The sequence below is a fragment of the Phoxinus phoxinus genome (assembly GCF_949152265.1).
Source record: "Phoxinus phoxinus genome assembly, chromosome: 25".
NCBI classification, from domain to species: Eukaryota; Metazoa; Chordata; class Actinopteri; order Cypriniformes; family Leuciscidae; genus Phoxinus; species Phoxinus phoxinus.
Genome location: NC_136900.1, coordinates 20,203,947 through 20,348,125, shown reverse-complemented (window position 1 = coordinate 20,348,125; position 144,179 = coordinate 20,203,947). Strand labels below are relative to the sequence as shown.

At 37.5% G+C, this 144,179-nt stretch overlaps 5 protein-coding genes across 13 annotated transcripts in view; 4 read left to right on the top strand and 1 right to left on the bottom strand.

Moving 5' to 3' along the window:
- The window catches only part of roraa (RAR-related orphan receptor A, paralog a), a 294,410-nt gene extending 270,715 nt beyond the window's left edge, over positions 1 to 23,695 (top strand). For 4 of the 5 annotated variants that reach the window (XM_079603258.1, XM_079603259.1, XM_079603261.1 and 1 more), the window contains 9 exons: positions 7,758 to 7,843; positions 9,708 to 9,849; positions 13,551 to 13,946; positions 14,673 to 14,794; positions 15,742 to 15,874; positions 17,622 to 17,729; positions 20,879 to 20,989; positions 21,205 to 21,317; positions 22,451 to 23,695. In XM_079603258.1, the coding sequence (XP_079459384.1) occupies positions 7,758 to 7,843; positions 9,708 to 9,849; positions 13,551 to 13,946; positions 14,673 to 14,794; positions 15,742 to 15,874; positions 17,622 to 17,729; positions 20,879 to 20,989; positions 21,205 to 21,317; positions 22,451 to 22,615 (1,376 nt within the window). In that variant the 3' untranslated portion in view covers positions 22,616 to 23,695. Of the gene's footprint in view, positions 1 to 6,127; positions 6,226 to 7,757; positions 7,844 to 9,707; positions 9,850 to 13,550; positions 13,947 to 14,672; positions 14,795 to 15,741; positions 15,875 to 17,621; positions 17,730 to 20,878; positions 20,990 to 21,204; positions 21,318 to 22,450 lie in introns of those variants that run through there. The other variant, XM_079603260.1, reaches the window with a different exon arrangement.
- An 8,390-nt stretch (positions 23,696 to 32,085) lies between these two features.
- ice2 (interactor of little elongator complex ELL subunit 2) lies at positions 32,086 to 43,351 on the top strand. Of its 3 annotated transcripts, none has more exons than XM_079603204.1 (15): positions 32,086 to 32,256; positions 32,341 to 32,442; positions 32,722 to 32,974; positions 33,085 to 33,213; positions 33,786 to 33,920; positions 34,019 to 34,135; positions 35,301 to 35,457; positions 35,544 to 35,728; positions 35,871 to 36,645; positions 37,205 to 37,371; positions 37,844 to 37,973; positions 40,677 to 40,761; positions 41,034 to 41,084; positions 41,460 to 41,700; positions 42,926 to 43,351. In XM_079603204.1, the coding sequence occupies exons 1-15, from the start codon at positions 32,243 to 32,245 to the stop codon at positions 43,145 to 43,147; spliced, it is 2,763 nt and encodes a 920-aa protein (XP_079459330.1). In that variant the 5' UTR covers positions 32,086 to 32,242; the 3' UTR covers positions 43,148 to 43,351. The 3 variants fall into 3 exon arrangements, with proteins under 3 accessions (XP_079459330.1, XP_079459332.1, XP_079459331.1); XM_079603206.1 differs by having other exon boundaries at positions 32,110 to 32,256; positions 32,722 to 32,988; XM_079603205.1 differs by having other exon boundaries at positions 32,234 to 32,256; positions 32,346 to 32,442.
- Positions 43,352 to 45,153: 1,802 nt separating this feature from the next.
- anxa2a (annexin A2a) lies at positions 45,154 to 53,428 on the top strand. Its single transcript, XM_079603208.1, has 13 exons — positions 45,154 to 45,262; positions 46,117 to 46,177; positions 46,982 to 47,072; positions 48,116 to 48,210; positions 48,293 to 48,406; positions 49,180 to 49,270; positions 49,345 to 49,424; positions 49,559 to 49,618; positions 50,158 to 50,251; positions 50,337 to 50,432; positions 51,550 to 51,608; positions 51,767 to 51,889; positions 52,759 to 53,428. Exons 2-13 carry the CDS (start codon positions 46,127 to 46,129, stop codon positions 52,816 to 52,818), a joined length of 1,014 nt encoding a protein of 337 aa, XP_079459334.1. The 5' UTR covers positions 45,154 to 45,262; positions 46,117 to 46,126; the 3' UTR covers positions 52,819 to 53,428.
- A 2,993-nt stretch (positions 53,429 to 56,421) lies between these two features.
- On the top strand, positions 56,422 to 108,012 carry LOC306993794 (uncharacterized protein). 3 transcript variants are annotated; one of them, XR_013796534.1, is made up of 5 exons: positions 56,422 to 56,734; positions 59,238 to 59,347; positions 59,512 to 59,580; positions 60,116 to 60,200; positions 60,581 to 60,671. XR_013796534.1 is itself a non-coding variant. In XM_079603867.1 (5 exons), exons 1-4 carry the CDS (start codon positions 56,656 to 56,658, stop codon positions 75,924 to 75,926), a joined length of 348 nt encoding a protein of 115 aa, XP_079459993.1. In that variant the 5' UTR covers positions 56,422 to 56,655; the 3' UTR covers positions 75,927 to 75,938; positions 107,678 to 108,012. The 3 variants fall into 3 exon arrangements, 1 of the variants encoding a protein (XP_079459993.1); XM_079603867.1 differs by lacking the exons at positions 59,238 to 59,347; positions 59,512 to 59,580 and adding exons at positions 75,834 to 75,938; positions 107,678 to 108,012; XR_013796533.1 differs by lacking the exons at positions 60,116 to 60,200; positions 60,581 to 60,671 and adding an exon at positions 75,834 to 75,936.
- A 4,415-nt stretch (positions 108,013 to 112,427) lies between these two features.
- Positions 112,428 to 114,541, bottom strand: foxb1a (forkhead box B1a). The gene has a single exon (XM_079603991.1). It carries the CDS (start codon positions 114,186 to 114,188, stop codon positions 113,298 to 113,300), a length of 891 nt encoding a protein of 296 aa, XP_079460117.1. The 5' UTR covers positions 114,189 to 114,541; the 3' UTR covers positions 112,428 to 113,297.
- Positions 114,542 to 144,179: the final 29,638 nt, after the last annotated feature.

Genomic DNA, 144,179 nt, shown 5'->3' with positions numbered 1-144,179 from the left:
ATCACTCAAACAGATCCGTTTCGTTTGGTGCCTCTAATGGTGTGAAAATCAAACGCTGCGACTTTAAAGAAAAAAACTTACGTATTTTTTGGAACCGCCCTTCACGCACACATCATCCACTGCTGTATCCAATCATATCAGGCAGTGGATCACTGTCTGCACTCCCATTGGTTGTCACATCACTGCTAATTTGCATACCGTTTAATGCTGTTGTTTAATTTAAGCCGAAAGTATACTTTGGTTCACTATGTGTTCAAAACGTGTGATGTGAATTTTGTCATCAGCATAGCAGCGTATACATACTGTATGTGCGCAGCAAGATTTAGCCGAAAGCACTCTGAACATTCTTCTTGCACATGCAAAAACATATTGCGCTAATTAGTTTGTCCACATGAAGGTGTTGACACTGTCGTTGTTTCACAGTCATAAAAGAAACCGATGAGACGGAACGACAACACACGCCTACATTGACGCGCATTTGTGTGAGGCCCCGGTATACTTAATTTTCCACGTTCCGCTCCGTCTCACGCACGGTTGAGTGCACAATAGTTTCTTGCTTTTTTATTGGCAATAATTTCTGTAAAGACATATAGCAAACATTGGACAAGGATAAAACTGTCTAGTGCACGTGTCAAGTATTCATGCATGCTATCCAACAAGTATACTTTGAATGGCTATGTACGTAATCGCTAGCATTCGTGTAAAAATGTAAGCATATTTTGGGCTTTAGTTGCACCTAGTGGTGGCAAGAAACAATTTACAATTAAAATGAATGTGTGTGAACACTGTTTTTAACTTTCATGGTACATATTTTCTTCATTAGTGGCCAATTCTGAATCTGTTTGAAAGTGGAAACGCTAATAGATTTGCTGAAAAACAGTGTTGGCTATGCGTGGTGCACTAGTGTAATGGGTTAAGCTCTCATCTTTATGAGTATGTGTCCTTAAAGCATAAGCGGATAATCCTAATCCCACCAGGTTATGTCAACAATCCAACAATTCAGCGAGATTTTAGCCCAGAGTGGGAATAACTAGAGGCATTTTGTGCTGATTTGCATGCAGGAGGAAATGTGCCACAAATGCGTTGTTAGCGCTTTGGCCTATCGCTAGTCACGTAGTTTGATTTTCAGCACGCCAGACAAACAATATCACTGACGTCTGTGTGCAGAAATGGAGATCAGGATGTTTTAATACTGCTGAACAGAAAAAAGCCATATCATTTTGTATGCGCAGACGGGAAGAAGCACTCAGCTGAAGTTAGCGACCAACCCTCCCCCACTAGCTGGATCCTGGAATCCTCCATTAGCGAGTGAACATTCCTGAATATTTCACACGCCTTCAATATATTGTGTCAACATCACACTTTTCGCCTCACTTAGAACGAAGCTCCTCAGGTACAAATGAGGAGAGAGCACTTTTAAGAAGTGCTCAGCATGGAGAATGAGCGCCTTTGTGATGCTGATGTCAGCGCTAATGCGCTAAAGAATACAGAGCCACTGTGACAGTTAGCGCTGAGGCGTTAGCACGCATTATGGTGAAATTATTATCGTCTCCACTGTTTGATGAGCAACCTTTTGCTGTGGTTTTCATTCTTTTGCACTTTTGTCAAGAAAGACTTGAATTAAAGTGTGAATGCATTCCAACTGCAGCAGATGAAAATAAGGGACAGTTTCATAAGCAAAGCAAAGGAAATTTAGCTATTAACTGCTAAAATTCATTCACTTTGATACAATCACTTTGATTTTGGTCTACTAACGTATGACTTTTACTGCATATGTTAAAAAACAATTAGTGTTGTATTGAAGTTTCACACAAATTACATTACAAATGTAGCCTAGAAATGTAGCCTAGCCTAGCTTCACCTGTAACTTACAGTAGCAAAGAGCTATTAGTTCTTACACCGTTGAGGCGAAAAGTGTCTTTCCCATTTATATTTTTTTTCATTTTCCATTCTAATGTTAAATAATTAACATTATTTGTTATGTTTTAAACAGATTCAAATGCAGTAGCCGAAATACAGAAGCTAAAAGATGCTAAAATACGGGGGAAACTACATCCTGCATTGATTTTATATGGATTATTTTCCTTTAAATATCAGACTATCATATGCGTCCTTAAACGCGAGACACATTATTGCTGTGTTTTGCAGTTGTGGCGCAGCTCGGCTAAGCAGTCTCAGAGAGCCGGACTGTCACGGCTGATGGTGTGCTATGAAATATGGCCTCAGTCTGAATTTATGTGCATGAACTATGTGCCGTACCAATTAAAATGGCCATTTGGTGAGCAAGTGACAAGTGTGTTTGATGTTAGCAGAAACTGAGGGGCTTCTGTTAGCAAGAGCAGGGGCTTGTCTCCCATGAGGTCTGATTCGAGGGCTTTAAAGGGCACGGCAGAGACGGGGCCTGATTGCGATTGGGACGTGGAATGAGAGAGAGGGATGGAGGGCGATAGACGGTGAGAAAGATAGCATTAGCTGAGAGAGGGGACAGCGAAGTGACACGTCACTCCTCCTCAGGGCTCTGTCTCGCTGTCAGCTCTGACTCAGTGACCTTGAAGTGGGCTCCAGGAAGTCACAACAGAGCAGACCCAACTAACAAGCTGCATCAGATTTGCTCTTTGCTGCCACACATTTCAATGTAGGCGCAATGGGAGTCATTTAGTGCAAAGGTTTGATCTTTAACGTTACCACGGCCCTGTGCCCTTTTACTGTGCGTTTTCATCTGCGTAACTGTGCGTGTGTGTGTCTGTGGTATGTTTGATGTTACCCGTAGGCTGAGACCTTTTCGACCAGACGCGGTGTATGACATGAACACTGTCTGATGTATCAGTATCAGTCATCTTGTCTGTGGCGTTGATAAATATCTGGCTTTATAATCTATGTGGTGTATTTTTGGGAGAATTTATTATTATTATTTTTTATCATAAACTCTTTATAAAGCACACTGTGATTAATAATAATAATTGTTATTTTTATTCACTGTGTGCTTTCTAAACGGTTGATGTTGTTATTACTAGATAATTTTATCATATAAACACAACAAATATTGTGACATGTCATTTTTTGCATGTACATAGTATTATAAACTCTAGAAAGCATACTGTGATTTTAATTATGTATTAAGTCACAGTTTGCTTTATACAGTATTAGCAATGTATTTGTATGAGAATTGTCTAATAATAATAATAATAATTGTTATTATTATTAATTATATAATAATAATTTAATCACAATATGCTGTCTGAATAGTTCTAATATAATGATAATAATAATAATAATAATAATATATTTTTATATGAACTCTTTAGAAATCAGATTGTGATTTTAATTATTACTGGTATTATGATTATTATTAGTATTTATTAGTATTTATAGTATTTATATAGTATTTATATTAGTAACATTTGCTTTCTAATAATAATAATAATAATATATGTTTATATGAACTCTTTAAAAAGCATATGTGATTTTAATTATCGTTATAATAATAATAATTATAATTATTAATGGTATTTGTATGTTTTCTAAAGGGCTAACAATGTATTTATATGAGAAAATTATCTAATAATAAAAATTATTATGATTATTATGATATATTGTAACTCTTTAGAAAGCATAATGATTTTATATTTATTATTATTATTAGTGACATGTTTAGCAAATGCATTGTGAACTTTAAAGCATATTGTGATTTTTAAATAAGTCACAGTATGCTTTCTAAATGGTTAACAATGTATTTATTTACATGTGAAATCTGTGGCATTTACATGGTGAAATCATCCAAAAAATACAGTAATTCCATAGTATTTTTTCCCTAAAAGTTATTCAGTTATTCAGTGCTGGCAAATACCACCCTGTAACCGTGGAACTGTTCGAGCAACTGAACATCTCACAGTATGCGTTATAGAGGTCGACCGATAGTGGATTTTACCGATAACGATAGCTAGGTTGGGCCATACTTGCCGATAACCGATTAATGAACCGATAGTTTTTAAAATTGATACTGGATAAAAACAAACATAATACTCCAAGTAAAACAGTGCTGAACTTTATTATAAAAATAAATAAAAAACTGTATTGAACCATGAAAACATGCTAAATGAAATAAATATATAAATGTGAATAAATATTTAAGTCAATAAAAGACATTAATTCAAACTGAAACAAAAAGTAATACTCTAAATAACAAATAAAACCAGTTACATTCAAAATGTAACTATTTAACTGTTCTTTTCAAGCCAACTTAATTAATAAAAAAGTAACAAAATTTGTATTAAAATGTGAAGATAAAAAAAAAAACGAAATCGAATGCTTTTCTGATTCGTAATGTTTCTGTCGGCTGTATGAACATATCAGTTTGCTTACGTCTCTAGCTTTAAATATGCAACTTCTCTGCATATTTAATGCATAAAAGTGACCAGCTGGATATGAACTAATGCAAATATAGAGGTAACAATTGTGACATTAAACATTCGGGTCGGACTTACGTTTATGTTTGTCAGTGTTTTAACCGCTTGAGGTACTACTAATGTTAGCGTCCTCTCAGCCTCGAAGGCAAACAAATACTGTTGTGCTGTTCTTTCTCTACTAATGCAGCATTTAGTCAACAAATTAATCACTTTATAATATGACAAAATGTACTGTATACATACATTTGAGCTGTCGGTGCTTTAAACGCGCGTCTGATGTCAGCGCTCTCCACGCAGCATGTGCTCTCAGTGCAGCACGCAGAATCACGTGTCGAAATAAACAACACGAGGCACAAGTTTTTATTACACCTCTAGAGGCCGCTCTTGTACTGCATCATGCCAGCAGACCCTTCTCAGCTCTTACACTGTGTAATGAATGACAGCGCGCGCTTCTCAGCCGCTCCAGCAATGGACGCAACCAGGAAAAACTATCGGTATATATTTTTTGCCGATAACGATAGTTCCACCAGTCAACAATCGGTGCCGATTAATCGGCAAAACCGATGAATCGGTCGACCTCTAATGCGTTATTAGGCGAGTGTGTTTGCACTGGAGCTGGATGAATTACTCCCCGTCCTAATCTTGCTGTGAGGATTTTTTTTTTTCAGCAGAACAATTTCGGTTTAGCGCTCTCCGTAGACAAAGGAAGCTCCGATCCAGCACTGCAACCCCGCAGCGTGAGCCAGGCAGGAGACAAAGAGCTTTGTGAGTGTTTCATGTGGAGGCCTGGCAAGAGGGAGAGTAGAGCGAGCGGGACCCAAACCTGAGTGCCCAGTTATGCCCTCTTCACTTCCTGCGCCTTCGACTGATGTGGCACGAGCCTCGTCGGCAAGTGTACCTGCTTCTTTCCGGCTAAAACGAAGGGCCCTCTGAGCTGCGCCTAGGGAGCGAGTCAGATAGGAGTGCGACGGCTTGGCCCCCGCAGGCTCGAACCTGCAGCCTGGTTGTCTGTGATGCCAGCAGTGTGAAGCCGCTTCAGCCTGTAGGGCAGAATGTGGAAGCTGGGATTACGAGCCTGGGAAAGACTGTACTCAACGGCCCTGGACTGCCACCTACTGGCAGGGGCCTGGTACTACAGCCTCTCTCCTGGACCTCAACCACAGCCAGCCTTAATTACAGCATGCTTCAGTTGTTGTGAGTGCATGTCAGAACAAATTATGTAAGTAATGAGGCTGAAAATGCTAAAGGAGTAGGAACACACTGGCGCGCTAATGCTCATGCCGAGAGAACACAAAAACAAACAACAGAGTGCACTGGCCGTGATTTTTTTTTTTTTTTTTTTTTTTTTATCTCCCTTTTTTCGAAATGCAACCAAAATAAAAAAAAGAAATGATTATGGTTTCCTAATCATAAATTAATGATAAAAAAAACTTGTTGGATATTGAATTAGCAGATCTGCCAATTCCCAAGAAGCTCTCCTGAGGAGAACAACGGTTTATATCCGCGAACACTGTGTGGGCTTAATGTGCCGTTTACAGGCATGTTGACCGGACGTGAGCGTACCGGGTTAGTGGATCAGCAGCACAGTGCTGAGAGAGAGAGAGAGAGAGAGAGAGAGAGAGAGAGAGACCCTTGGCCATGCTGTGGGGACGTTGACATTATCCAGATGACACAACGGGAGCTCGAAGGCAGATGATGAAATGGGCGGCCGCGGATGCATCGCTCAGCGGTGGCAATTTGATGCGTGCAAATTAATTCCTTATGATTGGATTTATAAGGTTCACTAAAATATTATCGAGCCGCAGTATTTTGGCTGGAGGTAGGCAAGTAGCTGCGGGGAACTTTGGCTCGGGATCTAAGAGAACTAGAGGGAGCAATTTCTGTCAAGTAGAAATAAAATGCTTAGGCTACATTAAACAGTGACTGTTCAGCTGTAATCCGGCTAAATATAGAGTGAAGCTCTTGCGTGGTAAGGTCTATTTTGCAATGGCCAGAGGTTTGGTTCGGGTCCTTTGATGTGATTTACATTGCCGTGGCCTTTACTTTGAGATGACTGACTCTTTATAAGCAATTTGAGCCAGGTTTTATCTGTCGGAAATCAATATCGAGTTCACAAGTGTATTTCTGTGAAGGAATTGTTCACTCATAAATTGAAGTTTTGTCATCTTTTATTCCCTTGTGTCGTTCCAAACCTGCATGACTTTCTGTTTGTCATGGAAAACAAAGGGAGATGTTTGGATGAATGTTCAAGCTGCTCATTTCCATAGAATGAAAGTGAATGGGGACTAGGGTCTGTCGAGCTCCTAAAAAGTTATTCCAACACTTCTGAAGTTATAGGATAGATCAGTTTGAGGAATCAATTGAAATTGACTCACTCTGCAGCTCTCAAATCTCATTAACATTAATGTATATACTCAACCATGTCACGCTATGTTTGACAATAATACCAAACATGATCGGTTCTTGTGCCTCAAAACCAATCATGACTGCCAGGTTTCAATATGCGCATATTTGAATTACATTAATGACAGTTTCAATAAATAACTTATACTGAAATGTGTCTCCCTCGTCCACTTGTGATCCAATTGACCAAAACGCTTCTTAATATCAGGCGTAAACAGGGCCTTAGATACTTTTAGGGTGTGTGTTTTTTTTAAAGGTTTTTAGAGCTTGTCTTTGGTCACCATGTGCTTTGATTGAATGGAAAAGAGCAACGTCAACATTCTTCTAAATATCTCTTTTTTTGTTCCATGTGAAAATTTTGTCATATGGGTTTTGAATGACATTAGGGTGAGTAAATGATGAAAATGTTTTAAGTTTGGGTGATCTCTTTAAATGTAGTGGGAAAAAAAAGCTTCTCTCAACTCTAAATCTTATAGCTCTGAGATTTTTCCTCAAATACATCACATTTTCTGTATCAACGCTAGGCCTCTTGGACTGAATTCGGTCTCAGAGGTGGTAAAACTGCTTGGCTGTTTTTAAATTGAACAGGCAGCTTTGAACCAATATTCGAGTGGCGGAAAAGGTCCAGTCATGTGGTAAAGAGTTGGGGTTCTCCCGATATTGCTGCCCAAAAGGCTCTGCGGGGAAATGGTGGTGATTTATTACGATTCCATTTGTTTCCAAGTCACGAGTTGACATCACGTTTGCCGTGCTTTTTGTAGGGTTTTTCTGTTTAAAGTCACAATGGCCTCCTCCAAATACGCAGCAGCCGAGGGTGGCATCGACGTGATGCTTTTGAAGCTCGGCGCCGTTTCATGTCGCAACATGCAGCCGTGGAGGAGGTGTTGCGTGGTGACTGGTGACAGTGAAAAATCCTGACAGTATCTTCTCTCTTTTCTTTCTCCGCAGCTCAAATCGAAATAATTCCCTGCAAGATCTGTGGAGACAAATCATCAGGCATCCATTATGGCGTGATAACGTGCGAGGGCTGCAAGGTAAGAAGCTAAACAACCCTGTCAGCGGGTAAGCGCGCGCGCGTGACAAAGAAAAAGCGGGAAAAGCCAACAAATGAGACATTCTGGAAAATAACAGAGAAGTTTCTTTCGGATTATTGGCTGTCTAAAAGAAGAAACGACTACAATTGTGCTTACAGGACTTCACAATTCTTCACACGCCTGAGTCTTAATAACTCGCGTAGTCAGTTTGAAATGTTGCTAAAAACGTCACAATTACAATACGACAACAATATAATCCCTTTGTCTTGTTTTTCTTTACCATCTTTGCTGCACTTGACTTTTTTTTCATAAAACCGTCAAACAGGAAGCGCTTTGGATCACAGCACGTCGTTAGCAGTTTTGCAACCACGTCTCCCCCCCATTCTTTCCCACCGAAGCTCCTCTTTTTGTGCATTTTTCAAACACGCCGTCCACTCAGCAAAGAGGAATTTTGTGCTTATTGTGTATTCCTGTTTTCCGCCTGTCACCGGAGCGACTCGTTAGCATTCCGCGAGCAGGAGTCGGCAGAAACGAACGTGCGGACGCGGCTCTTGAACGCCTCGTTTTTTTGTTTTCCCGCACAATAGACAGACTCTCTGCTCAGCATCTCCCTCCGTCACTCACTCGGCGGCAGAAACGCGCAGGCCTGAAGAATAAACTGCTGAAATGTATCTTTAATGATTACTAATTACTCGAGGCACAGAGACATTTAATGATATGTGCGAGCACAACGCTCCGGCCCATAAATCATAGCATTATTAAGGAGCGCTGCTTGTCACCGGCAGTCCTACCCCGCTTTCATAATGGCTGCCATTAGAAAGCAACTTGGCAGCTGTCAGCTGTTTTCTAGTAATTAAACAGCCAATGAGCAACTAATTAAGACATATGTGTATGGAGCTGTGGAGTGGGGTGTGTTAATGACGAGCTGGAATCAATTCATTAAGTCAAAAGGATGAGAAATAAACTCAACGTGGGCGCCCACTCCCCCCCCCCTCGAGCCAACCACTGGGTCCGGGCTCTGTTATTCAACATTAATAACCTCGCACAAACTCGCCATTATTTACTACCGTTCTCACCCGTCTCTGAACTAGCCGTGCCAATTGTTAATGAGGAAAGATACTCGTTCCAAACTGCTTTTTTTATAGTTACCGCACCAAAGTGTGTGTCGCTCGGATGTATCTTGACTAAAGAGAAACATGTCTATATGATCGAGGCAAGTGTTTGTAAAGCTGCCGCCATCTGTTCAGCATTTGCCACAGAAATGTTTTATGAGCACTTCATGTGGGATAATATGCGCTTGTAAGGTATAGATGCACGTCTGTCGGCAGTTTTGAGGTCAATTCAGCTGAAAGGCATAAATTACAATGTTTTTCTTAATAAATAATATGATATAAAAATGTTACAGTATAATAATTATATAATTATAAGTAATATTAAGAAGTGTGCAGACAAGGATGTATAATTTGCAGCTGTTAATGCAAATTAAAAAAAATAATTTAATTATCAAAATATTTGTGCACGTACGCTAACAAATATATGATCAATAATTTATGACAACATATGTTTTTACATTGCTGTAACTCATCAAATTTAAGTAAATTCAACTTTTTAAAATAAGTTATACAAGATTCAACTAATTTTTTTAAGTCAGTAATTTATGTAGGGTGATTTCAGGCAAATTGGGCCACTTTTTGGTTAATTGATTGGGACACCATTATTATAATGTAACAGTGTAACATTTAAATTTCTTCTTTTTTTTTTTTTTTTTTTTTTTGATGAGACTGGTAAAAATCTTCAAAATTCTTACTGTTGAGCCCTGTGTGTGTTAACCAACCCTCTCTCTGTCTGTCTCTGGTGCCTGTAGGGTTTCTTCAGGAGGAGTCAGCAGAGCAATGCTGCGTACTCATGCCCGCGTCAGAAGAACTGCCTGATTGACCGCACCAGCCGGAACCGCTGCCAGCACTGCAGGCTGCAGAAGTGTCTGGCCGTGGGCATGTCACGTGACGGTGAGTCCATGTCCAGGACAGCAGGCACCAGAGGGAAAACACAGTCTCCACAGACACAGAACATGGAATGAATGCAAAATACCAAACAGAGCAGCGTGTAAAGTAAACGTACAACCTGACTGACAGTGTTTTTCAGTTATGGTTTGAGAATACAAACCTGATTGCAACAAGTAGAGTAAAAGAGGAACATATAATGGAAAACTTTTTAAGAATGTCCACAAATGTGACATGCATGCATCACAGGATGCATCTGCGATTTATATATTTAATGCCCCCTTCTTTATTATTATGAAAGTCATTTCCACCACAGTGTCATTTCCATCTCAAATGATATTTTGTGTTTAATAACATTCATTGATGGAAATTATATTTTGAAAAATAAATAAATAAGATTTTTGACTAAATGACTAAAGAGCTATCCTAAATAACCATAATTAATAAAAATTTGTATAACTTGACACAATTTTAGCTTAATTGGAAAATCCATATAATTGTAGGCCTGGTTTCACAGACAGGGCTTCGATTAAGCCAGGATTAGTTCAGTTAGGACATTTAAGTGGCTTTTATAGACATGCCTTAGAAAACAAACATCGTGTGTCTTAAGACAAAATGATGGAAAAAAATTCTGAAGTTTCTTTCAGTTAAAACAGCACAAACATGCATTTTAGTCTGGGACTAGCTTAAGCGTTGTCTGTGAAACTAACTATAGCTGGAAAATATCTTTATTCAAGAACCGCTATGAAGCCAAAACAATCGCGGTTACCTTAAATGATCCGTTTATCACTGTAAAACAGCTTTGAAACAATCTACATTATTAAAAGCGCTATATAAATGAAGATGACTTGAAACCGGGGGGGAATTGTTCACAATGCCAAAATTTACCTCGACAGCCTATTCAATGCTCATTTCGCATCCAAAGACACGAGACAATCATAACCAAAGTCATTAAAATATAGAAATCTTAAAGGTACAGGAACAAAAACAGTCTATTTGAATGGCGACAGCTACATTTATATTGAAAGTACATCAAGGAAACAATTAAGTGGATAGTGTAATAGAATATGTTTAGTCCTTTACTACTATTATTCAATACTTACCTTTGTCCCCGGTCTTGCCGTGTCACTTAAGTAGAGTACCTGCTCTGTAGTCAGCGCCCTTCGCTCATACATTTTTTACCAAACTTGTGACAAGATGAATTTAAAAGGCAGTTGTGGTTCTGGACTGCGGGGCATGCTCAGTCAGGGTGGAGAATCTGACAGCAAGTAGCTTTTATTAAATGAGCGTCATTAAAGCAGGCTCGTTAAAGACAATGCAGGTGAGCAGCAGTAACGGGTGCACAGGTGTGTGTGTGTGTGTGTGGAGGGCCCCTGCTGGGCCTCCGGCTGGGCTGTGTGACTACGGCCCGTGACAGGAGGATGAAATCAGGCCAGGTCTTCCGAGTCTACCAGGCTGCTCTCTCACACACAACCAGGACAGGCAAGGTGACTTCTGACTTCACTCCGACTGAAGCTCACCAGTCCCCATCTGCCTGCCTTACACGGGGACAGAGACGCAGAGCGTACCCAGACACACACATGTCTGAGACGACGCTAGGCATCCACTCAGTCTCATTCATACGCCTCAAAATCAGAGCTGATCCCGTACCCCTTCTAAACACTCTCCTCAATGCATGTCTCCTCTAATCTCCTGTACTCTGCTCATGTCTCATCTCTCTCCTCTTGTCTCCACTCCTCAAGTCTCATTTTGTTTCATCTCCTTTCTTAACGTCCTCCCCTCTCTTCAAATCTCATTTAGTCTAATTTATTCTTTTCTCATCTCCATTTCTTTCTTCAAATCTCCTTTTCGTCTCCTCTCATTTTGTCTCATTTCTTCTTTTCTCGTCTATTCTCGCCTCTACTTCTTTCGTCAAATCCTCTTTGTCCGTTTTCCTCTTTTCATCTCCTGATTTCTTTCCAAATCTCATTTTCTCATGTTTCGTCTCCTCCCCATCTCAAAATCTCTTCTTTCCTCTCCACATGCCTGGTTTCATCGTATTTTATCTCCTCTCCTCGTGTCTCAACTTGTCTCCAGTCCCGCCATGTCATCTCCCCTCCTCTCCACATCTTATCTCGTCTCCTCAAATGTCCTCTCGTTTTTCTCCTCTATTCAAATAGCAACCTCAAGTCTCATCCCACTTTGTTTTCTCTCCCTTTGCCTCATTTCCTCTCTTCTTCTCTCCTTTTCTTTCCTGTCATCTTTTTTTCTTCTCCCCTCACATGCTGTCTGTCCTCCTGTCCTCTTTTGTCTTGTCCTGTCTTCCCTTCTCTGGTCTCCTCTTGTCTCCAACAGTTAAAGACCCATTATCCCCTTCATTCTCCACTAAACTCTCCAGTACTTTTATCTCTTTTTCCAGCCATCAGTAGATCAGCTTGTCCTCGCCAGGCGCCCTTCCTTTTTACAAACACTTGATCTTCACTCATATCTGATCCGCACTGTATTCCGTCCCCTGCTTCCTGTTCTTCTAACACTCCTCCAGTTCAAAGACCGTCTAAAGCTGTAGCTGCTCTTTCTTTCTAAGCTAAACAGTCTCTCCGCCGCTTCCTCCAGGTGTTGCGAGTGAAGGCCTTTCCTTTTTGTGAGTGCTTGTAAATTGGTGATTCATGCTAGTCAGGTTTTCTTGGATCCTTTTGACAGGTAGACAACAGGAAAAAGCTAATGCTATTACCAAAGAGGTTCCTTTTTTTTACCCAATACACTACTAATACCCTCTGAGAGACATTAAACCCTACTCCCGGGAGTTAGTTGTACTCTCCATGCCGTTACACTAAGCTTCCCTTCAAAGGCCAGAGTCTTCAGGGAAAAGAGATTGCGCCTATTGTTTTTTTCTTGAGTAACAATGGCTATGGGGTGAAGTCTTCTGCCAGGGTAGTTTTGGTGTGGTGTTTGGTAACCAAATGGTTGCTGGTTTGATCAATGTAAACAGTAAGCCTGGCACCAGCATCATCCCCTTGAGCAAGGTACTCGACCCTAGGAGGCACCAATGCGAATTGCATTCAATAGACAAAGAAGTCTCACCCAACACACTTGCATGGAAATTCGGGACCATTTACACGACAACGATATGCTTAACACGGGGAAGTTTTTCCATTGAGTTTTCTGCGTACAGACAACACCATTGTCAAAACGAGGACTAAGACAAAAAACGCTGTAATCTGCTGCCAGGCCATTAGATGGCGATGAAACACTATAGACTGAACACGTAATACACATGTGCAGGACGTCATCGTCTTCAGAGATTCGCGTTTTTGTTGTTTACACGGAGACCGTTTTCAAAAGTTTGCATTTTCAGGCACCCAAAAATGCCGTTGTCTTGTAAACGAACAGCCAAAAGGCATTAAGTTATACGTTTTTAGTCGAAAACGTTGCCTTGTAAACAGCCCCTTAGATTTTGGCAAATCGGTGGCTAATGTGTATGAATTGCTATGATCTCATTCATACATTTTCCTACGATCTGACGGTTAATTCTAGCAGGGTGGACCTTAATTTTACACGTACAAATTACATTGTTTTGTAAGCTGCTGATTTGAATTTGTACAGTTACATTTTCTCATGAGATTGGGTTGGCACACCGGCCTGTTTATACTTGTATTTGATTATATTTAAGGAAGCAGTCACAATTAGAGAGATTTCTGTTCATAATGCAATGTCTTTGCCCCTTATAGCGGTGAAGTTCGGCCGGATGTCGAAGAAACAGCGGGACAGCCTGTATGCAGAGGTGCAGAAACACCGGCTCCAACAGCAACAGCGGGACCACCAGCAGCAGCCCGGTGAGGCCGAACCCCTCACACCGACCTACGGCCTTTCCACCAATGGCCTGACCGAGCTTCATGATGACCTGAGCGGCTACATGAACGGCCACACACCCGACGGCACCAAGCCTGACTCGGGCGTCAGCAGCTTCTACCTGGACATCCAACCCTCACCCGATCAGTCCGGCCTGGACATCAACGGCATCAAGCCGGAGCCCATCTGCGACTTCACCCCTGGCTCGGGCTTCTTCCCCTACTGTTCCTTCACCAACGGGGAGACGTCCCCCACCGTTTCCATGGCTGAGTTGGGTAAGTGATCATTCTGCAGAATGGCAAAGTGGATTCTGGGTAGGGGATGGTACTAGGGGGAAGAACCCAACCATGGGGCAAACATCGCTAAAGGTGTCTTAAAATAGCATTAGGTTGGAGACTCATCTCGAAGACTCATTAAAAGAACCTCTTTTTTTTCTAATTAGTTTCCATTAATTAGGGCCAATCAGGATCCAGCAGGGCACGCGCCAAGGGAAATCATTTTTTTAGCTTCCCCTCCTGCTCTGGGACTCCTTTTAACAGATGTGTTTTCAACATGATTGAATTTTTTATACTGTTTTTTTTTTTTTTTTTGGTCTTTCTCTCGTCTCCATTTTCTCGTTCTTGCTGAAAGCAAATATGACCTTTGTTCCCATGAATTGACACTCACTTTTATACTTGAATTACTGTCCTTATTTCCTTTTGTACTGAAACACAGAGGGTCAACACGCTTCTAAATCGACTTTAAATCACAAACCCTTTGATTGGGTTAGATCTTAGATCTTTTCCCTCAGCATTTCTGTAAGCAAAAATAAATCCACTAGTAAGAAGAACTTTTTTTATAATGATAATGGGAAGCAAATGCCATCTCACACACACACACACACACACACACACACACACACATATATATATATATAGTACAGCTCAATAGGTCTGTACATTAAGTGCAGTCAAGCGCGACAATGATTTTTTTTTTTGACGGTATGTTGCGTTGTGTTTCAGAACATCTGGCCCAGAACATTTCCAAGTCCCACATGGAGACGTGTCAGTACCTGAGAGAAGAACTCCAGCAAATGACCTGGCAGGCGTTCCTTCAGGAGGAGGTGGAGAGCTACCAGAACAAGGTAAACACACACAGCTTTTCAGAAGCCTTAGACAGCGATGCTTTTAATGTTGTAACTTGCAGTGACACTGATATGGCAATGGAATAAAAAATGTCCCTGCTGATTGCATTCATAGGATTAAGATCCATTTAAAGGGATAGTTCACCCAAAAATTTAAATTGTCGTCATTTACTCACCCTCATGTTGTTCCAACCATGTATGAGTTTCTTTCTTCTGTCACAAAAGAAGATATGTTGAAGAATTTTGGTAAACAGACAGTTGACGGACCCCATTGACTTGAGTATTTTTATTTTTTTTCCTATTACGGAAGTCAATGGCTACTGTCAACTGTTTGGTTTCCCATATTCTTCAAAATATCTTATTTTTTGTTCAGCAGAAGAAAGAAACTCATACAGGTTTGGAACGATATGAGGGTGAGTATATGATGACAGAATTTTCATTTTTGGGTGAACTGTCACTTTAAATGACTAATTTTGAGCATTCTTTCTTTGTACACATTGTACATTTATAATCTCGATTAATGTTCATTTAGGAATAGTTATATATTGTTCATTGTTAATTTAGAAATGCATTAAATCATTTTAATCTATATACAGCTTGTAATGTTATAAATGTATTGGTATATGATCACCAAAATTAATAAATGCTGTAAATGTATTGTTGATTGTTAGATCATGATACCTAATGCATTGACTAATATTGATAAATTGAACCCTAACGTGAGTGTTACCCAACCATGTGTAACCGCCCACAATTACATATCAATAGATGTTTACTGTATCAAAGCTGGTTTATTTCTAAGGGTCAGTGAGTATTAAAATGGTCATGTAAAACTGAATAATGATGTGAAAATTCATGTGTACAATAATTAAACTGCTACTGTACATAAGAATATGGCCTCTTTAAAGTGCTTGTTGCCAATCGTTTTGTGTTTTGTTTCCCCTCAGCCCAGGGAAGTCATGTGGCAGTTGTGTGCCATTAAAATCACAGAGGCCATTCAGTATGTGGTGGAGTTTGCCAAGCGCATCGACGGCTTCATGGAGCTCTGTCAGAATGATCAGATAGTGCTTCTCAAAGCAGGTAAAGTGTGCGTTCACATCACCATCATCCAATCCCGGCTTAGTTTACAGGGCGTAAACACAAATAATCCTTTGCTGCAGTGCATCTAAATAGCATAGTACTTAGCAGTATGTATACAGTGCGCAGTATGCAGTTTTTTTTGTATGCATACAAAAATGTGCATTGTACGACTAGGGCATACTGTGTGGAATACTGTTGTCCCACAATACAGTGCGTTTGATCTGTGTTTTTCGGTGTGGTTTCTGTTCGATTGGGCATTTTAACGCAAAACTACATCAATTAAAATGCAAACTAATCTGTATTATTTGCAGCTAACTTGGAGCCACTTTATTGAATTAAAGACACAATGAAATCAAACAGGCAATTCTTATTTTTTTATGGAATATTGCAGTATTTATTATAACTGATTTGTGCACACATTTTTTATTTATTCATGTGCCCTCATAATCTTTAATGAAAATAGCTTCCCCTCCCTCTTGCAACAGCATCTTTTCTCTTCTCTGATGACGTGTTTATTTGGCGTGAGGGCGGGATCAACCTGTCACTCACATGAGATCGGCCAATAGCAAACCACAACCATCCATAAAGTCCTGCCCTACATTTTTTTCTTGTTTGTAAAGCCTTTTCACTCAGATATGCATCCCAATAGGGAAGAAAAGACAAATCGCATCTTCCATTTCATGCCAACTTTAATACGGTCATGTGACAACTGTGTAGCATACTGCTCTTTAAAGTATTTATTGTTGCATACTGTATTGCATACTATTTAAAAATAGTACACTGCACACTAAGCAATATTTAAGTATTCCATTCTGAACACAGCCGATGTCACACAGCAGGAGGTGCCGTGCTTCAAATGAGCATCTCTTGTGTATACAGGAAAACTGTATCGGGACAATCTGTCAGCTCTGTGCAAAATAAGACACTATTGAGATGATATCCACCACTGCACACTTTCTCCTCACAAATAATGGGCCAAAGTGCTACAACACACTCACACCCCATCCCCGTCATGATCCCAACAGCTTTCAGTGTTTCTGTTTGTGCCAGGCCCCACCAAAATTATGAACAAAATACTGAGTGAGCGCTCGCTCCTGACATGACATTTTAAACCACCGGCATCGTTCTAAAGCTCCGTAATGGCTTCTATTACGTGGCTTTTATCCTCTAAGCCTGTGCTCACCAAAGCCCTCCGCGGTAGAATTACTGCTCCCACTCACAACAATAACAGCAACACACTCCACCTGAGCCACACACACACTGCTCAAAAACACAGCCGATTGGTGACTTAATAAAGCTGTGTTTATGGCCAGAAACATACTCCATGCAAGTATAAACCTCGCATAACAAACCTAGCATCAAATGTCTGTACCATTGCTACCTGAATAACAACACACACGTGGTTCAAACTAAACATGTCGACAGCTTCGCTAATATCAGCTAACTTGCTCTGCAGGATTCTTTTCCACTTGTTGCTCTGACACGACAGTGATCAACCTTGGGGTGTTTCCTAAAAGCAATGGTCGCAAGTTCCGTTGTTTCCATCAGAAATAGTTTGCTGATGATGCTTTTGGGAAATGCAATAATTTTCTGTAGAAGAAGACCGTTAACGCTAATGCTTGCTATAGCGCACCTTGTGGCAGTGCTGAGAATGCAGTTAGCAGTAAATGCCTTCACATATTTCTCTAACATGTCTGCTTTTGATTATACAAAATCTCAATTTTGTTTCTCTCTGGCCTGTGTGTAGGCTCTTTGGAGGTGGTGTTCGTCAGAATGTGCCGTGCCTTCGACCCTCAGAACAACACAGTCTATTTTGACGGAAAGTATGCCGGGACTGATGTCTTCAAGTCATTAGGTGAGTTACAAAACCTGCTTGGATTTGGTATGTGAAGTGGAAATTCTGTGTTTGGAATATTATATTTGTGTGTGTTGCTTACTTGTCCGCAATTGAGTTCGAACTGAAAATTAAGGCTCTTTTTCATACGTGGCAAAAGCATTCAAATCTGTGCAAAACTCAACCAATTTGCCTTACTGAAAGCAACGTAGAAGTATTTTTCATACACACAGGGTCCAAAGTCTGCCAATGGTAAAAGTAACTCAAATATTAAGTTCTACATTTATAAAGTAATGTGTCACTCTACTTGTTACATCGAAAAGTAATTGATTATTAGTGCTGTCAAATCAATTAATCGCGATTAATCGCATCTAACATAAGTTTTGGTTTACATAATATATATATATATATATATATATATATATATATATATGTGTGTGTGTGTGTATACAGTATATAGTACACACATAATATAGTATATAATAATATATACACACACACTCACACACATATATTATGTAAGGTAAACAGAAACGTTTATGTTAGATGCGATTAATCGCGATTAATTGAAATGACAGCACTACTGATTATGTAATGTTACATTTGTTCATTTTCTTAAACATTCTTAAACTTCTGAATTAAAATTTGATTCTCCATGCAAGACGCATTGCTTTCAACTTTCAATAAAAGAGCTTTACATTAGGGAATATGACGTTAAGGGATCTATTGTATGGCACACATACTGTAGCTGTAGGGGTCAGGAAATATTCGAAGTGATCAGAATAATATTATAATGTTCTAATGTTCAGTTGAGAAAAAGTAATGCAAAAGTAACATTACTAAAGATTACTTTACATTAAAAGTAACTAAGTAATGTAACTAGTTACTTTTTAGGAAGTAATGCAATATCGTAACATTACTTTCAAAAGTAAATTTCTGTACACACACACACACACACACACACACACACACACACACACACACGCACCTGTTAACATTAGTTAATTCACTATGAACTAACATGAACATTTTTAGCAACTAACATTAACAAAGGATAATAAATTCTGTAAAATGATATTGCTCATAGTTAGTTTTTGTTAGTTAATGCACTAACTAATGTTAACAAATAAGATCTTTATTGGAGTGTTACCGACACTAAATGAAATAAAGTGTTGATTTTGGACCCCGTGTGTACGCAAGCGAATAAAGCCCACCAGGTCGGCAGTAGCTTCTCGTATCCTCCACACCTGGAGTCGTTTCCTCGCTGAGGACTCAGGGCTGCTGTAGCTCTGCATACGGTGGGCGTCTGGAACCGCATAAGCAAGATTGAGTGTCTACCAGGAGTGTTTTATCAAACCCGCCATCCACACAGCCGTAGCGTAACTGGCCGTCGAGTTTTTCCAGTGTAAGCAAATAACATTTATGTTTGAATGCCGTGACATTAGTGAAATCCCTTCTCTGTCATTATGCATGCGCATCGGGAACCTTTCAGGGCTGAAAGCTGTCCGGGTGTCAAAACAAACACAAATATGAGAAGATGCCACAGTCTGAAAGATAACATTCAATCATACACTGTAACCATATCTCATGTGGACGTCCTCCTTATAACAAGCATAATATCTTATTCCTGTCTTTTAATAAGCTCGCATGTGTTTGCCAAGCTTTCGACTGGTATCTCTGAAATCGGTGTGCAAACTGAAACTGTGGCGTAGTGCCCTCAGGTGGTACTCGACACACTCTGGATATTTGATTTTCAATTATTTATCATTTTTCAATGTTTAATTTTCAATATCTGATTTATTTATGAGTCTAATATAGATTTGTGCATCTAAAACTCACATTATTGCTTAATAGGTGTTGTGTTGAACAAGCTGCGGTCGATATAAAAGGCAAGATATTCTAAACAGACAGGAGAATAATCTAAAGTGTATTTATTATTTATACATTTGAAACAGAATGCAAGATTTGCATATTAATTCAGGCAAACACATCGCAATCCTTACTAAATATTACTAACGTGGTGTTTGTGTGTTTTAGCATTAGGGTGATTCTTCCACAAAATATGGAAATATTTGAACAGGTGGTATTTGACACAACTGTGGATATTTCAATTGTTTGCTTTTTTTTCCGTTCATCATTTCTAGCATCTAGAAGTCTTATAGATTTGTGCATTCAAAACTGACATTATTTCTTAATAAATGTTGAGTTGAACAGTGTTTTTAAGCTGCGATTTGAACCCAAAGACGCCAAAAATACTTGCTGGAAATGCTTCCAGACAGATCAACATATATTTATTATTTCTAAAAATATAAATATTTAATATAATGATAAAAATACTTATTATTTATGTATTTGAACTGCAAAATGTGTATATTCAGTGCAATCCTTTCTAAATATTACTTCTCTGGTGTTTATGTGTTTTAGCTTTGGATATTTCATTTAAATTATTTCCCATTTTTAATGCTTAATTTCAAGTATGTGTTTTATTTACAAGTCTAATATTTTTGTGCATCCACACTATCACTGAGTAAATGTTATAATAAACAGTTTTCAAGCTGCGATTGATATAAAAAGGCAAGCTATCCTTTTATTTGATCTTAAAGTCTATAAAGAGTGACCTGACTCAAATACTAGAAATACAATATAACATTAAACATATTATTAATGTATTTGATCTCGACTGCAAAATTGTAATGCTCATGCAAATACAGTGCAATCCTTTCTAAATGTTACTATTGTGTTTAGATTTAGCGTGATCCTTCTACGTTCGAGAAATGTGGAACGTGATGTTCCTGTCCTAATGCTCGAGTTCAAAATGAGAGGGAACGTTGTTGTGTCTAGGTGGTGCTTTTGCTTGGGAAGTTTGAGACTATCTCGCAGTGTTTGCGTGAGCTCTGAGTCATGGGTTTTATTCAGTCTTGTTAGTGACCCCAGTCATGCTTGCGTAACCTCTCTCATTCGCCAAAGCATGATTAGCCTGGAGAGGGAAAAAAAATGTGGCGGGAAAAAAAAAAATCATGCTGTTATGCTGAAGGATTGTATTGTTTATTTTGTTTGTTTTTTACCTCTGTTCCACCCCGACATCTCATGCTGAGAGATCAAGTGTCTACCCGACGCTGTCTACTGCTCCGTCTCACACTTTTTCTTTCTCTCTGTCTCCGCCGTGACAGGCTGCGACGACTTGATCAGCTCTGTCTTCGAGTTTGGGAAAAACTTGTGTTCTATGCACCTCTCTGAAGACGAGATCGCCCTGTTCTCCGCCTTCGTGTTGATGTCTGCAGGTAATGTTAAAGTTTAGCCATAAATTACCCACAAGCCCCTGCAAAATTGTTTGTGAAGAAAGGAGGAATGGTGTTAGGACACAGTGTTGGTTGCATTCAAACCATTTTCCATTTAAGCGCCAAAGCTAAATGCATCTAAACATGTGATGCTGTCACAGCTCGAGAGTGTAACGTCCTCGTGTGTGTGTGTGTGTGTGTGTGTGTGTGGTGTTTAGACCGGTCTTGGCTCCAGGAGAAGGTGAAGGTGGAGAAACTCCAGCAAAAGATTCAGCTGGCCCTCCAACATGTTCTACAAAAGAACCACAGAGAGGACGGCATACTGACAAAGGTACTGGACACATAAGGGACAGGATATGATGTCATGTGATGTGATATTGATCCCCATTTACAGTATATATGACATACTCTGTATCTTTCTATTGTTTTATACAAATAACTATGTCAAATCATTTGAATAAATCTGGAATTTGTGGATTAAAGACATGATATTAAGATGCATGTCAAATTATAAATATCATACAATATAATTGAACAAGACATGTTTTTCCTAAATTAAATGATTAGCTTTTATATGGTTATCATACAAAAGCAAATTATAAAAATATTTATCTGGCAAATGTTTACTTTGTTTAAATTTCTACGGATCATATTTCTAGCCAGTATGAGAGGAACGTTATTTGTATCTAAAAAAAAAAGAGATTTTAGGTAAAAACTAGAGCTGCCAATAGAATAAATGATAGAGAAAAATTAAATCAGTTATTTTAGCATTATTTGATATACTATTATATAATTTATTCATGTTTTGAATTAGCTTGTATTTTTATATTTTCAGTTTTCTTTTTTCTTTTAGTTTGTCATTTTCTTGTGCTTTTGTCATTTGTATTAGTTACCGTACTTCAATTTTAAACTTGTTTCAGTTAGTTGCCAAGTCAACATTTGTAATTTTCATTTTCTTTTATTAAAAAATTTCATATAATATTTATATATTATGACAGCTTTCTTTCAATTATCAAAACCGTTCTTTAATAGCTTTAGAATACATCATAATATTAAAGTAACATTTTACAATAAGGTTTCATTAATTATCTACACTAGTTAACATGAACTAATAATGAACATGTTAATTTCAACATTTACGAACAGCTGTATTTTTTATTAATAAATACTGTAAAAAAATGTATTGCTCATGGTTAGCTAATACATTAACTAATGTTAACAAATGAAACCTTATTATAAAGGTTTACCAATAAATAAATAGTAAATTACTGATTTCATGGATGACTTCATCTGATAAGCTGCATTTGGTCTGGCGGATGAAAGATTAGTTGATGTCATGTGAAAAACCTGGGACCATCTGTGTTGTGTCTGCGGATTAGAGGGTCTGCCTTTTGCCTTTTGACCCAGTACCACAGGGTCCTTTCCACCAAATTAAAATCTCTCTCTCTCTCTCTCTTTCTGCAGTTGATATGCAAAGTCTCCACGCTGCGAGCCCTGTGCAGCCGGCATACGGAAAAGCTGACGGCGTTCAAAGCAATATACCCAGACATTGTTCGCGCCCACTTCCCCCCCTTGTACAAGGAGTTGTTCGGATCAGACTTTGAGCAGTCCATGCCCGTTGACGGGTAGCGCTTCCCCGCGCCCGCGCCCGCCCCGCCCGGGGGATGTCACACCGTGGGGAATGTCAAGCATAAATCTGAGACACTTTAGCAGTGCCCTGCACATACACACACCTGGACGGACGACACTGCACACACATACACACACTTTCCCCCTTTTTTTTTTCTTTTCTTTTTTCTTTTTTCTTTTTTTCGTTGGGGAGGAGGTGGTAATGGACTGGGTTTGACTCCAGTGGTTTATTTTTGGGGGTTTGTTCCCTTCTTTTACTGACACAGGTGGGATTCGGAGCCCCGTGGGAGAGGATAAGAAGATGAAGACACTTGTTTTTTTCCGAACGCTCCCTCGCTCTCTTTCTCTCTCTGACTGAACCTGAAGAGTCCACGCGTTCCTTTCCAGAACGGTCCCATGGCGATTTGTCATGATCAGCATAAATAGTTTTGACTCGTTTCCAAAATGAAAGAAAAAAAAAAAAGATTCCCAGAGAGCGTTCGCCTGGAATACGCCATTTGTAAACTTTTTACAGGAAGAGGAACACGTTTTAAAGCCCTTTTCAAGCCAAGAGAATGAAACAAAAAGTTGAGATCAAGAACGCCGATTATCCGAACTGTTCCAGCAGTTATTGTAGCACCAAAAAAAAGTCTACGTAGAAACATACGTGGCTGGTTCCTTCCTCCCTGTGAGCTTGGATTTTTTTTTTTTTTTTTTTTTTTTTTTTTTTTGTGGATGTCAAACCAGCACAGAAAGAACAACACAAAGTGAGAGAGAAAGAGAGATACGGAGGAGGAGTGTAGCGCAGTGTTGACACAAAACAGCACCTTTCTACGGACAATCGAGAAAAAAAAAGAAGGAACAACGTAGAATTCTGGTAATTCTAGTCGTAATAGACGCAATTGCTTTTAGCCGTCAGAGACTTCATCTACCATAGTTAGCTTAGTGATATCATTTAAGGCCATCTGCTATTAAGTCCCTCTCCGGAATGGTGTTCGTAACGTAACGGTCCGACCACCAACATCGATGCAATGCAAGGGTCCATTCCACCTGTTTTCTAACGTGTTACAGGGTATTTGGTCATAAGTACAAACTATACAGAAAAAAAAATAATGTTTATAGAATCTATTTTAAATAACATGTATGATATTAGTAGCTAGACTATTCTTAATTGTGAAAAATTGATAAGGCACTTTTATTTGCACCTTTCTTTAATTTAAGACTTGTATATTTACCTAGTGATGTGTTGCATGTATAAATACCACGGTTATGGAGAACGAGTGCTGGAAACCCTAACGCTGCTGAGGGTGGGTGCGTGTTTGCGTGCGTGTTTGTGTATTTATTTGCGCGAGGCGGAGGTTGGTGCTGGGTAAAGGCGGATCACATGATCCGGGAGGACATTTTTTTTTATGTTTCCACACTGCAAAAAAATTATATGATCAATAAGTTATAACAACATATTTTTTTTACATTGCTTTAACTCATCATAGTAAGTTATACAAGATTCAAAAAAAATTTAAGTCAGTTTAATGCAATTGAAGTTGAGTTGACTTAAACATCTAAGTTGATTGTACTTTAAAAAAAAATTAAGGCAGCAATTTTTTTTTTTTTCTTACAGTGCACACACTCATTGTCCGCCACCTTTAAACTGGAACTATGATGGTAAAACACCAGATCAAGCTCTAGATCTTATTTCACCCTCAAGTAGCGTCCCATTGCGGGCCAAACCAAAGCACACTGAGTCTATTAAATGAAATCGGATCCTTTCCCCACACATTTCAGATGCTGTTTAATGGTTCCATCTAGTGGTGGTGCGTCACATGACCATGTGGAGGAGTCAGATCTGGTTTATGAACAGCTGATTTTCCTTAAACCGGCTCTTGTGAGAGTCTTTGCCCAGCAACAATGCTCGTCGGAACGTAAGAGTGGGGGGGAAAAAAGAGAAATATTCAAAGCCTTGTCTGGTTGAAATCCTCTATTTTTGTAACATTGTACAGTGCTTATGAAGCCTATGAGGGAAAAAAAGGGAAAGAACGGAGGATGATATAGCACTTAATCCTGCAATAATTAGAATTTGTGTTTTTTATGATTTTTTTTTTTGTGGTCTTTTTCAAAGAACAAGACAATGGTAGTAATAGTGCTATTTTTTGTAATACCTAACTGTTGTGTGTTGCGCGTGTTTGTGCGTCTCTTGAATGTGCCATAGTGGTCTTTCCTGCTTTTTTTGAGTCTGAAAAAATGTTGTATTGTAACATTCCAGTAAAACCATGTTGTGGCGTTTAGAAAATCCCAATATAATCCAGAAAAAAAACCCATCATTGATCACTTCTACAACCTCCTAACTGGCATATTTGAATGGATCTTGGTAGCTTCATGTCACTTTTTTTTTCTCTCCATGATACAAAGTATTTTCCTCAGGGAAGAGTCTGTCTAACTCAATTTTGAAGCCGGTAGCTTAAACAAGTTAGTCAGCTCTATGTTGCATATAAAGCTCAATAATTTGATCTTGATGGCATGTTCAATACAGATAAATAATGGCGCTTATTACATTTTAAGTTCTCTACTATTGACAAAATATTAGTCTGTGCAATGCATCCCCAAGCAATTCCTGGTAACTACAATACATCATCCATCTGTGAATGACAATCCAGGTTCATGTTTAGCAGTTTGTATACTACAAGGCTCAGGGAGAGTAATATTGTGACAAATGAGAACACGGGGAGATAATGAGATCAGTTCCGAAACCTAGTGAGCTGCCAACCTAGACGGCAAACGTTTTTCCCGCGTGAAAAAAATGCAATATATTTAATTTAGTACCAAAAATAATTGATCAATAATAGTTACATCTTAAAAAGGACATATCTACCCAAGCTTTAGGATAGCCATGAGCTAACATGCTAAAACTCCATTGCCACACTATTTGTGTGACACAAAGAGTTGTTGTGTAGAGGATGCTACCTATGTAGACGGCAAGAAAGCTCACTAGGGACAGAATTGAACCCAAACGAACCTGGTAATGATAAATGGGAACGCATGCTCATCGGTTACCGCTCATTGTCATAGTTAATTTTGTTTTAAACCCTTATCTTTTGGCAATTTACGTGCTCATGTCATAGCGTTATTCACTAACATCTGTGCTGTCAAGTCAGAAGAAGACAGCGGTACATCATAAACAATGCAAAACGTGTCATTTCATTCATTCGCCCCGTAGGCCACTGGCTTTATCAAATCACCCAGTGAGCTCCAAGATCCGATTCCCTAAAATCAAACAAAGCAAGATAACAACCTCAAGCGTGCTACGCTAATTTCCATTTTTTTTCTTCTTCTTCTCTGGATTGGGGATTTGTTCTGATCGTCACTCATAGTTGTTCGAGTCTATGTGCCAAATACCTCTTCGCGATTTTCTCCACCTTCAGACGTCCGCGTGGGCGAATCGTCGCGCGTGACAAATACGGGTTTCTACAGGGTAACCACTGCTGTGGAGTCCCCTTGATGAACAAGCTTTGCTGTTGCCTGTCCAATGATCCTCGAGTCAGTTCGTACAACACCATGAAAGCTGTAGTAAAGTCACGTTTTGCCACTTTTTGCATGTCGTATTTTGTCTGTGTAGTTAGACATTATAAAGCAATATGCTGAGATAGAACTTTGGGACAAATTTATTTTTTTCTAATACAAGCAAAGGTACTCAAACGCCTCCGGATCTGTGGTATTCTAGACATGTAAGGAGACGAGTCTCTTTATCGGTGGAAGATCCAAATATTTTCCCTTGGTCTTTACTGTAAATTGTTTTACAATTTGTTTCTTTTTTTAAAAAACTGTGGTTCCCTTTATTTATCTATGTAAGAAGCAATATACGTCCGAATGTGGATGCGAGAAGCGGAAATGTGTGTGTTTGTGCTATTTGTAATGTTTGCTTAAGGTCAAACCCCCAGACAAGGCTTTAAAAGATCAGACGCAGCAGGGTGAGATGGTGAATTGTATGTAAGATCTTAAGTTTTAGTTGTTTTTTCCCCCCAGGATTTAAAATGTTTTAGTAGCACTGAGCTTGAATCCCTTTGACGAGGCTGTACAAGCATGACACACTGCACCTCGACGTTAACATTTCGATTAGATTTATGCAAACGCAAGGCCTATGCACTCACGTTTGGCGAAAGGCACATTTACCATCCCCCGTCCCGTCCCCCGCAATTCCCGATCGACGGATGTAACGTGTCATGCTCGCGACAGCATTCGAGCTGAAGGTTGAAGTGTTACTAAGATTTACGTCAAACGTTTTCCTTGCGTTTTCTTTCCAAAAGCACAGCTGACGCGTTATTAAAAGTGAACTATGTTTAGATAATAGACTAAAAAGTCTTTAGCCATAATCGAATGTCAAGCAATAATATATATGGTGTATTATGATTCATTTTGTGCATAGGCTTTGAACATCTGCATGTAAATACATTTTCTTATTTATCGCGTAATTTTTTTTTTTTCTCGCATATATTTTTTTGGGGTTTGTTTTATTTGTATATTGACTAGTTCTGTTCCCGGGTGGAGAACTACGAACGTCAAATGGCCTGTAAACTGTACAGCTACGTTTCCCTGTCCTCCTTTCGGCTTTTAATTCACGATATTTAATGTTCTATCGATCACATGTATAAAAGTAACTTTGTAACTTCTGTTTGTATAGGTAAGAAGAAAATACTGCTATTAAGACCTGCTCAGTGCAAATATTTATCTGTTTTATCAGACACATCATGCTGTACAATATCTCTGTTCTGAGTATACTTCTCTCTTTTAGACTTAGTTCGATTAGCGGTAGGGTGTGCGGACATTAATTTTTGTGTTATACTGACGTGTGGTGCTAGGTAAGTTACTTTTGTGAACAAAAATTATGGATTCATAGACTAGGCCGCCCTCTTAGTCCATTAATTTCACTGAGTATTGATGCATTATTGATATTAGGACTCGATAAATAATAATAATAATGATAATAAAGATAACGATAGTGGTAAATTTACTTTCGAATACCCAGCAAGTACCTGTATCAGTGTGCTAGTCTTGGGACGCGGCTTGTTTCCTTCCCACTTTTAAGATTATTAGCAAGTATCGGCTAAGTAAATTGCAGTTTTGCATATTTTTGCAACAAAGACGATTGTTCATGCTTTAAAAAAATGGAAAAAAGCAGCAGTATTGTGTTTATTTTTGATTGTTCGAAACCAGTGCTTATTTTCTGGAAGGACTTTAAACACGCGATAAAGTATCGGATTGTCTGCCGCTTTTTGGCTCCCTCCGTTTTTTGTTTTGTTTGTTTGTTTATTCTACCTTTTTTTACGCGCTTCGTTTTTTTTATTATTCTATCCGACATCTGCTCACTTTCAAAGTCACACTTGCATACACACACAATGGTTTAGTGTTATAAATTGTACAGAACAAAGGCAGTCGTACGAAGTTTTGTGCGAAACTTCCTGTTTTTATCTTTGTAGCAAGGCAGAATCTACTTGCAATAATTCATAGCAAACTTCGCTGAGTGCCTCTCAGTGGTACAGGATGCAGAAACTATATTCGTCCGTTATCGTTTTCACTGTTCTTGACGTACTCAACTGACTGTGTTTGCACACGTAGGTGAATTCTGTCTTGTGTTACCGACTTTTCTTTTCATCGGCTGTCTTTTTGTATGTAAATGAGGCATTTCATGTTTGTTTATAGCCATGGAAACAGCATTTTATTGTCTCTGTGACGTCCCGACGCTACTCTTTTTTTTTTTCTTTTCTTTTTCCTCCGAACAACTTCACGTGGTTATGGGACATTGCATCCAGTCAGTTGCACCCTGGTTGGATGTATTTGAACACGAACCCTGTTTGGACATTTGCAGAGACAAAATGGCGGACAATAGACAATCCACTCCGTGTTCTCCCTGTTGTTTCCTGCCAATTAGGTTTTAAGTTGACGATTATGAAACAAAATGACTAATGCAATGTATTTTAAGTGTTCATATGTGTATGTAAAATGATGCATACTTCTATTTCTTGTTGAGCTGAAGGGGATTTTGCTCCTGCTAACCTGCGGTGGGGGGTGGGAGCAGAGAACGGTTTGCGGTTGTCACATATTTTTACGTCACATGTTTGCTACTGATCTTAAAATGGGGACAGTTGATCATGTACCTTTTTATTCAGCTCTTTGGAACTCTCTTTAGGAGATAGTCTCTTCTCAATAGTGGTTTTGCTCCTTCTGTTTGTCTGATTCTTAAATATGAAAATAAGTATTTTGATTCATTTTGTAAATACGGCTGTAAAGAAAAATAAGAAATTTAATGTTGTCTTTTAAATACTTTTCATTCTAATATGAATGTTGTTATATTGTACTTAGAAACTGTACCTTTAATATTACCTTTATTAAAAGTGCATTTGACACATCGATTTTAGATGTGCTTTATGTGCTGTTATCCCATAATAAAATTTACTGCTTGTAATGGGCTCTTATTCAATGTGTCATACTTCTTTATGCATTTCTGGTTGAAGTAAGTTCCACACAGCCTTTAAAGAAACGATAGAGAGATGGAAGTGGAGAAGCAGAATAAGAAACCGAATCTTACAACATTTAAAAAAGAAGTGGATTTGATGTAGTGGAAGCCATTTTGAAAAGCTGTTATGGGAATATTACAAAAGGCAGTCAACAAGAAATAACAACAAAAATGTTGACAGACTTTGTGTGGGGGTTTTTTTCCCAAAGAAGAGGCAATATAAATGTTAGTATAATGGTTAAAAAACATAAAGAAAACCTACACACAAGAGAAGCCCTAGCTATGGCTTAAAATAGTTTGAGGTGGCTTGCAGAGTTTAACAGATTTATTTTGTAAATCTGGCAATTCGTTTTATAAACTTTTTGTTATACTGGTTGAAACCTGGTTGAAACTCTCTTCACATCCTGATAGCAATCAATAATAGAAGTTGTCTAAACTCTAAATATTAAAACGTACATCTCTTCTGAAGTCTCAGGACTGACTTGTCCCCCTCAATGTCGTGTTTATGGCCCTGAAACCGACCACAGTTTGTCATAATAAAGTTTGTGCGGTTTCCAAAGAAGTCAGCCTATAAAAATAAAACGCATGTCTTTATAATAACATAGCTCACTGTTAGGATAAAATGTAGTGTGCAAATCTTAAAACATTAATGGGTAATTTTCGAACAGGACCGAGAACACAAATATGAGTAACTTAAAGGGCATATTGCAGGTTAAAGTACCCAGTGAGCCAATGTATAGAAAAATATTGTAGGAACTAGATTTAAATATAAACATATACTTATAAAACGCTATTTAGGCTTCTGGAGTCGTTTTTGTGAGAGAATTTTACTTCCGCATTTGAAAACCCCCAAACCGGAAGTGACGTACACTACATTACAAGTTTACGTAGGATATGTTAATGAATTAAATTAAGACAAGGCACATTTTGTAAAATAGATCAATAAGTGATCTCTGACGGATCTGTGACCGTCATGTTTCCCGCCGATGGCCGAACCACATTCTGACGGCGGATCGGGCGACCCGATGAAGGAGCTGGGACAGTGTGCACATCATGCCATCATCATATAACTCAATCATATCGCTGGGATTATAATCATCCGGTCTATAGTGAGCGCTACACACTACTGCGTTTTTCAAAGCAGATGCAGAAGTGAATTCTCGTCTCTTACCCTGCACAAAACGCACACAGGCACGGAAGATAGCACCGTCCTTTTTCTTGTTCGGAAACCTGTGGACTCGATGTCCTGACAGGTCATAATTCACAATCATTTACCACGACGAAGATTAATTGAAATACAATAACCACCGAAAACACAATGAATCACGACCGCTCCAACTGAATACCAACCTACCCTGCACTGACCAAACGCAAAGCCTGGCAAATGACTCCCTCTGGTGACGTAATATGACGCGATGGTGAAAATAAAGCGTTTTTTTCAACACGGTCAAGGAAACTGTCACGTTCCCTCTCGAGGCGGCAACATCAACACTACGTCAGCGTGACGTATATGGGAACTCCCCCCTTCTCCACTTTCACTTAAATCTTATGGGCTAACGCCAGCTGGCCAATTGACGCAAAGCATGCAAATACTGACAAGTTCGCGGGCCGTATAAAATGCATGGGCGCGACAATTACGTCAGAATCTCTTTCTTCACGGTAGAAGTCTTATCTTCACGCTAGAAGTCTTATCTTCACGCAGAAGTCTTATCTTCACGCAAAAGTCTTATCTAGTCGTCGTGGAAGTTGTAATAGAGGACTACTCAACCTGTTTTCGTCTCCACATCCGAAGGCTGCTACATGCCAGATATGTGCGGGTCCCATTGACCCGTCCGACTTTCACCAGTTCTGTCACCCGCCTGGGCCTCGCCCACGCCGAGGCGGCACTCACGGGCGACACGTGCGCCCACTGCGCCGAGCTGCCAGTGTGCGCCCTCAGAGAAGTGGCTCAGGTCCGTCCCGGGGATTGGTTCGCGTCAGTGGATCTAAAGGACGCGTACCTTCATATTCAAATAGCGACGGGCCACATGGCGCTTCCTGAGATTTGCTTTCAAAGGCCCGGCATATCAGTATTCAGTGCTTCCGTTCGGTCTGGCCCTGGCCCCCGCACCTTATCAATGTGCGTGGATTCCCATATACGTCACGCTGACGTAATGTTGAAGTTACCACCTCGAAAGGGAACGTCTCCGTTTACTTTCGTAACCGCGGTTCCCTGAGAGGCGGGAACGAGACATTACATTAGCCGCCGTGCTCGCTGTTTGGTCAGTTGTGCTAGCGTTCAGTTGTGATTCTGACGTAATTGTCACGCTTGTGCATTTTATACTGCCCGCGAACCTGTCAGTATTTGCATGCTTCACGTCAATTGGCCAGCTGTCTCCAGCTGGCGTTAGCCCATAAGATTTCAGTGAAAGTAGAGAAGGGAGGAGTTCCCTTATACATCACGCTGACGTAATGTCTCATTCCCGCCTCTCAGGGAACCGAGGTTACAATAGTAACCGGAGACGTTTTCTACTAAATTTGTGCCCTTATGTCTTGCAAAACAATTTTTAATCCTGCATTTACTTTTCATATGGTATTTTCATACAAGGTTATATATTCATTTTTAACAAAAAAAAATCCTGCAATATGCCCTTTAATGTGTCAAAATGTTAGTCTCACCATAAACAATTTTATTCACATTTTATTAGCCTACGTAAGTAAATGCAAACATAACCTACATCAAATATATCCACATTTAATTGTACTTTAGTATTAACCTCGTTAAATTGTGTACTTTAACTTTTGAAATTGATCAATGGATTCAAGAAAGATAGATTTTCACAAACAAGTAAAGTCTGATACGAAACTTTGCTAATTAAGCTATTGGTATTTTTCTGTATGACAAAACTTATACCACTGTAAGTATGTTACTAAGCTGGGGTTAGCACAAATGAATTAATAACCGCATTATAATTACGATAAAAAAAGAATCAGCCGTTTGATCAAAAGCGGAACCATTGTTTCATGTTTTGGTTCTTCCCGGAAGATTCAATCGGCGCACTGTTATGATGTGAGGAACGTCAGCGTGCGACAGACAAGAGTCAGTCGGTACAATGATTTAACGATGATGTGACCTACATAAAATATATATATATATCTGCGCCATGGAATTAAAATGGTAGGTGACGATATGGTTCTCTGAATAAACACGTTTTATTGATAATTGTAATGAAGAGTGTGATTGGAGACTGTTTGTCCGCAGGGAAGATGCTGCTGTCACTGGTCCTGTCGTGTTCTCGAGAGATGTGTTTGACAAGTTCACTCTCGCGCCTAATATTAAAGAACTATATGCTCTTTTGCACAGGTGAGTGACTGTGGTCGTATCTTACTCACTGTAACTGTAGTTAAACCGTGTTATTTATATTTAAGACCAAATAGCCACATAGAAAACGGATCTGTATTAACAACCATGATTATAAATCAACCAATTCTATGATATGGGAAAATAGTAGCCTAAATACTTGAATGTACAACATTTCAATGAAATTACCATGGTAAGTTTTCTGTATACTGTGTAATTGACAATATATAGTGATATTGTGATACACACACACACTTATATATATGCGTATTTCTTTGAAAGCTCTGATGCCGCAGAAGCACAGACTGTGAAGTGTGATGAAGATTCAGGTGTCATTAACACACTTGCATCAGATGAGGCTTCGTCTGAATGCAAACCAACTGAAAATCGTGTTAAGCCCAAACCTGTGAAGACTAGTGAGATTCCAGCTTTCCCTGAGCCTCTAGTGCCCTACCCTTGCTTTAGCAGCATCAACGCAAAGCAGCGCCGATCATATTTCAACATTCTCAACGGCAAGAATATCAGAGGTCCAAAGGTAGACCATCTCAGGTGCTGGTCGCCTCCAATACTAGGACAGTTTTGATTGCTGTACATGGATGCAAGACACAGTTTATGTGGTGATTAATTTTGTGTCTTATTTCTAAGCTGGATGGAGCTATGATGGAGCGTGTGAAGAATGAAGTGACAGAGTTTATGAAATACCTACAAGATGTTTCTAGAGCATGTGCTGATGGGTACAACTATATGCCACCAGGCAGCGCCCGCTACTCTGAGGTAGTTACAATTATTTATTTATTTAATATTCAAACATTCTGTTGTTTTAACTTTATTATTTTTCTTTTCTTTTAATTTCGTTGTTGTTGAATATTTTATGTTTTTTTATGTTTTAATTTTATTGTTTATAAATATTTGATTGATAATTTTTGTACATTTTTTATTTTCTATTATTTTGTTTTATTACTTTTATTTATTTCATTATCATTAAGTATGTGATTTATTTTTGTATCTTAATTTATTCAATTATCATTTTTCAATATTTGATTGATTATTTTTATATATTTTAATGTTAATTTTATTTTTATTTCATCTATACATTTTTTTTTTTTATTGATGATTTTTTTTGTATATTTAAATTGTATTTTATTATCTTTATTTCATTACATTTTTTTTATATATTTTATTGGTGATTTTTGTATATTTTAATGTTATTTTTATTATTTAAAAAATGTTCTTTCTTACATTCTCATTTTTTTATATTTTATTGATGATTTCTTTGTACATTTTAATTTAATTTTGTTTCATTATAATTTTTATATTGATGATTGTTTTTAAATTTCCCCCAACAGGAATATTTTACAGCCTGCTTGGAACATGTGAAGAGTTACCCACAGTTTTACAGCATTCAAGAGATTACTAGCCTGACCAGTGTAAAGTTTGTGTGCGAAATGTCTCTCAACTTTGAGAAGCAGCTTCTTGCTATGGTACTATACACTATAGTTATTTTTGTATTATTAACTTAAATGTGTGAATGTGATATACTGCTGTTTGTTTCATCTATGTCTACTGTTATTCTCCTCAGGGTAAAATAGGCATGCTAGACAAAAAAGTGATCCCAGAAGACACCCAACTGGCTGTAGACTATGAGACCGTGTCAAATGTGGTTCCTCCAGCTAAAAAAGCAACTTCAGCACAAACTGTACGTGGCCTGTCTGTGATTGTGTGGTTTTTACTGTCGATGTTTGTGGTTTTTGGTCTTCATATGGATGAATTTCAGATAAAATGGCCATATTTTACCCCCTATTTTTTCTTATTTGTATTTTGTCATTGTCATGAAACTAATGACAAAATACAAAAGTACAATTGCACACATTTTCTGCAATTTTGTTTATTTTGTATGCTTATTAAAAAAATTATCCTGTTTAAAAACTTAATGGAATTAAATTCAGTACAAATACTACCATTGTATACAAACATTATTACATACCATTTCAATAATTATGAATATTATTATTACTACCGGTATTAGTATATCAAGTATACCAACTTGATACATTTTCATGAACATTATGTCATTATAATATAATAATATATAATATTAACAACAACAAAAAATAAATAGGCTTAATTTTCCTTATGCAAGGTGGAAATATTTGCAGGTGAAAAAGGATCCAAATGTCTTTTTTTTTTTTTTTTTTTTTTTTTTTTTTTACGAATACAATAATGTAGTGCAATACAATATGAATCATGCTAAAACAGGCTTAATTTTCCTTATGCAAAACATATTTTTTTACTTTTTTGCAGGTGAAAAGGGACCCAAACATGCCTTCTCACAAATATAATAAAAAAATAAAAAAACATTGATAAGGATAATTAATTTTCCTTATTCAAAACATATTTTATGTTTTGAATTTGCAGGTAAAAAAAACCCCAAAACAAATATGTCCTTTTACAAACATATAATACAAAATATATAAATCATTCTAAAATAGGCTTCATTTTCATTGTGCAATATATATGAATGTGTAGGCGAAGAAGGGCCCCAATATGTTCAGTTTTTTTTTATTCACCCATGTAATTGCTAACTTAAAATGCGTGTTGGTTTCTATCTTGCAAAATGTGATCTTAACCACTAGGTGGCACTGCTGCCTTAGTTCTGAATTATCCCTCTAAAATATTTGTTAGAATAAACAGTATCTAGGCCGGTTAACCAGGAACTGGAGCCCATGACTGAGGGGCCCAAGACCATAAGAGAAGGAGCCACCTAAAAAAATATCTGTCCCGTCACCTCATGAATTAATTTAATGTGCCTGTAGAAATCAAAGTTCTTGAGTCTGAATCCCGATGTCTCTTGATTTCTGCAGGCCATCAGCAATGACAGTAACGCGGAAAAACTCAGCGCGACTTACGAGCCACAAGTGTGTTTATCCAAAGAGGCCTTCCTTCAGCTCCTGAACAACAGCTCAGAGTTCACAGAAGCATGGGAGCTGCCCGTTTGGGTCAAAATGAACCCTAATAAAGGTGAGGGGTCACTTCATGAGACCAGAAGATTGTAATTATCCCGACAGTTAAGAGTCTGTCCCAGTGAATGTGGTGTGGTTGTACAGGCAGCAGTCAGAGTAAGACGGCATACATTGATCCTCCTCTGCTGAAGACCGAGATGAGCTGGAGAGAGAGGAGTCTGCTGTTTCATGAGGAGAGCGTCAAGCTGGCGTTTAAGAAGACTGTGTCACGACCCATATTTTTCCTCACTTCAGAAGAGATCTCCTTAGAAATGAACCCCCCTCCTGAGGTAAGGTCACTCTTTACAGTGTGCAGTTTTGTAATGAAAGCATTTGCTAAATAAATAAATGTCAAATTAAAATGAGTGTAACAAATATTTAAAATATAAAGTTATATTGTGAATAATATTTACTTGGCTTTACTGTGCCCAGGACAAAAACTCCAGGAATGTGGTTGCATTTGATGATGCTGGGATGGATTTTGAGACCGATCTAACAGACCTGGAGTCATTTGGGGAATCCTACAAGCCCAGTAAGAAAGTGAAGGAACAGAATGAACCAAAAACAGCTTGTACAAATCCATCTCAACTTATCCCAAGCCCCAAGAAACAGACAGACTCTTTAGGTACGTCAAAGCACACCTCAACGTCTCAAAACACTCCCACAGACCCCTTTGAGTTGACCGTGGCGGAGGAACAAGGAGAAACCGACTCGTCTCAGGCTGACGGAGGAAACGGTGCGATGCATGAAAGTGCGAGTGGAGATTTGAAAGCGTCTTCTGTTCAGTGTCCTCCCACCAAGCGGCCTAGACGGATAATGGAAGACAAGGGTGACCAGGATTCTGATTCTGATGAAGAACGACTAGTTATCGAGGTGTCCTCCCCCCGAGCGCCCGGCCTAGCAACAACAAGCCCCACTAACCCTCTGGGCAGAGGAACAAAGAAAGGCATCAAAAGACCAAGAATATCCGGCGAGTGCGATCAGCTCGGACAGATTTTACGGATGCAGGATGCCATGCTGAAATCCACTCCCAGCAAGAACCAGGAGGCTGTGAAAGCGCCTGTCCCAGAAGATAAACCTCCAGAACCTAAAACACACTCCCTGGTCAAACAGTGTGTGACCTCGTACCTGGAGTCCAGAGAGGGCCAGGGAGAGGACGGCACACTGCCTGCTGCCGTTCCTGTGCTGGCAGCCCCTCAAAGAAAACGTTAGTGCTTGAAACACACTCACATGTTGTGAGGTTGTTCAAATATTTCATATTTTGATTATTTGTCATTTTTAACATTTAAGATATATGTATTTTAAATTATAATGTGCATTTAAAATAGTATCTATCTATTTAGCTGTCTGTCTATCTATTGTCTGTATGTACATATCTGTTTGTCTGACTATCTATGTCTATCTGCCTTGTTTATCTATCTGTCTGTATATAGTGAACTATACTAGTGAAGTAGGCCTACATAATGCGCTAGTTTATGATCGAATCAGAGAAAGAAATGCACAAGCGTGGTTTCTCGAGAGAGAAATCGCAGCTCATAAGCAAACTTAAGACACTGCTGAGACATTACATGTCACATCGATGTCACGTGTCTTTATGGGATTTGTACGGGTTGTGTGTGAACGCACTCTCTGCTTCCGGAAAATCACTGGCAGTGTGAATGATCAAACGATCAATCGAATGAACCCGGGTCAAATGCCGGGTCACTTTATCCGTGTATTTTCCGGAGTCTCTGTGTGAAAGGGGCTCAACTGTCTGTGTGTCGCAGGTCTTCTGAGGGAGGATCTTCAGGTCAGTGCTGAGGATGATCTGGACTATGATCCTCCAGCAGAGGGCAGCGTTCTGTACAAACTCTACAGTCTGCTGGACGTTCTGCTCATGGTGCGCAGCAGTGTGGACATCGCTCACCCGAGACACGACAGAGAGACGTTCAGGGTGAGCTGGACCCATGCCAACACACAAACACAAAACACCTTTTGTGAAAATGTTGCTTTATTTGGTCCAGGTTGAAGGATAGACCCCAAGAGTTTCAAACCTCATCAGACTCGCCAGTTCCTGTGTAAACACCCACAATGCATCATTTTCAACAGTGATTTTTAGCAACCTTTTATTGACATTATTAATGGATTTAAGTCCGTATGTCAACATGCCAGGTATTCTTCTTTATATTTTGACCAGGGTTGAGTAATGTGTCCACCACTCCCTTTATTTAAACAGTCTGCTTTCCTGTGCGGAGCTGTAGAGTCGACTTTTAAGTCTTATCAGTGTATTAACAGACTCTTTCCAGTAAATGGTTCACAAACGTAGGTCAAAACAGCTTGTTCTGAAAAAGAAGCTCTTCTGCATCTGTTTATAGAGTATAGTGACTCATAAATGCCGTGTAATGATTGAGTCTGGTTTTATTTAGGCCGTCCCGGTGCATGTCTTACCCAAGCTGGAGTATCAGCTGTGCTACGGAGTCGAGAGTCTGACCCACACGGAGGCCTGTCAGCTGTGGGCCGAGAAACTTCTGCACTCCAGTACCGTGCCTTTCATAAGTAAGAGACTTGAAGGAATCAGTGTTTTTTTCCCTTTAGTGGTCATGAAAAGTTATGACTTCTTATTGTGAATCCAAATGTCACCAGACATAGAGAAGCATGTAGTATGAGACCGGTAAAAAAAAAAAGCAATCTCTTAAACTTCAGTTGCAAAAATGTCATTTGAGTTTTATTCCTTTTTTTGTGAATCGGGTTCAATAAATCAGTTTATTACTTATTCAGCTGATTCAATTGCATTATAAAATCAAAAAATGCTTTAAAATGTTGTAGTAAAAATATATGTAGGTAAACATTTTGATGAATCAATTCATAACATATTCAGTGTTTTTTTATATCATCAAATCAAATTAAAGCATTTTAATATGATTTGCTTTAAAAGTTGTAGTAAAAAAATACGTAAGCAAAAAGTGCTTACTTTATCATATTGGTTCATATTATGATTACATTTTTTTTTTTTTTTTTTTTTTTTTTTTTTATACATTTTTATAATTATTAACTTTTATAAAATATATATTTTTTTTTACTGCTTACTTGAAATTTGTTGACTTACAAATATTAGTTGTATCAACCTGCAAAATACCATCAGAAAAGTTAAGCAAATTCAGCCAGGCAGAAGTATGGGGGGGAGGGGGGTTTCTCAAGTGTTAGTTTTGTTAATCGGGGAGTCAGCACAAAAGTGAACTTCCCGCAAACTCCCAGCATGCCCCTCTCATGACTCATGACTCATTGTTTTGAGTCAGGGTTGCCATAGCTACTAACATTACAGCTTAGAAAGGGCTGCTGAAGAATGCATCTGTATGACATGTCCGTGTGGGTGTTGGGCTACTTAGGGGAAAAAGAGGAAAAGATACTCCTTTTCTGACTGCTGAAGTTTGGAGCATTTAGATACATTTATATATCATAGGTAGATAGATATGAGATGTTTGTATCTACCTTATGGAAGCCTATAACATTCACGGTGACACTAAGAATGCTTGTACGACAGCAGTGTGTGCCTGTAGGTGTACATATCTGACTCACAGAAGAATGCAGAACAGCCTCGCTCTCGACATACCGTTTGCTTTAGAGATTCTTCTCGGATTATTTAAGGAATCTGGTCTTTTCTTTGGATCTAGTCCAGGATCCAGCCCTACTGATAACAGAATGGTACAGTTCGGAACAGTTTGTACTTCTACACATTTCTGTTCTCTAAGCACCATTTTATTATATCTAGTGTTACTTTGTGCACTTCATGTGTTCTGAAATATTTGCATGCGCATACAGAGGTGAAATAATATAGCTTGTGAAAAATGACTTATTAAGAAATATACTTCCAAAGAATATACTTGGGTGCGAACAGAACGGAATGTTTCAGACATTTAAGTGCATGACAATTAAAAATAAATGAATATGCTCAAATGTATAATTACACTGTAACAGGGACACGTTGCTACAGTGTAATTATATATTTAAATACTGAGTAATATTAATTAACTACATGTACTTATTAGGATTAGGTAGGATTAAGGGTTTGGTTTAGGCTTAGTTGCGTGCAATTGTGCATCATTTACCATTATTACTTTAGTAAATACATGTAACGTGTTACAAGGACACTGTACAATAAAGTGTTACCAAATAAAGTGTAACCAAAAAATGTATTACAATTACCGGTAAGCACTTTTTTCCACAAGGGAAAATATTTCTCTGTTATCATCATATTTTAGTGTTATGAGTGTTGCCAAAGAAACAAATCATTTGTGAGTCATTGGATGTCATACCTTTCAAAAGTTTATTCCTGTGATCATTACTCTTCAGTGTCACATGATCTTTCAGAGATCATACTCGTATGCAGATTTGGTGTGGTAGTATGAATATAGATTAAGTTGACATTTTGGTCCAGATATTTGGACCAGCTTTTTTTATTATTTATTTTTTGCTCAAAAGAAGCTAAATGAGCGATTGTTGGAACACAGACAAACCGAGTGATACAAACACCAGAGATGCACAATATATCGGCATCTATCAGTTATTGGCATTTAATAATTCATTAATAGATATAAACTGCTCCAATTGTGGCTCATTCGCATACTAGAGCATCTCTCATACACAGATGAACGGGTGTGGAGACCGCTTTCCTTTGGCATGAACTCTGAACGACACCATCATTGTGTATTACGAGGCATAGATACAATAGACAGACAACGTGTGAACAATTATTGCAACGTCCACAATGACTGTTTCTCACAGTCAATGTTGCGAGTCAATACATGTCCTTCTGTTCTGCATCACCTGTTGACAGCGATGTAGGTGTTCTTCAGTTTAAACGGACTACGGGCTGCTGGTTTAAGGCTCTGCAGCGGTTTTAATATCGTTTCATTTATATTATATAGTATTTTCGATTTTGCATTCGCTTTTATTTTTAGTTGTAGTTATTTTAAGTCATTTATAGGTTTTGTTTTAAATAGATTTATTTAGCTTGAATTTATTCGTTTTAGACAACATTTCAATTCAACATTTGAAGTTTTTTTGTCTTATTTATATTTCATATTTATTTTAACTAATGAAAATGTAGTAGTACTTTTAGTTTACAACAACAACACTGCTTTGCAGACTTATTTTAGATATTGACTGTAGCCTAACTTAACTCGTTATGGAAAATTAACTGAAGTATTATCATTATTAAAAGATTATAGACTATTTAAAAAGATCTGTTTGTGTGTGTAGGTCACATCAATGCACACACATCAGAAGTGGTTGAGATGCAGAAGTTACCTGACGACTGGATTCAGAACATCACCTGTGACTTCAAGTGAGTAAATCTCTGAACTATAGAAAGTGTTTTAAATAAAACCCTGATTTGAGAAAGATTAAGCCGTTTTTAGTTCTCCCATATTTATATCTGAAATATTGTAATAATATTATTATATAATCTAATTATTTTAATGATTAATTTATATTAGTATTTTTTATATTTAAATATATTAATAATTAATTATATATATTGGATTAATATTAGGCTATATATCTTCAAACAAGTTTAATTGAATTTACCGGTAATGTGATTCAATATTTCTTTTTCAGGCCAACTAGATGTTTAAACACACTCTACCACTTACTGAAAAAAGTCTCAGCGTGAGTTTCTTTCACCTCTTATATCCATTTAAATGTGTTACTTTACCGTATTTGCATTTCCTAATGTGAAATCAGTCTTTTCAATCAGTGTAAAAAGTGTGTAATTTCTGTGCTGACAAGCCGGAAGAACATTCCCGCTGCCATTGATCAGGCAAACAGATAGTCCTGCCCAAAATACACACCATTGGTTGAGCCACTGGTTCTGTGTTGGGCTGGTGGAGATATTGAAACATAGTTATTGCTGCATATTAAGCTGAGTTTTTTAAGATTAAAAATGACACAAATCAACTTTAGGTTTTACATGGTGTGTATGTTGCATTTAATAAAGCAGCCAATCTCTGTGTTTGTGCTTATGTTTTTTTCCACCTTTCCCAGTTTACATGAAGGACGGTACCTGCTGGTCCATAAACCTCGTGAGGGTTTTGTGACCATCTTCAAAGCCAGCGATGAGACTAAGCCTGCTCGCAGTTTGTACAATCTGCAGACTGCGCACTGCGGACCCCCTGCTGTGTCGCCAGGGGTTCCCTGGGTTCCCCTGGACCCCTTGCATGTCCTGCCATTTCACCAGAAACACAACAGACCGCCCTGCACCTTCCCCCCACGCCCACCACCTCAGGTATGACCATCTTGGCCCATGTGTGCTCCAGACATGTTGAAACACAGTGCTTATGTGGGAAATTTGCCACAATCTTACATACAGTTCCTTTAAAGTGATACACATATTACATTACAGAGTTACCACACCCATTCTCTCTAGCAGGACAATCTGGCAGTTATTCCATGAATCTGTTTGAGTAACAATTGATGGTGCAAGAGTAAGTTAACTTTAAGCGAAAAACAAAGTTAGGCACTATTCATTTCAAAGTGTCGTCTTAGCTATAGCGATGCTTGCCATAGTTAGGATTACTGTTTCTTCATATCTCTAACCTCAGGTATTATACAACGAACGTGAATGACTATAATAGCACATGGCAACCAACTGCAAAATTTGTGGTCTTACTAATCTTTACTCATTTTCCTTATTTTTGCATTTAGACCTTTGTCGTCATCTAGAAATCACCTTAGAATCTAAATCTTATTAAGAATCGAAAGTTAATTTTAATAACACTGATAATTTAATCATTTAAATATAGTCTTTAGCCATTGTCAAGAATATCTAGTTTTCATGTTGTACTTTATACTGCCTAAATTCACTTGTGAACCGGTTAGAATGATTGATTTTTTTATTTATTTAGACAAAATAGTGTCAAATTTTAATATCAGCCATTTATCGATTACTGGCCATAACATGAAAATAATTATCAGTATCTGAGAATTTTAATATTGTTCATCAATATTGTATTGTATATTATTATCTCTAAATGTAAAATTTCAATGGTTGTTATTGAATGATTGTGGTTGTTCTCTTTGTATGATGATCTAATACTCTTGCGACATGTGATATGTGCCGGGACAGGTTGTGCCGGGACACCTGTCCTATACGCTCTGTAACACTCTTACATCATTGCATTGGTCCCGACTGAAGCACTGCCTGAGGAGACATGACACTTAAAATTTCATTGAAGCAAAAACCTACTCCAGAACCTGGGAGGTGTCTCGATTGTGTAAACTTCTGAGCTTAGTGCTCACACTGTCCTGTAAAGACATGCCCACTCTTTATGCATGTCCTGAGGTGTACTGGGACATTGGGAAGAGATCAGATCTCTCTAATTCTCCAGTTCATGGACATCCACTATTGGGATTTGAACCAACAACCTTGTTTAGTCTAAAACTGCAGTACTACAATTCAAATTGTGTTATGTCATGATTTATCAAATGTAACTTTTCTACTTTTCATACAGGCAAATGTTGGGACAAGACCAAAACAACGGCGAGGAAAAAACGCTGTCAGACCGCCACAACCAGCCAGCTCAACTAAAACAGGCAATCTGAACCAATCACCTAAAAAGAAGAATAAAAAAGGCACTCGTAAGGCACAGGGATGGAAGGACAACATGAGAGTCAAGCTAATAAAAGACCTGCAAAAAAGCCAAAGCGGTGAAGATGGAAAGACGCCATTTTGATTTCTGTTTTTCAAAAGCACTTTCTACCTCCTGATATTATGTACAACCAACAAAAAACAATGTTGTGTATAAAATGTTGCATATGACTACATTTTAAAAGAATCCTTGACCACACTGAAACGGTTAACATTTACACATTTTTCTATTTTGTATTATTTTGTTAGCAGTAAATAAAAGAATGTTGTTTAATATAACATCTACTATAATTATTGTGTCCCTTCACCATTTTTCATTGACATTTTGGTGTTTTCTAATAGTAGTTTTCGGCAGCCTTGTCTCAAGTCAGAGAGAAAGATGTGGGTGTGTGTCTGGAAAGTTAGAGACCCACCCTAGTGTGTACTATACTGTGCATACTATCCATACTACATATAGTGCAAGATTAGAATTAGTCTATCCCTATAGAAGGCAAAGCTAAAACAGTAAACCAAAGGTGTCTAGGCTGGTGGATACACTTTCTCCAATGGATTTTCAGAGTGTGCCTTTGTGTGTTCAACTGCTAATATTGAGTAAAGCCCCTTGTGCAACTGAAGAGGAGAAATGCGTCACGTTGCTCTTTTGACATTCAGTTGAAGATTGTGCCAAGGAATGTGACAAGCTGCCTCAGCAGTTTTTAAGACGTATTAACCTGAGGTAATCATTACATTTAAGGAAATTGATTTAGCTAGATGCTAATGCTTACAAGCTATTGTTTGAAAGTCACCGTGAAATCAAAATGGACAATTCTTGTTTTTTTATGGAATATTTCCACATTTATTATAAATTATTTATCCGTGCATTTCACTATATATATTTGTTAGCCCTCATAATCAAATCAGAATAACTTTCCCTCAATTTTGCAGCGACATCTCTCCTTTTATGGCGTGTTTACTGGCGTGAGGGCGGGAACAAGCTGTCACTCACATGAGATCACAACAATAGCAAGCCACAACCATCCAATCAAGTCCCGCCCTACATTTCTCCTTGTTTATGAAGCCTTTTCACTCAGATATACATCCCAATAGGGAAGAAAAGACTAATCGCAACTTACATTACATGAGTTCCACCAATAACATAAAACAAAACCAGCATTCAATGTTTTCTTGTTCAAGTAGCTGTTTTTACTTGGATATAAAGTAAAGTACTCGGATAAAGAAACTTTCATACTCGTAAAGAATAGTCTTAAATAAATGTTTAAAGTGGTGTAAAAACACATGAGATGACTTCAGTTATAATCAGTGAAAAGCTGGTACTCTACACAACATTGGCCGCCCCTCATGGTGGGTCACATGAGATCACATGACCATCTGAATACTACACATTTATTCTCTGTAACCACACTTGTTTGTTGAATACATTAATCATGAGAGGTACATCAGCAAATAGGATTTTTCTGCAATGGCATTTCTAACTGAAAACCTGCTTTTGTGTGTTAGTAAAAAATCCAAGACGACTGTTGTATCGACCAGTATTATTTGTGAAAAAGATGACGTCATGCGCTTTTACGTGTTTCTTTACAAAGTGACATCGCCACCTATTGGCCTGGCATGAATAATACAGCATTTTAAGTTGTTTTCACGTATCCTTCTGACAGGGAACGTTTGGACAACGTCATCTGTATGCGAAAAACGCAAATGAAAAACTTTTCGGTTTTTAGTACATAACTTTAGTAACTTTGTTATCTCATATCATTTTTACTATTTATATTTAGCTAAATTATTTCTCAGTTTAAGTCATTTTAGTACATTATCTTAAGCTTATTTCAGTCAGCTGAAGACAAAATGTGTCATTGTGATCTATAATCTATTATTTATATTTAATTTAAATGACCAATTTCTATCGGAATTTTCTCAGATTATATCAATCTCTTTAAGACTTCAAAGTCACAACTTAACAAATGGTTTACTAGCCATTCAGACTAGAAACCATAAGCCACACTTTCCTACTTCCTTTCCTGCTGAGAGGTTCCACCTCTGTAGACCGTGAGAGGGGCGTGTTATAGAGGGGTGGAGCCCACCTTCATTTGAGGACGAGACCTCGAGACTCCTGGAACGCCTCTGGTATTTAACCACCACACCCATCTCACACTCCATAGCTGGGATTGTTCTGCACAGCATCTCAAATCTGTTGATCACTAAAGTAAGTACAAATCTGGTTTCTTCAGTTCTTCAACTTCTGCATTCATTAAGTTACTTTTTCAAATAAAAAAACTATAGGTGTCAGGTTAGAAGTACAGTATATCTCAACCTAAACTGTCTTTTTCTTTTAACATTAGCAATTTGGCATGCACAAACAGATTTCTCAAAATAAAAAAAGACTCCTCAGGCAACAGCCTTGTGTTAAAACATTAACCCTAACTTTGTGAGACATGACTGGGAAATAGATCTGCCTCACTTGCTTTACAGAATTTCCCAGCATGCACGCTCACGGGTGTGTCTGTTTGCTTAGGTTTTACCAAATGCTGTTTTTAAAATGAATGTTTACGCGTCCTGTTTTGTCTAATTCCATAGCAACTGCAGCAGAATACGTTTTCCTTGTAGTATTTAAATAAAAGAAAAGAATAGCATGTGTGTCAAGCATTTGGGTGTTTTTGGCTTTCATATAATATTGGAAGTTAATGATTTAATGAGAGGTCACTATTAAAAAAGTAGAAATCAAACCAGAAATGACTTTTATTGCTGTTCCTTCTCGCAGCCTGTTTTCTTGGTATATAACAAAATAATGTGTTTTTAATGTTAGCAAAGCTTTGTTTTATGACTCATGGGTTTCTCATTTCTAAACACAAGATGGGGCAATGAAGTGCTGTACTCCCCATGAACTAACATGCCCTCTGCTGTTCAGCATTACCTAACTCTCTAAAGCATGTGACGGTCTTCTCTCAAGACCGAGACTGCTCTCTGTGCACTTATTGTTGCAGAAAACCAATGTAAATCAGTTTACAGCATATCAAGCAAAATATCATGGAAATTAATAGGTGTGGCTGCTCTCCACAGGAAGTCCAGGATGTCTTTGGTTTCTGAGTTCTTAGGGCAGCTCACTCTCCAGCTGGGTGGTGTAAGTTTTCATACAAGTCTTTTTATCAATAGTGAACATGTTTATTTTCTATGGAAGCTTGTTTCTACCACTGAATAAAAAAAATGTAAAAGGTAAATTGCGACTTTTTATCTCACAATGCTGACTTTTCCCCCCTCAGGAATTGTGAGATAAAAAAAAAAATCTGGATTTATATCGTATCTATATCTGACTGCATAAATAATATTTTTTTGTTAATTTATTTAACAAGCTTCCATAATTTTCCACATGATTATGTAATGACCCCCCCAACCCCACCCCCACCCACACACAACTAATTTTTTTAAAATAAATATTTATCAAATGAATATTATTTATATATAGATATATATTAAAACTAAATAAATCAAAACCAATATTTAAAAATATTTTTATAAATGAGTGTATATATTATATGATAAAAAATATTGGTTTTGATGTATAAACATTACATATTAAAAATACATTAATTAAATTAATACACACACATATACACACACACACACACACACACATATATATATATATATATATATATATATATATATATATATATATATATATATAGATATTAATATATATATACATGGGTATACAAATATAAATCAATTATAATATAAATATATTACAAATATTATGTTATAACATTGTATACAGAGATGATTTCTACTTTAAACAAATATTTTTAAATGTTTATATTAATGTTGATAAAAATGGAAAAGTATTACAACAAATAAATATATATATTCAAGTGTGTGCACCGTTTTATGTGATAATTTATGGCATTGTCACATTGTTCCACCCTAGGTAGAGACCACCTACCCTACTGTGGTACCGACGCCTAACTTTGATCCAGATAAGGATGGTGTCAGAATTGAGACCGCTATCAAAACTAAAGGTAAGAGAGCTGAACCGCTGCATTCAACACGTCTGATGTCATGTGAGAGGCCAGATGTATTTGTGCCATCTGTCTTCAAGCCTGTAATTTGATGATGATGAGCCATTAAACAAACCATAGACAATCATGTTGGGTTGTGGGCTTTGTCCCGCCCAGTTTTCTTTGTGTCCTGTGCCCGTAATGAAGTAAAAGAAGTGGTAGAAGTGAGTCATCATCCTGTCTGGAAGGGATTGAACCGCATGTGGAACATTTTCAGGCCAACGCCTGGTTGCAGCAAACCACATTCCTCCCATTCAGTGGCTTTCTATTCCACTTTATAAACTCTACTACCGTTCTACATGCATAACTGGTGATTTTACCAAATATCCAAAATAATAGTCAACAGAATTTCTAAACTTTTTTTATTTTTTTATTGTAATGATTTTATGACCTTTGCCAAATAGCATTTGTTAGCATTTTTCAAAGACAAGTTTTGCAAAGTGACATTTTATGCATGTTTTTTAAATATTTAAAAAAATCCTTGGCATTTTACATTGACCTTTTTTGACGTATATAAGGGCAGTTTTTTTCTAAATATTTTATTAATTAAATAATTTTCTGAGTTGATGATCACATTAAAATAAATGTAAAAGTTTTAACATTGGCTTTGGGATTTATATCAATATAATATGGAAATTTATATATTTACATGATTATATATAATAATATATTTAGTTCTGTCTAATTAACATTTTTAAAATCACTATACATTTTTTTTTTTTACTTTTACATAATATTTTAATATGACAAAGGTAACTTTTTATTTAAAAAATACAAAAATATACTGTAAAAAAATATTTTCATGATTTATCACAACTTTTAATCTTTTGTCAAATCAACTTCGATAACTTGAGTTTCTGTTTATTAAACCATTCTTCTTCATTGTATTAACTCAATTTTTTTAATTACAACAAACTCAAAATTTTAAGGCAACAAGTTAACTTGCTTTTTTAAGTTAAACCATAATATTTTTTTTTACAATGATATGATATTATTTGTTTTAGGGGTTGACGAGCAAACCATAATTGATGTTCTCACCAAACGGACATATGCCCAACGGCGAGAAATCGCCTTTGCATATGAGAAGAGAGCCAAGAAGGTCAGTATATATATGTATGTACTTCTGTGTTTATGTATCCTTTTGCATTTTTTGTTATAATGCTCATTCATCACTTGTTCAGGATATGATCACAGCCCTGAAGGGGGCGCTGTCTGGCCACCTGGAAACAGTCATCCTGGGCCTCATGAAGAGCACAGCCCAGTACGATGCCTCTGAAATCAAAGCCTCCATCAAGGTGAACATTAAAGACCTATTATGCTTTTTTTACATTTTCAACTTGCAAAATGTTTGAATTTGCACGCAAAATGTTCGCGTTCACTCGCAAAATGTTTGCGCTCACTCGCAAAATGTTCGCGTTCACTCGCAAAATTTCGTGCTCACTCGCAAAATGTTCGCGTTCACTCGCAAAATGTTCGCGCTCACTCGCAAAATGCTCGCGTTCACTCGCAAAATGTTCGCGCTCACTCGCAAAATGCTCACGTTCACTCGCAAAATGTTCGCGTTCACTCGCAAAATGTTTGCGTACCCTAAGAAACTTAGCTTTTCCTCACAAAATTTTTGCATTCTCACGAAAACTTTGGGTTCCATCGCAAAAGTTTTGCTTTCCCCCAAGAAACTTTCCGTTTGCTCACAAAATATATGCATACATACCCATTACCCTAAGAAACTTTGGGTTAACTCGCAAAAGTTTTGTGTTCCTCTGAGAGACATAGCGTTCGCTGGCAAAATGTTTGCGAATCCCCATAAAACTTTGCGTTCCCTTGCAAAAGTTTTGCGTTCCCCAAGAAAGTTTGCGTTTGTTCGCAATAAGAGGTGCTGCAATGTAAATAGGTGAAAATAATGTTTTTTGAACATTCAAGACTGAAAATCTTGAATCAAGAAATCAAGACTTTTTAAAAGGGCATAATATGGCCTCTTTAAATACACTTTTTTATTTGCTTAAAAGAAATGGGAGTGAAATCTACATTGTCATGGTTCTCAAAAGCATCATATCTGTGTTTTTTTCAGGGTCTTGGAACCGATGAAGAGTCTCTGATTGAGATCCTCTGCTCTCGAAGCAATGCTGAGCTCATGGATATTAAGAAAGTCTACAAAGAATGTGAGTATGGAAGTATTTAAGAGCAATTATTAGGAGCATGCGGTTATGATATAAACCTGCGTGCCTTATCGCAGTGTTCAAGAAGGACCTGGAGAAGGATGTGGCTGGAGATACTTCAGGAGACTTTGCTAAACTTCTATTGGCTCTGGTTCAGGTGGGGTAAACTTTTCTCATGTGCTTTAAATAATACGTGGAACCATTTAAAAGTCTGAATTAAGATTCTGAGGATTTGTTTAACATATAATTTGTAATGTCACATGATGGACACATGACCCCATCCCACATCAGACCAAGAGAGATGAGCCCGAATCCGTCATTGACTACCAGAAAATCGATGAAGATGCCAGAGTAAGTTCTTGTGGTTTATCTCTCAGCATTTAATTGAAACATAAAATAATTAAATATGTGGATTTAATATTCGGAAATCAAGCATTCATTAGAGCAACAGTATTTAATCAAAACTTCTAATCCTAAATTAAACTTCAGTTAAATATTAAACTGTGTATACATATTTATTTATATACAATTTAATTCAGTTAAATATTTAACCTTTAAATACATCTATATAATAATACATTTATAGAAATTATTGCAAAAAAAATAAATAATAATAATAATAATAATATTATTATAGATAAAATTATAGATTTATAAAAATATTTATATTTGCATTTATTTAAAGTAAATATTAACTTTTTATAAAGTAATAGGCCAACATGTATTTACAATATATGAATTTATAATATATAATATATTATTATAATATAATGTATACATTTATTTATAATATATTACATAAATTGATTTACAGAAATTATATATTTATTTAATTATATACTATACATTTAGATTTATTTTAAATATCACTATATTTATAATCTGTGCAGGCCCTGTATGAGGCTGGAGTCAAACGGAAAGGCACTGATGTGAAGTGCTGGATCTCCATCATGTCTGAGAGAAGCGTTCCTCACCTCCAGAAAGGTCCGAGAGCCTTTTAAACACCTTTTTGCATTTCATAATACAGTAGCACCCATATCATTAATGTGAATTGTGTGTTTCCGTATAGTGTTTGACAGATACAAGAGCTACAGCCCTTATGACATGCAGGAGAGCATCCGCAAAGAGGTGAAAGGAGATCTGGAGAAGTCCTTCCTTACCTTGGGTGAGGATTTGCTTTGAAGACCCCATGAAGCTCAGTTTCCCTTCCAGTGCTGATGTATATCCTGTTGAAACAGGAAGTTAGGATGGAATAGAGCAAAGTGGTCATCTGTTTTTGTATATCTAGCCTTTAGCCAAACCCTTCGACCAAACCATAGACTAAAAGCAATGAAAACACTTTAAAAAATAAATAGATTTCAGCCACTTGCTTCAAAAAAGGTGATAAGGTTAGAGAAGGAATTAAAATATGAGCATTGGTGGAACCAAAGAAACACAGCAAAAGCACGATTAGCTACTTGCTAATGCTAGTCAAATGGAGGTGGTATTTATAGTTTTGGAGGATGGACATTTTCATTCTTAATTATCAATATTTTGTATCCATTTTGCAGGAGGACAGGTAATTGTGCCTAATCTATATGTTAAATTTGTTGACCTTTAACTGTACTTTAGCATATGCATTAGCATTCAAAAGTTTGGGGTCGGTACATTTTTTACTTGTTTGAAAGAAGTCACTAAGGCTGCATGTTTTATCAAAAATACAGAAATATTGTGAAATATTATTACAATTTATAATAAGTGTTTTCTGTTTTAATATATTTTTTTAATGTAATTTATTCCTGTGATGCAAAGCTGAATTTTTCAAAGCTCCAGTCTTCAGTGTCACATGATCCTTCAGAAATCATTATAATATGTTGGTTTGATGCTCAAGAAGCATTTCTTATTATTATCAATGGTAAAAACAGTTGTGCTGCTTGATATTTTTATGGAAACCCTGATACATTTTTTAAGGAATTTCTTTCTCTTTTTTTTATGAAGAACAGCATTTATTTTAAATAGAAATATTTTGTAACTTTATAAATGTATTTACAATCTCTTTTGATCAATTGAATGTGTCCTTGCTGAATAAAAGTATTAACTTCCTTTAAAAACTGAAATCTTACTGGCCCCATACTTTTGAACAGCAGTGTAGATGAACTTAAAACTTGCAGACTTTGACTAAAAGTTACAAAAGTCTTTAGAAAAGGCTTTAAGTTCAAGTCAAATCCTCATAGTTTTTATGAGTCAGAAAGCTACTATTAACCCAGCAGCTGAATCTAATCTCCACATCTTCTCTTCCTCAGTTCAGTGCTTTGAAAACAAACAGCTGTATTTCGCCAACAAACTGCAAGACGCCATGAAGGTAAAATACGTTTCATCTACCAACACTTTTTATTCTTCCCTGGGCTTGCAAGAAAGTATTAAAAAGTTCATCTGTAATGTGTCTGCGGATGTTTCAGATGTCTTGCAGTGGAATTGCATCAGGCGGTGCGTTTAATCTTGCGTATTTGTGTCTTTTAGAGCAAAGGAGCGAATGAAAAGGTGCTGACCCGGATCATTGTGTCCCGATGCGAGGTGGACCTCAAGAAGATCAGACAAGAGTTCAAGGCCCACCACGGGAAGTCTCTGTACCAGACCATTGCTGTACGTTCCAGTTATATTGTTTTCTAACTACTGTACACCAAAGTGGAAAACTATGAAAGCTTGTTTGCGCATGTAATTGCGACTTGATATCTCACAATTCAGATAAATAAAGTCGCAATTCTAAAAAATAAAGCCTGAATTGTGAGATACAAACTCTCTTTATATCTCACAATTCTGACATTTTTCTCGCAATCGCGAGTTTATATCCCACAATTCAGATTTTTTTCTCGCAATTACGAGTTTAGATCTCGCAATTCTGACTTTTTCTCTCTCGCAATTATGAGTTTAGATCTTGCAATTCTGACTTTTTTCTTGCAATTACGAGTTTACATCGCAATTCTGACTTTCTTGCAATTGCGAGTGTCACTATTGTGACTTTTTTCTTGCAATTGCGCGTTTATATCTCGCAATTCTGACTTTTTCTTGCAAGTACGAGTTTATATCTCGCAATTCTGACTTTTTTCTCGCAATTGCGAGTGTCACTATTATGACTTTTTCTTGAAATTTGAGTGTATATGCCACAATTCAGATTTTTTTTGTCGCAATTACGAGTTTGTCAGAATTCTGACTTTTTTCTCGCAATTACGAGTTAGTCGGAATTCTGACTTTTTCTCACGCAATTACGAGTTTATATTGCGCAATTCTGACTTTTTTCTTGCAATTACGAGTTTATATCGCAATTCTGATTTTTTTATCGCAATTGCGAGTGTCACAATTCTGACTTTTTTCTCACAATTGTGAGTTTATATCTAGAAATTCTGGCAATTACGAGAAAAAATTACTTTTTTTTATTTTGTGGCGGAAACAAGCTATCAGATATTGAGGAGCCTCTAAATATGCATTGCTTTATATGTGTTTAATGTTCTCAGGGGCACACAAAGGGAGACTACCAGAAGGCCCTGCTGAGCCTGTGCGCTGGAGACGATTAAGTCGACTTTCCTGACAGAGTTTGAGAAGGGCTACGCAAAGGACTTAAGCTCTGCGCAGGTCCAGACAGATCTCCTGTGCCTGGCCTTGAATATAGTCCCTTCCCTGCTGCAGCTTTGGAGACAGGCGCCCAGTAAACATGCATTCGCTTAGACTGGAAATAAGCATGCGTTTTCCATTAAGAAGGATTGCAACATGAAATACACTCTTAAAAATTAAAGGTTCCAAAAAGGTTTTTGTTTTTTTATTGCACATAGAAGAACCATTTTTGGTTCCCCAAAGAACCAGTTCTTAAAACCAATTTTTCTTATTGTGAAGAACATTTTAATAATCTGAAGAACCTTTTCCCACTATGAAGAACGGAATGGAAAGGTTCCAGGGATAATAAAGGTTCTTAAAGGAACCATCAATGCCAATCGAGAACCTTTGTTTTTAAGAGTGTATACAATATCTAAAGGTGCCATTTAGCCACAGTAAAGTGATTCGCCAATAAAGTGAACTGATATTGGCACATTTAGGTTCTTTCACAAAGAATACACTTGTACTATTCTGAGCTGACATTTGTACTGTTCTCCATTTTTTCTATACTGAGAAATAAAACAAAACCATTCATTTCTGCTTCATTTTTGGTCTTCTAAAGTAAGAGTCATAAGTTGAACTTTTTATTTGTATTTAAATGAGATTATTATCAATGACCCCTCAAATAATTATTTGGGCACTTACACCACATTTTAACATGAATTAATATCTATTGGTTTATCATTTAAAATGTCATCTTGTATTGCTTGAAATAGGTTTGCATATTTAATTTAAAATAGAATAAATTATATAAATATATATATACACAATTTTATACATTTTTAAAGGGCCTTAACTTTTCAAAAATATTCAGTAGCAAATTTTTGATTAAAAAGTGTAAATATATATATTTTTAAATATGCTTTTAACCACTATTTGAGAAAACACCATACAAATAAATGCTATTTATTAATTATTTTGATTTATTATAAAAATGTTAATGATTTCTTAATTGAATATTTTTTTTGCCATTAGTGCTGTAAACATTTAGAGAATTCATGATCTTCATATTATACTTACTATACCACAAATGAATCTTACTATAGTATATTGATGCCTTAGTATTTTAGGAAAGAGGACTTTAGCAAGGTAATCACCATGTTTTGGGCATATATGGCATCAAAAAGTTGGTAAACCCCCACCTTACATACCCAAATAGGTATTGGGCCTTTTGTAAGTTGTAAATTAGCTATTAGTATAAAGTAGTGGGTTGCATTTATTATGTATTTCCACTAGAGAGCGATAGAGCCACAGGGTGCGTGCGTGTGTGTGTGTGTGTGTGTGTGTGTGTGTGTGTGTGTGTGTGTGTGTGTGTGTGTCTCTGTGTGTGTGTGTGTGTGTGTGTGTGTGTGTGTGTCTGTGTGTGTGTGTGTGTGTGTGTGTGTGTGTGTGTGTGTGTGTGTGTGTGTGTGTGTCTGACAGCCAGAAAACATCTACCGCTTGCTGTGGGATTACTTTGATGTTTGCAACTGCCTTTTTAATTATTATTTTTTTTATTCAGTAACAAATACTTAATATTTGATCTCCAGTGGAATTTACATATTTTATCCCTTTAGTTTAAAAAGAAATGAAAAAGTAGTAACTTAGAAATGAGAGAGTATTTTCCTACTGTTTGAGATTCGGCTTGTGATCACATTTAAATATGCTTTACATACATGAATTACATATCACCGCATAAAGGGTTTAATTACAAAACACTTTCCCTGACTGGATACTTGAGGGAATCCGGCGTCGTATTTTAACACCCAATCATTTCCATGATAATCACCCACAACATATTGACACGCCTCAGCCAGTCCATTCATTTCACTACATAATCGGCCAACGACTCAATGTCATTTAGATGTGAATTTCCTCTCTAGACGTGCTTTATGGGAGCAATAAAACTGTTTTCACGCTGCCTTCTCCTGTTCATTCTTTGGCGAGGAGGCTTTATTTAGATGTTTTAATCATTAGTGTGTTTTGCTGTGTTTGTTTGGTGCTAATTTTTTAATTAAAAATGTTAATTTAACCTCCAGCTAACTTGATTAGCATACCAGAAAGAGGTTCCTCCACTAGATCCTTCCCCTGTTTAGTTTGTGGTCTCTGAGGGTGAGATCCGCTGAAGAGTTGACAATGTATTTCTAACGGCCCCAGCAGGCCTCGTTCCTTTATAGAGAGAGAAACCTAATGAGAGAGAGAAACGTTTGGAGGAAGATAGGAATTCAAATGAATAAAGGGCAGATCTCACCTCTCTCCGCTAGGAGATCTTGAGCTGGACAGCTATAATGGCGCTGTTTTCACATGGATGATGTTTCCTACGCAAAGAACAGAATGCAATTTTAGCTATTGCACAGAGAAAAAAAAATAATTCACTAAAATTTAGCATTGTGTGTGACCTTGGATTATTAAAAATGGGTTGATAATTGTATATATTTCGTTGGTAACACTTTACAATGAGGTCCCATTAGTTAATGCATTAAGTAAAATTACCTAATAATAAGCAATTCATTTGTTACATTTATTCATCTTTGTTAACATTCATTAATAAAAATACAGCTGCTCAGTATTATTTCATGTCAGCTCAGGTCCATTAAATAATCTTAATCCAAATTTTGATTTGAAAATGTATCAATGGGTTAAATGTTTAAATTAATATTAACTAAGAATAATAAATGTTATAGAATGTTCTTTCATCGTTGGTTCATGCTAACTATTATACTAACTAATGTGAACAAATGCAACCTTTATTGTAAAGTGTTACCATTTTGTTTTTGTATGGCTTAAGTCTTATTACCATAAATATAGTATTTGTTTTTAATTACTATAAAAAAAAATAAAAAAAAAATATATATATATATATATATATATATATATATATATATATTTACAAATTAGTGCCATTCTAGCTGTTGTGTGTATATACTATGTGTGTTTGAGTATAACACAGCATAGGCTACACTTTTAGTAGACTTTGTATGCCATAACAATGCATATAAATAGGCTTAAAATATGTAAATATATATATATATATATATATATATATATATGTATATATATATATATATATATATATATATATATATATATATATATATATTTATATATAGTCTAAATAGGCTAAGTGGTTTCAGGCATAAGAATAAAAATAATTTCAAAACTTGTTTTAACACTGGAAATATTAAACTGTTATATACTGTAACACTCAAGTAGCCTATATTTTTTGTTGTTGTTGAAATTACATTAAATAAATAGAAGTAGACATAATACAAGATATTAGTGTAAATTGTAAAAAAAAAAATCTTCCTTTTTTAACAATTAGCAACAGTAATATTAATATTAAATATAAAAATGTTTACCTCAAAGATTCAGATAACTTTTTCAGAGGATCTATATTCGGATCACTCGAGGACGAAAATTCCTTCTAAAGTTTATAAGCCTTCAAATTTATTATCATTTTGTGATAATATTGATGAGGACATTACCCCTTTGTGCTGTTTTATGTTTATTGCCAATAAAAGATAAAATACAGAGTAAAGGGGGTTAAAACAGTATTTTGCAAAGCAGGACCGAGATTTACTTCCAGCTCCAGTGACAGATTAATTTCTGTGTCATAAAGAGGAGAGTACCTCTCATATTTTTTCCGTTTTATGTGGATGTACAACATGCTGTTCTTCTCGACGGCTGGTCCACCGGGAGCCGGAATCCGGAGGGACTCTGACTCTCTCCCGGATTGAAACGAGGCAATTTAGCACGGCAAACGTCGGCATTCAATCATTCAGATGAGACCTGGAGCCCATGAATGTCAAAGGGAGACCTCGGCACCAACAACACGAGAGGAGACCTCGCAAAAACACGCCGGTATGGGAAGAGAAAACGATTGACGCTTTTCAAAATGGCATGTGGTCAAGTGTGTTCAAATATGATTACATTAATCTAATGTTCGCAGAAGGGGATTTGTCTGTGGATCAAAGGGAGAACAGTAGGCTATCGTGTAGGCCTATTGTATCTCCTTTCTACCGTTCACACACAGCGATTTAAACGGACCACGTTTTAACCACTAACGTTACAGACTACAGACTGTAACGTTTACTATTTCAACCATATCCTTACCTGTAAGGCTATATGTTTTGTACCGGTAGTAACTTAGGCCTATTGCAAACGCAAATTCGGCCTCAGTTGTGTCATTGGACACGGGTCACACGGCCATTCAAACTGTGAAGCTAACTTGATAACTTACACGATAAACGCTAAAAAGTTTCACAAGTCTGTCCTATTTCTCTCCAGAAATTATGACCGAAATGTCTTTGTAGGCTAACGTTACAATTGTTTATTAAGTTAGAGTTGCGGTAATTTCCCTCATAGCCTGCGCGCGCTCGTCAAATTGTTTCTTGTTATTTTTTCCATTTTTAGACTGAAAAAACGGCCTGCGCCAGTGCTGCCATGTGGAGAAACTAATTAGTGTAAATAATAATTAATTTCAATGCACAAGTTCAAGACAAATATTTATATAGGAAGACGGTGCTCGACTCCTTTTAAAGGAGGAATGTGTAACGCGGACAAAGTTCCGCCTTCTAAGAGCCAGATTGGCAAAGTCATCTTGTATAAACCATTACATAGATATAGGCTACATAATAAAGGCTAGGGCTGCGTCCGAAATCGCGTAGCTATGTGAGTAGATACTACATTTAAATTAGAACGTACTTCTCGACCGTTAAAAAAGTACGTTTTATATATGACGGGTAGTATAGAGCATCACAGTCCCGCCCACAGCCCGAGAGAGCTCTGGTGCCGGAAGTAAATTTCCCATTCATTTCTCCCATTGACTTTTGGAAAAATCCGTATCTAAAGAGTTTTAGAGCATGTCTGAGGATAACCAGCTATGGCTGAACTCATAAGCATACAACATATCATTTCGAGTAAAAAAACGAAGAGAAAATCCAAAAAAAGGCAAAGGGACTGTGTACATATTTTCATTTCCGAGCGAAGGAACTACTCATCCCATAAACCACCGCGCCTCACTGAAGTCGACTGAAGCCAACCGCGATAGAGCCTTTTGAGTGAATTTTATATAGTAAATGTGTAGTTAATAGCAGTTATTTCAGTAATAATCGTGTAAATAAAAATAATAATATATTGTGTGCGTGTGTGAAAGCGGTTAACGATAGCGTTAGCAACATGGTGCAGCTCAGTCATCAACACACGTGTGTTCAGTCAGTGTGTAACGTTAGTTTGTGTGTTTATTTCAAAGCCCTTTATGACACAGGACACTCTGCTGACAGGACAGGTTGAGGTCCATGCTCATTTCCATGATGTTATAGTTCATCCTTAATTGTAATAACATTTAATGTATTTTCTTAATATCCACAACAAGTGAAAATTAAAAAGTGATGGTCAGCAAACCAGAAAGTGCACAGCGCCACCGGTCTGATAGCCTACATGGACCGCTGCATTGTCTGCTCTTGGACCATCATATTCAGTTTATTAACTTGCCATGAATTATTACACAAATGTTCAGTAAATGCATGAAGAGGTAAGTTATGCCTAGGCTTAATATTGTTTTGACAGTGGCATCATAAAATGCTTGATATGACTCATACCATATGAAGGCTACAGTAGCCTATCTAAAGTGAACGATAAGTAAGGGATAATGTAAAGGTTGTTATAGCGAATACAACTCGCGAAAGGCTGATTATGAGCCCGAAGCGAAGCCTGAAGGGAGTTGTATTCGCTATAACAACCAACTCGCTATACATTATCCCGCTTATTACATGGCTACCTACCAAATAAATAAATAATTTGACACAAAATATTAATTTAAAAAGGAATGTATTGATTTAAAAACTATTTATATGGCTTCCGCTAAAGAAAACAGTCCGTTCAAGTCTCTACCAGAGAATGTAGACGGGCTCTGGTCTCTACTGTTAGAATCCTGCTTCCATGGCAACGCTCTGACCTTCGCGGGGTTTACACGACATCCACCAATCAGATGCATCACTGTGGGATTGTGGGATTGTTTAGGATTGTGGGTAATGAAGTACTTATCCAAGACATCGCGAATAAAAGGCATTTATCTCAAATCAAGGTTAGTGCCCCATGAACTTTTGGCGTTTATATGAGCATATACAATCGCTTAGTACAGCCGTTGCTGGTTTTAAGTCTACCATGTATGGTTACGTTTTTATGGCTTATACCCCAAATGTCTATGGAGAAATTGTATTGAATTTTTACTTCCGGCACCGGCTGTGGGCGGGACTGTGATGCTCTATATGAATGGAGTCCGGACGTACTATGCGCCATGTTGGTATTGTCACGTGACAATTTAAAGAGCCTATTCTACTGACTGCACCAACTTTGTTTTTAGTTCTGCTTTCGTCTGCGTTTTTAAATCGTTCCTGCTCACAATTCAGAGGAGTTGTCGGTCAGCTGCTCGCAGATCCCGCCTTCGTCGAGTTGTGTAATTTCTCAAATAACGTAAGTATCATAATTTGGCTAATACATTTTACCTCACTCAGAAAAAAAACATGTTGATTTTTGGTAAGGAAAAAGTAATTTATTTGCTTGTGATATTACCGTCAATGAATAAACCTGAATGAATCAATAGAGATGTATGCATGCGTGTATCTCTGTTAATTCAGATGTCTCACGGCGGAGTCTCGAACGGCATCACCTGGTGGCCATCTTGTCACAGGGAAGCTTTCTGTAAGGTGAGTGATCTGCACGAACACAAATACTTTTATCTCGCTGAAATCTTGACGGATTTACAAACGGTTTGGTTTCTTACAAACGTTATTAACGTATAATTATGGATGCTTGAACATGTTGAAATATATAATATTGTAATTATTAATAAGTACGCAGTGTCATAACTACATCTCTGACGTTTATAACAAACCAACCCGTTTGAAAATCGGTAGAAAATGTAGCAAGTTATGGTTATTTAAAAAGTACATGCACCATTAATGTTACGAGCGAGCGAGCCCCCTGTGGCAAGATGGCCGCCGTGTGCAGACGTCGACCTCCATTGGCCAGCAGAGCGGATGAGACATCTAGCCTTTATTATCTGATATCTATGGTAGAAACTACATGCTATAGAAACAGTCAATAAGCTTTTTTTAACACTATATGAGCATAAGAAACCACATGTGATACAGTTGTCAAATTTCATTGGTGGTTTCTAATATGAAATTAAATCGAAAGCTTAGTGAACAGCTTTTGAGAACTTTGTTTCTCCATTTAAAGAGATAGCTACCTGCATACCAAAGGTGTTTCAAAGATGGCTGCTGAGTGAAATGACTTGCTTAGAGGGACTTAAGCAGGGTACTGGGTAAGTACAGAGTGTGCGCAGTTACAAGAATTTGGCTGCACGTGTATTATGCTGATGATGTTATTTACGTTGTGCATACGCATAGCATGGCATAGGCTACATAAAAACTGAAGTGGGCTTCACTCACGTTGGCAGAAATGTAAGAAAATAAATATATATTGAAAGCATTTGGCATATAGAAAACTTTACTGTATACTGTAGAAATGGTAGGACTAGTATGCTAGAACATAGCAAATGAAAATGGACAACACCCGGTTGATTAGTTGCTATAGTTGGCCATGGGATTGTGCCCTTTTACGAAGTATTGATTTAGTTTTTGTGGTGTACACAATTCATGCTTGATTGTTCAAAAAACATATATGTGTTTCACGTATTTTCAGACTTATGAATGTTAACAAACAAGAGGATCCTCCAGAACTGATTTCACGCTCTGACTTTGTGAGCATGGATCTCACAGGACGTTTCAGAGTGGTATGTTTCCCCCCCCCCCCCCCCCCCCGTAATTTTCTTATACATTTTAGATACGACGTTATACTCCATTTAATAATATTTGTTGGAAAAATAATGGTAATACAAACAGTAATCAATCACAAAAGCATGGTTAATTTTCCTAAGTAGCGGTGAACAGGCTTATTAAAGCTACAGTAAACACTATATCAACACTAATGTTGGCTAGCAGGCTAGCAGCGGCAAATAGTTTTGTTTACATCATAGCAAATACACAACTTATAATAGTAACTGTTAATAGAAAACGCAACTACAAATAATAAGACATACTTACAAGTTGTGATCCACAAACAACAGATTGTCCTGACAAAATGGGAACTGCTCCATTTCAGGAGAGCTGGCATTGTACTCTCTTAGTTTCTGGAAGCTGTTCTTCGTAAAATGTGCAGCACACAGATAAACATTGGGGTTATAATGTTCAGGAACACATACATTTTAACCACTCTAAGTACGTCAGCCTTAGGAAGGTCAAACAAACGAGTTTTGGAAAAGCGGTGGAAAAAAACAGCGTCTCTTTGACATAGCAGCAGCTCAACCAGGCCTCGCACCTTTTTATCGTATTCCAAGGGGCGGGATTATTTAAATAACATTAGTAGCATTGTGACTTCATAAAGCCCAGAAAATGTGTTGTAGTCCAAATGAGTCGTTCATTGTAGTTCGTGGAAATGAAAGTATCTCCCTTTGGAGTGAACTTTGAGCTTTGTCACGTTGCAGATCATTTTGAATGCTCAGACATCAACATTACACCCCAAGTTGAAAAAATTAAAAAGAATAGTAGGACCCCTTTAAGAGAGCACAGCTGTTCAGACACTAGTGTGAAGAGCGGGCTGTGTAATACAGATTTCGTCCCCTCTTGTCATCTGTATTGATGCCCATGGCCTGCCTGACTACTTGTGCAGTGCTGGGTATTTAATTATGGACTAGACTGGGGAACTAATGGGACAGCGTGTGCATGCTTATGTCGTTGTGTGTGCATGTGTGTGATCCCATGTCCTCCAGCTAGCAGTCTTGCTACTCGCGTGTTCTCTGGAAAACAGTATCTCCACAGGCTAAGCCAGAAGAGCTGCTCAACATCCTCACCAGCTACCTAAAACACAAGCAGTCCGAGGACGCCAGAGTTTGATTAATATTTCCTTAATTATCATTATTTTATATTTCAGAGATCTCGGCTGTCCCGTGGGTTCATTAGCGGTGTATAGTCGGCAGTGCGTATAGTAAACACCGACCCCAGCCTCTGTACTCTAGCCTCTGGGCTGACGGGTTCCGCTGAAGGACTGACGTGTTGAGCGGTGGCCCGTCTCCAGCAGACGCTCTCTCTCTCCGGATGGGAAGATGGGGTTGGTGCCTTTGGTGTTGTCATGACAGCTTCCTTTTATGAGGCTCAAACTCAGACAACAGAGGAAGCTCTGCTAAAAGTCATTCTGTCACCGGCTGCGACTGAAACGACAGCACTGAAAAACACTGCTGTCAATTCTGTCTTTGGTTTGGTGGCTGCTTACAATTATTGATTCACAGTTGAATGTTCCTTAATTGTTCGTAAGTTTTGTGGAGATATCGTTTGCATTCCCATTCGTCTCAATGGCAGCTGATGGGCTTGCTAAAGGCGCGGATATACTTCAAGCAAGCGAAATTGAAGAACAAACTGGTGTGACGTAATTTCGAACAAAATCAGGCCAAATTGAAGGTTGTTTGAAGTTTGTTTTTTAAGTTCGAAACTGCTGTTCAGTCTGTTGTACAAAGTCTGAGTCTGAGTACAAACATGACAGCTGCTTAGTAGAAATTGAAATTGTAATTCTAACTGAAAGCAACGCTGACACTGTTTATGGTCTATATTAGACTGGGAAAAACATGTGTCTGTTGCTGCCTTCAAGTGCACCTTGGTATCTTATGAAATATAGATATATTATTTGTATTATAGATCAGTGATCCACCATGTTTCAAATCAGGAACTTCACTTGGTAACTCATGTGCTTGGAACTAGTTATTACGATGTTTCCGACTCCACTTGAAGGGCACACCAGTCCCGCTTTTAAAGTCACCATGAAATCAAAATGGTCAGTTCTTATTTTTAGTAGAATATTGCAGTATTTGTTATAAAATGTATTTCCTCGTAATCTTTAATCAAAATAACTTCCCCCTCGCTCTTGCAGTGACTTCTCTTCTCTGATGATGTTTTTACTGGCGTGAGGGCGGGACCACCTGCCAATCACATGATCGAATAATAGCAAAAGCACAACCATCCAATCAAGTCCCGTCCTACATTTTTTTTTTTTTTTGAGAAACCGTTTCACTTGTACGTCACAATAGGGATGTATATAAAAAAATATTTCATCAGAAAATGTCTACCAGCAGGGGCTAAATTAGGCTAACCAGCTAAACTGTGACTTCATAGACAGACATTTTAAAGTTGAGATGAAACGGAAGTAGCAACCGATCTTTTTTTCCATATTGTCGGATTATCTGAAAAGAAAATATGCATCAGTTGTTGATTGCATGGAGGCATGGATGAATATAATTCATAATAAGATTAGCAACATGCTAATGTTGCAAACTCCAATATAATTTATTGGCAATGATGGTTCAATGAAGAACCTTTAACATCCATAGAACCTTTCAATTGCACAAAGTGTTCTTTATAGTAAAAAAAATTAGTTCCTTAGATTATTAAAATGTTTTTCACCCTAATAAAAACTTGGTTATTTTAAAGTCCCCCTGTAGTCAATAATTGTATCCCTTAAAACTCATCTTTGATATACCAAAATTACATATTTAAATGTTTTTGCTTGAAAATGCAAATTATATGTGAATATGCAAATTAGCCCTGCCTCCACTCACTCACACCAGCTCAGAGATCAGGATGATCACACATTGTCGTCATTGGTTACAAGGTAGTTTGTGACATTCAAACCGCATTTTTTAGACTGTCTTCGGTTCACTGCAGTTTTAAGGAGAAAATACTCAGCAATGGTGTTGACTTGTGAATTTGCACATGGCTTGTCTTAAAGCATATTAAAAACACCACATTGACAAAAAACTTGCTTTTCTCCACAGGGGGACTTTAGGAATGTTCACTGAAAGGTTCTTTGGGGAACCAAAATGGTTCTATGGAATCACTGTGAAAACCCCCTTTTGAAAATGTTTTTTTTACAGAATACAGAAAGGACACCCACTAAATCTTGTTACATAGCTAGACACATGAGGAAATGTGTTTATATATTTGTAATATATCCTTGTATGGTTAACTGTATTTGCTGGTGTAATATAAATCTCTTAACTAATACTGTGCTGGGAAACCAAACCAAACTATACTACTTTAGCCAAAGAAAGGAAAATGTCTGGAAACACTAACTTGTCTTGATGTGCTGAACAAAGAAAGGGTGGGTTGGTTGGATTCCTTTAGTGAGTGTGATCAGCAGTATGTAATGCTTTAGGCCTGTCTGTTTGAGGACTGCTACAGGGAGCCCCGTCTTTCTCCCCTGTGCGCTGACGCTTTGAGATCTCCCTGTGGCAAAGCCTGGGTTCATCCTCTCTTTTTCTCTAGCTCGCTCAGCCTCAGCCTCTTTTCAAGCCGCGAGCAGTGCTATAGCAGCATTACTGCACACTGAAGACTGGGAGAAAAAGAGGCTTTTTTTCCAAAGGTTTGCAAAACAATAGAGAAGTCTGAGTGTTGTTTGGACTGGTTGAAATTGTTCAGAATTTTGCTAAAGGCTCAATGAGATACTCATTTTTCTTTCTTTCTATTAATAGTATCTATTAATTTCTTCAAAACATACCATACCTTAAAATGCAATGTATACAGACAATGAATAGATGTTTTCTAAAATGAATATATATGATCAGTTCAATGTCAAAAATGGCAAGTAGTGTAACTTTTCTGAGATTAAAATGACAGAAAGACAACAATTATAAGGATGAAATTCATGAAAAAAATTTTTTTTTGCTATAATATTTTATCATTATTTCATGAAAAATAAGTAGTGAACCAGTTTAAATTTAAACTGTTTAATAATTTAAATATATTTTATATTTGAAAAAAAATTATCTGAAAATTCCAAGTGAATGTCCAGGAAGCCATTTTGTTGTCGAATGACAAAAATAAATAAAATAAAATAGAAAACAGGGTAATAATTTAAAAAAAATGATGGGTAAGTATTTCATAATTAAGAAAAAAAGTAATTACTTTTTACATGATGGTTACACCACTTGACATTTTAGTCACAGTGTTGTTATTGTTAACTAAAATAAAAACAAAAAAATAGTTAACTGAAATAGCGTTAAAGAAAAAGAATAATAATTACTGCTATAATAATTTATAAAACAACTGTAGAGTCATTCATTGAAAATGTTTATGTGAAACGATTGCCTACCAAGATGCAAATAAATATAATTTTTTTGTGTGTGATTGTCCCAAAACCAATGTTTCATCCGGTCATTCAGTTTTCTATATGAAAAAAAAAAGATAGTGTGAAAGATTTCCTACAGTCTGGCACACAAACTCTTGGCTTCTCTTCCGCTGTGTGTGTGCTGGTCATGCGGTGCAGTCAGTGTTGGTAGGTGGGAAGGTGGCATAAAGCCAACGGCTCTAATCATGATTGCCCGTGAAGTGGCTCTAATCATCTGTTCAGCTGCCACGACTCTCCGGCTTGTTTGTACAAGCCTGCGACTCTGTGCGTGGTGTGTATAGACAAGATATTTGTAATCGTAACTTCTTGAGAACTGGTTAAGGCAAACATTACGGGAGGTTGCATATTAATACAAGCCTCTCCTCTATAAAACATACGCTCCTCTTGAGTGATTCAGGGTTAATGAGGACAGGCTGAAAAATGCATTTGCTGCTAGAGTCAGTTGAACCAGAATAGATGGCCTTAGCGGTTTCTGTTTGTTCAAAATCCTTAAAATGTGTCTTGATATTAAGAATAATTCTTTAACAAATAGCACATCCTTCCGAGGCAATATTGGTAGAAAAAGGACGTCCATTTTACCTTGTGTAAATTTCACAAAATGTCACCGGTCATTCTGCATAATATATTTCATCCTAATTTAATGCAAATTTTCTGCATAACATTTATGCAACGCTAAATGGCGCTCTGAGTGTTTATATTTGAAAAAAAATCAACATTTGTATGACATAATTGTATAATATTTCACACATTTATATGATTTTAATATAATTTTTTACAAAACCCTGCTGTCCAGTGATATAATAATACAATGACAGTTGCGAGGAACACAAAACAATCTCCTACTTTCAGTCTCCTTGTGTTTCTGCATGTGTGAATGTTACCATCTGCCATTGAACCTCTAACCTGTGAATGCAGTCGGATTGGGCCAAAGTGCTTTTAATACACGATTGTCACGCTACCTTAATCCCGTCTCCTGAAGACGGGCCCGTCGCCAGTGTCCTTGTGAGGCCATGCGCTAGACTGCTTCAGCCATTCCCACACACACACACACACACCGCAGTCCCGTCATGCAAAAGATGGAAATCTGGCCCGCATCCACTCAAGCATGAACCAAATGTCAGCTGCAAGCCAGTGAGAGAGAAGAGTACCGCGTATTAATTAGTCCACTAAAGAAACATTTCATTTTTGCCTGTATAACATACAATCGCTTATATCTGGTGATAAGCTGGAGTTCTTATCAAGGATACAAAATCTGCTTTATGAGTCACTTCCAGACTCATTATCTTTTTTTACACACTACACTTCGCATGCTCTCTTGTGACTTCTAAGGGAGACAGTTTTGTTGTAGAATTCAGATGTCAATTTTGTGTGTGAACGCTACCAAATTTAGCCCTGAACTGGACTGGCAGCCATATTCTGTGCTGTGTGAATGTGATTGCCATCTAATTATGGGTTCTGTAGTGACCTGTAGCTGTTTCAGAGCTGAGTGTTGTTGAATGTGCAGCTAGCTAATATGACATGTTTTTTGCTAAACTCAGTAACACTTTTATTGAAGGAGGGACATGAGCCGTGTTTAAAGGGATGGTTTGGAGGTCAAGGAGCGACGCCCAGTTCCAGGAAAGAACTCATATTTTGTTGGTAGTACCAGTTTGCAACAATTATTAGTTAACACTAAGTTGTCGTTACACTACATCCTTATGCATCGCTTTCTGTCAGCGTTTTTCCCAAATCACGGAAGTGACCTTGACGTCCGGGTTAGCAGTAGCCCGAGCCGTTAGGCAAGTGTTATTTAAATAAACTCCTGATGTACTTACTAACTTTCCAATGCCTCGTTTTATGAGTACAGAACCTATTTGTACTACTGTAGAAGTTTGGTACCATTCCGCGCATTATTAGTGGGGTAATTTACGAGATACAAACTTGGATCCGTTAGCGCCTGCACTAAGCCATTCGGCTGATATCTCTAAATAAGCTCTAACTTTAATAATGTTCCACCAAGGAGAAAAAAGGCTTCTGGGGGTGTGTTTGGCTCGAGGTCATGGTGCAAAGGACCCTAGGTTGATTTTACTTTCCCTTTAAGGACCTTGACTGTGGGATTTTTTTACTTGAGCCAGTAACAACACCTTAGAAACTGCATAGCAATGCTACTATAACATAATGATGACAAGTTTTGCATTACTATCTTATATTATATTTGATGTTGATTTAATGTTAAACACATTATTATTATTTTTATTTATAGGTAAATTATCATTGTTCACATTTTGTTTGTATTTTAAAGACATCTTATTTGGTTAAAATAAACAGTACAACAATAATACTGTGAAATATGATTACAATTTAAAATAATTTTGGATTGAATATGTTTTAAAATGTAATGTTTTCATGTGATGGCAAAGCTGAAACATTACTCCAGTCTTCAGTGTCACATGATCCTTCAGACATCATTCTAATATGCTGATTTGAAGCTCCAGAAACATTTCTTATTATTGGTTTTTCTCAATTGCTTTGGCTCAATTCTCAGATGAGACTTTTTTTTCTTTATCAAAACAATAAGTTCAGATCTCTGAAAAAATAGTTTCTTGTTCACATCAGATTTGAATTTCTTATTGATTTAAGCAAATTGCATGTGCTTTGGCAATTGTCTACAATTTGCATAATGACTGACTACATTCACATGGCTTGTTGATCAAAACTGATGTGTTGATTCTCAGTGAAATTGTCGAACTCTTCAAAACTTCTGAACGTTCTTTCATCGTGTGAGCCATCACATGTAAAATTATCCATTCAGTGATATTTTGTACATTTGTATTTTTGTCAAGGTTTGAATCCAAACAATACCTTATTTCTTTTCTTTTTTTCTGGCATAATGAATTCAAAGTTTTGAAAAAGTATCTGTTAATTCATTGCTGCTTGCTCTATCACAACACTTTGAAAAGAAGAAGGGGGTTAGGCGGGAGGAATCCATGGCTGACAACACGTTTCCCATGTGACACTTAACCTATGGAGCTTTTGGATTCTCTCTGATCATTCAGTGTTTGGTACATGCTAATTAACCCTAGGGCATAGTAGAGCGTTACAGCTTTGAAGAAGGAAATATCACAGACATCAAGAGGTGAAATAAAAAAGGAAGAGACAAAAAAATATCTTCATCACTAGCAGTTGTTTTTCACGCATACTCGGCTCACTGTATTCTTGTCTGGTTTGATTCGGCTGAGGAATGTGCGGTTTGTACATGTGAAAGCACAGTGCTCTTATAGGTACGTTGCAAGGATGTAGAAGAAACAAGTGCAAGGGTTTGTGAAAGTTGTGCTCCATGCAACCAGAAATGCTGCAGTACGCTTTTTATGTAGACATGTGTTGACCTACAATACAAGAACTTAGCTAGGGTAAATTCAGGTTGATTGGGACCCAGTCAAGATTTTCCCCAGTGATCTCAATGGCAAAAATTGTCCCAATCAACCTGAATTCACCCCTATTGTATTTTTGGAAAATTTGCTGTATTCCCACTTAACATCTTCAAAATGTGCCCTTAAAGCGTAGCTTGGACAGACTGACCCGCTTGTGTTGCTTTCAGCAATGCAAATTAGCATAAATGTATCTCAAAATATGGTTCCTTGCCTATAGCCATCACACAAACTATGGGAGAAATATTTGTCTGTTTCTTCTTCTTTCTTTGCTGCTGGCAGACATGATGCCCTTTTCACCTGCCTGAAAAACACAAAGCAAACTTTCTTTTTCAAAGAAAGGTGCGCAGACCTACGTTACTGAAAGTTTACCGATTAACTCGAACTTGTGTATCAAATGGATAGTTCACCCCAAAATGCAAATTATGTCATTATTTAATCACCCTAATGTCTTTACGAACCTGTATGACTATGTGGAATATAAAATAAGATATCATGGGAAATTAGTATTTTTTTTGGAAGTCAAGGGTAACCAAAACTGTTACAATCTTCTTTTGTGTTCTTTAGAAGAAAGAAAGTCATACAGGTTTGGAATGACATAAAGGTCAGTAAATTATTATATAATTTATATTTTGGGCAAACTATATATTTAATTGTTTACATGCTCTCTGTAAATTCTCACAACTGCATACACACAGACACACTAAAAACCACTCAGACCCATTAAGCAACGGCATAGCAATGCCATAAAAACCATTCGGAGCACCCTAGCCACTGCATAGCAACACGATAGTAAACCACTCAGAGCACATAAGGAAAAGCATAGAAATATGCTAAAAGCCACTTAAAAAACCTTAGCAACTTAAAAGTGTACTTTTGTCTCTGGTGTTTGTACTAGTGTTTCTGGCATGGAAGGCGGGGGCGCTAACAAGGACGTTAAAGGCCGCAGCCTCTAGTGTCAGTCTCTACTGCGCCTCTTGAGGTCAGGGGCATGAGATATACTCGCACAGCTCTTGCTAGCTGGCCTCTGTTACACTCACCCCCTTAAACTTTAATCCCACCCGGGCCACGGCACCAATGAAACTCCTCCAGTTCTACTCGCACTGCTCCAAGCAGGATTCGAACTGGCGTTTCCAGCATGGGAGGCGGGTGCGCTAACAATTACATTAAAGACTGCAGCCTCTAGTGTCAGTCACTAGTGTGCCTATTGAGGCAAGGGGAGTGAGGTTTACATGCACAGTTCTTACTAGCTGGCCTCCATCCTAAACCTCACTCCAGTTCTACTCGTACATCTCCGAGTGGGATTCGAACCTGCGTTTCCGGCATGGAAGGCGGGGGCGGTAACATGGACGTTAAAGACTGCAGCCTCTAGCGTCAGTCCCTAGTGTAACCACTTGAGGCCAGGGGAGTGAGGTTTACACACACAGCTCTTACTAGCTTGCCTGTGTTACACTCACCCCCTAAACCTCACTCCCATCCGGGTCATGGCACCAATATCATCCCTCCGGTTCTACTCACACCACAACGAAAGGGATTTGAACCGAAGTTTCCGGCATTAAAGGCGAGGGCCATAGAAACCACTCAATGCCATAAAAAGTACTCTGAATTCCAAAGCAACTTATGAACTTTATATTCTAGAAGCCCAACCCAACAGGTTCCGTGTTTGGAGGAACCATGTGGGTGCGGGGCGTGCTTATGGACCACTGAGACCATAACACACGGCATCACCTGCAGGTGAAGTCTGGAGGTGTAGGACTGATCAAAGCGCTGCCCTGGGATACACACACTGATCCTGAACCAGCACATTTCAAAATGGCTACCAGCTCTTCATTCTCTGGAGAACCCGGAGGAAATGGGGAAAAAACTTGTTTAAACACATGTTTTCCTTCTGCTCTTTTCAGAAAACAGTCAGGAGAAGACAGCACAAAGCATCCTCTACTTAAACTGTGTGAGAACTCATTTTATGACTGTTTTTATGGCAGATGTCAGCATGAAAATACACTTTTATGATGCATGTATCTTTATTATAAAAAGGTAATTATCCCAGATGTCACCAAAATATCACCTTGTCCATCATTAACATAGAACACAAATAAGTCCATAAGTTTTTGTTGTTGATATGCAAGTTTACTTATCAAAATTTACACGATTAACCTATAGCACTTGTCAGCAATTATGTTTTTGTCAAATAAAATGCTTTAAAAATGAGAAAATAAATACGACCTGTCTCCGACTAGCAGTAGCTTTTGCTTTTGCAGCATTTTTATTTACTATCCAAAACCAGGAAGTGGCTAGAATGTATTCTGTTTTTTTTTTAAGTGTCTTTATTGCTTTAATCCACAGTGCTATTTAAAAATACTTTTTATAGAGTGCAACCATCGGGTAGCATAATTAAAAATCCCATTGATTTTCTATGGAATTGGTTTTAAACTACCTTATAAACCTTTAAAGACAGACCTACAGTGAGCTACGTTGGTACATGCTGTTGTTGAAGCCATAGGCCTGCACTTACTTTTAAAATAGTCCAACAGTGAAATTCTTGGTGAAAACTACATTGCCCATGATTCTGCAGGGGAAATCTCCAACTCATCAGAGAATCGCAAATCACACCAAAAGAACACTTGCATCTCACAATTTAGATATTTTTCTTAGAATTAAGACAAATTTACAATTGCGAGATATAAAGTCTGAATTGTGAGACATAAACTCGCAATTGCGAGTTACAAAGTACGAATTGTGAGATAAAAACTCGCAATTACATAATATTTCCCGAACCAAGGCCATTGAAAAAGTGCACTGTTGCGCTCTTTATGTCCCTCCCCCAACTTCCTATTTAAATAGGAAGCATGTAAACACTGTAAAGAAAATGTGTTTGGAAAATATTAAATATGATTTACCTTTGTAGCTTCATAATTAATCAACAAATCCCACACAAGGGGTAAAATACAGGAAAAAAAACAGAAGCATCACCAGTTTTGTTTTCCTGTCCCGAAGCGGTATGCACAGCTAAACTACTTTATCTGTCAGCACTGCAAATACAAACTACAACAGGGAATTTAAAAGGGATGTTAATTAACACTCTTTGTAAATAATAACATGCAGCATGATATACCCACACAAAAAGAGGACAAAAAACACGTTCACAAACGCCTGAGGTTTTCTACCTCTTCTAAGACACATATTCACTTTGTACCTAAACTCACTAATGTAGTTACACATGACATCGTCAGTAGAGGTCATTCTATACTCTGCACCGCTCGCATGCTCTTGTCTGGAACATCACAAACACACTGTTATTCTAAATAGCAGCACCATCACAAATTTAAGCCCTTATACATAAACACTACAGTTCAAAAGTTTGGGGTCGGTCAAACTCAATTTAATGAACTTGCTCAATAAAAAACAATCTTATTGACCCCAAACTTTAGAATGGTAGTGTGTATATAAAGGTATAATAGTGTATGTAATGTAATAGTTTATAACAAATATTAAGCTAATGGTAGATATGATAAAAAGAGCATTGTGCGAATGCAGTTAGTTATTAGCAGTTTCTAGAAAATATGAAATCTTTGGCTTATTATCAGCACTCTTGTACAAGTGAATCTCATTTTGTTCTCTCTCATCTTGATCTTTTGTAACAAAGCTAATGACACCTCAGATCCAAGACATGGGCATTTTAAAATTTTCATTTCGCTCTACGTACTCTGATCCCCATGTTTAATCATGGCCTACGCTAAGATCTGTTCTGTTTTTTTGAAATATGCTAACTGTTCCACCCTTTTTGAAGGGTTAGTTTTTGAAGTATTGCTGGGCGATGGGAGAGAGAGATCAAATCAGGTGTACTTGGAGCCTGAGGGGGCAGGTTTGGATAAAAAGGCCAAGCATGTTAATAATGTTAGACAGCCTCCTCCTTCATTATAAACATATTTTAAGAGGACCAGAGCTCCGTGGGCATGTACGGGACACTGGGAAATCAAGAAGAAATGCTTTGAAATTCAGAGCTTAACAATTTGGCTGATAATAATGACGGCGTGACTGTTCACCTTGATTTTTGATTGTCTTTTTTTTATTCTTTTTTATTCCTCCAATTATGAATAAGTATAAATATTTCATTCTTGTGCTGGAGAAGTTGAGCAGTATATGATAAACCTACTATAGGGGTGTCTGAGGAAAAAGGATGAATGTCTTTTATGTACAGTTCTTGGTGAATCATTTGATTCTCTAGTTTTGTTTGAATGAAATTAAATTATGGCATTTCGTTGGTGTTTAGAATTTGGAATGGAATGAATATAAGGCAGCATGTTGTTTGAACAGTTCTGATTGTGAGTCGATTTACTAGGAAAGAAATGGGGTGAAAGAATGATGAGTTTGTAAAAATGTCTAAGTAATTTTGTAGTCACGTCAATTTTAATTACGTATAGTAAAATGTTTTGATCATTTTCAATGTTTTTTACAGATTTACTGGATGTTAAAATAACGCAACTTCGCCACCTATTGCCGTAACAATTGCTGCGTCCGAAATCGTAACCTCTCAAGTAGGTACTTATTTTAAATATGTAATCCGGACGTACTATATTCGAAATGCTGTCATTATCCTGTGACCTACCCGCGTCAGTTATGTAACTTCTGCCGTTCGCAAATCCCGTGGCCTCATGGGACAGTAAAGTGTCCATCATATGCACACAGAATCTCGCCGGAAGTGGTATGTCATCCAGTACTTTTCGCCTATCATTTATGAGTACTTTGAATTCGGACATACTTTTTTTGTCACATATGTGACTAAATAAGGAATTTCGGATGCAGCCAATAACTTGCAGAAAGGCTGTGTGTCCACCAAAGCATTCCCTAGGATGGCATATTTTTTCCAATTGCCACGTTTTTAAAAAGCGCTCAGCGTTATTTGCCGGTTGCCGAGAGTTGAAGATTGTTCAAGAATGAACTTTGGGTTAGCACCCAATACTTTTTACCAACAACTTTTGGTGAACAAGTCAGTTAACGAAACTGAACAAATAATTTTGGTTTCAAAAGAATCGAGTCACTGAGATATAAAAGTAAAAATGTCCAATTAAACCCTAAATCACAAAATGTAACCGGGAAATATTCCCTCATTAGGGGAAATGCACAACTAAGGCCTATGCCTACTTGTTTAGAAATGTCCACTGTGGGGCAGGGCCAGTTTTGTGGGCGGGACTATGTGTTTGTCAGTCCAATATTTTTGCAGTTCCATTTGGAGAAGGTAGTTACAGTTCAGCTTTATTGCTTGGAAATTTTATTGAGAAATAATTAAAAGTGTTCAGGAAAGGTTGAGGAAGCAAAACTAAACCTGAGATAGTGAATCTAGTTGCAGCCTTTTTGGATAGTGCTCAAGTGTCACGATGCTTATTAATTCCAGTGCAGAAATGTGTATTTCTGCCAAGGCCTTGAGTCCTTTAAACTATAAAAATAAATATATGCTTACATTTCATTTCAAAGCACTCCGTAAAGGCAAGAACTTGGCATATGAAGAACTTTACTCTAGGATAGGAAGCAGATCATTAAAAGCAGGGGAAAGATTAAAACAGGATCTAAAAGCACGAGGATACGCTCGCCGTTGGCTACTCGGCTCTTCAAAAAAAAAAAAAAAAGGAGAAAAAAAGCTCCTCAGACCCCTGCACTCCTTTGCTATTTGAGTACTTCTCAGTGGCTCAACGCTGGGCTTCGTGCTGTGGAGTTTTGTTTTGAATAATCAATCAAAAAGAGCTCCGCGACAGCATCGTATGCTTTCATGCACAAGCGAAGCACAGATGAATGAGGAACGCTGCATTTCGCTACGACGTTTCACCATCTGTCCCTCCCGTGGTCCTCCTCTGAAGTCCTCATGGCATCAAACTGCCATGTTTGGGGCCAATTATACATAAAAATGCAAATACTTCAGGGAGCTGCCCAAAGCCGGTGTGAAGTATGTAGTGGTAATTACCTGATGTGGAGTCGTTGTAGAGTTAGCATCCCTTCAAGTGTGGAGAAGCGTTTGACAGGTTTGACCAAAGAAAGGGTGGTAGAGGTAGTCTGTTAACTCATTGATGGTCTCTCATGGATAATAGAACAAAGTGTTCATTTTAATTATGAACAAAATGACTGTAAGATGACGGCCGTCACTCATGCACCGGCCTCATCGTAATGCATATGCAAAACGCATGCGTGCCTTTTGGTCTTCAAACCTTCCATCTTTGTGTCTTGGAGGCATAACGGACTTTTAGGTGTCTATGCTCAGTCTTATGCGACACACTGATTTGACCATTGTCTTGGCATGTCTCTTCTTTTTGAGACATATTTTAAGCCTCTAATCACTGTCAAAGACATCAAGGAGTTCTTGTCGCATGCATGAATATACCATAAATAATTCTGTATAGAATAAATCAATACGTCGTAGGACACTGTAATGCCGTCGTACTGTCGTTAATGCTGTTTACTTCTACTATTTATTTTTGCAGAGACTTTTAATTCAAAACAAACTGCAGAATATTTTTTTTTACTTCCAAAACAACACCTTCAGGGTTCGTTGTTTAAGTGCGTGCCATTTGCACGACGCTATTTCAAGTCACCTCAAATATACTAGGCTACAGCGAATCGAGCATCACAGCTACTTTTGAAGATGGGTTGTGTTTTTAGATGGGAATCTAAACAGAATAATGATAAATAAATATATTGGTTAACACATCATAATGCGATTATACGAGCGCGGAAGCATACGGTAATTACCGAGACTCGTCAATCGTAGTGGTAGGTTGTTGATCCTTTATTACTTTGAGAGCAAATGTTGGGTTTACTTCAAATGAAGTCAGAAGTTTAGTTTTTTTCTCTCTCAAGTGTTTTTGTACTGACTGTATTTACAGCCTTTTTGAAGCTTGCAGAGGTGTAGCAAAAAAAAAAAAAGATAGGCTTTTCATCATCAGGGATGGTTTTCGTTCTCCACAGACAATCGGGCCGAATAAATCCGTACACTTTTGAATTGAAAATGTCTGATATGAAAGTTTCACTTTTAAATTATGTAAAAAGCCTCCTGCTACATGCCAGCTGGGAGTACCTGCTACACGTTCTTTAGTTCCTGTATCTCTTTTTCCCATTAATGAGATGTCTCAGGATATAGTTGGTCGGCCTAAAATGCCTTTGGTGGAGTTCTGCGGGGACGGAAAACTGGGAATTTAAGTTCTATCCCTGGTGTCAATCAAGTCATTCGCCCTCTCACAGATGTCCTGCAGTCACGGGTCCCTTGTCGAATTGAATTGGCTGATAGCTTTTATCAATGTTGACCGCTTTGGCTTTCATATCTTCAACAGATCCACCTCTGGGGGCGAGTCTTCTCCCAGTTCTTTGTTGACAGGGGTCAATATGTGTGCCACTGCTGTATCCTGAGATTAAAAGGGAAGTGAAATGCTCTGAAGGTATGTGTTCTTTCACAGTACAAATCCTGAGCCTCTAGAGGTGGGAACCTTTCTTGATCAACCAAGATTAAAAAATGTTTCACTGTAAGCAGCGCATGAGGCCAGTTGTGTATATGCACTGTAATGAGGACAATTTCACACAAATATAATAACAACAAAAGGTTATTGCAAAGGACAATCAACAGCTAGGATTTACTTTTGCATAATGATCTACCATGCATGCTTTATGCAGTGTATATATATTTGCAGTTAATTTTTACCTAAATTGCCACTAAAGCTAATACACTGTAAAAAGTGATCAGTTGACTTAATAAAAAAAAAACATTGCATAAATTATGAAGTAAATAAACTTGATGCATAATTGAAAAAATGTAGTTATATGAACTTGTCATCAATTCCACTTAACTTATATTTTTCAATTACACATTGTTTATTTATTTAAGTTCACCTAACTTAAAAAAGCGAGGAAAAAAGTTGCCTTACCATAAAGTAAATAAACTATGCGTAATTGAAAAAAATAAGTAAAGTGGAATCGTTTTTTCAATTATGCTTCAAGTTTATTTACTTAAGTTGACTTAACCTAAAAAAGCGAGGAAACCCGTTGCCTTAAAATTATCATTTTTTTACTGTGTAGCTATAAAGTGCATTTTACCTGCATAAGTTTAAAAGTCTCTGTGTTAAAATACTCTTTATAATCTTTATAATTTATAAGCATCTTCTACAGAGGGCCACAGTTATGGAAAGTTCATCCACTCAGTAAGGGTCATTCATTTGCAATCTTTACAAAACACAGTGTTTAGTTCATTTTCTCTCCGCCTGCTTTGTTTCACACCCTTCGCAACTGTATTCCGCACTGACGAGGCCTCCTGGTATCACCATTCGCCGTGGTAATGGATAGCCATTTATAATTCATAGAGCGGCTGGTCCCCAAGTTAATTTTGCCCCGGGCTCTGTTTATTTCTGCTTTGTACTTTGTTTAAAGTCAGTTGTTGACAACTCTTGAGCATGTCAAACTATCACCGCTAATAATTGCTTAAGGAGATGGAACTTTCGCAAATGTTGGTTCCAGCACAAAAATACATTCTCCTCAGCCCATCGCGAACTCTCTCTGATGAATTTTTGATTCGTCTCCTTATTCGTAACAAAGATTCCTCTGTAATTCAAAGCAATAGCTCTGAGTGAAAGAATAAAAAGAATAATGTAGCATTATCCTCAGAACACGGCTCCTTTTTAATGTGCGGTGGGAAATTTGTCAAGCGTGGCTCTTTTCACTGCATCTCATTCTCTCTCTCTCTCTCTCTCTCTCTCTCTCTCTCTCTCTCTCTCTCTCTCTCTCTCTCTCTCTCTCTCTCTCTCTCTCTCTCTGCTTTTTGTTATTGACCAAAGAGATGAGGCAAACGCTAGCAAAGGCAGGTGGATCTAATATGCAGGCGCGCTGTTATATGAATGCAGCCTGCGGCAGTACCTATTTCTGTGGGTCAATGTCGCTTCTTTTCTGATCGCGACAGTCGCTGCACGCGCCCAGTTGCTTGATTAGTCCCAATTAGATGGGCTGTCACTTTCCCCCAGTGCGCGGGACCAGGGACCCACCCGTCCTCGACGCTTCCCGTCTGAATCGGACGTGCGCTGCACTGATTGCTGTAGGCTTGGGGGATGATTTTTGAATGCGAGGAGAAAACAAAAGAAGCAAGAAGACACGCAAAGACTTGACAATATGATCTCTCGCGTACTTCCGAGACGTCTGTGAAAAGAGCGTATCATTTCTCTCCCTGAAAATCTCCTCAGGGTTCATCCTTCCTCCCACAAACAGCGCCTTCCCACGTCACCTTGTCTCCCTGAGCGCTCAGAAAATAGCGGGAAGCGCTTCGCGCGCTGTCATTCGGCAAAACTATAATTGTTTAGGAATGCTGAGTTTGTGATGGGTATGAATAATTGATCCCGTCGTCTAATTCATAATCATTGGACCATTTTTAATACTTATAAGGTTGTTGACATTAAGAACAGGCGAAATAGGCCACCTTGAAAAGCAAGAGAAAGGAGAGCCACGGTGACGAAGTGTTGTCAACACATGTTTACTCAATAAGGGAGGAGTTTGTTTAGCTTTTTGTCGTCGTTTTATTTTCAAATCTACTTATCTTAGTTCCTTTTATATACCTGTGTTGACTTTAAAATGAAGTTTTCGAGCGCTAGCTGTTTTTATTCCGCTCCGCTCGCTCAGAATAGCGGACTCAAAGCAGAGTGTTTTCTGTGACTAGCTGAGGTTAGCTTTTATGTTGCTATCTGCAGGGGAGCAAACAGTAGCGCGAGAGCAGAAACAAGTCGTGGAGTCTTTATATTTAATTCTATTAAATATTCATGAGGATTTCATTGTGTGTGATATGTCAAAGGGTGTTTATCTATTAGCATGAGGCGGCAAATATTTAAAACAACAAAGTTTCGGAGTGAATGCACAGCATAGCAAACCTACATGCATGTGGTCCTTGAAAAGTGTATTTTGTCTGAGAAAACGGGCCTGTGGAGCAGACTAAAAACCTGTACGCATTTTTCAGTTCACTATAATCAGAAATTTAGCATGTGAACATGTTCAGTGTAGCTTCTACTAAAGGCAACCTTGGTAACTATCCGCCTGATGCATTTTTCTTCAGGCAAATCTCTGTCAGGCCTTTCATGGCGGGAAAGGCCGCCCCGCGTGCCCCTGTCTCAACTGCCCTGGGGAACACGTCACATGTGAACAGGACGGCTGGTTTTGGTGCTAATAATTGCCATCTCCGGCAAAAGCATGCACACGGTGATTAAATAAAAAGACTCGCTGAACCCAACTCATACCTCGGAGGCAAAACAACACGCTCCTTAGAGACGGAATGCTGTGCCCTTCTTCGTGCGCTTTGTGATTTAGGGAGTCCCGAGATGTGGAAACACAACTTGCCTCTTCAAGCTTTATTAATTCTGCTGTGGGTTATCAAACGTGATCAGGAATTATAGATCCCTATATTTATGCGAGTATAAAACTCATAGAATACACATATATGGGCCTAAATGTGTATACTCAGAGAAGGCCTTTAGACTCTTTAGACATGTGCATATATAATAAATGCATAATACAAAATAGTCAATGAATTGCTAGAAATGGATTTATTTGTAATATTAGGCACTGATTTAAAACAACCCAGAGCTGTAAGCATATTTGAAATTATTGGAATAAATTAGTTATAGACATTTGTATATATAAATTGTAAGGGTTGGGAGGTATTCAAAATAGGTATTTTTTATTTTTTATTATTGGTGTGTAGATGTATGAATACATGTATATTAGTTAAAAGTGTTAACCAAAAGTAAGTGGGTTGATAATTATTATTATTTTATAGAAAAAAGCCATGACCTCAAATTCAAATTAGCATATTATCTATGTACAAAGCATATTTTTCAGCACTTTGGCTCTAATCATATTTTTGCAAAGTCCATATTTATATAAACCAATAAATAAATATATTTAGTATCTTCTACATCTGCATTCATGTAATAAAATTAGATTTTTACAAAAAAAATTGTTTGTTAGAGCTTAGAAATTTTGACAGAACCTGCAAGAATTATGATCCCCTGAATAGCTGGAGAAAGCACAAACACAAACATCCTATTAGACTGTGAATTACTGGCTATGTTAATGTATGTAAGTGAAACATCACACTGTTTCCAATTAATATGTCATGCTGTGTGCGCTTCCCTCTGCAGTCGCTCGTCCTATTAGTGGATTAATACCCGCGCTCTATACCATCCCAGTCATCAAGACACGGGTTAATTAAACATTTACATACAAACACTCAGCAATCTTTTGTCCTCTGTAATTTATACCATCTATATGCTTTTATCCAAAACAAAAGGAGGGGCGTATGTTTGTCTCAAACATACTAATTGGCACCACGCTGACTCGCTGAAGTGTATTGTGGAGAGGATGAGGAGGGCAGCTTGATTCACACTCTGATGTTTACGCAGGACAACTAAGGCAGAAAACATACTTTATGCAAGTGTGCAAATAGTATACATAGTCCAATGCATTACAATCTTGCTTTTATGTGGCAGTAACAAACCTCAAGGGGGCGATAATGTTACCTTCAAATGTCATGAAATCAGAGTTCTTGTTCAGGGGTGCATTTCCCAATAGTATTGTTAACCAACTATGGTCGCAAGTTCCACCTCAGTTCCATAGTTACAACAAACATTTGCAAACAGCATTGCCAAGTTGTATGGTTGGAAGTGGAACTACAGTAATAATCTGACATTAATTACTCAGCTACCTGTGTGACGTCATTAACTATATTGATGAACCAACGTGGTTCAAACGACGGATTTGCGACAAAGTTTCTACGTTTCTGGGAAACAGTCGTGAGCTAGTTAGTTTCACAAATATTGCACCGTACTATAGTGGTTAAGCAACGTGTTACGTTGTTGTACTGGAAACGGGTGCTTTTCTCATACAACGACGTAACTCACGGTTTAGCTATCATAGTACGATGCATCGTGGGAGAAATTAACCGGGCTGTGTCCGAAAAGACAATGACTTTAAATGACTTTGCACATGAAAGTACCTTAAAACTGATTTTGGACAGACTTCTGAAGCAGCGTAACGGTTTAATGATTCTACAGCAAAATAGAGTGAGTTTTGGTGATTATAAAGCAAATATTTAATTACTATAATAGTCATTTCTTGCTAGAAATGATATCAGAAGACGAAAATGTTGATCGAAAACGTACATTTACGCACAAACCGACAACCAACTGCAACTTTCAGATGCTATCTTTATTTATTATAGTTAACTGTCACAGAATGGAAAGCACAGGATTGTGGGATATCAAAAGCAGTGAAGGATACGTCTATGCTGCCTTCAAAAATCGATCAGATGAAGGTATCTCAGGAGACAGGAATTGGAGCTAACTTTGGATTCGGACGTACCTTGATGGCTTCCTGCCTTGGAATGCAGCATTTTTAGGCTTTCGGAAGGTCGAACCACTACTTCTGCGGACTGATTTGCTCGCAGCACCTGAGAAGCCCCGTGGTGAGGAGCAGAGAGTTCGCTCAGTGTTGCGCTAATCACTCCGCCCGAGTAGCAGTGCTTCGCCTTCTGAGAATATAGTTCCCATTATGTATTCGGTTAGAAGATGGCTGTGTCTCATGTGACCTTGTTATTTGTACACGCTGTGACTTTACAAATCACAACATGTAAATAGGAGAATTTTGGCGTTATTTTGTCACTTATTGGGAGCAGTATGCTAGCTGGAGCCGTTTACCTCCAGTCTTTGTGCTAAGCTAGGCTAGCGGTGGGTGCGTCAGACAGAGTTACGGCACGCACCGAGATGAGAAGGGTATGTATGGACTTATCTAACTCTGGGGGATACGGTGAATAAGCTAAAGTCCCAAAAAGTCGGCGTGTTCCTTTAAGCCAGGGACAAACCAAGCCAGGACATTTTTGAGCGTCGGCCGCTGTTTTGACGCTGTTGTTGTTGAATGAGGAATATAGACAAATATATGTGCTTAAAAAGACTGTTATCTCCTTTACACGCAGGCACAGTAGACGCATGCTAGTTTCCCCCGACGCAGGCGACAACACAGTCGGCTTTCGTCACCGCTAGTTCTTTGGTGTCGGTTTGGTGTGTCGCTACCTTTAGACCTGTTCCTGGGTCAACATATTTTGTTGATCCTGGAACAACATTCCTGTCCGAAAATGTAATGCTAACCATATCCCTACTCCTAAACCTAACCCTAACTATAACATATCCCTAAAAAAACAGAGGTAGAAGCACCAAACCCTGGTTGAAAGCGTATGGTGAAGAACATTTTAAACAGAATGCAATGGAACGTTCCAAGTTGAATCGCTAATAGTTAGACAACGCCAAGACACAAGATGCTTAAATAAAAATAAGCAAGACATCACAGACAAAACATCTGTTTGTCACGTCAATATTATGGCGTATTATTATACTATATATTACACCCTTTCTCCCAAGATAAGAAAAAAAAAACATGCTTCTGTAAATGATAATTATGAGATAAAAAGGCCAAAATTATGACATAAAAGGATGAATTGTTTTATTAATTTATCTCACAATTTCGACCTTTTTCATAATTTAGATTTTTTTAAATGTGATAATTAGGGCATTTTATCTCATAATTACGATCATTCATGCTGGATAAAGGATTCCCTATATTTAATGACATTAGAGAAAATGTAATATTCCTTTCAGCAGCCTAACAGTATTTTAATTAAATATGTTTCACTTCATTTGGATGGTCCCTTTAACACATTCTGTTGTCTATAAGTAACATTGCCCCTTCATGTCTACTAACTATCATTCGAGTGTTAGTAGAGCATTAGTAGACTGGTAGGGTTAGGGTTAGAATAAGTTGGCATGTAGTTGCAAAGTTATTTAGAGTCAGTAGAGTGTCTGTTGGAGGAGCATCACAATAAAGAGTTTGCAGATATTAAGCAGACAGTTTACTACTCTAATGAGAGTTAGTTGACATGTATTTGCACAGTTATAGTTAACAAAATGTTCAAAAGGGACCATCAAAATAAAGTGTTACCAAAGATTTTTTTGTTTACCACTTTAAATCCCTTTAAAATACATGTTACTTATTATTCATATTTATTCATTTATTTATTTATTTATTTGTCTTGCCTTCTATAATGTTTCTTAGTTTTAAAAATGTTTAAATAAATGTTGTCATAATTGTTTTTTATTGCATAATTTAAAATGTTGGCACAATTGTGACTTTATACAAATTTTTACTCATTTAGAAAAAAAAATTAAATCTCATAATTATGACTTAGACTCTTTACCTCATAATTAATTATTTTATGACCTAATTATGTTTAATTTTAGTTTTTTGTTATAATGAAAATAGGCTTGCAATGATTTGTGGTGATTGGGCCTTGACGTCGACTGAAATGCTTTGAGAAGAACGCTGTGTGCTTCCTGCAGTTTTGCATCACACTTTTTTTCTTTCTTTTCTTCCTGAACAACATGCCAAACCGGCATCAGTTCACATGAGACATGCAGAGAGACGGCAGGCTGATGCTTGACTCAAACTAGCTCTTCCAAATGAAATCTCCTTTTTTCTTTCTATGCCAAATGCCTCAAAGGATACGTGTGGAAATGGAATTACGTTTATTGTTTTCCTATAGTTCCTCAGCCTACTGAGAGAGCAGGAGTGGGATTTTGGCCATTGGCAAAGACAGTAAAATCTTTCATCTTTTTTTCTCCACTGACTCTCAGATTCTGATGCGGAGATGTACTTCTGATCAAACATGGCAGAATAAACCAATCACATAAGTTGTATTTGAAGTGGTGATGATATGTATGGTTTTATATAGCAATAGCAGCACATCAAATAAGTTAGCCTGTTAAATTGTTACATTAAAATAGTTTTGCTCTACAGTCCACTAGGTGGGACATGTGCAAAAAAAGTGCCAATGTCAAACTCAATGGCATAATTTAAAGAATGAAGAAAGAAAATAAAGATTACATTTTGTTCTCAAAATTATTTAAAAATTAGAAACAATAAATGTATTTATTTATTTTATTTTAATCAAATGCTTAAATAATTGAATGTCCCAGGCAGTAATGTAGGTGAACAGGTGTGGGTGAGCAAGGACAGAGACACATTTGAAGAATTGATTAATTTCCCACATCATTTGATGAGGCGTGTCTCATTAATGCATCTAAGATGGCGCTCTCAGGCTATGCGGATCATTCAACTGGGACCAAAAGCACCTCTAGGTATTCTGGACTAACACCATTTCACCCACACACACACACACACACACACACACACACACACACACACACACACACACACACACACACACACACACATAATCACTGCATAGACACAAACACAGCCAGCACTCCCAGAAGTCTTTTATATCTTTGCCAAGCATTGGAGCCTAGGGTGAGATTCTCATTCTCTACAAATCCTGAAGGGCTCTTATTGTGTACCAACAGCGGTGTCTGTCCCTCAAACATGTGGCATCAGTAAACAACATGTTTAAGCCTAAAACAATGTGTGTCCCTGATGACTCAAATTATTTATGAAATCAAACAGAATCCGGCTGTCGGCCATTTGGGACTTTCCTTCCAGATCCTTTTCACATCCTCGTGGATCTTATTTTCTCCTTCACTTTGTGTCATCTTATGCTCTCAAAAATTGTTCAAGTTGCATGTCCAACTGTGATTGTCTATTCGACAGACGTGCAAAGGTGTCCATCTGTAGAAACCCATCCGGATGTTTTTGCATAATAATAATGTTTAAGAAAATGTGAGTGTAAAATGTCAGTGCAATACTAGCCTCCATAGTGCTAGGGTTTAAAAGCGGGTGTGGCCATTTGTAAATTGAACATGCGAGGCTTCCAGAGTCATCCTCTTCCAGTTATTTCTAGCTGTGAAAAAGATTATGCTACTTGAGATTGCAAAATGTTATTTCGTATCATATTATTTTAAATTACTGTCGTAATAATGTGTTTTGGCCAGAGTATTGTTAGGACTAGGAGTATGGTAGTGTGTTTTGAGAGGTTGATAGGCCATTGCTATGGAGTTGCTAGGGTGTTAGTGGTTCCTAGGGTATTACTAGGAGTTTGCTAGTGTGTTCTTAGAGGTTGCTATAGGGCATTGGTAGGGGCTGCTAGTGTGTTGGTGGTTAATAGGTAATTGCTAGGGTGTTAGTGGTGTCTAGGGGTATTGCTTGGGACTTAGTAGTTGACAGGGCATTACTAGGAGTTTGCTTGTGTTCTTAGAGGTTGCTAGGTCATTGGTAGGGGGCATTAGTGTGTTGGTGGTTGATAGGGCATTGCTAGGGAGTTGCTAGGGTGTTACTGGTTACTAGGGGATTGATATTGTGGTTGCTAGAGGGTGCTAGTGTGTTGGTGGTTGATATGGAGTTGCTAGGGTGTTCGTGTTTGTTAGGGCATTGCTAGGAGTTTGCCAGTGTGTTCTTAGTTTCTATAAGGCATTGGTAGGGGGTAGTTGTTGGTGGTTGATAAAGCATTGCTACAGTAGGGAGATGCTACGGTGTTAGTGGTTGCTAGGTCATTGTTAGGAGTTTGCTAGTGTGTTAGTGGTTGATAAGGCATTGCTAGGGAGATGCTAGGGTGTTAGTGGTTGCTAGGTCATTGCTAGGAGTTTGCTAGTGTGTTAGTGGTTGATAAGGCATCACTAGGGAGTTACTGGGGTGTTAATGTTTTATAGGGCATTGCTAGGAGTTTGCTAGTGTGTTCTTAGAGGTTGCTAGGGCATTGACAGGTTTCTAATGTTTAGTTGTTGTTGTTAGGGCATTGCTAGGAGAGTGTTAAGTGTTGTGGATGGATACTAGGGGATTGTTAGGAGTTTTCTAATGTGTTCTGGGTGTTTTTTATGGAATTGCTAGTGGTTTTTGGGCATTGCTAAGGAGTTTCTAGTGTGTTGATGGTTGCTTGTGCATTGCTTAGTGCTAGATGCTAATGTGTTCTGGGTGGCTGTGAGGATGCTGGTGGATTTTTGGACATTGTTAGATAGGTTGCTGCTATAGGCTGTCACTAAGCGTTTGCTTGCTGTCTCAACTGAAAAGAGCTCAGACCTGCCACACTTTTATAGGTATCGTTCACACAGGCATGATTTATACATCAAGTTCTGTTGTGCAAATATAATAAGTAGAATGACAGATTGTAATAGTCTTAGCAAGCACCACTAAGTATAGAACAGTCTTACTGTTTAGGTAAATAAGTACACTCAGTCAAACACTTGCCCAGAGTTGACAGGTCAGAGCAAAAAATGAAGGGAGTCATCTGCTTTGTAGGTTGGCAAATATCTAATTGGAACACATGTAACTCTTTCAAGTGTTTTGACTGAGGCTTTTTACCTCTGGGTGTCTTGTGCAGACTTCTCCAAGTTTAAAGGGCTGAATAATTTAACCTGTGGGACTGCTGGACCTGCTGCACCCCACACATTTCAGAGTTCGCAGGGCTTGTCAGTGCAGCATGCAGGCTCCCAGGGCGTTCGCCTGCAGTTAGCAGCTGCTACAGATGGTACACTCACTTTGTCATAGAGCTTCACGGCACTATGGCATCACAGGGCAATTAACAAGCCCCCCTTTTCAAGGATGGAGAACACTCATTTGGCAGAAGAAAAGAAAACGAGAGAGGAGAAAAACATGCATTGGGGGCATCTTCACTTTTAAGTTGACCTCAATGAAACCTTTAGCATGCTATAGGCCCAGATATACTTCAAGCGAAATCGAAGAACCAACTGTGATGCAATTCCAATCAACATCTGGCCAAAACGTGTTTATTTCTGAAGTTCGAAACAGTTTGCCAAAGCGAATTTCTGGAACTGCCATTAGTCCATGGCGATGATGTAATAGGTGTGGCTCTGAGACTATTATAGTAGAAATTCACATGTAATTCTCATTTAAAAGCAAAACTGACGCTGTTTTTCACGTTTAATGTTGTAAAGCTGTTTGGTTTACAGCAGTCTATTGTATAAAGTGCTATAAATACAAATTGACTGGAGTGCCAAATTGCGGTGCAAACACCCATATCGCTATGATCACGTTTACTCACTATTGAGAGGAAAGTGTGCAGCACATACATACATATTCATCTAAACGCCGCAGTGTTTGTGGCATCAGGATGTTCGCTAACAGTATTCCACTTCAGTGGTATTTTGAACTTCTTTTTACCCCTAAACGAAAAAGAATTTCACTGAGTATATCAGGGCCTTATCTGTCTGCCTAGGATTTAAGTCAAGCTAGCATAGGTGCTTGAAGGTGCGATCTCTTCAGTATATGACTTAAGACTTTCCTTCGTCAAGTTGAAACTCTCACATAGCCAGACTTGTGAGAGTCTAAATAAAGTTTCATCCAGTTTGCATCTTATTCTTCTTAGCCTGGCAAGCCAGACCTACATCAAGATGTTAGGTCTGGCAACTCACCATTGGGATGGCTCAATCCGAAGGGCGGGATGAACGATTGTCTTTCAAATTCCCTCTGCACGCAATAGGGTAGCGCTAAAACCAACCAGAGCAACGAAGAAGGTGACGTAGTCAGAGAGGCAAAGATCCGGTCCGGCAAAACTCGGAACACTTCTTCCTTTTTTAAGAATGACTTAAGTGCCGTTCTTTGCTCTTTTTAGGATTACCGGTGCAGATTATCGATTAACAAAGAATTGTTTTCACACAGTTTCTTACTTTTACCATAGTGCATGATTTGTAAATGAAAACATTTTCATATTTGGATCACATAACCAGCTCCATATGTATGGCTTTTGCACTATAGCTCACCTTGTACAGCATTGCACTTAGATGATCAGTTACGACATGAAACTGATCATCTAACATGAAACATCTGCCACAACCAAGCTTGCCGTACAAGCCCTGAAAAGTGAAGCAAAAGCGTCTCTGCTCACTACTGCGCAGGTCTGGTCCCGAGATCGCTACTGCGCAGAGTCAAGTCCAAAGATGTCAGCGCCATATCGGGACACTGGCGGCTTCAGTTCTCACCAATGGAAGAGAGCGAAGGGGCGTCGTCCATCTTTTTTTACAGTCTATGGCCACAACACTCAATAAAAGAGCTCAAGACTTGTAGAAGCAAGCTATAATAATTTTTTCACCAAATGCGTTTTTTCCCCTCACGCTTGCTTTTGTTAACACTATCGGTTAGGTTTAGTGTAGAGTTTAGTGTAACTGGTACGTTATTTTCAAACACGATAGAGCCTTTTAGCGCCACTTACCGGACATTTAATTTTCCAAACTGCTATGACATATACAAAACAAGTAACAAAATGTTCCCACATTCATGTTCATCTGTTTCAGAGAAAACCGAACACACACTTAGCACCACTCACTGTACATTCACTTTGAATGTGTCGCGCAACGTGTTCGAACCAACAAAGTCATTTTGCAGCATATTTTAGACAGTCAGGGCCTTTTTTCATGTCCATTTCCCCACAAAGACAGCACTTAAACTGTACAGCATTGATATCACTTTCGAAACGAGTGGGAACTATGACAAAAGAAGATTAAAAGTATTTAAAGACATATCATTCGGGTTGTTTATCCATGTGTTGTTTACCGAGTCTATCAGTGGTAGGAAGATGAGACGGAGGGAGGGAACTCCCTAGAGAGACCACATGATGGGGTAATGGTACACTGACTAATTCATCTTCCTCCTCAGCCTGGAATACAGGTTAAACATAACCCCACGTAAACAAATCTTCAAGTCCTCTTGTAAATATGATTGCGAATCCTAACACACTATGCACATAAATATGCACTATATTGAAAACCCGAGACCTGAGCCTACCCTGCTGATAAAAAAACATCATAAACCAGCCAAATCTGGCTTGCTGGTTTTAGCTGGTCTCCCAGATGGGACAGGTTGGTCTGTTGGCTTGTTTTAGAAGGGTTTTTGACTTTTCTCAGCTGGTCAGGCTATAGGAGACCAACTGGCCCCTCAACTAAACCAGGAGACCATTTAAGACCAGTTTAAACCAGCTAAAACTAACCAGGTGGGGTTTTTTCAGCAGTAGAGGTAGACCAGAATTCAATAGAGAGGCTTTTTTTAAATTGGACCACACTGTAAAAAACTCTTTTGGCTTAAGTCGACTTGCGTACGGCCGTCTGCCGGAAGCTAGTTATTTTAGTCTATAAAGTTTTAAATATGGATATTTTTCTCACATGAATGCATTGCTTCACTTCAGAAGGCCTTTATTAGGCTTTTATTATCTACACTCTAAAAAATGCTGGGTTGTTTTAACCCAATTTTGGACAAATATGGACAAACCCAGCCATTGGGTTAAATTTTTTAATTGCATTTTTGATCCAACGTTTGGGTTTGTCCATATTTGACCCAAAATTGGGTTAAAACAACCCAGCATTTTTTAGAGTGTATTTTCTATTTGTCCTATTGTTTTTTTATTTTCTTTTTTTATTGTATTACTGACTGTTTCAACTCACGGTTGTTTGTTGACAGTGAAACTCTGAAAGAAAAGATTAAGGGGTTGTTGGGGATAATTTTGGGGGGTTTATGAACGCACTGACGGGGCCCCCTGACAAAGTTTTGCTTCGGGCCCCCAGAAATCTAGGACACGCACTGGCTAGTGTTCATTTCATTTTGGAAAAAATCAGTGAATTGTATCTATATATATATATATAGGTGTGTTTTTGGAAACAATATAGACGGAGAACCGTTATTCCAATGAGCCTTGTTGCTAGAAACTCAAGAAACGCAACCACCTTTTCAGCTTAACATTGTGCTGGTGGCTTTTGCATGGTTTTATTATTATGGGAACCTTTATTAATAACACAGAGTCATACAAAGTCCATAAATCACCAGCTGAAGATGAATATGGGAGCACGGCTAAATTAAATGGTATTTAGCCCTGTGCAAAGAACAGTCATAGATCTGCAAAGCAGACAGATAACTTAGAGGGACCGGCATCCCAGAAGCCTTTGGGCTCTCCACTACAAGAGGTCAAAACCCTTGATGATCTGCCTTAATACAAGGCCAAACGGCATAATAGCGTAAAAACTCATCATATTATACACCTTCTGTTTTTTTCTTCTTCTCCACCTGATCCACGTGAATGGAGATATGAGACCGTATTCCTTTAGGATGAGAGGGGGTGGTTCAGTAAAAGGGCCTCTAAGCTGCTGTCACACTTTGCTTAATTATGATTAACGATGTACCTAGAAGATTTTCTCTCTCCGGTGAGTTTCAATTCTAAGATTCTTGTTAGGAGGGGATGCGTTGTTTCAGCCCGGTGCTGTATGCGTTATGTAAATGCTCGCAAATAAATGTGGGAATGTGCTGAGCATCCCTTCTAAAAGCATTCTGGTCATTTCCGTGATTAATTAATTAATCAATCAAATGAAACCGACAATGTGCTCAGTGGGTTTGGAAAATACATTCAGGTCAAGCAGTCACGTGAAGTGAGTAACAGCGCTGACAATAAATAATACAGGAATTAATTAATTACAATCGGCTGCATTTGTGTGACTTCTTAAGTTAGAAGTGCATGATTCAGTGCTTTTTTTATATATATAATGCGGATTAGAAATGTGCTCATTGTTGTGCATGCTAAACCTATTTTGTTGTTTGTGTACAACTTTTTTTGTACACATTTGTATTTTTTTGGACAGAATTTACAAGGTTGTGAAAGTAACATTAGTTGTCTACAATGAGCAATCATTTTACTTTATGTGTTTATGAATGTATGTGTTTATTCATTTATTTATTTGACCAAGATTATGAAATATAACCTTATTAATATATACTTTTATATTCTATTTATATTACATAAACATTGTTATAATATAATTCATTGTATTATTATATTTAATATATTAAACATGTTATACTACTTTATATATGCAATAATTTACAACATTTATTAATTCACAATATTTGTTTATTTACTTAATAATTATATTTATAATTATAATTTTGCATTAACCAAGGTGATATAATATTATAAAAATGTAACCTTATTAATATATATATATATAAATCTATTTGTATTATTATTAAATATAATAATTTTAATATTTTACTTTAAAACAATACTATATCTATACAATGTGTGTGTGTGTGTGTGTGTGTGTGTGTGTGTGTGTGTGTGTGTGTGTGTGTGTGTGTGTGTGTGTGTGTGTGTGTGTGTGTGTGCGTGTTTGTTTATTATTATTAAATATATTATTATTAATTACATTAATACAATATATATTTTACATTAAAACAATGATCTATCTATCTATTTGTTTATCTCATTGTTTTAATGTAAAAAATAACAAAATTATTATATTTACGTATTATATATTTGTGTGTGTGTGCGTTTTTTGTAATATAACATAATATTTTTTATAATATATGTAGCTTTATATAATTTAACAATTAACAATAAATGTTCATACAGAACCTTTAAATAAACAACGCTGTACATGCTTCAAAGTCATTATGATAAAAAATGAGTGTTAAAATATGGAGTTGTCTACAACAAACACAATGCACTGGCTGAGTAGGACTGCATTATGTTATTTTTATCACAGTTTTGTTCATTGAATAATTTTGATCACAAAATTGTCTCCGATTCTCACCTTCACAAGAATAGCAGGACTCCTGCAACACTGCAGTTGAACCGTCAGCCCGACTGACACTCTGAGAGGCCTTTATAAGTTTGGACAGTTTCTCCTCGGAGGTGAACAATACAGCCGGAGGAGCCCTGCTGTCAAGACATCCTCGTCCTTCCCCTCTCCCCTCTGCCATATGCTTTATAGCCAACAATAAAATATTTTAGTGCTAAATAAATTGGGATCGCTTTGAATTGCCGGCCCTATATATGTCAACGAAGACATACTGTTATTTTTTAGCAACCGCGGGGCCCGTAGTTTATCATAACGCAAGCAGCGTGACTCCGGACCGGTACACATCATTGGCTTTTCTTGCTTAGTTAGATGCTGAAGGTCAGAGTTCCTTAGGCTTTTATGGCTGTTTAACTTTGGAGAATTATCACATGTGAAGAGACGTGCTGATTTACAGCCCAGAGAGAGAGAGAGAGAGAGAGAGAGAGAGATGCTGGATGGAGACCATGGAGGGTTCAGAGGCCGGAAATGCAACTCTATGCACATTGACAGAGACTGTCATTAGTCGGTATTCATATTTAATAGGTTTATCTGTAAAATGCTTGGGCTGCTTTTGCAACCAAATAAGTTAAAAAAATGCCCCTGATTGCGACTTTTGGGTCTGACACACTTTACTCGCCTCTTGGCGAAGCTTGTGTAGGTATTTAAATCTTTCGTCAATAAAAATGTTCTGCTGAAAATGGCAAGGTGACATTGAATCGCCATTTTGCTAATTGGGATTTTGCTGATTGGGCATGTTTTGTGCTGATGGGCATCGCCCTGGCTCTATTTTTGTACGCGGACCATCCTGAGACCTGTCAAACCTATAGAAACAGTGTGTACCAAAGGGAACTGTCTTACTAAGCAACCTATATGCGCACGTAGCATTTCCGTAGGCGTAATTGCGACTCATGCCCAGAATATCCCGACTTTTGGAGGGCGCATAGCGAAAAGATTCACTATGAACCGAATAAATACATCACAGGGACTCAAGCCAAATAGAACGTAATTTAAGAAAACATGATTTAATTATGGAAATGTTCAATTGGTTCGGTGCCAGGAAAAGTAAGTCTTTTAAGATGCCTCCCACAGAACTCTCTCTTGTCGGCATAATCAACACAATCTGCATAATTTACATTAGTTGCTCAAAAATGCTATGCTCTATCTGAGTGAAAAAGTAAAGAAGTTTGTTTTTTCATGTTTGTGCCTATTAGCCACAAATTAATTAATCCGCTCTCCCAGAACCCAATTAGGCCACTAGCTATATTAATACATAACAGTTTTCCCAGTATGGAAATGAAGTACATGGGGAAGTGCTATTATTTTCACAAACATCTCCATATTTATGGTGCATGCTGGATGCGAACGGGCTGGCGCGTGGGGTGTGTTTCTTTGACTTGCTTCTTTTTTTTAGGTACATATTTATTTGGGGAAGAAGGTATGGGCCAGATTTTTGTTTGCATGGCCAATCATTTGCTGCAGACTCTCCGTTCGGCCACAAGAGGGAGATTTGCTCTCTTTTAGAGTTTGAACGTCCCCATCTTACCTCATACTTCTTCAGATATGCCTGAAATATGTTCCAAAACACTGAAATTATCAGGGAAAAGACGGCAGTCTTTGAAGGATAATATCAAACATACTGAAACTCCGAGAGGAAGTTAAACTTAGCTGGGATCCTTTTCTCCTCCGGCTTAGCTCCCTCCTTTTCAATCATCCGCATTTCTCTTTCCATCCATCATGATGTTTTAAAATACTCCAGCTCTTTCTTTTGGGAATTGTTTGTTTTGTTGTTTGTAAACATGACGGAAGAGATGTGCTTTTTTCTAAAGCCGTATGTTAAAGAGGCGCCCCAAAGAAGAATATACACAAGGTTGCCATGGCTGCCATTGATGTGCAAATGCCTTCATTTAAATATTCTTAAGAGGATCAGGTCAGATTACGCCAAAGTTTGACAGAGATAATTCGACGGCTTGTGTAACAGCTTTGTCCGCGGGGACGATCATTCATGGCACGTCGAACCACCTCAACGGCCCCTATATTTAATTAAGTTTACTTTGAGAAATGGAGTCTTATGAGAGTCTCCAGAATTTGGTGTACAATGAGGAAAAGGATGGATGTAATCTTAGCAACACTGCGCAAATGAGATCACATTGCTAATCTGTCTTAGTTTAGACTTAAATCTTTAAGTTGTGGAAGCCAAAGACATAAGTGGATTAAAAGCATGTTTGTATTCCCATATAATGGCGTTCGTCAATTTGGTGTTGATTACAAGACGGGACCGCCTGATAAGCGTACAGTTTTCGATTGTTTCTTTCTCGAAACGCATTCGTATTCGCTCTCCAACTCGCATTATGTGCAAACAAGGCATGGAGACCCCCTAGCATTCGGGACAAGCCGAGAGCGCTTAAATATTTATGCCCGAGCCTCTAGAGGCCTGCTATTAGTTGCGAGATGTTTTACTTTCTCCGACTGTCACAGGACTCTGGCGGCCATTAACAGGGGTGACACAGACCCCTGGGTCAAACATTTTGAGGCGACAAAAGGCCCTGATGGAATCACTCAGCGAGACCCAAATTACTTCTGTGTCATCGCTGAACAATATTTCCCTCCGAAAGCATTCCTCCCTCTGCTAATGCCGTGACCCTTTCCGCTGCATATGGAAATGATTATTTGTATATTGCACTAGGGGATGGAGATACCGAAAGGGCTTCACGGACAATGTTGCCGTTGATGTCGGGCCCCGACGGGGAAGAGCCACTCCCCTCCCCCTGTTTTGTTGTGCTTTGTGAGGCGCGCTGATAAAAACAGGTTGTAAATGAAGACGGGGAGTTGGGGACAAATGCGTTAGGGTGGAGCGCTGAAGTTGGGAATCCAAACATACAAGACCTCACAGAGTTGGCGAGCAGTGCTGAGCAAAAGATACTGTGGGCAGCCATGCGGGGAAAAGTAGCTGTATAAACAATGAAAAGTATTTGAATTCCAGTTGCAAAGAAAGCTATTTATTTTTTTAGTCACGGGAAAGAGTTTTCTGTCACTTCCGGAATAGGCCAAAGAAAATTGGAATAATTGAATTTGATATAAATACTAGATACATTCCCTGTAGATATAGACTCATATATAGTGTGTGTGTGTGTGTGTGTGTGTGTGTGTGTGTGTGTGTGTGTGTATGTGTGTGTGTGTGTGTGTGTGTGAGAGAGAGTTTTTTAGTCTTTCAAACACCAAAAAAAACATTGCATTTCAATAAAATTAAAAGGGTTTCGTATAAAGGAGATATTGCAGATCAATTTCTTTTCAATTTTCTTTTCAGGAAAATAATACATTTGGACACAAAAAAATGCATGTCATGTCATCGACCCATATATATATATATATATATATATATATATATATATATATATATATATATATATATATATATGTACATACTGTGTCTATATAATGACAATGAGGGTGTATTGTAAAGGTTTCACATGTTTTATAATATATACAGTACAGTACAATGTAATACCAAAATCAAAACAAAAACATTTATGTGTGGCCCTTTTTAAGTTAGTTTTTTATTTTTATTTCAGTTAAGGAAAATGTTTTCATTTTGAGTACACTGTAAAAAAAGATTTGATCAATAAGTTATGAATACATGTGTTTTTGCTTTAACTCATCAAAATAAGTTAAGCCATTTTTTTTCTTTTTTATTGTAAGTTATACAAGATTCAACTAATTGTAAGTCAGTTTAATGTTATTTAAGTTGAAATTACTTAAACGTCCAAGTTGATTGGACTTAAAAATGTACTGCAGAAACTTTTTTTCATTTTAATATTCTGTAATGATGATAACACTAGTCGAAGCTAATTAATACTTCACTACAATAAGTTTGGTTCATTATTTTCCTGTTATTATTTTATCCCTGTAAAAGCTGTACAAATAAAGTTGCCTTGACTTTTAAACCAATTTCAATGACCAGTTATAGCCTATCATATTATCACTACAGGATTTTCTTCAAAGCAAATTCGTAAAGTCAACACGCATCTTGACTTTATCTTATCTCCAATTCATCTGATTCGGACATCTCTAAACATGAACGCTCATCCCATTTCATCCTTTGACCGAATATTTTAAAAACGGCAGCTTAACCGCAGGACGTTGAGGAGCGAAGAAGGCCTCGAGCACAATCGGACGAACAGCAAACAGTGTCCAAAAAAGAGGGCTAAAGCCCAGAACACGCACGCAGGCTTGAAATCCCCTCTCAAGCCTAAGTGGGTGGTCCTTTCACTGTAGGGTTGCTGAGTAGACGGCAGGCATTCGGAGGGAGGGCCGTGACGCCTCGCTCTTCAAACCCACTGCTCACCAAGGCAGCTCATGCGGCCACAGAATGATATTCACGCTACGCTGGTTTTATTCTGAGTCCGAGCGCTGGCACCGGCCGATGAAATGACAGCCAGAGTTCGAGCCCCCTGAGGATTAAAATGATTCAAGAGAGAATGACTCGCGATTTGTGGGGGAAAGGAGCGTTTTCAGGGATTTGCTTTGAAACACGATCTAGCAGACTACTTGATAAACTGACGTGAATGGGATATAATGCCCATAAATATGCTCAAAAATATAAAAAAAGTGCACGAATCAAATAATGCAGTGTGTACGCCGCCATCTTTTGTGAAACCCGCCAAAATATTCCTCTCGCTCTACTCCCGTCAACCTGGATCCATTATAAGGCTGTAACATGGATGAGTAACCCGGTATAAGACAGATTTACAACACACTGTCACACTCTGCAGACCTTGCCATGACAAATAAAAGTATTTAAAAGAAGAAGGCAGAAAAGAGGTGAGAGAAGATTGACAGCTCACAGCTCTGTGCCAATGTGAGCACAGCTCGGCTTTGCAACGCTAGACATGAGGCGAGGTTGAAGTTCAAACAAATCTTGATCTACTGACTAGGTGAGAGGGAAAAAATTGACTTTCATAAGACACGAGTTTTACAAACGCAACTCTTGCACTTTGTATCACCTGCTGTCTCCAAGAGTGATTATGGGGGAAATGTGCAGTTTTTGTATTAGTTTGTGTTGGTCTAAGATTACTTTACTATAATGAGGGCTTTGTATTTTTTCGGTCCATTAGCATCACCAGACATGATATTTTCGAACAGGTTTCTCACCATCTTCCATTGTTCAGACAAACAGATAGTCGTTGTGCCTTAAAAAGTGCTTTATTGTTTGAGCCAATTCTGCTTTGGCATTGCAGTATTATGCTATTTTGTGTGGTTATTTAAACTTTTTGGGGAAATAAACCTGTAAGAGACTAACTTTTAGTAATCTCTGTATATTAAAGTGACAGTTCACCCAAAAATGAAAATTCTGTCATCATTTACTCACCCTCAAGTTGTTCCAAACCTGTATGAGTTTCTTTTTTCTGTCACAAAAGAAGATATTATCTGTCACAAAAGAAGATATTTTAAACAATGTTGGTATCCAGACAGTTTATGGCACCCATTGACTTCCATAGTATTTTTTTCCCTATGGAAGTCAATGGCTGCCCTCAACTGTTCGATTACCAACATTCTTTAAAATGTTTTGTTTTGTGTTCAACAGAACAAAGAAGTTCATACAGGCATGGAACAACCTGAGGGTGTGTATGACATAATTTTTATTTTGGGGTGAAGTTGGTGAACTATCCCTTTAAGCTGGGATAGGAGATATTATTTTAACATTAAATTAACAATTTCTTAATTCAACTGTTTTTCAAAGCCTTTTTTTTTGTTGTTGGTCAAAGGCCATTAACACTTTACATCAGTGAGATCTGTAAAGCTATTTTTCCATTTCCATATGGCAGTTTTCAAACGGGTTTTCCACATCTGCTGGTGTTCAATAAAAACAGATACTCACGCCATTGGTTATGCCAATGCTGCTTTGTCAGCACAATATTTTGTTTGATTATTTAAACTGGAACAATTGGGAAAATAAACCTATAAACGTCTTACCTTTAGAGCTAAGATATATATTAACATAAAAAAATGACACTATTCCCCTTTTAAAAAATTGTCAACACTGTTTTTTACTGTAATAATTTTGGTCAAAGGTCTTTAACTATAATGAAAGTTTTGTTTAAATGGGCAGTGCATATTTTCATGACCATTAGCTTCACCAAATGTGATTGATTTCAAACTGGTTTCCGCTGCCTCCATTGCTTGGATGAACATATATATATATTTAATGGATTCCCCTGTAGTTCTGCCTCAAACACATGTCATTGTACTGTAAAACAAATTATAATCAATAACTTATGACAACATATGTTTTTACATTGCTTTAACTCATCAAAATAAGTTAAGCAATTTTCAACTTTATACGTTTTACAAGATGCAACTCATCTTTTAAATCAGTTTGATGTAATTTAAGTAGAAATGACTTAAACATCCAAGTTGATTGTACTTAAAAATTTGAGGGAAAAACTTTTTTTTACAGTGTGTGCCAATGCGGTTGTCAGATTATTTAAACTGTTTGTGGCCCTACTTATTAATGTCTTATTAGTTGTCTCTCTAAGCTGCGATTTGAGATAGCCTACTATATGAAAGTCTAAAAGAAATGACACGCTTCCCCTTTAAGAAAAAACATCAACACAGTTTTGTTTACAGTTATAGTTTTGGTCAAAGGTCATTAACACTTTGCCACAATGAGAGCTTTTTTTAAAAGCTAATTGCTAACTGCAATTACTTGGTATAATGTAGTGTTTACTGTTTCGGTCAGTGTAGCAACTGCCGTGCCAAACCTTGATAGCTGTTTTATTTAGAGAACAGATCAAGACCCCTTGAAAATGCCACAGTGTCAGAACGCGGGAATAATGGGCGGCCCGCACCTACCAGCAAAGCACATTAGAACTGTTTAAGTTGTCCCCCACAAAGTCACACATTTCAATTATTTCAAAGCGCTCGCCAATTAAAAGCTGCAAACGCGCCTTTTGAATGCAAACGAACACAATTAAAAGTGTTTCAGGAGTGTATTAGAGGAATCAGTTCTGAATTAGTTCTCTGAATACACAAGCCCCCCTCCGTTCTCATCTCCCGGGCCTTTCACTCTCCCAGAAGGACAGAAGCGGAGAGCTCTTTTTGAAGTCCGAGGAGGTTTTCTTTCTTTCTGCTTTCCCCTCTTTTTCTCCCTCGCCCTATCCTTCAGAAGGGAAAGAAGATTGAGTCAGCCTAATCTGCTACTTGTACATTTGAATGTGTGGTGAGAGGAGATGATCCCGGTCGCCTGATAATGGCCCAGGTGCAAAGACACTGGCCGTGGCTAACTTGTTCTCGGCGGGGGCCGTATATCACAGAGGGCCAGCCCACCCTTTGAAGATGCATGCCTGCTTTCAGGAGCTGATTTGTGGCCTGCGGAGGCCAGCGCTTTACAGCCCCGCCGGAGAAGAGCTCAAAAGAGTGAGCGGCCCCCCTCACAGGGACATGGTGTTGCTCGAGAGCCCCTTCTTCAGATCGCTGCGGTCGCTGTCCTGGTTGTGACGGGTTTTCAAGTGTTTTAGATGTGGAGAGTCAGGAGTGAAACTTCTTGGGTGAACTTTTAGGTTTACCTGCTACTTTCTTTTTTTTTCGGTGGCCAGACATCCACTTGCCCCATAATAGAACCATTGGCTTTGTTTGCGGAAGTCATCGGCGGGGCCAAGAGAGGTGACTTTGTTTGACTTTGGTGACCCGGGCCGACAAAACAACAGACCCCTCTCTCTCTCTCTTTCTCTTCCACTTTGCTCCAGTGATTTATTTGTCCTCTGCAGTGCCACCTAATGAAGCCAAAGAAAAGAAATTAGCAGAGTGTTGCATAGGCCTCATTGACGGCGTCATTAAAGTGGCCCGGTACAGGCTTACCCGCTCTGACACACTGGCTCCTGCATTTTCCTCTGTTTGTTATTGAGATGGTTATTTACACTGGCCGTACATAGAGCTAGCTGGCTAACGGACAGGAGGCGCAACAGTACCATACTTGGCTGGATGACAACTGGAAGGTCCTCTGTGAAAAGTTTTGGCCCGCTCTGTAGCCACATTATGAAAATGTTCAATAGCAATAGTTCTTGGATCGTAGCCAGAGTTTAACATTGGCATTTATAGTATGACCAGATTAGCCAAAGGTAAACAATGGATTTCATGATGGCTTCAATAAAGCAGACTATAATTTGTATTCAAACTTCAATGTCAGTCATTGTAATAAATACTAATAATTTGTGATTTATTATTGTTAATAATTATAATAATATTTATTTTATTTTATTTACAAAACAAATAATATTTTTTTCCATACACATTTTTTATTATTGTTATTATTAATGAAACATCATGATAAAATATAGTTCTCCTGTTTATTTTTTGTTTTATTATAACAATAAATGCTGGTTACATCCCTAGATGTATATTGTTCTGTAAATAAATATTTTTGGAATTATTATTATTATTATTATCACTAACTATTAAAATAAATAAAACACTTATTTTCAACACGTAAATAGACAAATAAAATATTATTTGTATACATATATATGTATGTATGTGTGTATATATACTGTATATATATATATATACAGTGTATATATATATATACAGTGTATATATATATATATATATATATATATACAGTATATATATATATACAGTATATATATATTATAGCACAGAAAAGAATATAAAGAAAATACAGACCATATTTCTTTACTATTAATAATTATTATTATGATATATTTAATAATTATTATTATTATTTTGTTTTCAAATGCATTTTATTATTTCAAAAGCATGTAATTTTATGACTTGTATCTTAAATTGCAAAAATAAATGAATCTACAAAATTTCTGCTATATATACCATAATAACATTACTACACTTATTGTTACTATAGTAAAACCGTGGTAAAAGACTCTTCCTTACCAGTCCCCCTCAAACACCTACAGATTAGAAACGTTAAAAAAGTTATTCATTTGATGTAGGTTCATCAACTTTCTACATTCTGTGTACATAATGTTAGATCATACATGGTCAATTTCCACCAAATCTCCGGCAGAAGTGTTCAGCCTTGTGCACTGTCAATGCAGTGGTCTTTGAAGAAGGTCATGGAGCCAGTTATCCAGTCAATCCGGTCAATCCAATTCTAAACCTGAGCTGTGAGTTACTGCTCGCCCTGAGGTGAAGCTCTGAACTGAATGTGCAGAAACTTGTGCTCATGTTAATTACATAAAGAAGGGTGTTAAGTGTGACTTTTGAAGATCGGATCAGTATCACAAGTTGGGAAAGAGACTGAAATGAGTTTCCACAAACTCCAGATAAATTATTCATGCATTAATACGGATGAGGTCCACACAAAGTTAATTGCTTCCGGAAATGCATTTCTCCTTTTAATGGTTTATTAAAAACTATACGCTTTTTCTCAATTTCATCATATTTCATCATTCTACGCATTTGCAAATTAATTAAAACGACCTACATTCTTCTTACGATTGGGCAAGGAAAACGCTCCTTGGAGAACTTTGTGACTTTGGGATTGTGTTTAGCAGCGTATCATTGCTGTTGACTTCAGAAACGCGCCATTTCTTGTTTATTAAAGCTTCATTAGCATCTACATGTGTAAACAGATACTGTAACTAACACACATTACCCGAAGGCTCATGGTCATGAGGAGAATATGAAAAATTTAACAATGCAAAATGTGTTTTATATGTGCATAGACCTGCTATTTTATTATTTTCATTGTTATTTTTACTTGCTGCTCTAGAATAACTCGGAGTTCACAATAATTTATGCATTCTAACTTATGCACTCACATAGTCTTAAAAATAGCTTCAATCTAATAAAATAACTCTTACCAGCCATTTTATTTCATTTAAGTTCCTTAAGAGAATATTCAGTTAAATCGACAGCATTTGATTGATTACGCCATAATATTGATTACAGCAAAGTCAAGACTCCCATTGTTTTGCTTGGGCCAAATCTTTGGAGGATTTAAAAAAGAACAAATTTGAAAGTTGTTAAACTGGATATAACTTTACATATAAAAGGTTAGTAAGTAATGTATTTCTCGCAATTCTGAGTTTGCTCTGAATAATAATAAATATTATTTCCAATTGCGAGGTTATATCTCCCAATTCCGAGTTTATATCTAGCAATTCTGAATTTATTTCTCGCAATTCTGAGTTTGTATCTCCCAATTCTGAGTTTATATCTCACAATTGTGGGTTAATTTCTCACAATTCTGAGTTCATATCTCACATTTCTGAGTTTATATCTCAAAATTCTGAGTTTATTTCTCGCAATTCTGAGTTTGTATCTCCCAATTCCGAGTTTATTTCTCGCAATTCCGAGTTTATATCTCGCAATTCTGAGTTTATTTCTCGCAATTCTGAGTTTATATCTCGCAATTCTGAGTTAATTTCTCGCAATTCTGAGTTTATATCTCGCAATTCTGAGTTTATTTCTCGCAATTATGAGTTTGTATCTCCCAATTCCGAGTTTATTTCTCGCAATTCCGAGTTTATATCTTACAATTCTGGGTTAATTTCTCGCAATTCTGAGTTTATATCTCGCAATTCTGAGTTTATTTCTCGCAATTCTGAGTTTTTATCTCGCAATTCTGAGTTCATTTCCCGCAATTCCGAGTTTATATCTCGCAATTCTGAGTTTATTTCTCGCAATATCGAGTTTGTCTTACAATTCTGAGTTAATTTTCTGCTATTCTGAATTTATATCTCACAATTCTGTGTATATTTCTTGTAATTCTGAGTTTATTTCTTGCAATTCTGAGTTTGTATCTCGCAATTCTTAGTTATTTTACTGGCAATTCTGAGTTTATTTCTTTCAATTGCTAGTCTATATCTCGCAATTCTGAGTTTGTTCTGAATAATAATAAATATTAATTAAAACAATTCCAATTGTAAGTTTATATCGCACAATTCAGAGTTTATATCAAAATTTGGAATTGCGAGAGAAAAAAAAGGTCAGAATTATGAGATATAAACTCTGAATTGTGAGGTATAAAGTCTGAATTGTGAGATATACATTTTTTAACTTATAAACTCGAAGTTGCAAGAAATAAAGTCAGAATTGCAAAATACTAACTTGCATTTGCGAGAATGCAAGTGACTTTCTCTGTTTATTCCATGGCCAAGCTTCCATACAATGTCCTGGCGATTGCATTTAACTTGCGATTGTACTGAACCTAGATTTTTCCTTTATCTTCAAAACATTGAAGAGCTCGATTGTCCATTCCAGGACCAGCGGTTTTCCCAGAGGAACCGGTTTCCGTGTATTACACATGCCACTGATCCAAGGACAGCCGCTGACTTCCTCAGAATCAGAATTAATTACCCGCTTTGCACGGGAAGCGGGGTTGAGAGTGGAGATCTTTAGAAGTCTGGTCTTTCTTCCCAAACTGCCCCATGGACTTGCAGATGGTTTCGGTGAGTGGCTCTTTCCCGTGGAGAGTAATCTCACCGGGGACTCTGGCGCAGCGCTAGGCTGCACCAATACAGTCTCCATTCGCAGACGTTTCAAAACAGCCATGGGGGAGGTTGGTGACTTAACATAAATTAGACCACCAGGGAACGTGGAGATCTTGCTCTGAAGAAGAGTAATATTGAGAGAAAATGCGACATGAGGAAAGCTTTAGGATCCGGTCTATGTGGACAGGCTGTTATAAGGAAGGTTGTGGGTTCGTTTCCCATGGGATAATAGTGTCTGTCAAGAGAACAAATGTAAATGGGTCAATGACAAATAAGTGTAAAATATTTTTTTTTGTTTAATACACATATACCAAGTGTACTGTATTCAAGGTGGTTTCATATTGTTTTAAATATTTTTAAAGATTTCAATTTAATGACTCAGAAAATATGTTGTAACCTGGTAGTAAAAAAGTAATATATTTTACTTACAACTTGATTACATGTTAGTCTATAATTTTTAAAGGTTTCTTTTTTTTTTTTTTTTTTTACAAATATAAATTTTTAATTCATAAATATAAGAGCTTTTTGGGGAGTTGCACCAATTTGATCCACGTTTTAATCAATCTCTTGTGCCTCTGCACTCCATATCAAGTACAAATATAATCATATCATATAAAATCATATATTAAATACACATGCTTACCCAGATATGATTATTCAGAAGGATGGTCAATATGGGTTTTTAATGATTGATTGATTAATAATTGATTTATAACTCTAGCATTGAAAATTTGCATTTGTTACCTTAAGGAGCCCCCTGACCCCTAAAAATAAGTTTGTTGGTGTAACCGGTAGAGTGTCGCGCTAACAATGCCAAGGTCACAGGTTCGAATCCCAGGGAATGCACATACTGATAAAAATGTAAACCTTGTCTCTCAAATGCCAGATTTAGCAATCCATCAAAGTGTTTTGAAATGATTGAATATCAGTAGTTCATCCACACCTGGTTACACTGTACGATATTTCTATGCCAGCCATGAACAGATGCGATTCTTCTGTCACCTAAAGACGGGATTAACGACGCTCTGTTTGTTATTTTGTTTGTTTGTTAATAGCTGGACCTCGGCCGTGTTTGCAGTGAGTCGCTGATGAGAGTCGCTGACTCTGAAGAGGACACTTCAAGTGTGATTAACAGTGGAGGAACGCGGAGAGCTGCTAATTAACCCTGCATTGTGCTCGGCCGACAAAGAGACAAAAGAACAAAGTCGAATTTGAATGCGGCAGATTATCACGATAACAAAAGACAAAGTAGTGGATCGTGCTCTTGACGGGGAATTTTCACACTGATCGTCACAACATGGGATTGGATCAAAGACCGATGGAGTTACATTAGCGGGACAATGGGGCCTTGTTATTCGACAACAAGAGGCATCCATCTGCATGTCACAAGGGCCCATTTTAGTCAACTATCAGCTTCCTCTGCTGTTGAATACAGTGTGGTAGATTTGAAATGTACAACGATGAAGCCCAGGGGCTGATGGATGGTTTCTTAGCAGTTGATGGATCTCATATGTTACCACGGAGGTTTCAATTGGTTTTGCTTCAGGACCCAGATCAAGTGGCGACCCAGTGTAACAAAAAGTTCTAAATATTACTACAAACGGTATGCTTAATTATTAATATAACTTCAACCTTTTCTTTCTGTCACAAAATATATTTTGAAAGCAATTGTCCATATAGTCATTGTAGTCAGTGTTGTTTTGGACCCCATTGACTTTCATTGAATAGAAAAAAATAGTGAAACATTCTTCAAGATAACTTTTTTTTTTCTGTTCCGCAGAATCATACAGGTTTGTAACAACATGAGTGCAAGTAAATGGGTCAACTGTCCCTTAAGTGTGTTCAAAACAAAAATGTTCTAATAAAATAATAGAAAAATACTTTGAGATACGAAAGGTTAGTTTTTTTCTGTTTGATGCCAAAATATGAAAAAAATCATATAAATTGTGTCCACGTTACCATTTTTATTTAGAATCGTTTCTTCGCAACTGTTTGCACTATCCATTTAACAACTTTTTACCACATTTATTTATTTTAGATTAGGTTAGGAGCAGTTAGGCTCTCCAATCCAACAGACCTTTTCAGCTAGCAATTACCAGTGTGTGTAATGAATCGCTGGGGCTCCGTTGGTGCCGTGACCCGGTATAAAGAAAGAAGAGAAATACCAAGAGAGAAAAGGATACAGAGACAGCTGCTGTCAAGGCACACACCTCTGTCCCGTGGCTGTCTTTCCAGCCACGGCACTCCTGATCCCAACCCCCCCACCCCCTCCACCCGATCCCCCCCCTAACGCCACTAATCAGCATCAACCCTTCTCACCCCTGGACGTAGCCCTCAGCTCTCCCGCACCTACGCTGCCCCGCCGGCCTTTGAAGTGGTTGCGCGGGGTGTGACTTACCACAGCAGAATCACAGATAAGATCTGTGGTGATAGATTAGCTTGTCGCAGCAGGGGAAATAGCAAGGATACTAAAAAATCCACAGAGGCTGTTACTGTCCTAACATATTTAACGCCTTGCAGTGAAGACCCTTCAGCACCCAAACACCCAAGTGCCGAATCTGCTACATCCCATCATTAAAAGGAGATGTTTATGTTTGCGGTTAAATTAGTTTTGACAGAAAGAGAGAGAGAGAGAGAGAGAAGAAGAAGAGAGAGAAAGGTTAAGCTTTTTATATGATATTATATTATATTAGGTAAATCTATATTCATAGTTTATAGACTGGAATTTTTTTTTTCATCAATTTAAATATAGTTGTATATTACTATTCTTATTTTTACAACTATTTTTAATTCATAATATCATTCAAATAGGCCCATAAATAATCTGTTTATAGAAATCTAGAAATCAAAAATATTTACCAATAATTCTGAAAGCTCTTTCCAATACAGCAACCATTTAATGAATTAATAAACACAAATATTACAGACATATCACCAATTATTCCCATAACTTACAATGTTAGTGTTATATATGTATTTAAAAAATATTATTGTTTTTTTAGGGGCTTTTAATTGAAATGTAAATAGTAGAACAATTATGAAACACAAAATTAATTAATAGAAATATATATATATATATATATATATATATATATATATATATAGAAACAACTACTATATATATATATATATATATCATATAACGTGTGTGTGTGTGTGTGTGTGTGTGTGTGTGTGTGTGTGTGTGTGTGTGTGTGTGTGTGTGTGTGTGTGTGTGTGTGTGTGTGTGTGTGTGTGTGTGTGTGTGTGTGTGTGTGTGTGTGTGTGTGTGTGTGTGTTGACATTTATGGAAAATACATTTGTCCTGAGAACATAGTTTTTGGTTAAAATCTTAATGACATGATACTGGGATTTTGGGTTTGAGAATACAATATGATATTGACATCCTAAATTAAGACAGTATTCCACAATATAAAAACTCTGTCAAAAGAGGTTATATACCTAAATTCAACCCAACTACACCCAAATTATCCTCAACGATCTCACTGCCCAGACACGCTCGGTTTCATAACCGCAGGAGTCTCGCCCAATTGTCCTCCTAAAACAAACAGTGCTGAACAACACTAAACGCCATTGCCGAGCCTCATGCATTCTCCGACTTGTGTCAAACCCAAGATTTAGCACCACGGGCTGTTGGCCAGAATCAGCCGAAGATGAGGGGAGTGATATTTGGAGAGAGCGCTCCGGCTTCGGATTGGCACCGTGGAATGCCTCGGCCCAGACTGACAGACCCGAAGCCTGAAGCGTGATGAATAGGAGGAGGAAAAACTCACGCTGGGCTCTGTCTGAACCTGCACAGCCCTGCAGAGTCTGGAGGCTTCGGCGTGCCTTCACTCTGTAATGGAGGCTTTTTTGTTAGATGCTCCAAGTGTCAGAACATATGTTAATTTATGGGTTTTCTTATTGAACGTGGGAACAACAATCCTCAAAGCTCTTCAAAACATTTGGGGATTCAATATGGAGTCCTGCAGCAAACTCTTCCTACAGCTAATATTGCAATATTTCACAGTGGATATAATTAAGATCACCATGAGGTGACGCGCTGTGATAAATGAGGTGCAATGCAGTGAATTCAAACAAATGTGCTTTCGAGACTGCCGTTCTGTTGACCTCTTGAACTGGTAAGACAGGACAGCCTCCGTCCAGGTGAAAGTAGAGACCTTTAAAAACGAAGATCCCGGCTAATGGTTCCTGTTATCACCTTCCTGAGACAATACGCATCCTTATCTTGAATAACAATTAGGAACTCTTTTACTGCCCCTGCTATGCTAAGTTACTGCATTGACACTAACGGGGAGGAAATGCGTTTAACATCTTAATAAGTTCAGAGACCAGGTGCACCTGAATGGAGAAAACTCAAGATAATATCTGTCGGGATTCTAAAAACTTGCCTATGGTTTAGCAAGTGGAAAAACATTTCATTAATCAACATGAAGCAAAAATATTTGACCACTGAATGCTGCCACTGACCAGTCAGAAGCATAATATAATATAATATAATATAATATATGTGCTGTCAAATCGATCACGATTAATCGCATCAAACGTAAATAAAAGTTTTTGTTTACATAATATACATGTGTATAGATATATAGATATTGTGTGTGTGTGTGTGTGTTTGTGTACATATGTGTGTATATATGTGTTTGTGTGTATACATATATATACATATATTATGTAAACAAAAATATTTATGTTATGTTAGATGTGATCAGTCGTGATTAATCGATTAGACTGCACTTATATAATATAATATAAAATTTTTATTATTTATCCAAATAATTGTATTATTTATTTGTTATATTTTTTATTTATTGTTTATTCTAAATATTTTTTTTAGAAATACTGAATATAAACACTGAATATAAATATATAGACAGACAGATGGATGGATGGATGGATGGATGGATGGATGGATGGATGGATGGATGGATGGATGGATGGATGGATGGATGGATAGATAGATAGATAGATAGATAGATAGATAGATAGATAGATAGATAGATAGATAGATAGATAGATAGATAGATAGATAGATAGATAGAAATCAATGTTTTGTTTCCGAGTTCTTTTGTATCATATTTTCTTCAGTTGCATTATAAATATTTACTTTTCTTTCTAATTCTCTAGGAATCCAGGCCTGCCCCACACAGCTCATATCCGCAGCAGAGGAGAACATGTGCGACGCCTCCCACAGACATAATTTGTTTCACAGTTACTGCCCAGCAGCATGAATCAGATGTTGACATTCTAATTTCATGCACACAAGGGTGTTCAACCCAAACCCCACCGCCTCTGATGTCCATCGTACCTGAGTCCAGCCTGACCCCCACTGGAGGGGTCCACTGAGTCTCTGAAGCTTGTGTTACAATCAGTTTTTTACATGTTCCCAACATAAAGGTATTTGACAGTGCCATCAGATTGGATTAAGAGTTCAATCTGTTTTGATCAATGGCAGTTGTGTAAAGGACCAAAATGTTTTTCTTTTTTTTTTCTTTTAATGATGCTATTTTTTATTTATTATGCAATTGTATGTATTTATTTACACAACAGTTTTATTTATTTATGTATTTATTCATTAAATATTATTTATGCACTATTATTTATTTATGTATCCTATATCTAATGATATTATTTATTTGTATGCAATTGTATTTATTTATTATTTTCATTTAATGCTATTTATTTAAAACCGTTCACGCTATTAATTTACGGAATATATTATTTATTTATGCATTCATTTATCCAGTCGTTCATTCATCTAATGATCCTACTTTTTTATTATTATTCAATTTGATGTATTTACACAACAGAATCAGCGTTATTTATTTATTTAGCCTATGCAATATTATTATTTATGCAAATATGCAATATTATTGGTCTATTTATATGATGCTATTTATTTCATGCAATTGTATTTATTTATACAAAAGTTTTTGTAAAGTCACGTTTTTATGTATTATTTAGTTTTTATTTATTTCTTCGTGCAATATTATTTATTTATTCTTTTAATCTAGTGCTATTTATTTATTTACCATTATGCAATATTAATTATTTATTTACACAACACATCGTTTTATTTATTTATTTACACTACACATGTCGCGTTATTTATTTATTTAATAGTTTATAAATCCTTTCATTTGTGCCTCCTAGCACCTCCACTATACCAATGGGTCAGGCATATGAGTGCCTACCTCAGTTAGCACTTTTTGCTAAGCATGCACTGAGTCTGAGTGCATAAATATATTTGTTTATTGCAGTTGTTTTTAGTAAAAATCAACGTGTGGCTGCAAAGTCGAAAGAAAAATAGCCATCAGCAAAGCATAAACACACATCCGTTCCTCCTTCAGCGATGCGGTTTGTCACATTTGCAGAGTAAACTGGATGCAACTTTTGCTTAGCGTCGATTAATTTTTACGCTTTTACAAACAGCATCTTGACAGCCCATAATATGAGTGGTAACATGAGGAGTGCGGAGCTGAACCAAACTCTGGCCTCATTCTGTCAGTTTTACAGACCTTCGGAGAACTCCAGGTAAAAAGAAGATTGCAGACGAGACTTAACGAAGAAAGTGTGTTTCTGCCACCAGTTTGTGTAAAGAAGAAGTTACACGAAGCCTTGATTTGATTTACAACCTGTCACTTTAACCCCTTGTGATTTAAAATGATTGGTTTAACGAACTGTTTGGCGCTATCAATCTTGACACAACAACACCGTGTTTACTCGTTACCTTTGCTGACTGTCTGAGTCCAAGTTCGCTTTTCATCCTGCAAAACAAATGAAGTCATTCGAGTTCAACAAAAAGCCAAGAATCAACCAGTTCCGTCAAACGGATTTGACTTATCGCTCGACAATAAACAACCGTCCACTGTCCATTTCATCTCTCTCCTGGAGGTTAAGTCGAGTTTATTACTGACGCCTCGGTCGGCTTGCATTAAGCAAATCATAAATTATGCATGCTAATTACCTTGGGCTCCCACTGTAATGAATTCTTTTAATTAAACTAGCACGTTGTGGTTTTGCGTGGCTCGCTCTATATTTTATCCCCCCCCGCCTAGGATGACCTTCTTCTAGGAGTGGATCATGTAGTGGATGGATCGTTTTGTCTTTGCTTACACAACAGAGTTCACGTTGGTGTTAATGAACAGAGAAAGCCCTCTCTACGACAACTGAGGCTGAAATCACAACAAGCTGCTTTCCTGCATATAATGTGGATGGAAACGACTGGTCTGACTGTTGATTTGAGGAGGACAGACAAACGTAAGGTGTTCAGAGATCCTGTGACATGGACATGCGTGGAAATGTAGTGCAAGACTGCATCAGACAGAAAACTTCACAATTTGTGTTTCATGTGAATAAACGCTTTGTGAAAGGTAAAGGTGCTGGGACTGTATCTCTAAAAAAATGCTGGGTTGTTTCAACTTCAACTTCAAATATGGACAAACCCAACCGCTGGTTTAAAAAATTTAATTACATTTTTGGCTCTGTCCATATTTGACCCAAACATGGGTTGAAACAACCCAGCATGTTTAGAGTTCTTAAAACCATAAAAGTACACTATATTATTGGCCATATGAGAGATAATAATTACAAATGCTGGGTTGTTTCAACCCATGTTTGGGTCAAATATGGACAAAGCAACCCATTTTTATTCAATTTTGGGGTTTGTCCATATTTGACCTAAAATTGGGTTAAAACAACCCAGCATTTTTTAGAGTGTAGAAACAACCCAGCATTTTTGGTTATAATGAGTTAATTAATACATTATGATTTGGAATGATATATCCGTAACTTAACTTGTTTAGCAGTGGTGGTTTTATGTTATGTCTTTCAACAAAAACAATCTACAGGTTATTAATAAAATTGTAAAATAAATAGGGACTACAATAAGCGATTAAAATTAAATTAGCTATTATTTATCTTTTTTAAAGTACAAAAATGAAAAATATAAATTATAATTTAAACATGTCTGTTGATTTATCCCTTTTATCTTCTTCAAATGAATTAATGAAAAAAAATCATATTTATAAATACGTTTGGACATTTTATTTTGTCTTCTGTAAAACGTGTCTGATTATTTTTGAATAAAGTTTTGTTTACATCTGTAAAACATGCCTATTTCTGTTTTTAAATAAAACGAATAAATACAAATAAAAACAAATTTGTACGTACATTTTGCTCCGTAAAACATTTATATAGATGTTTCTATTTAGATCCTTTAAATTCCTGGTTTAAGCAAAATTATATTTCTTCTTTTAAAAACTAAACATACACCCTTGTATGATAACCTAGAGTAAACATCAATGCAACACAATGTCAAACGCCGAAAAGGAAAGTAAAAAGAAAATTAAAAAAAAAGGAAGGGTGAAAAAAAACTTGCAGTGTTGTGCAAACAGTCTCTCAGGGGGAGGGGTTGGATTTAAATTCCAAAGGGGTCTCAGAACTCGTTTCCTAGTCCCCCAGTCAGCTATGTGTTTGTGAGAAATCGGCCTTTTTGTCTTTCTGAAAAAAGACTAAATCTACATCGGTGGCCCAGTCTAAGTTTGCAATTCTTTGCACTTTCTATTCAAGTGAATGAGGGTGAATGAAGTGGCCAGGGACCCTTTATTTGATCAGCTCAATTGCATAAAGTGACGGAATTCTAATGTATTTGCTTAATATCCCGGAGAAGGCTGTTGCTCTCTATGCGGGGACGCAAACAATGCACCTGTTTCTCGCATTCTGACCGCGACACATCCTTTATCAATGGACCCCCCATTAAACCTGAGAGGGAAAAAAGGGGGGACAACTTGAAATCATAGGGTAAAAAACTCAGGCAAAATAAAGCAATGAAATAATAAATAAATGTGAAGTGTAATTTTAAGGTTAATTCGATAAAAGTTTCATTATTTATCACAACATTTTTTCTTTTTGTCAAATCAAATTAGATAGTTCGTATGGTTTAGATGACATAATATTTTGAGTTTCTGTTGATTAAACCAATCTACCATTGTATTAGCTCAATTTTTTTTAATTTCAATGAACTCTAAATTTGAAGGCAACCATGCAGGTAACTTACTTCTTTAAGTTAAACCAACAAAATAGTTTTAACAGTGTAATTTTATTCTATCCAAATAAAGTAGAATATGAATTAATAAATAATACACAAAAAAATAGCTCGGTTGTTTCAACTCATGTTTGGGACAAATATGGACAAATCCAACTGTTGGGTTTAAAAAAAATGAAACCAATGCGTTTGTCCATATTTTATCCAAATATTTAGCATTTTTTAGAGTGTAAAATATGCTAAATAGTATGGAAACATAAAATACAATTGGTGAAAATCGCAAAGAATTCAACAATATGTATTTCTGAAATGTATTCTCCGCTCAGGTTTAAAACTGGACGTGCACAGTGAGTGTCTGTGCTGATGAATGAGTCCGCTTGTGTTTGCTGTGACTGCGGCACAGTAACTTCATGCATCCTAATCAAGAGCTTCATTCATTTATTCCAATCCGTCGCTTGTGCTTTTCCTCGAAGAAAAGCAGCGCTCACCTGCCCGATCCGGCGAGCGAATTTATACCAATAAACATGTTCAGACAATATATCCTATAGTGTACACATTTATTCTATAATAAATAAAAAGCCAATAAATAAAATATTATAACCTTATTATTAACATTAAATGAAAAGTTAAAATAGTCCACCAGCAAATAGCAGTGCTGTATCTTTTAATTATCGTGTTTGTATTTCAGCATTATTCTCTAATGATAATAATAATCATGTTTTTGTATTTGTTTTTACATAGGAGTGTACATGAGTAATATGGCTGCCTGTGAATAACGAGAAAACCATACGCGAAACGCACAAACAAATACAAGAGCAATTATTTAAGTTTACACAATTTTAATGAAAAAATATTCTGATGACCAAGTTTATAATTTAATGCAGACGTTTTTGCACATCTTTTAAAAGCACGCATGCTTGAACAACACAAAGTCTTGGAAAAAGGCATGCTTTATATCTCAACAAAAAGTACAAATGTACGGCATTTTAATACACATGGTCACCACGGCTTTAAATTAAACGCTCACAAAAACATTTCCTGCAAAATAGAATGTAAAACATCTAAACTAAAAAGTGCATTTGACACAATTCAATATCACTTATTTGCAATTATTCACATATTTACTTCTTGATGACCCTATGCTTTAAAACTATTTAAACTTTTTTTTCAAGTTTGCCATGGTACTGTGTGTATGTGTGTGTGTGTGTGTGTGTGTTTTAGATCAAGTACGATAGTATTTGGTTTGCAGACTGAGACAAGTTTAGTCGTCTATGAAAGTTAGTTGCATGACTACACGAAAGTAGTGAGCATTCCAACTTACAATTTATTTCAGCGCGATAACGATTATAACCTGTAAAAACGACGAGCGCTTTGCCTTGCGCGATTCAAACACGAAGCAGATCGCAGTGCTTGGAATTTGTCAGCAGTTCAAACCCCATTCGAATGAACACGTAAAATTCTGGATATTTAAAATGTAAAAACTCTCCATTTTACAATAGTACGATATCCGTGTCGATCCATGTGATTGGACTCATCGAAAGCAACACTTAAAAATCTCAACACATATACACATAAATTAACATCACTGCAACATAGATAGCTCTTGCCTTGATTGTATAGCCAGTGTTTTTTCAAGGTCTGTTATTAAAATTCAACTTTGGAGTACAGGTGTCGACCGGGGAGGCCCCACGTTCGCGGGTGTCAGTGCACAGCGACCGACTGCAGCGTCGCGGGACCCGTCAGAGTCTCGCTCGGGGTGGCTGGGCTGCTTTGGCTGGTCGCTGTCTGCGGGGACGTCGGGCTCAGCGACTGGGGAGAGTTCGATAGAAAAGCGGGGATGTGGTGAGGCAAAGCCGCCGGGGTGGGCTTGATCGGGACGGGGATCGCCGGTAAGGTCTGTCCGCCGTGGCAGAGCGACTTGATGGGCACACCGTAGGCACTGTAATCGCTGGTCATGGAGATGGGCGCAGCGCTGTCCATCATGCTAGTGCTGTACATATGGGGCCAGGCTGTGGTCAGCTGGTTGTGCAGAGGGTACCCGGCGGAGAACGCCAGCCCTCCTGGCACTTTATACTCTCGGGCGATGATGTTCTCTATGGCGAACGGGTGCTTGAACGTGGACGGCTGGGACACTCCCAGGTTGTAGCTGGACATCTGGGGGAGGTGGGTTCCCAGGGCGCTGAGCCGGATCTTGGCGTGCTGCTGGAGGTAGTGGGCAGCGTCCGAGGGCTTGCTGGGTGCCAGGTGCTCTGATGTCATCACCTTGAAACGTTTGCGGCGTCGCAGGAAACTCCCGTTCTCGAACATGTCGCCGCAGCTGGGGTGTAGCGCCCAGAAGCTGCCCTTCCCGGGCTGGTCCGGGCGTCGGGGGATTTTAATGAAGCAGTCGTTGAAGGAGAGGTTGTGGCGCAGGGAGTTCTGCCAGCGCTGGGTGTTTTCCCGGTAATAAGGAAAGCGGTCCATGATAAACTTGTAGATCTCGCTGAGAGGAAGCATCTTCTCCGGACAACTCTGGATGGCCATAGCGGTGAGGGAAATGTAGGAGTACGGCGGCTTCTGGTCGCTGTAAGTGTTTCTCCCGGGTCTAGGCATCCTGTCCAAAATTCTGTGTCGGAATTCCGCTGGATGTCTGTCCTCAGTTGTGTTTTATGAGTTTGTTTCTGTTAAGACTTTCTGTTGAGACTCGTCCTGCAAGTTCACTTCCTTGGAGCTGTGAGCTCAAGAAACAAGAAGAAGAAGTAAGGTTTCCTTCTTCCCAGGCCAGCTTGAATGGACCAGATCCTCTCTCTCTCTCTTTCTCTCCTTCTTTCTTGATAAGACTAAGAGCTAAGTGGCTGGCTCCATGTCCTTCCTCTAACCATCTGATAGTTTTATGTGGCGACATGGGCAGAAAAGACCCCTGTAGAGGCGCTTCATTAATGTGCCACTTCTTTGCTATCACATGACAATCGGCTCGGGAGGAGGGGGGCTGGGAGAAAGGCATAATCTGGTTTCATTTACACCTATTTACATGGACACCTTGGGCCAATAGAAATCATTTCCATTTGAAGACAGAGCAAAGGGGTGAAAAGGCTCGGCAACCGGAATTGAACTGCGATGGCACCCGGTAACAGTGTGTGAAGGTATGTGTGTGAACCTTTCTGCGCGCTTCGTAGGGTGCTTGGTCTACAATTCACACGTACAAATGGAGCTACTGAGCAATGGGATGTTTGACATGGAAATTGGCTGGAACTTGCATGCAGTTTGCATTGTATCGTCACAGTTACTTTTTGCTTGTCTTGCTGTCATGACACAGTTCGTATGACTTTTGCCTGCTTTGTTATGCCTCCTTAGAGCGAAAATGTCAATTGCATCCCAACGTAAACATGTGGAGGGCAAATTAAACCGTGTAGCGACACATTTTTTTCCAGCCGTTTCCACATGACTAACTAGAGCGCCTCGTTATTATAATGAGCCAAGGGAGTCATACATGTGTCATTTAGCCCATAAGCATATGTTTATTAGCATCTAGAAAATGTTCCACGGATGGTCTTTTACTACAGTCAGGCGATAGCCCTATATTTATTTTATTAAATCACGATAAAGGTTAACTATAATCACACTAAAAAAACTTGAAACGTAAGTTGTTGCCTTAATTTTTTCTATATTTTCAATTTATACGCGGATTATTTTATTTCACGACCGCTTTGATTATTTAACGAGTTGAAAAATAAGGTAGAAATGTAATAGATGGAAACAAAATGTTGCCATGGCTAATGATGAAAACATATTCGCGGAGCGATTAATACCAATGCGTGCTTACAAACGGCTGCTAAATAATTACACATAGTTCATTAGTATACACGGTGCTTACTTACTTATGCAAATACACATTAACACTGTAGTGTAAAGTGTGAACAAATCACCACTTTTTGCCAATGATTAATATTCTCTTAATTTTAAAGATGTAGTCAGATCTCATTATTGCGGGTTTAAATGCGCGAGCACATCCGACGATATTAACAGCAATACTTGAGAAACCTCTTCACAAAGCCGACGACGGGATAAATATAAAAAGACACGACCTATGTGCAGATTAAGGCTTCCAACATATGTTAATATAATATAATTCACTATAAAAGTCGATGCAATACAATGTATTTTTAATTCAAAAATAAAAGCGTGAGATATATTTTCTTAAAGCCACACAAGTGACGTGACCTATAGAGGTTACATAAGAAAATGTGCAAACATTTAAACAAAACAAAAAAAACCTTCTTGAAATGAAACTTCATAATGCCAGGCGGGCTTTTGTGCTCATGTAAAGCAAACTGAAAAGTACTTCAGATATGCAAATAAAGCCTTCAGAGTGGCCTTGTGAAAACTGTATAAAATATCCATAAGTCAATTATATGAATGTGAAAACCAAATGGAAGCCTATTTTGAGCAATGGCCATTCAAGCTTTTTTTTTCAGAGCTCACCAAGGGCCACCTTTCCGCTTGGCGAGTTTGCAATGCGATGGACCACACACGAGCTTGCGGATTTGCTCATAATTTATGCAAATTTTCCACCATAAATCCACCAATGAGACCCCTGACTGCTCTGACGGATCGCGAATAGAATCAACCATACAAGTGATTAGAAGCAATACGCATTGTTTATTTTGATGACTGTTTGGAAGATGCAGGAGGGAAGAGGTCTATCTAAACCGCGCGCGAGAGAGAAAAGAAGACTTTTACCAGGCAGCTAATATTTACAAAACAGGAGGAAAGTACCAAGCAAAGCGTTATAGTTTCCTTGGTTGCCACACAATCACCGTCTCAGAAACACTTTCTTTCCAAGCTAGGAAGTCATGCAGCTTCTCGCTGCGCCGTGAAGTACTTCTTCTTTTAACTTGTCATTCCTCTGCTTGTGTATTGACAGAAAAGGTCCAAAGGAGTCCAATTTTCCAGGCTTCTTTCACATGAAGTTTTCCAGAGTTCTTCCGAGGCTGTCTATGGGAAGCAACGTCGAGGTTGTGTGACAGAGCAAGTATTCTTCAATGAATCTGCCATTCTGATGGTATCCGACACCTTCAGCGAGAGAGAGAGAGAGACAGGGAGAGTTTGTTTGTGTTTTCGTGTGTATACCGCTCATAAAAACACTCTATTCCTCTGCCCAAATGTTTACCCAGACAAGAAACAATAGAAAAACAACAATGTGACTTTCTAGTGTTCAAGGGAAGAAAGGAGGCAAGGCATAAAAATAACAAATGCACTCAGAAAAAAAAATCACACTTCACACATGTTTTAAATCTATTCTGAATAATGTAAATGGACAACCTAGTGTTTTTCAACTTATGCATAGCTCAGGGGACTTTTGTGCTGTACATGTCAAACTTTTATATTCACAAATGTGTCGGTTATACAAATTAAAAGTTTTGAAATCTACAACGCATCCCTAAATTGTTGTTATACTTTACTGCACCAACACCATTAGAAAACATGGACTTTTATTATTTATTTATTTTTGGTGATAAAATACTCCTGTCCAAAAAAAAATATATATATATGTAGGCCTATGCCATTTATCATTTTAAACATGTTAATTAAAATGAAATTAATTACTAGTGACACTTTATTTTAAGGCCTATGCACTTCACTGTAAAAAAATATTTTCATTTTTTTCTTTTTTTCTTTTGTCAAATCCACTTAGAAAATTAATGTGGTTCAGATAACTAAATGTTTTGAGTTTCTGTTGATTAAACCAATCTCATAGTGTATACTACCTCAATATTTTTTTTTCAATAAGGTAACTTACTTTTTTTAATTAAACTAACAATCTTATTTTTACAGTGGAGTTATAGTTATGCTTTGGTCTAGGGTTATAGTTACTTGTAAATAATTATGCATAATTTACTGTTATTGCTGTTATTTATATATAAAACGTACTTTCCAAGTGAACATGTCGAACTAACATATTCAAATATACATACATTCAAATTTAAATTAAACACAAATAGGCCTGTAAACATAAACACATATAACCGCGTGTGTTGGTCATTTCCCTACACTATTCAACGGGCTGCACTATCCTATTTTTCAAATCGCTCATCTTGGGTCTACAAAGCGTTCCCAGATCTTTTAATTACACGTGTACCGTGTAAAATATATTAGTAGTATGCAAATGAGCCCATTCGCCCGCGCGCTCCTCCGCTGATCCTACAGACACGCAGGCAAATGTTTTCACAGTTAATCACGCGCACAATGGCACAGTATCAACCTGTGATGAGAGACCACCCAACTCATTGCACTTTTTTTTTCTCCTTCCATTTTTCCCGGATAAAGTTTCCGGCAGCTGTCATGGAAATCAGCTTTGTCCTTAACTTAACGGTTAACCAATGTGACGAGGACGAGCAGCGCGTATTTGTTCGTTGAAGATTTGCTGCTTTTTCTTCCCTCCAGCCCCGCGCGCTACGGATAGTGCACTGCAAATGCCACCGCGATTCCTGAATGGCTCGAGTCCCTGCAGCAGTAGATCAACTGTATAATGTGCGAGTGAGTTTGGTCATTTGTACAAGCTGAACAAAGGTTGGTCTAAGCCAAATTGCATTGCACTTGTGAACCGGGGGCTCTAGTCTTAAGTATCTTTTACAGCTGGAGGGACCGAGAACAATTTTGTGTGCGTCTGAAAAAGGCAGAAAAACAAAGGCACTTTCTGAAGCATCTTAAAGTAGAGTAGTGAGGCGTGACATTCCCAGGGCGATGGGACACAAAGGCTGAGGTCACGCGGATGAAAAAGAGAATCAAACAGCCACTTTCACACGTCTGCCCTCCGCCACACAATAGGAAACAAATGTTGTTAAAAGAGGATCGATGCCATTCATTGTAAGGCAGCGAATGATAGCAAAACAATATTGTCAAACTGAATCAACTTTGGGATATGCTGCCACCCAGGAAAAAAAAAAAAGAAGGAAGGAGGGACAGGGGGATACATATTCGCTCTGCCTTTTACATCCAAGGAGCGGTCAATAGAGAGAGGCGAAATATTTCCACACACACACACACACACACACAAAAAAAAACATATACATTGCTATATAGTCAATATTTTAATGGCAAGTGGTGTAACAAAAAAAGCAAACAAACATAACACATAAAAAACAACATCCATAAGGTTTATATATATATATATATATATATATATATATTAAATATTTATATATTTTTTAATATATATATATATATATATATATATATATATATATATATATATATATATATATATAATTACATTAAATTGACTTAACATTTTTTTAAATCTTGTATAACAAAAAGTTGAAAATGGCTTAACTTATTTTTAATGAGTTAAAGCAAATTAAAAGCATATGTTGTCATAACGTATTGATCATATACAGTTTTAGCCTATGTCTGTGTGTGTGTGTGTGTGTGTGTGTGTGTGTGTGTGTGTGTGTGTGTGTGTGTGTGTGTGTGTGTGTGTGTGTGTGTGTGTGTGTGGGACTATATCATTTCAATAAGTGTTTTTCTTCGGGTTACTCCATTTCTTACGTTTTTATCAAATCTGAATCATCCCGAACTACTCATGCCCACATTCCTTTTCTTAAGAAGTTCAGTCCGTTACTTTAAGCACCACAAAACATATCAAAAGGACCTTTAATCATTGGGCAATTGAAAATGCGAGACATTTTGACTCATGAATAACATACAAATAATGACATAATGTCGTCTCACATAAATCATCCAAAAGATACAGCTGGGATAAATAATACTGGCATATAATATACAAGACAATTATTATTATTATTATTATTATTATTAGGCTATATGTGCTCTGTCTCGGTTGTGCATGTCGAGCAGAACCAGCTGAGCTCTCCGTCAACTCAATGTCTAGCGATTTCATCGCATTATTAGCCTCATCTTTCTGCAGGCAATGTAGATTTATGAAAGAACTAATGAATAAACAAATTTCAATTGCTGGCGGTGTAATTGACATTGTAAATGCAAACATTTGTATAAACATGTCATCAAAATGACTATTTCGAGATACTGCCAACAACAATGCATTATAATTCATAACAATAAACCATTTTGATGGAAAAACACAAAGTTTGTTTTAGTCGTAATGTAGGCTATTTGTGTGTTTATCGTGCAGAAACACGTGATCAGGTGCCGAGGCGTTTAGGTCACCTGTCGGACCTTTACATCGGACTCATCCTATACCTTTCAGCGTCCGACCAGCATTGTTTTTAATGAAGTCTGCGGCGATCTGCTTCCCCTGAGATGTTTAACGGTGCAATTAAGAGCGTATTTGTGATGCGGCGTATGAATATTCAAGAGAATGTCAATTAATTAGCAGACAGAGGGCTCTCATTACGACGCTCAAAAGCCTTTAGTGGCGAGTCAAACTATAGGGGAGGGGCTCGCGCGCCAATCCAGTTAAACGCTATTATCTCACACTGCCCTCATTTGCTTGATGGACTTTGTCTTAATTATGGGCTTATGGTTTGTTAGCTGTATCATCACATATCTTAAAGGAACCGCGGTGCATATCCTGAGCTCAGCCTTTGTGGCTTAAATATAATGAATTAATTAATATAGTGTGGCTATGCTTGCTATTTAAATGCACATGTTACGGTATAATTACGTAGAGTGTGTAATTATTGTAGACATGCCCATTACACATTATTACTGTTTTAGTACGCTATAGTAATTAATTACATGTAATATGTAACATGTATATATGTACGGTCAAAACAAAACATATTGAAACATCAGATATATTTTTTTATATTTTCTTTTACTAGTGGGTGCTGGACACTATATTCATTTGACGAGAGCAAAATAAAGTAAACTGTGACATATTACACAATTGATAAAAAATTGGGACCAAACATTATTCAGACACTTTGACCACAATGTTTTTTCTTTAATTGCTAATGCGACCCTTTTTACACCACAGACTGAACCAAATAAAGCATTGCTTGGTAATTGGTTGACCTAAATTGGTATTATCTAATTGTGTACTTAAATTTAACAGCTGACAGCTATTCAACCTAATTCATTTGTGAGTCTAACAGAAGGATGGCCAAAACCAGTGAATATATGCTGATTTGATAATCTGAGTTCTTGTCATATTTTCTAAACTATAGCGAATAAACTGTGATAATGTGATAAATATTGAAGGTGTCTGAATACATTTTAGTTTGACTGTATAGCCTATATGGGCTACTTAAAATAAAATGCCGATTGTTATATGTAATAATTCACCATAAAAACACAATATTGTTATTCCTGTTGTTATTTGCGGGATTTCCTCCGTTTCCCATACAGCGATAAATACAAAGGTTAGCGCGCTAAGCTGAGTCCCATATTAGTATGCATGTAAAATTAATTAGCTGCTTCTCGGTGACATCAAAAAGAAGTACCTGAGGAGAACGACGCCTTCAGGGCATGCCGAACATATGCTGGGATTACAGTTAATGGACTAATTACATAAATTAGGCACTCATTATACAGCACATCAGGTGTGGAGGATGTCTCAATTGAGTGTAGTTGGGGACGTTGAGGGAATCAAAAGGGGTTTTTACTAAAAGGCCGGTCAAGACTCATTTGTCCAGGCCATTTTTTTCTTCTTCAAAAACAAAGTGGAAATATGCAAACAAAAGGGCTGCTAGAGCTAAATACCTTTATACATTTGCTCGATAGATAGATAGATAGATAGATAGATAGATAGATAGATAGATAGATAGATAGATAGATAGATAGATAGATAGATAGATAGATAGATAGATAGATAGATAGATAGAGGTAGTTCTTCATTCGGCCACAGGTGGGGGCAAACATACAACTGAGACTGTTGAGCTTACTGAAAACTGAATTAATGTAAACCACTTGACCTAACTTATTTCAGGTCTTATCCCAACAGATGATATTGTTGGTAAGTTTATTTGTTTGTTCAAAGGCTTCAAGACTTTGTCTAATACACACACACACACACACACACACACACACACACACACACACACACACACACACACACACACACACACACACACACACACACACACACACACACACACACACACACACACAACAAGACTGCGCTGGTATGCATTTATTTATTTATTTTTGGTGGCCATTTGTAGTTTATTATTATTATTATTATTACATAATCTATCAATGACAAATAATGGTCACACTTTAGATTAAGGTCCAATTATCTCTATTAACTGAACTATCAATTGTGGCTTTTGCATCAATACACTCCTTATCACTGCTTATTAATAGTTAGTAAGGTAGTTGTTAAGATTAGGTATTGGCAGGATTAAGGGATGTAGAATATGGTCATGCAGAACAAGGCATTAATATGTGCTTCATAAGTACTAATAAACAGCCAATAACATAGTAATGCATGCTAATAAGCAACTTGTTATTAGTGAGAATTGGACCCTAAACTAAAGTGTTACCGAATGTATATACGTGTGGCGTGTGTGTGTGTGTGTCTGTGTGTATGTGTATATACTGTATACACACACACACACACACACACACACACACACACACACACATGCACACACACACACACACACACACACACACACACACACACACACACACACACACACACACACACACACACACACACACACACACACACACACACACACACACACATATAGGCCTGTGTATATTTGTAAAACCCAGTTGAGTCTGAAATGAATTCAAATAAAATGTATTTTGCTATTCAATTATTTGACCATTGTTATTTTTCCAATGAAGATTAGACAGTATTATTGGTTGGCGTGTGACATAATCATACTCATTTCTACAGCAGGGTGTTTTCAGCACCACGGAGAGCTCCCACATTCACCACAGTCAGTCTACCATTACTTCATACTGCTCAGAATGCCACAGATGAATATTATATCATTATGTCTGTGTGTGGAGTTATGTATTAGAATGTGAGGAGCCTTTAAAACTAAAGGATCAAGACTTTACCTCATCCACCTGTGTCTGACAGACATCTGGCACACAACTGTGACATGTGTTAGATACAGGCTGACACACAGCTGGCTGCGACTGCAAAATGAACGACACCTGTCTATCTCCCCGTGCGTATTTGCAGGCGTGTGTGTGTGTGTGTGTGTGTGTGTGTGTGTGTGTGAGGAGAAACGTGTGCATGCGGAGGGTCTCAGCTCTCCCCAGTTCATTGGGTCCATATGGAGAAGAACAGCAGGAGTGATGAGCGCTCTACCTGGGGCCCGTGTTTGTGCTACCGAGTGTGACCAGGAATGTGTGTGTGTGTGTGTGTGTGTAACAAACCGCAGCATAATTCATGAATGCCACAGGGACACTGTGTACCAGTTTGTTATTGGATATTGTACCTTCCAAACTGTTCAACAGCTCAAGTGAAGCCACTTCCGCTCAGCTTGTTTAGTAATGGTGGACGGCAAAGGCATCCAGGGATTAATTTAATTTATTTATGCTACTAGAAAATTAGTTAACAGACAAACTCTTTGTAGACTCAGACTTCCTTCCTTACTTTGCGTAGTTTCCCTCATTACAACATTTAAATGATCTTGTATTCTGTTATATTCTGTCCTCCGGTTCATGCACATCTTCATACCTCCCCCCCAAAAAAGTATACATATATATAAAAAAAAAGTATTTCAGGTTTGGAAAATTATTATATATATATATATTATTGTATTAATTAATGTATTAATTAAGTTAACAATAATAAAAGTGCATTTGTCACAGTAAGCAAACATGTCATGAATCAATATGTCTGGTCAAATGCAATGAACTGTAACACTCAGAACTGGCCCTTGAGTGCACTTAACCTTTGACCGCTGAGATCTTCAGTCTTCTCAAACACACATCAAAATCTTTAGTAATGTTGTCCAGCCTTCATTGTTTCCTGTTTTCTCTTCACTGCTCGGAACAAAAAGTGATTTTATTGCTCAGATTCATTTTGAGCACAGATTTATTTAGAATTTCACCAAGTCATTTGACATTAATTTTGAGTACTCGCTGATTCGTTTAAATCCTTGTGCAGATACAATGAGTCCCTGCATAAATTAATTTTGAATCCCTACACTGATTAATTTAAATGGTTGCATCAATACATTTCAGTCCTAGCAAAATAATAATAATAATAATAATAATAATTCTGCTACCATTTGTCATCATTTGTACTTCTGGTCATATATAAAAACAAATTGTTTATATACATTTTTTATTCTTTGCTTCTATTCATTTGAGTTCCTACACAGATTACATTCGTCTTCTTTTTTTTTTTTTTGTAGCAAGATATTTAGTCAATTGCAGTTCACTAGTGTTTTCTGGTCTTATAAGTTCAACTGTAATGATATCACCCATAATAACTATAAATTTCAGTCGTTAAAAAGTAGCTTTCCCAATACTGAATAAAATTATGTAAATTATGTAGAATTCAAAAACCCTTGTCATTAGCGACACCGGTGGCCTTTAAGTAAACTGCAGCCAGAAACTATTGCTCGTGCTCAAACTCGTGCACGCGTAACGCACGGCACAAGAGACGTGATTCAATACCCTGACATATTTTCCCGTTCTTTGTTTAGAAGAAGTAAAAAGAGTTTGAACAAAAACCGCCAACGAACATACTTGACGCTACACACTCTGAGGGCGACGTTTATGTAAATGTTCAGCTCGCTTTTCTTGTCAAGGAAACAAACACACAACACAGATGACCGTTAAGAAAGCATCCGACCTTAGCGATGTGAATGTTTGCACTAGCTCTGCAATTCACCGGCATCATGTCGACAGATAAGGTAATTCAAATTACTCTAATTTGATTATAACTATATTTGAGACGTTAGACTGTATATCTTTCTATATGAGACTAGTTTGAATTAATTCATTTTCTTTGCATGACAATACAGTAAAAGTGTTATATAGGCATTATCCCAACAATGTATAATAATTAATTCCATGTGTCATTGTAGTTGACCTCGTTGAATCATTGGCCTTCAGATTTACTTTATTGATGTCACTGGTAGCTACTGTGAAACAGAAAACTTTTTTATTTAATTTGTTGTGCTGTGGGGTTGTTCTTGTTGACGTTAGTGGACTCCATCTCCAAGCTCACAGTACTCTTAAAAGAGTAGGCAAAAGTAGGCTACTGGTGACTTTCTACTTCTGGGAAGATTCTGAAGTGTGCATGCCATGGACTTTACTATCTAGTGAGGCCACCGGAGAGGATTTGTGAACAGCTGCTGGAAGGTCACATGATAAAGACAACATGGTGCATGTCAATGTACTATGTCTGGATTACATTCATAATAGAACTTACTTTTTAGCATTTGCTAAGTAAGCACTTATTAAAAAAAAATACCAACTCAAGAGAGCGATTTCGGACGCAGCCCCAGTCCTGTAGAGAAAGTAAGAGAGGCTCTCAGGAGCGTGCGTAACCGTCACATCCTTTTGATTTTCCCGGCAAAAACGTCCCGAGTCCATCACATAACAATCAGTCTACTACAGGCTCAGAAAAACCTAGGAAGTAGGGGAAGGTCTCTCTTTTATTTATTTTTTTATTTTTATTTTTTTACAAGCTGATCACATGGGCAATAAAAAGCAATAGTAACACGTTACAATAAGGTTTCATTACTTAAGTTAACTACATTAGTTAGCATGAATTAATAATAAACTGCACTTCTACAGCATTTATTAATCTTTGTTAATGTTAATTTCAACATTTGCTAGTACATTATTAAAATCAAAAGTTGTATTTGTTAACATTAGTTAATGCACTGTGAAGTAACGAACACACAATGAACAGCTGTATTTTTATTCTAACTGACTTTAACAAAGATTAACAAATACATTAACAAAGGTATTGCTCATAGTTAGTTCATGTTAGTTAATACATCAACTAATGTTAACAAATGAAGCCTTATTGTAAAGTGTTACCAAAACGACTAATACATGACAATTATTAATGGTCTCCTGTGGAGAAAATCAAGCTTTTAATGTTGTTTATATGTCTATGTGGTGTTTTTAATATGCTTTAAGACAAAACATGTGCACATGTGCAAATTCACAAGTAAACACCATTGTTGTGTATTTTCTCTTTAAAACTGCAGTGAACCAAAGGCAGTCTTAAAAACGTGGTTTGAAATCGCTGGCGTTGTCACAAACTACCTAGTAACCAATCACGTCAATGAGTGGATCTCTGAGTGAGTGGGTGAGCTGAGGCGGGGCTAATTTCCATATTCATATAACCATGTACACTAAAGCAAGTAAGGGTGTAGAGTTACATTCAAGCTATTTTAAGGCATGAATGCATTTTTTCTTGGAAAAAAAAACGTTTAATTATGTAATTTTGGTGATTAAAGATGAGCTTTAAGGGATACAAGGTGCACATTATCGAAATCTCAGCAAAACAAATCAACTATAGTCAATAATGTAAAGATAAATGAAGAACAGTTCACACAGAAGCCCCTTCCAAACCAAGCAGTTAAAGTGGCGACTTTGCACAACCAACTAAAACACAAGCATGGGGAGATCCTTCATCCTCACACACTCCTAATTTTAACATGTGAACATACGCAATAACCCCAAAAAACTCAATTTACAAGTTAAGGTTAACGACATACGTCCACGACCCTCCCTCATCAGTAAACTATTCGACCTCACACACCTCCTCAATATCTCTTACGGGGCACTCTGGTAAACAGCATGCCGTCATCAGATGAGCTCTGCTTTTAATATGATCAGGAGAGGCTGGGTGGCTCCGTGCGGCCCACATGCTAGTAGAGGCCTTGGTAATGAGCGAGAGGCACTTAGCCAACTGGGACCAGGCGAGGGGGCATTCCATCTATCTTTCATCTCACGCGTCTGGGGACGTCTCGGTCTCCCCGGACACCACTAAAACCGCTAAAGATCACAGCCGCATGCCACGCACCCCAGCCTAAATTAGTGTTTACCGCACTGATAAACAAAAACACCTTTTATATATCAGGACAATGTGAAAAGTATCCTAAGGGCAGGTAACGGGATAATGAGGAGCGTATACATATTTTTTCAGATACAAAAAAAAGTGTTTTACAAGAAACAAACCGGGTCCGGTCATCCGTAGGGGAATGAATCGTAGACTATCCAGATCTTCAGACATTCGCTGTACATGCACCCAAATAATCTGCTAGTAACCGGAGTGATGGCTCAATCGGACTGAATAGTTTTCATGTAAACACTGTAATCAATCCAACTGAGTTTGATCCGAATATGTTTTTTTTTTATTGCATTGGAAGATTTTGTAGACCTGAAATAATGATTGAATCTTGACTATTTTTTAAATTTTCAATGCAAAAATACGCGTATTTTTAAATACGTTTAACATAGTACGGACATGCTTATCTTTATTTACGTATCCTGTCTTAAAGAGATAGTTCACCTGTAAATGAACATTTTGTCATCACTTACTCACCCTCAAGTTGTTCCAAACCTGTATGAATTTATTTCTTCTGTTGAACACAAAAGAAGATATTTTGAAGAATATGGGTAACCAAACCGTTGATGGGCCCAATTTCCATGACAAAAAAAGTACTATGGAAGTTAATGGGGTCCATCAACTGTTTGGTTACAAACATTCTTCAAAATATCTTCTTTTGTGTTCTTTCATATCTTCTTCCAACAGAAGAAAGAAACTCATACCGGTTTGGAACAACTTGACGGTGAGTAAATGATGACCGAATTTTCTTTTTTGGGTGAACTATCCCTTTAAGGACGATAACAACTATAACAACAATGGTAACTATAAAGTTGTATTAATCATTTTAATTCTTTCAGTATTAATATATTGAAGTCCACACCACAACTATAACAATAACAACAACACAGAGAAATAATATAATTGGAATCACTTTCAGAAAGATTTTTTCCAGCTGATGAACGATAAACATTGACAGCCAATCAGAATCCAATCCGGCTTTAAAGAGCGTGAGCATTTAAACTGATAAATGACAAAACTACAGCATGCTTATAATAAATAGAACATTGTTGCCCATAGGTGCGAATGCTAATATAGATATTGTTATAGTTATCTTTATACAGTAGTTATCATTCTTGGTGTTGACAGGCCTTTACTAACTGAATATTTACTAAATAAAGGCTAAAAAAGCTCTTCTGACATATATGTCAGGTTTTCTTTTTTAGATATGTCGTCAAGGCAAAAAAATAAACACCGGCAATTATGTTTGCGGAAGTTTTGTTACATTATATCAGCAGCTTTCTCCGTTTTTGAAAACAATTTTGATAATTTAGTTTGGAATACATGTAAAGCACATACAAATGTATATGTGAATCAGATTGCAAGGTTCACATAAACAGAATTTTCAGAATCTGAAATGGGATAGGATTCATTTCATGAATGTGGCCACACAAAAAAAATCAAATGGAAATGTCTTTCGCGCATCATTTTTATCTTTCATTAGCATTGTGCTAATGAGGTTAGCCACTTAACACACAATAGGCTTTATATTTAAGATGCGGCGCGCCTCCGCTCGCTAACTCATGTTAGACCACCCTCTGCTGTCCCTGCCCACCCCGCGTCTTTGTTTATGGCTGAGTATCATTTTAAGCAGTTAGGGCCTGTCACAGACATCCAAATACTTTAATTGGGCCTGATTTACGCCGGCCCGAATTAACAGCATCTCCGTTGTCGAGCACAAACAAGGGGCCCCCGGTAAATCACGGCGCTGTTAATAGGGCCAGGCAAACAGTCAACTGAGCATGGCGGATTTTTCCCGATCTCCTCTGGAGTTGACCAGCCCTGTGTGCCTCCTGCTGCAAGGTAATATGCATGACACATTTCCAGGCACTAATTCATTTGTTTAATAATAAGATGTGCTAACCTGTGCCGAAAACAGTGTGGGATTGGAGGAAGCCGGAATGGTACTATTAATCCATGGCTAATCAAAGGGCAGGAGTTGGCGCATAACGCGGGGCTCTGCTGTACCGCGATATTTGGCTTCCTGCTAAAGAATGCTAATGGCGAACGCATGTACGGCACCGTCTTCGCTTGTTTAATCTTGCCTAACGATATGAAGGAGCCCCTTGACTGGCGCAAGAAAAGTCATCTAATGCATATATAATGTTCTGCATTGTTTCTCAAAGAAAACTGTTGATCAAGAGCTCTCCATCAATTATTGAAGCCGAGAAGTGCTAATCAAGAGCAGGGGGATTATGGGAAAACGGGACTACGGGTGGCCACTACATTAGGGTGCATCGGCTTCACATGAAGATAATTTTAAAGATTGAAGAAAAAAAGTCGTTGAACTGTTTTGCAAACAAGTTTTAGGCAGCTTGAAGGACACGGAGACAAATGAAGCAATGGTAACGGGCTCATGTAGGCCCATATGTTCCCACAGTCTGAGAGCTGCGTGATTAAGACATCAGGCAGACCACCGAGCACATGTGCGATAAATAATACAGGAGATGCTTCATCTGAACTGAGAGTGTCCAGGGAGAGTAGCCCTGCAGTAAAACCTCCACAGAGACCAATAGGAAAAAGTCAGTCCCCAGACAAATCATACAAGCTTCATTCTGAATAACCACATCTTTTGCCATCAATTCACACACACATTATTACACTCACACTGAAGTATATTGCTCTTGATAGAAATCAAACATGCATGTTTATAGTTGTTGACCAAATCCAGAGTAACATTGTTGCCCATTGGTGCGAATGCTAATATAGATATTGTTATATAGTCATTGCTTTTAGTAACTGGATATTTACTAAATATAGGCTAAAAAAGCCTATAAAAAGCTAAAAAATGTGCCGAAATTATATATAAATACCTTACTTATACCTTAATATACTGTATGTATAAATATACATACCTTAAGCATATATGCCTTAATATATGCACTATTTTGAAATGAGTAATTGTTATATTATTAGAATTAATATCTAATTTTAAAAGCATTATACAATTATTTATGACTATATTTAATTATTTACTAATCATTTATGTATTTACTGTATATTACAGGGCTCAACGCTTTTTCACTTGTCGTGCAAAAATTTTCACTGGCCCCACCACAAATAAATAAATAAATAAATAAAAATAGTTATTGTTTTCAGTGTGTGTGACCCATGCAACCTTAAATAGGGTTGTGACACCAAATATGGTGCCTAACTAATATAAATCTCAAATATTACTAAAGACAAGTCAACAGTCAGCAATAAAATAAGAGCAAACAATAGCAATAGCACAACAGAACAAACATACAATTGAAATAAACAGTGCTTTTCGGGATTTTCAGGTCCAACAGTGGTTTTCAGGTACAGAAATTGAATAAAGTCATAAAATGTAAAATAACACTTCACTTTACAAATTAAATATAGATAAATCATTATTAAAGTTGCGAAAGTTATTTATTTGAGCAGTGAGTGATTTCTATCTTTGTCTTTTGTTGTCCGATTAAAATAAAAAACACAGACGGCAGCAGGAATATTTGGCTCCTGTCACTTTAAGACCGGATGCCCGGCTCGAATATAGAGTTACACGTGTTTTATTTTGAAACTGGTCACGTAATTCACATAAGACATAACCGGCTGTGTTTACGAGGATACTTGGCAAGACAGCGCAAGAAGACGAGAAAGAGAACTCAATTCAGTATTCACGTGCTGTTTGATAAACTTTCGTGACGATGCAGCACTGTCCCGATCGGGCAAGTGACAATTCCGCCAACTGTCCCGAGTAATGTTTCCTCACACTTAAACACTTAAACATACATGAATAGTTTTATAAGTACAAACCAGAACGGTATGAATATTTGAGGGGAACAGTTCTGTTATTCTGTAGAGAGGCTTTTTAATGCCTCGTGTCAGGGTTCTAGTAATAAAAACAGCATAAAAATGACACAGGCGCAAAACAACTATGTCGGCTAGACAATTCTAAAGGTCAATACCTCCTCTATTTACGGTTTATGTGCAATACAATCACAGATTATGGTTCAACGGATTTACTCTCTTTTAAATATAATCATGACGTACGGTCTGCTCGTCTAATTACATGCCGCGTAATGACATTCTCAGGAAGGGCCGTCTGGTAAGCCAGTGGTGAACAACTGGAGTGCAAATCAACTAGATTCAGAGATTAGGAATTAATGGCACAAGTACAATTTGCCATGTTAAATCCGATTGGAACTCATGAAATGCATCACACAAAAAAAAGGATTATTGTTATGAAGGAAAGTGTATTTTCCTTCATTCACTTTATGATATGAAATTCAGTTCAGAAAAAATAAAAGCAGGTAAAAATGTAATGACTTTTTCCTCACTCAGTAGTTTGAAATCAGCTTTAAAAATGTGATTCGACGATCTAAAGAAACTTTGAAAACGCATCTCGTTCCTATAAAACGGTAGTGTCAAAAAATGTAGAATCTAATTTCACAGACCTGTTCTGTGCGACTTCAGATCGGCCCACCTTCGTGATCCAGTTTTGATTGCCTCCTAATCATGTTCTAATTTTAAATGTGGACTTGTTATGCAAAAGAAATGGAGAAACTAATCACATTTACTCCGTCAGAGACGGTGGAGACGAGCACCGGGGGAGCGTGCCGTACAGGGGTTATAAGAGAAAAACCACAGCGTGCAGATCTGACAAATGTCAAGTACCACTGGATGGTTGGAATCAGCCATGCCTGCGTATGACTTCTGCACCGCTGTAGCTTTAAGGGCCTAACTCATATAGTTAGGGAAATGTGCAATTCCCCTATCTAGGAAAAAACCATTACAAGCCCAAATAATTGACTTTCAAAAATCTGTTTCCTTAGCAACAGTGAGAAAATAAGGGGGTAAAAGATGGAGGTTTTGTAGTGGCGGCATGATTGAGGAAGCTTGTGGAAAGTTAATCTTTGTAATGGAGAATATCGTCCATGGTCCATCGATGACTAGTGGGCCAGTATCAGTTCCCAGAATATGGAGCACAAAATATTTTATTATTTTGAAGTCCCCTTGTGGTGAAAAACAAGTTTTAATGTAGTTGTGGTGTTTTTAATATCCTTTAAGACAAACCGTGTCTAAATTCATAATTCAACACCATTGCTGAGTATTTTCTCCTTAAAACTGCAGTGAACCAAAGACAGTCTCAAAAACGGCGTTTGAAATCGCTGGTGTTTCTGACGTCACAAACTGTGTGATTGTCAACGAGTGGATCTCTGAGCTGATGCGAGTGAGTGGAGGCGGGGCTAATTTGCATATTCATAGAACTGGGTATCGTATTTTCCGGTACCCGGAAAGTCGCATCAGTCAAAAAATGCGTCATAAAGAGGAAAAAAACATATAAGTCGCACTGGACTATAAATCGCATATTTAGACATTTTTAATATTTAGAAATTTATTTTACAAAATCCAAGACCAAGAACAGACATTTAATCTGGAAAGGCAAGTTATTCAGCTACACAATTGCACACAGAACAACAGGCTGAATAGGTGTCCAGTATGCTAACGTAACACATTAACAGTTACATATACCTGGGAGGCGGAATAGGCTAAATTAATATAAGCCAGCGAGTCCAACTAGCAAGTTCACCAAGCTCCCGAGATCTGATCCCGAGAAGCTCCACATCTCTGAATCCATTGAATTCTTCGCTTCTGAAGAACTCCGCCAACTAGAGCGCCCTCTCGCGGCTGTAGACAGTAATGTTTTCTCTTGGTTAATCTCAGTCAGTATGAATTCATTTTGACATATAAGTTGCTCCTGACTATAAGTCGCAGGACCTAGTGTGACGGAAAATACGGTATACTAAACGAGGCAAGGGTGTAGAGACATTCAAGCTATTTTAAGGCATGAAAAAAACATCCATAGAAAACAACATTTAAATATGTGATTTTTTTTGTGATCAAAGATGAGTTTTAAGGGATAAAATGATTGATCACAAGGGGACTGTTTTTGTCCATTCAATGAAAGTCAATGGGTTCCAAAGTTATTTTGGATCCCACTGACTTTCACAGAATAGACTAAAAACACTGACACTTTTGACTTGATTTTTTTATTTGACATTTTTACATTATTTAAATATTTTCATATTTGCATGCCCTCATCATCTTAAGACGGTAACATTTTAACAAAGTAATTGGGAAAGTTAAATGACCTACAACACCAAACAACAGTTCACTCTTGGCAATTCAGTAAGTTGCTTTAATTTCTGGGTTAAATACTAAATGAAAAGGAGTCAATTTAGGAAATTAGCAGTTAATGGAGTGATTATTATGTTGGAACGGCTAAGTGTGCTAATCTGAATAATCGCTATAAGCACTTAGCACTGGATTCACGACTGTGTCCACGTGGAAACAGATGCACACCACTGAACTAACTCCAGCGTGAGCACAGATAAATGTCGATTCAGCTTAACATAATGTACCACTGATTGACTGATCTATTACAGCTGAAATGGGGCTGAAAAAAGCAGATCTGCATTAGTTCAGCCTTTTCCGTCAAATCCAAATCAGAAGATTTTCAGCTGGACCGATTAAATCTGGCTGGTTTCAAGGATTATCTTAGAGCTGAATGCCTTACACTTGTAATATGACCTACAGGCCAATTTCACAGCTGCATTGTGAACCATAAGTTATGGCTTTTAGTTGAACTTTGACCCCAGTTTAATACTAATGGACCCCATATTCACTTAAATGCATGAAATAGTGTGAATTAATATAGAGATAACTCCAAATGTCATGACACCATAAAGCGTACCAGTGCTCTTTCAGGAAATATGAAATGCTCTTCAGAGGGAGTGTTAATATTGAGGGTAGGTTACAGCAGTTGTAACAAATTGTACATAAGCTACATAAATTACATTATTTTAGTTGTAGATGTCACCGTCATTCTACCATATTCTCCACCTCCTTAAAATATAGTAAAAATATCCCTAGATCAATAGCATGAAGTATAACCACTGTGCATGAGGTATGCTAATGTTAACACACAATCCATAGGCTATCAACACGTTTGGCTAAGCTAAATTTGAACTTTCATGGACTAATTAAACAGGAAAACTGGATTTATATTATTTACTTATTTTTTAAACCTGATAATTTCCACCACAGTATTCTCAAATGATGGTTTGGGTTTAATACAATTCTTTGATATAAATGACGTTGTAATTTTTTTTTTTTTTTCAAATTAGTGGCATAAAATGATCATAACTATTTTATTTTATCCTTAATACACAGATTTGTTTAATTATCATCACACGTTTTGCATAATTTGACTCAAATTCTGCTTTACTGCAAGTAACACACAATAAAAACATTATCTACATTATTAAAAACACATTTTTACAAGTGATATTTATCTTGATTTTGGTTTGGATTCATTATTGTCTCCTTGGTAAAGAAATACATTAACCGTGGGCAGATTTGTTCGTCGTATTGGGAATGATTGAGGGACAGGTTAGTAACACATTTGCATAATTCTCATCTATGGTCTTCATTGGCTGCCCATGAACAACGCCTACGTTGACCCTTAAACACTGTAGTTGCTGAGGCCTGGAAGAGTTTGGTTCATGTTGTTGACATGCTGTTAAGACACTGTTTTCTGTGCTGCAAAAGCAAATCCGGTACGATAAAACTGACACGATTGTTGCAATTCATATCACTGTATATACAAGTGCTGAGTAAGCCTCCGGCGCTGAAATCCAGGTATGGTAATGAGCATATCATTTCCAACACGTGCTGTGCTGTAAGTGATACACCAATCACAACAGAGCAGAGTAGACCAGTCACAATAGACTGGGCAATCTGACCAATTAGAGCAGAGTAGACGAATCACAACAGACTGGGCCATCTGACCAATAGGAGCAGAGTAGACGAATCACAACAGACTGGGCCATTTGACCAATCAAAGAAGAAAACCAATCACAACAGACTGGGCCATCTGACCAATCAGAGCAGAGTAGGCATTTGAAAAGGAGGGGTTTAGAGAGACTGAATCCTTTATTGAACCGTTTCATACACCATTTGAGAAAAAAGTTGATGATTTAAAAATATTTAGGGCCAGAGCACCGATGGTGAGAGGACCCTATTGGAATTGCTCCGTTTTTTATAATGGATTTTTCAAATTTAAAAATCATTAAAAAAGATTTAAAAGATTTAAAAAAGAATGGGCACCCAGTTAGCATAACAGCATAATGCTAAAGGGTCCTGACATTCCCACCATGAGGATTCAGATATTTCACCACTTAGGATGCTAATGCAAACATATTTTTCTAAGCTGCATATGAGTATTCAAAACCATATTTAACAGCACCAATGAAACTAGGCCTCTCAATATGCTAACAAAGAACGTTGTTCCAGTTGCAGTAAGTATTCCATTATCTCTCTTGTGGTCAATAGACGCACGTTGGCAGTCAGGGGGGCAAAGCGAATTTCAGCAGGTATCAGTCATCCTCTTTGTAGCAATTAGCCTAGCGCTATTACTACGCACTGATATCTGCTGAGACAGGCACTAAAACTCCGGCTGACACGAACCAGCTGATTAGCCAAGCTTAATTAGCCACGCTGCCTGTTAAATGGGGAAATCTGACTCTGCCTTTAAACCTCAATTGGGACCAAAGACGGCGGAGATGTGAAGGCCGTTTCAGCGCCTTAATGATGCTAAAATGAACCGCTTCAGACCACAGAGACAAATCAAGAGCGGCCGTGCATCGCAGATAATAACCAACTGGAAAAGGTCAAAAACAACATATTGTTAAATAAGCCATTTGGAAATTTTGTCAGATAAATGCAGAGCGAACGCGAGAAGGCTGAAAGGCTAATGCTAAATGCTAAAGGGAGCACGTAGGTTTGTACTTTAGCGCGAAAAGGTGCGATTTGAACAAATATGGCCTCGGGTATCGAAGCTAGCCTGTGAAATTGACAAACACGATATGCTGATAATGCTAATGCGTGCATCATCGTAACTAGACGTCGCCCCGGTTTGTTTATGTACTTAAAGCTTAGTAATGAATCTCAACAGGAGCTAAACCAACTCAGGTAAAACGGCTCAATAAACGAGGCCAATAAAAAAGCATTTCATCTGAGGTGTCAACATGATTAATCATGCACTAAAAAGGATCCGGGACCTTTGAGTAGACGCGGTGATAGCAAAGACGATTTACATCTCGGCATTAGCGGCTACAAGACAAGCAGTTAAGTGAGCCAGCCCATGCAACAGTATGAATATTTAATTAATAATTAGTCATGTAATTCCTCCTCAGGAATTATTATCCCTAGAACTGGTTTGTGAATTTAATTATTAGAAGCCTTTTTGTTTCCATGTCCCCCTCATTACTGTCAGGATTGATGTAACACAAACTTCATTAAAAATTAAAGCGCGAGTCTTAATTACAAGGCTACCCTGACTGAAGTTAGAATTAGCCAACTCAGTGATGTGCAAATGAGAGCATTATTTAAGAAACATGCTGGAAGTAGTTATGCTAATTTGGAGGGTTCACAGTAGCAGACCTTTTCACTTGCAGTTGCATATTCATTAAATACACTATGCAAATTTAATGTAGCAGTCTTAGTAATGCCTTGTTAATTTATTCAGATTTATTGAGTACGACTTGTAAAAAGTACCAATTTAATTACTCGATCTCCTTGGGAAAGGTAGTGGGATACTGTGAAACTGTGTAAATCAGGATCGCCGTGCTTTGAGAGAGAAGGGGTGGGCGAACGAAAGGACACTGTTTTTAATAACTGGGCTTGAGAGACGTATTTGATTTACTTAAGCCGCACGCAAAGAGAAAATCACTTAAGTCATCTTAATGGAGGGGAGAAATGGCCGGAGATGTTGTGCTTGTTTGACCGAATTAGAATAGATGCTGAGTCCACAGCAGTTGGTGGGAATGAGGCCGCTGAGACCAGTAAAAAATAAATGGAGATGCTGGAGAGCGTGTTAAGACCCCTCGGCTTTATACATGCGTTTCCTTACTTTTCCTTACAGCTCTATAACATAACAGAGACCAAACCGTGTTTAGTTTTATTTCAGGTTCACACCTCTTTCTTTGATTTATTTGATTTTATGTTAATTAATATGATGGTTGAGTAGCTGCGGTGCTAATGGGGGAAAAGTGAGATTGAGTCTAGCTCATTTCTTGCCTTTTTCTGCAATACTCAAAATTACACATATACCAGTGTTATAATTAACTAAAACTATCAAAAATTATTTTCATTGACATTACTTTTTATAAAATGTTGCTTTGGCAAATAATAAAATAAAATAAATTGAAGTAATAAAATTACTAAAACTAAGTATATTCTGTGTGTTTGTATATATACTTAGTTATATATATATATATATTAGTACTGTCAAATGTATTAATCATGATTAATCGCATCTAAAATAAGTTTTTAACACAACAAATGTGTGTAAATACAGTATTATACATGTCTGTGTGTGTATATACTGTATATAGACACGTGTGTACACACACACACACACACACACACACACACACACACACACACTCATATAGCCTATATATTATGTAAACAAATGATGTTTTGATGTTAGATGTGATTAATCGCGATTAATCGATTTGACAGCACTAATATTTATATCGTCTCCGCCTGTTTCAAAACATGTCTCCATTATATTGTCATTTTCTGCTCGTCTGGCACTGCAACAACACAATCTTGTTTCTGCAGCGACTTTCGGCATGTTTCCTATAACAATAGTCAGACATACGTTTTACGTCGTGTGAGAAAGTCACAAACCACATGAAATCTGATCAGAGCGGTCAGAAATGCAATTTGAATAGGATTCCACATATAAATGTAGCTCGAGACTGATTTTTGCCCATTCACATAATGCTAAATCTGATCAGATTTGAATCGGATATGCAAAAACATCAGATTTGGAATGGAATCAGATGCTTTCTTAACTGCTGTTTTCTCACAGCTGTCATCTGGCTGCAGTTCACTTAAATGCCACCGGTGTCGCTAATGAGAAGGTTTTCTGAATTCTACATATAGCCCCTTTAATAAATGAATATTATTTTCAAGACCGTTGTTTTGTTGCTACTTTTTCACAATAACAATAAAGACACTGACAGTTTTGAGTCTCAACTCAAGTTTAAAATATGCATCCTGAAACAAAACCAAAAAACAACTAAAACACAAAGTTATAAAAACTGTATGTAAAGCTACTAAAACTAAGTTTGCAGACAGTCAGAACTCAGGTACATATTTCTTTTTCCCTTGACAGGTCTCATTGATTTCCCTTTCTGTACAAACATCCCTTGGGAGACAACAAAAAAAGGCAAGTTAGTGAAGCTCACTACCCATGACAGCTTTCAACTGCTTCATGAACTTGTTTTGTAGCTCAGGGGTTATATTGAGATGATAGGAAACAACAAAAAAAGCTACTTTCCAAAACAAAACTTTCATCTCCCTTGGACTCAAGCAAAGGAATCGGACCTTTGACCGCAACTTGTTATTGCCGTACGTCTGCTCTCCAAAAACAGACGGTAAAGGAGACGCTCCTGGAAGTGATGGTGTTGAACTTGTTCTCTCAGATCTTTGCGTCGTGGCCAGTTGCTAATGACTGGATGCGGGTCTCGAGGGATCGCCCGGTTCTGTCATACTGGAAAACATCCTGAGGACTGTGGGCCAGTGAAGCTCAAAGACCCAGCAAACACAGCCTGGAGTGGATCCACACAACGCTGGCCGTGTCTAAGAGACCTGATCTCACCCCAGGATCTAATTACTTACTCCCGTCATCTCCCGCTTCCTCCCGCAGGAACCCCATGGGTCTCTTCAGCCCAGACCCACACATAACACACTGACACAACCTCTCTCCCTGACAACTGCTAGAATCCATATAAAAGCATCATATAGAGTAGACAACAGGCTGATGTTTTTTCTTGATTATGCTAAACAAAAACTGTTGTAAAATAAATGAGTTAATAAACTTTAGGCTATGTATATGACAAACACAGCCTCAAAAATGGTTGTTTGCTACGAATGTGTGTATGTGTGTGTGTGTGTGTGTGTGTATTTGTGTGTGTGTGTGTGTGTGTGTATGTGTGTGTGTATGCGTGCGTGCGTGCGTGCGTGTCTGTGTCTGTGTGTGTGTGTGTGTGTGTGTGTGTGTGTGTGTCTGTGTGTGTGTGTGTGTGTGTGCGTGCGTGCGTGCGTGTGTCTGTGTCTGTGTGTGTGTGTATGTATACACCAAAGGGGGTGTTGTGAAAAATTGAAGTGTTGTGGCTCAGATTAAAACTAATATTGAAAAAAAAAAAACTATGCTAAATGCAAATAATATGTGCAACTAATAATATAGTGTTTTTAATTGGAAAATTATATAGAATATATGTAAATAAAATTAGAGATAATTATTTGGAGAGGATACAATCGTGTCATTTGAAACATTTTTTTGAAACCAATCAAACTCCGAGCTTTATGATTTTTTTTAAAGGATTTTTATTGATTTTTTTAATATTAATAAAAATCAATTACAATTAATACATATATTAAGCAATTCGTGTTTTTAATATTCATATGAATAAATGAATAATTAATTGATAAATATATTTATAAATAAAATAAATTGAATTAAGAAAAAACAAATTTAAAATTTATTTTAAAATGCAAATATATATATATATCTTAGTCCATGGTTATTTCAACATTTATTAATACATTTTTAAGATCCAAAGTTGTATTTGTTAACAGTTAATGCACTATGAACTAACATGAACACACGATAAACAATTTTTTTTTACTGATGTTAACAAAGATTAAAAAATGTTTAATTAATAAATTAGAACAAATCATTCAGTAATATGTTTTGTTATACTGCGCATCCCAACTGTAAACTTTTTTTATTTTTAGTAATGATACACACACAACACATTTCTTATGTCCTCAAAAACACTGGCATATGAATATGCATGTTATTTTATCAGATAAATTATCTCTCGTGGTCCTCAGAGGCTACAGCACAGTAAATAATTCAGATCCTCCCACATACCGTAAATCTTCTCTGCCCAGCCACTTTTACTATATTTGTTTAATGCATTATCTAATAAAACTGAACTGCAGATTTCCTAATGTTTTCACATTGCGATTGTTTTTAGACAAGATAAACTGCCAGACGTGACAGACAGAACTGTCAGATGAACCACTGAGGGCAAGTGCCTCTTCATCTTGATTAATCCATCACAAAGCATGAGTGAATTTGTCGCGTGTGTGTGTGTGTGTGTGTGTGTGTGTGTGTGTTAGAGAGAGTCTTTGATACATGACAGATGGACAATTGAGGGAAGTTTAAACTGTCCCTGCTCAGTATCTTCCTCCCATAACGTCATTGTCCACCAGCCATCACTTGTTCTTTAATGGTTCTGAGAAATACACACTTTAAAGTCACCATGAAATCAAAATCGACACTTTTTGCAAATGGAATATTGCAGTATTTATTATACAGGTGAAACTCAAAACACTAGAATATGGTGCAAAAGTTCATTTATTTCAGTAATTCAACTTAAAAGGTGAAACTAATATATTATATAGACTCATTATATGCAAAGTGAGATATTTCATGCCTTTATTTGTTATCATTTTGATGATTATGGCTTACAGCTATTCACCCCAAATTCAAAATGAGAATATTGTGAAAAGGTTTTCATAAGCAAATAAAGGCTTGAAATATCTCACTTTGCTCGTAATGAGTCTATATAATATATTAGTTTCACCTTTTAAGTTGAATTACTGAAATAAATGAACTTTTGCTATTCTAATTTTTCGAGTTTCACCCGTAAATGATTTAACCGTGCACATTACTACTATTATTAATTAATAATAATAAAAAAAAAAGCTGACTTGTTTTCCTTCAGGCAATGATTTTCGAACAGACTTCTAGATTTACAACAAAAACATAAACATAACTACAACAGAGAGCTTTGGTGACTAAAATTCATAGTAATTTCTCGCTAGTCACTATAGGTGTTTGCTATTCTTCTTCATAAAATTTCAAATCAATGGAAGAAATACACTGAAGTATTGCAGGCTGCCTGCAGGCCTGTCATGGGGGACAAGCAGGATCAGGGGGCCCCACTAAGGTCCTCTTTGGTATATTGGGCGGGATGAAGGAAGCCCACCCTAAAAATACTGCACAATGTAAGCAAGGGCCCTGTTAGCCTGAAGGTATGAGAGCTTAGAGGACCAGCATCCCATCACTCTCTCCCCCCACCGGCCCAATCCACCGCCTGCCTGTAATTACCCCAGGCCCATGAATAATGGCAGGTCCGCTCGCCTGGCGACGCTTTGATAGAGATGAGATTAGTTTAATCAAGTCCACAGGCCGGACGAGGCCTCTGAATCTCATCCCCTACCCCTCGAATCACCCGTCTTCAACACGCCAGGCCCATCTGCTCGTTCCGTTCGTTAGCTTGTACGCGCTAAAACTTAGCGTATCTGGTACGAGCATGTGGTCTTTATGATTTGTACACTCAAAAAAAAAAAAAAAAGCTGCATGTTGAATGAACTTAATTCAATTAACTTTTTCCACTAAATAAAATTACATTTTTCCAACAACATTGAATTAGTTTGAAACGATTTGCTGTAATCTTGTTATATTAACTTAATTTTTTTTTTTTTTTTTGTCATTTGCTAAAGTTTTGGCATTCCTAATAGAGAAAATGTTGTCATGTTAACTATACGTTTAAATTTTGTCGTGTCTAGATAAAATTGGCAACATTATCTTTTTTTTCTTCTTTTTTTAAAGCTACACTGTAGGAATTACTCCTATCTAGCAGTGAAATTGTATATGACTTCCAACCGTATATTACACTTTCTAGCCCCTCCCATTCCAAGGCCGTTTCAACTCCTACGGTGGCCGTATTATTTCAAATCTGCCGGCAGTCGCGAATAATCTCCCGCTCGCATTCGTCACGGTGCCACTGAGTGTAAAAACGCGAAAGGCGAAGCTTGAATTTCCAGGTATGTCCCTCTTTGGCTAATGTATTTTCAAGATGGAGGCGCAACATGGCTTCCGCCATTCGAGCAGCTCACCCGTAAATGGCAGATTCTACGCTTACGAGAATACTTAATTAGTTGGTAGAAGTAATTATACATGAATGAGCACATACAATTTTGAAAGAACAAAGTGTTTTTTGCTAAGAATCAACTTAAAAAATTGCACAGTGTAGCTTTAAGTGTAATATTTGTTTTTGTCCTGTTTATGCTGTTGTAACGTCTACATTTCCCCTTAGCGATAAATAAAGGTTTAACTTATCTTATTTAAAATTGCCATCATTATCATTTGATCTACAGCTAGTTCCAATGAAAGTGAAATACTTATGTTTAATTAAATTAAACCCAATTTTTAGTTACAAAACTTATTACTTGGGTCTCAGTGTGAGGTTTAATGCATATATAGATAATACTGAGTCCCCACGAACACAGTCACCACTCTTCTGCATTATGGTAACTAACTACAATCTACAATTACAATTAAACCTAATTACAAACTAAGTGTCTAACATAACTGAACATTAAACACTAATTTAACTATCAACGTCTTTCCATTTATTGAAAAACATAAAATACCACTTTAATCCCTAATTTTACCCTCCTAATGCAGTCCCTTGCAAAGCATGCTGGGAACTACAGATCCACTGCCCAACTAGTTGTCAATAGAAATATGTAGTTTCCACACAAATTAATTTAAGTAAACTTCAGTTTTAAACATATTAGGTTGATTGAACACAATTAAATTAAGTTGTAACAGAATGTAGCCTGATTTGATTCTTCCATCATCATCACACGTGGCCAGAAAAAGCTCACAGTTTAAGCCTTGCTGATGGCCTTAACCTTTAAAACGCCTGTGGCTTTTTGCGGGCCTGGCTAACAGGTTAGCGAGATGTGATATTTAGCATGGCGAATCAGATAATGCCAGAGACAAAAACCCACGCGCGCTCACACACCCAGCGACTTACGCATACAAAAGGGGTATAAATTTCCATATGCTGAAATTTGACTGAAATTAGCATCACATTGGACGGATCAAAGGAGCGTGCCGTGTTGCCTCTCTATTGCACTATGGTGGCGCAGACAGCGGTAACACTCCCTTAGGGTCTGCCAGTTAAACTAGGGGATTAGTGAGGGTGTATTAAAGATTAAAGAGGTGGGTTTTACTTTATTATCCCAAACCAACAACTGTCAGTGTCAGGCATATTCGCATCCCTCATTCAGCACAACAGATTGTCAATAATTCGGCAGAAAAAAGTATTTTACCGGGGGGATTAATAATGCATGTGTGAGTTTTAGGTTTTAAATTGCGTAAATGTTATTGTTTGCATCTCTTTCTGCGTTCCTATTCCTCCGAGACGTCCCAACAAATGACGAATTAAAAAGGAGTGTTTATGGTTATTTGAATTGTAAGATACTACAAGTAAATTTAACAAGAACAAGTCTTTGTTTTAAGCTGAAATACAAATCAGAATTAGCTTGGAGTTCTAAAAGAAATGTTCCTCGGTTAAACTTTAGTTCTAGCATTTGTGACATGCTTACAAAAATCAGTGTTGAAATTTCCATCGAAATATTGCATTTACAGTAGGGGTACAAAATATAAATTTATGGCGATTGGGACACTTGAGATGACTTAGAAAAAGTGTCCCAATCAAGTTGAATTCCCCCAATACTACGGGGCTGTTGAATGCTTGAATCTGATTGGTTGACAAACTTTCTAAGGTGTGCAATTGTTTTCAGGGAAACGCACGGTTAAAGTAGTTCCAGGTTTTGACCGCATTACAGTTCCATATCACTTCGCCAAATGATTTCAGTTATTTCAAAGGCTACTAACAGACTACAACAGCAAAATAACTAAAACCCGCAATGACACTAACCAAGCAAATAAATATAGTAAACAATAGGATAAAAATTACAAGTTAGTTCCATGTTTTTTGCCACAGAATTACGTTTTTTTTATGTACAGAGGGCGCATACTCTCTTTCTCCCGCTTTAAAGGACAAAACCCTGACAAATATCGTGAATTACACATCTGAATAATGTCTTGAGGTGTGGTGTAGTATAAGCAGAATAATTGACATTGAATTATTAGAAAATAATGCACACCCGAGGTGTAACGGCCACGACGCGTGTGCATTATCTTCTAATAATTCAACGGCCCGTTAATACGGCTTTTAATATAGGCCTATATTATTGGAAAAATATATATTTGCTCTACCATTGATCTAAATAAACATTTTATATAAAATACAAAAATATCACACATAAATGAATGCAAAATATAGTTTAAAAAAGCATTTTATATAAAGGCTATATATACATTTTGCAAGTTAATTTCCTGTAGTTGACAGTAACGGTCTTACAATAGAAGTCTATTGGACTTAACATAGCAAACGTTTAAATACGCTCTGTATTATCACTTACTAACTCGCATAGAATGAATGTGTGCTTTAACAAAAAGCACTTATAGTCCGGCTTTTAAACACACCGGAAGCAAATCCACTGAATGCTATTTTTCACTTTTGAGGGAATTAGTGCGTTGTACAGGTAATTAACCAAAGAACAACCATCCATTATTATGACCTTGCTATACTGATGGCTTTATA

Excerpts from the sequence above, each read along its gene's own strand:
- ice2 (XM_079603204.1), top strand. Across the intron at positions 32,975-33,084 it reads AGAATATCAGAGGTCCAAAG|CTGGATGGAGCTATGATGGA; the intron begins GTAGACCATCTC and ends CTTATTTCTAAG. Across the intron at positions 33,921-34,018 it reads AGAAGCAGCTTCTTGCTATG|GGTAAAATAGGCATGCTAGA; the intron begins GTACTATACACT and ends TATTCTCCTCAG.
- anxa2a (XM_079603208.1), top strand. The coding sequence starts at position 46,127 with ATGTCTTTGGTTTCTGAGTTCTTAGGGCAGCTCACTCTCCAGCTGGGT. Across the intron at positions 49,425-49,558 it reads TTCTATTGGCTCTGGTTCAG|ACCAAGAGAGATGAGCCCGA; the intron begins GTGGGGTAAACT and ends ATCCCACATCAG. Across the intron at positions 51,609-51,766 it reads AACTGCAAGACGCCATGAAG|AGCAAAGGAGCGAATGAAAA; the intron begins GTAAAATACGTT and ends TGTGTCTTTTAG.
- LOC306993794 (XM_079603867.1), top strand. The coding sequence starts at position 56,656 with ATGAGACCTGGAGCCCATGAATGTCAAAGGGAGACCTCGGCACCAACA. Across the intron at positions 56,735-60,115 it reads GACCTCGCAAAAACACGCCG|AGATAGCTACCTGCATACCA; the intron begins GTATGGGAAGAG and ends CTCCATTTAAAG. Across the intron at positions 60,672-75,833 it reads TCACAGGACGTTTCAGAGTG|ATCCACCTCTGGGGGCGAGT; the intron begins GTATGTTTCCCC and ends TATCTTCAACAG.
- foxb1a (XM_079603991.1), bottom strand. The coding sequence starts at position 114,188 with ATGCCTAGACCCGGGAGAAACACTTACAGCGACCAGAAGCCGCCGTAC.